General features: G+C 34.8%; 15 protein-coding genes and 1 non-coding gene across 25 annotated transcripts in view; 4 read left to right on the top strand and 12 right to left on the bottom strand.

Moving 5' to 3' along the window:
• Positions 1-377, top strand: part of LOC109122656 (uncharacterized) — a 1,803-nt gene extending 1,426 nt beyond the window's left edge. The window contains exon 2 of the mRNA XM_019220011.2: positions 1-377. This exon is cut by the window's left edge and continues 835 nt beyond it. Within this exon, the coding sequence (XP_019075556.1) occupies positions 1-207 (207 nt within the window). The 3' untranslated portion in view covers positions 208-377.
• LOC104879549 (uncharacterized) overlaps positions 1-2,903 on the bottom strand; it is a 3,483-nt gene extending 580 nt beyond the window's left edge. Inside the window, exons 1-3 of the mRNA XM_019220009.2 lie at positions 2,847-2,903; positions 1,714-2,075; positions 1-1,319 (exon numbers count right to left, since the gene is read on the bottom strand). The exon at positions 1-1,319 is cut by the window's left edge and continues 580 nt beyond it. Of these exons, the coding sequence (XP_019075554.1) occupies positions 747-1,319; positions 1,714-2,043 (903 nt within the window). The 5' untranslated portion in view covers positions 2,044-2,075; positions 2,847-2,903 and the 3' untranslated portion in view covers positions 1-746. The remainder of the gene's footprint in view (positions 1,320-1,713; positions 2,076-2,846) is intronic.
• An 8,549-nt stretch (positions 2,904-11,452) lies between these two features.
• On the bottom strand, positions 11,453-12,830 carry LOC100852957 (probable E3 ubiquitin-protein ligase XERICO). The gene has a single exon (XM_010652188.3). The coding sequence runs from the start codon at positions 12,119-12,121 to the stop codon at positions 11,633-11,635; it is 489 nt and encodes a 162-aa protein (XP_010650490.1). The 5' UTR covers positions 12,122-12,830; the 3' UTR covers positions 11,453-11,632.
• A 654-nt stretch (positions 12,831-13,484) lies between these two features.
• On the bottom strand, positions 13,485-22,647 carry LOC100243914 (uncharacterized). Of its 3 annotated transcripts, none has more exons than XM_010652201.3 (15): positions 22,140-22,647; positions 20,854-20,941; positions 20,623-20,734; positions 20,336-20,485; positions 17,043-17,147; positions 15,636-15,719; positions 15,449-15,564; positions 15,230-15,331; positions 15,038-15,151; positions 14,880-14,936; positions 14,701-14,767; positions 14,552-14,605; positions 14,384-14,458; positions 14,240-14,275; positions 13,485-13,932 (listed from the first exon to the last, which is right to left on the bottom strand). In XM_010652201.3, exons 2-15 carry the CDS (start codon positions 20,871-20,873, stop codon positions 13,819-13,821), a joined length of 1,206 nt encoding a protein of 401 aa, XP_010650503.1. In that variant the 5' UTR covers positions 20,874-20,941; positions 22,140-22,647; the 3' UTR covers positions 13,485-13,818. The 3 variants fall into 3 exon arrangements, with proteins under 3 accessions (XP_010650503.1, XP_010650498.1, XP_059595528.1); XM_010652196.3 differs by having other exon boundaries at positions 22,215-22,644; XM_059739545.1 differs by having other exon boundaries at positions 22,011-22,188.
• Positions 22,648-24,180: 1,533 nt separating this feature from the next.
• Positions 24,181-33,188, bottom strand: LOC100249068 (chloroplast sensor kinase, chloroplastic). The gene is made up of 9 exons (XM_002282360.5): positions 32,689-33,188; positions 32,343-32,504; positions 31,950-32,246; positions 30,768-30,833; positions 30,617-30,685; positions 30,399-30,491; positions 28,206-28,429; positions 25,650-25,923; positions 24,181-24,694 (listed from the first exon to the last, which is right to left on the bottom strand). Exons 1-9 carry the CDS (start codon positions 33,142-33,144, stop codon positions 24,452-24,454), a joined length of 1,884 nt encoding a protein of 627 aa, XP_002282396.1. The 5' UTR covers positions 33,145-33,188; the 3' UTR covers positions 24,181-24,451.
• A 4,109-nt stretch (positions 33,189-37,297) lies between these two features.
• Positions 37,298-44,696, top strand: LOC100254174 (probable protein phosphatase 2C 14). The gene is made up of 6 exons (XM_002282352.5): positions 37,298-37,613; positions 37,716-37,886; positions 40,221-40,391; positions 40,480-40,659; positions 41,216-41,663; positions 43,804-44,696. Exons 1-6 carry the CDS (start codon positions 37,344-37,346, stop codon positions 44,694-44,696), a joined length of 2,133 nt encoding a protein of 710 aa, XP_002282388.2. The 5' UTR covers positions 37,298-37,343.
• Positions 44,697-45,687: 991 nt separating this feature from the next.
• LOC100264465 (GDSL esterase/lipase At3g26430) lies at positions 45,688-47,806 on the bottom strand. The gene is made up of 5 exons (XM_002282336.4): positions 47,307-47,806; positions 46,736-46,945; positions 46,489-46,658; positions 46,128-46,398; positions 45,688-46,047 (listed from the first exon to the last, which is right to left on the bottom strand). Exons 1-5 carry the CDS (start codon positions 47,554-47,556, stop codon positions 45,782-45,784), a joined length of 1,167 nt encoding a protein of 388 aa, XP_002282372.1. The 5' UTR covers positions 47,557-47,806; the 3' UTR covers positions 45,688-45,781.
• Positions 47,807-50,640: 2,834 nt separating this feature from the next.
• On the bottom strand, positions 50,641-53,757 carry LOC100259265 (GDSL esterase/lipase At3g26430). The gene is made up of 5 exons (XM_002285476.4): positions 53,376-53,757; positions 52,730-52,939; positions 52,470-52,639; positions 52,107-52,377; positions 50,641-51,040 (listed from the first exon to the last, which is right to left on the bottom strand). Exons 1-5 carry the CDS (start codon positions 53,608-53,610, stop codon positions 50,775-50,777), a joined length of 1,152 nt encoding a protein of 383 aa, XP_002285512.1. The 5' UTR covers positions 53,611-53,757; the 3' UTR covers positions 50,641-50,774.
• A 1,036-nt stretch (positions 53,758-54,793) lies between these two features.
• LOC100264440 (GDSL esterase/lipase At3g26430) lies at positions 54,794-56,989 on the bottom strand. Its single transcript, XM_019219982.2, has 5 exons — positions 56,692-56,989; positions 55,908-56,117; positions 55,642-55,811; positions 55,284-55,554; positions 54,794-55,209 (listed from the first exon to the last, which is right to left on the bottom strand). Exons 1-5 carry the CDS (start codon positions 56,927-56,929, stop codon positions 54,953-54,955), a joined length of 1,146 nt encoding a protein of 381 aa, XP_019075527.1. The 5' UTR covers positions 56,930-56,989; the 3' UTR covers positions 54,794-54,952.
• Positions 56,990-57,991: 1,002 nt separating this feature from the next.
• Positions 57,992-58,064, top strand: TRNAR-ACG (transfer RNA arginine (anticodon ACG)). The gene has a single exon. It is a non-coding gene; the product is annotated as a tRNA-Arg (tRNA).
• Positions 58,065-58,125: 61 nt separating this feature from the next.
• On the bottom strand, positions 58,126-60,909 carry LOC109122650 (GDSL esterase/lipase At5g14450). 2 transcript variants are annotated; one of them, XM_019219975.2, is made up of 6 exons: positions 60,718-60,909; positions 60,251-60,498; positions 59,509-59,718; positions 59,239-59,411; positions 58,781-59,051; positions 58,126-58,560 (listed from the first exon to the last, which is right to left on the bottom strand). In XM_019219975.2, the coding sequence occupies exons 2-6, from the start codon at positions 60,489-60,491 to the stop codon at positions 58,301-58,303; spliced, it is 1,155 nt and encodes a 384-aa protein (XP_019075520.1). In that variant the 5' UTR covers positions 60,492-60,498; positions 60,718-60,909; the 3' UTR covers positions 58,126-58,300. The 2 variants fall into 2 exon arrangements, with proteins under 2 accessions (XP_019075520.1, XP_059595513.1); XM_059739530.1 differs by lacking the exon at positions 60,718-60,909 and having other exon boundaries at positions 60,251-60,690.
• Positions 60,910-61,037: 128 nt separating this feature from the next.
• Positions 61,038-74,171, bottom strand: LOC100242447 (eukaryotic translation initiation factor 4B2). Of its 2 annotated transcripts, XM_002285468.4 has the most exons (3): positions 72,722-74,171; positions 62,323-62,742; positions 61,038-61,493 (listed from the first exon to the last, which is right to left on the bottom strand). In XM_002285468.4, the coding sequence occupies exons 1-3, from the start codon at positions 73,843-73,845 to the stop codon at positions 61,469-61,471; spliced, it is 1,569 nt and encodes a 522-aa protein (XP_002285504.1). In that variant the 5' UTR covers positions 73,846-74,171; the 3' UTR covers positions 61,038-61,468. The 2 variants fall into 2 exon arrangements, with proteins under 2 accessions (XP_002285504.1, XP_059595509.1); XM_059739526.1 differs by lacking the exon at positions 61,038-61,493 and having other exon boundaries at positions 61,931-62,742; positions 72,722-74,103.
• Positions 74,172-90,333: 16,162 nt separating this feature from the next.
• LOC100252431 (sufE-like protein 2, chloroplastic) lies at positions 90,334-93,191 on the bottom strand. 2 transcript variants are annotated; one of them, XM_002282317.4, is made up of 2 exons: positions 93,136-93,191; positions 90,334-91,280 (listed from the first exon to the last, which is right to left on the bottom strand). In XM_002282317.4, the coding sequence occupies exons 1-2, from the start codon at positions 93,166-93,168 to the stop codon at positions 90,636-90,638; spliced, it is 678 nt and encodes a 225-aa protein (XP_002282353.2). In that variant the 5' UTR covers positions 93,169-93,191; the 3' UTR covers positions 90,334-90,635. The 2 variants fall into 2 exon arrangements, with proteins under 2 accessions (XP_002282353.2, XP_010650560.1); XM_010652258.3 differs by lacking the exon at positions 93,136-93,191 and adding an exon at positions 91,393-91,496.
• Positions 93,192-102,654: 9,463 nt separating this feature from the next.
• LOC100247579 (ubiquinone biosynthesis protein COQ4 homolog, mitochondrial) lies at positions 102,655-111,653 on the top strand. 2 transcript variants are annotated; one of them, XM_002285466.5, is made up of 3 exons: positions 102,655-102,982; positions 103,287-103,475; positions 110,991-111,653. In XM_002285466.5, exons 2-3 carry the CDS (start codon positions 103,290-103,292, stop codon positions 111,486-111,488), a joined length of 684 nt encoding a protein of 227 aa, XP_002285502.1. In that variant the 5' UTR covers positions 102,655-102,982; positions 103,287-103,289; the 3' UTR covers positions 111,489-111,653. The 2 variants fall into 2 exon arrangements, with proteins under 2 accessions (XP_002285502.1, XP_010650571.1); XM_010652269.3 differs by having other exon boundaries at positions 102,702-102,982; positions 103,277-103,475.
• An 810-nt stretch (positions 111,654-112,463) lies between these two features.
• LOC100252679 (protein SPIRAL1-like 1) lies at positions 112,464-119,544 on the bottom strand. 2 transcript variants are annotated; one of them, XM_002285465.5, is made up of 3 exons: positions 119,428-119,544; positions 117,337-117,630; positions 112,464-112,821 (listed from the first exon to the last, which is right to left on the bottom strand). In XM_002285465.5, the coding sequence occupies exons 2-3, from the start codon at positions 117,595-117,597 to the stop codon at positions 112,741-112,743; spliced, it is 342 nt and encodes a 113-aa protein (XP_002285501.1). In that variant the 5' UTR covers positions 117,598-117,630; positions 119,428-119,544; the 3' UTR covers positions 112,464-112,740. The 2 variants fall into 2 exon arrangements, with proteins under 2 accessions (XP_002285501.1, XP_010650586.1); XM_010652284.3 differs by having other exon boundaries at positions 117,337-117,640; positions 119,428-119,517.
• Positions 119,545-123,124: 3,580 nt separating this feature from the next.
• Positions 123,125-140,954, bottom strand: LOC100262984 (pre-mRNA-splicing factor ATP-dependent RNA helicase DEAH10). Of its 3 annotated transcripts, XM_002282305.5 has the most exons (15): positions 140,938-140,954; positions 139,487-139,648; positions 137,057-137,364; positions 134,006-134,052; positions 132,078-132,158; positions 131,179-131,395; positions 130,185-130,602; positions 129,549-129,752; positions 127,010-127,170; positions 126,300-126,485; positions 125,430-125,661; positions 124,653-124,852; positions 124,257-124,391; positions 123,828-124,033; positions 123,125-123,667 (listed from the first exon to the last, which is right to left on the bottom strand). In XM_002282305.5, exons 3-14 carry the CDS (start codon positions 137,170-137,172, stop codon positions 123,850-123,852), a joined length of 2,181 nt encoding a protein of 726 aa, XP_002282341.3. In that variant the 5' UTR covers positions 137,173-137,364; positions 139,487-139,648; positions 140,938-140,954; the 3' UTR covers positions 123,125-123,667; positions 123,828-123,849. The 3 variants fall into 3 exon arrangements, with proteins under 3 accessions (XP_002282341.3, XP_019075489.1, XP_019075493.1); XM_019219944.2 differs by lacking the exon at positions 140,938-140,954 and having other exon boundaries at positions 139,487-139,802; XM_019219948.2 differs by lacking the exons at positions 132,078-132,158; positions 140,938-140,954 and having other exon boundaries at positions 139,487-139,803.
• Positions 140,955-141,257: the final 303 nt, after the last annotated feature.

Genomic DNA, 141,257 nt, shown 5'->3' with positions numbered 1-141,257 from the left:
GTCATGCACCGTTTCCATGAAGTACATGTTCCTGTGAGAACCAGGGTGGTGCAGGTGGTGACGTATGAGCATCACACCTCTGCTAACAATTGTCACCACCAGCAGGTTTGCAATACCGAGAATAGGGGCTACCAGAAAGGTCCATGGCTGATGAAGGGCCTTGAGGAAGAGACATCTGATGTTATCAAAGTCTTCATAAAAAACTGAAGTGTGCGGCCTAGCTTAATGGCTTGGCTAGTATCTTAAGTACATGAATATGTAATGTTTTAATTTCTGTATCATATTCCTGGACTGTCTAGTGTGCCTTCTAGCTACTTCTACAGAGTTTGCATGTAAACCACAATAATGATCTCATTGAACATACATATTCTCAGCCAGCACACCATCCAATGATTTTCGTATGAAACAGATTGGTTGTTGTGATGTTTGTTTTTGTGCCTTTAGTGTTGTAAAGGGAACCATCATCTGGTAGAAACAGGTCCTCGCTAATTAATTAATGCCTGCCATACAAGGATTCATTTAGCCCATCCAAATTCCAAAACAGACAATAAAATAAACAAACATCAGAATATGGGGTTAAACCCCAAATCATAGGCTCCGAGAATAACAAAAGCAAAGCCATTTGATACTAAGATTTAGCCAAATAAAGCCAAGAACTGAAAATAAACAACACTAGAAGTACATAAGTCAGGCTACTCAGCCCAAAAATGTGTTCAAAATAAATATATAAAGAAAAGAGCATAACACTAAACCAAACCTAAGAGCAGCATTGATACCCACTCTGCCTTTTCATCATCAGGAAGGCTGAAAAAGAGGTCAACTTTTGCAGGATCACAGACAATCATGTATGCCGCTCGAAGTCGCGCTTGTAAATTAAGAGATAATTTCATCAACTCTCCATTCAGCTTTGCTCTTTTTTCAGCTGCTGCTGCCTTAGCTTTAAGCAGTGTAGTGAATACAGCAAGTAGCCCCTTATTTTGCTCAAGGAATGTCCCCAACATCTTGGTCAACTCCTCTACTTCTGATGACAAGCAATTGCCACAGCGTTTCCGTTTTTTAGAGGGGGTAGACTTTGAACTATCTTGCACTGGCACTTGAAGTGATTGAACATCATGTATGAGAACATCAGTGTCACTGGATCCACCTGATCCTATCCCATTCTCTTCATCATTATTTGCAACCTTATGACCCAAGGCTTTGGCACCACCAGTTGCCATTTCAACACCTTTTCCATTTGTTTCATTCTTGCCAAAAATGATACAGAGGTCATCATAGTAAGGAAATGGCTTGTTTCTTAACCCCTTGGCATATGGGTGACTCTGTAACAACATGAATTTGAGAGAACAATAGTAAGTGCATTGTAATTAAAGAAAATCACTAGACAAAACATTTGAATTGTAATTTATATAGGCTATGTTTGGTTCCAGAAAGATTTAGGAAAAATGTAAGAGAAAAAAAATAGAGAGAAAAAGTAGAATGAAAATAAAAAATAAATTTAAAATTAATAAATTATTTTTATATCCTACTTTAAACTCATTTAACTTAAATAACACTTTTATGCAAAGATTAAATAATTTAAAAATATACAAATTTCTTACCAATATTAATTATACTTGTTTTATTTTTCATATTTTTTATAGTAAAATCAAATATAAGAAAATCATTTTTCTTAACCATTTTTTTCCTTTCAGGGAGCTAAAATACTAAATATACCTCAACCCATTGCTGCCATACATCATCATTGTCACACAGCACCATGTGGTCCTCATTGTCCCAATGAATACCAGCTGCACCTTTCATATCAGCTATAGCACAACAGTGCTTCTTAAATACTTTCAGCCTTGAATCAATATGAGGGCTGGCCTTGAGATTGCTACCAGGAACCTTACTTTCCATTGCTTTCTCCAAAGCAGCTGCATATCCAGTTCTAAAGACACCATTGTCTGTTTTCCATCCAGCTCTGCATAATTCGTGAAGAGCTTCAATCAACGCCCCCTCTTCTTTCTCAGACCATTGCCGCCTTTTGCTCCCAGAAGGTATCATGTTGCATTTTGCTTCTCCTCTTTGTTGTCCATCTAGTGCATCATCCATTCTAACAAAGATCAGATGAAAAAAAAAATGCAATTTTGTCAACTATGCAATTCTAGTGAATGTTTCAAGTAACAAAAGATGTCTGTCCGTGGATATTAAAAGACCAATCCCACAAGGAAATTATCAAAAGAAACCATAGCTCTATGATGGCATTGACCACATGTCACAAAAGATATGCTTTTATCGAAAATAAAATTGTACTCATTGTGCAAGTTCTAATTCTAAAATCACACCATATCAGCACCTCAAATTTAAATACACGCTAACTTAAAAAAACTTAAATATACATGGAAAGAATACAAACCCATGTTGCATCAAAAATTCTACAATAATGTTCTACAAACATAAATAAATTTTATTTTTATTTTTTTGTTTTTTTAAACTGATAACCTTTTATGCCGGAGCCCTTAAGACTCTCTACAGGGACAAACCTCGAGTGTTGACTCCTACAACAGCTAACACCGATAAATTGAGGGTATCATCAATGGTAGGATTCAAACTCAATTCTACGAACATAAATAAATAAATAATTTTTACATATAATACCAACAATTTTTTCAACAAACATGTTGTATAAAGATTTTTAGTTTTATTATATGCTTTTGATTAAAACAGAGGAACTCTCCTTCACTCAAAGGTGAAGTGTAAAAACTTCCACCATTGTAATATGAGATTTTCTCAGAATTGGCTTCGTCAAACATTCCTACCACGTGAGGACGGTCGCATTAAGTGGAGATGGAGGAATGAGAGCAGACCTGGCGAGTGTGGGGAATTGAGACCAGCAGAACCGTCGTCGCTGAGAAAGGGGCGCAGGAAATGGTAGGGTTAGCGTAGAGTTAGGATTTTATAAGGTTGGGTTTTTGGGTCATACTAGAATCCCATCATCCTTGTAATTTCTATCCCATCGGTTCTCCATATTCTCCGACCAAATCTTTTTATACTCCCTAACCTTAATGGAATTGCATTTTGGTTTCTTCAAACATCTTTGCATTGGGATTGGGATTAAGAAATTTATTTAATCCAATCATTGAAAGACACGTAACGACGCATGTATTACTACTACTATCAACTCCAAGTATAGCAAGTGATGTCCATTTATTAAATATAAAAGTTTATGGAAATTTAATTAAATCCACGACTAAATAAAGTCGTTATTATATAAAAGTGACACTATGGGGTACATTTTAATAAGTAGCATATTTTTTATTTAAGCTTTTAGACAAATAAAATATTAATTATATCTAATTTCAACTCATATTTTGTTTATTTTAAAAATAATAATATTTCATAATCATATAAATTTTTACTTTTTAACCGGTTGTCAATATCTCAATGGTTATCGATACCTCTCAAGTTCCAAAATTGATAAAAAAATAAGTTTATCTTAAACTTTTTATCCTAAAAACAATATCTATATATATATATAGTAATTTAATTAATCATTTATTTAATTTTAGCTATTATCCTTTTTATCAATATAAAAATAAGTTAGTATTTTTTTGGGTTAAGAACAATATAATATCTTTTTATCATAAATAATCTAATGAATATATAAACAATTTTTGTATTCCGTTAAAAAGTAATTTTTTGAGGTTTAAAACCACTTCTTAATAATTATAATTGATTTCTTTACAAAAGTTGAGTATATCACAAAATTCTAAAAATTTAGAATATTTATTTGAAATGATTTTTTAACTAACACTTGGGTTAGGTTAGGTTCCTAGAAAATACTAACTAAAGAAAAAAAATATGAAGAAAATAAAATATAATTAGGATTAGTTAAATATATATTTTAAAATTATTTAATCTTTATATTGATGAATTAAAATAAGTAAAATGAGTTTAATGTAGCAAATAAAAATAATTTATTGACTTTTAATCTTTTTTTTTTTCTTCACTTTTTTTTTCTTGGGAGAATTATGTTTTGGACCCTTTAACATTTGGTCCATATATCATGCATATTTAAGCTCAAAACCCAAACAAAGTATAAAAATTAAAATGAAGGATATTGTCTTTCATTAATTCCTAAAATACCCTTAACCCTTACATAGACACAAGTAAGTGTGAATTTTAATTTTTTTGTGTTTTTTTTTCATTTTCTATTCCCTATTAAGTATTACTCATTTCTAACTTTTTTTTTTTTTTCTTCCAATCTATATTTCTATTTTATCTCAAACAAAAAGCAATAATGTTTTTTTGTTTTTCATTTTTAAAGATATTAAATCTTTTTGCTTTTGTTATAAGCAATGATAAAAATTTTGGGATTTTTCATTCAAATATTTTTTATCTTTTTGTATTTATCTTTTAGTTTAATTTTCATTTTTTATTTTAAATTTATATTACCTTTTCATTTATATTTTTCTCTTATTTTTAATTATTTTTTATATTTTCTACATTAACCATATTTAAAAAAATTTAAAAATTGACTATCACTTCACTTTATTATATATATATCCTTTTAGCTTTTTAATTTTTAATGTTTTTATTTTAAAATTTTTACAAAGATAAATTTATTGAAAAAATTAACTAAGATATGAAGTTCTAATATTATATTAATAATTTTTCTTATCTAGATAGACTAATGCAAAGTATTTTGACACAACAAGAAAATTGTTAATACTATTTTTTAGTTAAACTTTAGAAATTAAATTTCAAATAAAATATATTATATAAAATTTTATCTAAAAATTATTGAAAGTGGTATTTAATTTTTTTTATTGATTTTCAAACTTATCTAATTTTTTACTTGAAAAGTAATAGAACATGCTTACAAAAAAAAATATTAGTTTTTCATTTTTTAAATAAATGAATATAAATATATTAAAAGAATTAAAGATAATCTTAGTAAAAAAATTTGATAAATATGATTATAATTTTAAATATGATAAAAAAAATTTAAAAAAAAAAACTAGCAAAATATTTTAAAACCAAAATCAAATATAATTTGTATAATTTTTAGTTACTTGTTTTCATCTAAAATAAGTAAATATATCTTTTAACCCTTTTATATAAGAAAAATTCAATCTTTACTATATATTGATATAATTCACTTCTAAATTTAGGTCATATGAAAACATTTTAATGGAGTACTTAAAATAAAAACTCTTCATCCATCATCTTTATTTCTTTTTCTTATTTAATAAATTTTCAATTAATTCAAATCATTAAAAAAAAATCCTTAATAAACAAATTTGTAACATTTCATATAACTTATTACTAAAAGTCATGTTCAAAAAGTTATTAAAATAAGAAAGGAAGAAGATTAAAAAAAATTAGACTTTTTATTTTATAATAGTAAAAAAAAACTTTAAAATACTTTTTAGTATAAAAAAATTAAAATAGTGAATATATTTATTTTAAATGGTATTTTACTCATTAAATGGTATTTTTATTTATTTAAATTAATATTTTTTTAGAAAGTATTTTCCAAAATAGTCTTTGAATCATTAATATAATTTTTGTTTATTTATAATTTAAAAATAAAAATAATGTTAAATTTTCAATTATTTATAAAAGAGTTTAAAAAAATAATGAAAAAATGGTTAAATAAGAAAGAATGGTGGCAAGTATGAGAATAAAGACAAAAATAAGTCAAGTGGATATTTTTGTCAATTACTATCTCATATTTTTATCATCAATTATGAGTGATTGAAGGACCTTATCTTAATTATGAACCCTATATGGGTTGAAAATACAATTGTCCCTTTTTTCTTTTACTTTTCTTTCCATATTTTCTCTAAAATTTTCAAGGAACCAAACATGACCTTACAACGAGAAACACGTAATTCTTTGAAAAATCCACTTTTAGTTAGATAATAGATTACTAAGAATAATGTCAAAACATTTTTTTTTTTTTTGTTTATTTTCAAACATCAAAGATTTTTCTTTCATAATGGACTTTTGATAGGATCTTATTTTAAAAGTCGCTTCTTACTTTCAAAATATTTCTTTAATGGCAAACATTAACTCATTCTTTATAAAATTGTTTTTGAAAGAACTGTTATCCATAGAAATGTTATTCACTAATAAATCTAAGTGTTATAATATGCTCAAAATGCATTTCCCTTAAACTTATATAGAGTAAGAAGTTTTTAGCCTAAAGACATCCACATATTTCTACACAAAAGGGGAAGTGTTAGAAAATTTTAGAAAAGCCCAAGACTTTAACACATCTCTACACTAGTATGGAAGACAAGTGTGTGGAGAAATTTAGAAAGAATTCTAGAAATGTAAGGAGCCTTTGAGAGTTTAAAAGAATTCATAAATAGAGGATGGTCTAAGTTCATGACATAAGGTAATGGTGGTTCACTTGTTTGAAAGAATATGTCATCAATGAATTTCTACCTCTTATTATAGTATGTTCTTCCGAAGGGGCACACATGCAAGAAAGAAGTTTGAGTTTGATGCAAATGATTGAAACATCTTCTACTTTATATGATTATCAATAAAGTAAAACGTTATTTTATGTATCAATCCTTACATCTCGTACTACTGGTGGGGTGACAAAATAAGTCTTGGTATGTTAGGAAATATCTTATTGTCGAATCAATTCCTACGTTGCATTTGCGGGTAAAAAGGTGATTGAACAACATTGCATTTGCGGGTAAAAGGGTAATTGAACAATCATTGAAAAAGACAATATCTAAAGGTTCACAAGCACTGAAAATTTATTCTATAAGAATTTGTTCTATCATATTGTACCACTTAATACTTTAAAAGGTGTTCTTACCGAGTTATTTCAATTTTATGTTTTCTTATTCTTACACTAGATCCAAATGTTTTTCAAAGATAGTAATATATTTTAAAAATAATGAAATGTTTAATAGAATATATGGAATTCAATATTAATCATATAATATATAACCAATACTTTTGCTCTACAAAGCTTGTATGTTTTAAAATAATCATAAATGCATATATTAAATTGACTTAAATAATTAAACAATATTGTAAATTAGTCACTATTTCATTATTACTTTTCTACCGTTTGAAAAAAATATTTATCTTTTAAGTTTGAAATTACTTATCCAAGAATGAAGATTATTAAATGTACTATTTCTCAAGAAATATTATTTTTATTCGATTATTTTTCAAGCCGATAAGTCCTAAGCGTCACTTCCCAAAATATGGTATGCCTTAGCTTCCAAAATATGGTATGAAATAGTCATTAAATCAAAAAATATATATTAGTTCATAGTTTAATAGTTAGACTAGTTTAATAGTTGGTCGAGGGACTCGAGTCATGATTAAATCACTGATGTTATAAATATATAATTAAAATTAAAAATAGTTATAAGAAATAAAAAATATATATAAATAATTAAAAATATTTCATCATGTAGCTTAAATTATGATAAGAATAACAAAAAGATTTATTAAATTATTAGTAATTTTAATTTTATTAAATATGAAATTTGTAATTATTAAGATAAAATAAGATTTTATTATTTAAATTTATTTGGATTTCAATAGCTATATATTTTACTATCTACAAAATTACTAGTTTTTTTATTTATATTATTTTAATATTATTATAGTTAATTCATAAATATTTATATTCATTTTAAATTTTACAATAATGTATAGATAAATTGAAATGCTTTTTTTTTTTTTTAAATGGCGCCCGCATAGCTAGCTGGTCTATTAGTTTTCCTTGCATGCAAAATATCCAGGTTCAAATCCCTTTATCAAGGCATTTTGCTTTGGAAAAACACTACTTACTTTCCCACATCGAAACTGGAGGCAGGCATCTAATGTCACCCATGACCTGGACCTTATGTCGGATAGACATCCATGTAAGGGATAACTTAATGTTATGGAGAGAGGTGGAGAAAAAACAACCACAAAGAAGGTTTGAAGTAAATGCAATCAAACTTAAAATAGAATTTAGAACTCAGCAACAACACATCCTAATTTTGATAATATTTTTGAAGCACATTTTGTGATATTTTTAGGACACGTGACATATGGTTTTGAAACTCAAGAAGTCAGGAATCTAATTAAATGATTATTTTGAAATTAGCTTAATTTTGAAATCATACGTCACATATGGTTTTGAAACTTAAAAAGTCAATAGTTTAACACGTGAGACAATTGAATGACCATTTCAAAAATTTAATTTATGATTTTGAAATTATCCTAATTTCAAAATCACACACTACCACTTCAAGATTTTATTTCATTGATCTTGAGAATTGCATCTTTGGTATTTCATCAACCCTAAGTAGGCCCAATAAGACTAAAAATCAAAATTTTTAGTTATTTTTATATAATTATTTGGGAAATAAATGACCAATAATTGTTAGCTTTTTAGTTTTCCTATAAAAACTCTAATTATAGGTTTTAAAGAGGAGGGGGAAAGATTTCTTCAAATTCTGAACAAAGAAGAAGACTTTGAATATTGTCATAGTTTGTTTTATTTTTCTTTTCTTTATTTAATAAAACATTGTTTTAAAAGTGATTTAGGAGATGCCGTACATTCCTTATATTGAAGAATTTTGGTAATTTTTTGTTCCTTATATGATATTTTGTCATTATTATTTGTCTAAAGTCAAATCTACACCTAGATTTCACATCCATTCACCTATTAGGTAATTCAAAATGGAATAAAATATTAAAAGTTATTATAAGAATCAACTCTGAAGTATGGAACTCAAATTAATCTCATTACATCATACATTCTAAATATCAAAAAATATATACTCTTAATTCCTATAAAGCTCCATAATGTTGAATTGTGGAACCATTGAATTAAAAATCAATAATTATTTTGAAATTTAAATGGATTTATTTTAAGAAATATTTATTTGTATTTTATTTTGATTTATTTACATAAGGTTTTTTTAGATTTAACAAATAATTAATCCTTCTAGTCTAAAAACAATTAACACACAACCTTAAAATACTATAAAATTGATAAAATTATGGCAACCTTATCTTCAAGTTTCGTGACTAGAATTATCACGTATTTAGACTTTAGATGTTTCTATTATAACAAAGGTTTGTAGTCAAGAAAATGACATCGTTGTTCCATTTAACTATTTTTAATTTAAAAAATTAATTATTTTCTATTAGGTTAGATAGGTTTTTATTTTATTTATTCATTTATTTTCTTTTGTTGGATTTTACCTATTTTATGTTGAGATTTTTGTTGAAGTCGGTTACGTAAGCTGAAAATTTGAATGCTCTAAGTATAATTCTCCATATTCTAATTCCAACATTGCCAATATTGATTCTTTGTTTTGTTCAACTTGGCATCAAAACTAACAATGTCAACTACAATTTCACCTTATCCAAAACCATTAGTTTGACAACTTGTTTAGCCTCAATCCAATCCCAACATATTTTTGTCTTAATAAAAAAAGTTGCTTCTTCCAAAATACATTCATCTAGTTGTATCAACACGCATCCCAACTTGAATTCATGCAACATCAATTCAAATTGGGCACTCCACATTTGTTGAACATTTCAAACCCAATGACTCCACATAACTCTCGAAGGATTAGGTTCTTGTTCACCCACAACAGGACTTGAAATCTTAGATATTTTAATGAGAAGAATGCTTCCCCTTTGAGTTGCAAGGGTCATATCCGACATCAGGTTCGGTGATTCCAACTTTGGAATAAAGTTCAAAGGCCTTTAAAGATTCATCAGGCCCCAGTTACACCCGGCATTTCTCCCCCCACCGCCCCTCTCTCTTCTCCCTATCACCATCTTTCCGCCTCAAAATTTGACCTGTAACTCTGATATCTATCAAATGGAGAAGGCATCGGATTCATACTTATCAATTTGGAATAAAAACAATAGCCTATATAATGTAGTCGAAAATGTAAGCAACTCCATATAGAAAAACAGAGTGTCTGCTTTCAAACCCCCCAACTAGTAGAAAATGTCCTCTGAAATGTCCAACCACCATGGCAACCACAAGCGTGGTTGGTATACAACTGACAACCAACAGGTTTACGATACCACGGGGCACACTAAGCCAAGTAACTACGCTTCTGAGCGAGTTCCAGAGGCTTGGACCAGGGGTCAAATGATTGCGATCGAGCCTGCTACTGAACGTGGTAGGAATAGGATTTACAAAGCCAATGAAGAAGACGTGGATGCAGAGGCTAATCAGTTCATCAAACTAGAGCACACGAAGTTTATATGGGAGAACTAGTTGAGTGAGTCCACAGGACCACATCTATAGTCGTTATATGGGTTTCCCATCAATAAATTTGCACAGCTCATGGATGATTTCTGTGCTAAGTGCCTATCTTGAAAGTTAGGTCACGGATTATGACTTCTTTCTCTGTACCCACACCAATAAACTATGTAATGAATGGGTACTATAGTGTCTTCAAGTACTGGCTCTTGTTGTTATAGATGTTGTATAATAGTGAATGCTTTACTTCAATACAACCTGTTCTGTTGCTAAGATTAATTTCAATACAGCCTCGGTTTAGTGGTAAGGAAAAAATGGTACCTAAGATTAATTTCAGCGCAATCCAATGCTAAATTGATATCTTATAGCCTCTTCTTGGAGGGTATTCAACTTGTGCCCTTGCACCCCAAGAAGTGGGTAACAGCTTAGCTTACAAGCCCATGTTTAGGGGAAGACCAAACCAGCTAGGAAAATCGTAATTGCTTGTAATTATGAAACATAAGATAGCCATCAAAGTATAGTTTTATTTTTAGAGTTGAATCTATCAGAAGAAGATGCTGTACAACTCAAAGTTCTTCGGGTAAAATGTAACTTCAACATCTTCCAGATCTTTTGGTCTAGAAGGCCAGCCAAGTGGCCAAGGCTGATCCAGTAGAACAAAGCCCTAGAATTCAGTCTGAGGTCTACACCAAATGCTTTGCAATTAATTTTACGGTTTCCAGCTACAATAATTTACTGATAGTGACCTTTCCTGCCCTCTTGAAGCTCCCATCCGTGGGCCAAGTTGCGGGTATTGGCCTGGGAGTCAGAAGAAGTCCCCTCCACGGTAGAAGCAGCAAAATTATGTATGGTGCAAGCCAACACACATCCTCGTCTCCTATACCTAGTTTCGGCAGATTTGGCACTGATTAGAGATCGAGGACAACATTGGATGTGGCCCCCAACCAAATCAGACCCACATACTGGGATATCATGACCTGATCTGATTTGTCCACTTATGATTTGCAGCTCCAGTAAGTAATGATAACCCTCTTTCCCTAAAGTTGATATCAGGAAATCACAACAGGAATGAGATGGGATGGGATGGGATGGGGTCTCTAGCAAACCAGAAGAGGGGTCGAATCCATTGCTGAGAAAACACACTAAAAGGAACATGGGAAAAATAATTCTTTGCAAGCAGAGATCAGAAACCATACATAAGAGATGTTAAGATGCTAGCTTCAACCCCTCATTAGTTCTTTATTTGAAATCTTTTGATACTTTCATACACATACATTAAGCGGTCGCACTACATTCCCTGAGCATTTTCAAAACTAACATGAAGAGGAAAAAAGTACAAGACAAAACAAAAGTATTCCTCCAAAAACCCTACATGCCCACTTACCTTATCGTTTAGAGGATAGACCTACATAGAGGGCAGCTACTATGCTTGTTATCAAACCACTTTTCCCAGCAACCCTTGTGGAAGAAATGCTTGCAAGACAACTCACTAACCTCCTCCTCGGCTTCAAACCTACACAGACACACACAACAATCCATTGAAGAACACCATCCAGTGCCAGTGCCACTACTGCCTGCACTGCAGGCATTCTCACTCCTGCCTGCACTGCAGGCATTCTCACTCCTGCCGACACTAGACCTGCTGTGACTCAAAGACTTGAACTGGGTTACTGATACTCTTCTCTCCTTGGCATTCTCTGACATTGGTGAGTACTCTTCATTTGATGGGTCTTCCTCTAAATTGGGAGAGCTCCCATTAGCACCCATCACTTGAAGCACAGATCTCACCATATTCTTCAACAGAGCCACTGACATAACCGTGTTCATTACTAGCACAGGAAGCACACCTTCAGCTGGGCTGTGGAAATTGGAGAGCCCCATCTTCAGGAAAACCTCTCGCTCTAATTCTTCTGCCCAATTTCCAAAAGAAACAGTGAATTGAGAATAGTGAGAGAAAAAGAGTATGAGAGAAGGTAGAGCTATAAGAAGCAAATTCAGTTTTCCCAACACAGCTTTAGACTTCACCAACTTGGGGGGCAGCTGATAAATATGGGTGGCTGAAGCCAACCCAAATGGGAGTTAACCATGGTTGAGGAAGAGGTAACCAGGGGTGTGGACGGAGAAGATACGTGGCGACACGTGTAAGGTATCTGGAAGACATATCGATAAATAAGAGTAACTGATTGTGGTGGGCTTTTCACAGAAAGAAAGGGGGGTAATTTTGAGGAAGGCACGTGTCCAAGGAACTTTGGGACTACCAATTGGGAGGCGCCTGGTGGGGATTTCAGTTGGGTGGAAGTTTCTTGATTCCCGGGAACGCGTAACGTCATGATTTGTGGAGCTTACTTATCATTTACACTAAATTCCCGCGTTTGCTTTTGGCGTCACTCTCCCATCAATACCATTATCATCACTCTCCCTCTTTTTCGCCTACCACATGACGCCTGTTGAGTACTAGGTTTCCTTCCACTTTCCTTGTCCATTCTTTTATAATCCCATCTTCTTTCATCGGTTGCTAATTGGCTTTATATTTTTTTTCGAAAAAAAAAAAACATATGTAACTTTGAGCCAAATAGAAAAATCAGGGAAGTCAAATTTTGAGGAAGGGCGCACATTGATGATTGATGTTATAGCTTTTAAAACTCGTACCCATGATGAGAAAGCGTCAAGGTGGGCTCAAGATTTGAGAATAAGAATGGGTAATTTGGATGGAATCTCAGCTTTGAAGCATTCGCCCTCAAACGTTGACTGTCTAGTACACACACATGGAACGGAACCGCCGATCACACGTACCAACAGTAACCAGGAATGTGAAACACATTGGGAAGCTAAAGTAATCTACTGCACAGAAGACAACGTGAATAATTGATGGCCGCAGAGTGTTTTTTAGGGCAGAAAACGGCACACGTAGGCTACCTGATGAGCCACCTATACCATTTATCAGTCAATGGGATTTAGAGCAGACTTTTGAAGCGCATGGTCTTCGGTTGTTTGGAATTGTTAGATTGCTTTCCATTGTAGTTGAAGAATCAAAAAATTCTTCTCCGAAATCAATTGTTTTATAAAGAGGATAAAATTCACTCACCTCTCACATCCCTTGAAATTTGAGTATTCAAATTAATGACACGCAAATGTATTTAACTCAGACATGACCTTACAACATTAAATATCTTAATTTGAGTTTTCATGTTTTGTTGATTTCAAGATATACGTCCATAGGAGATGAATTTGCATATTCCCAGGATTGCTAGCATTAACTTTGATTCATATTTCATCTATAATGGCCCATGAAGGAGGAACTTTCTTGCCCATTTAATGTCTACATATCAATGTGTGAAAGAGAGAACAAAAATGAATAGACGATGATAGAAACGAATAATTGACCTTTTTTCTCTTTCACCTGCCACCCGGGTACCCATTCACTTCTAGCAGCATGGAAGATCAAAGCACTCTCATCAGTAACCTCTGGGATACTAAAAAATGATTGCTATTATTAAATAAAATAAAATAAAATAAAAAACCCTAAGAACAGTGGTAATTATGATTGTATACAGGTCAGCTTCTGTGAGGGTCATCCCCTAGTCAGCTGTGGAATTGGTAGGATTAATTCCCATCTCCTTGTAATATGCTTTTTCGGCATTGGTCATGCGAACTCGAAACATGGTCCACTCTTTTTTACACCTCTCCCTCACCTGGAACCAATAAAGACAGAAATATCCCGTAAACAATTATTGGAATCACCAATTAATGCAATACAATAACAACTATAAACCCAATAAAAAATAAATTTAAAAAAAAATAATAATAAAGAAATCATGTCCAGCATTTTTGTAAGATGCAGTATAAGGTTCTTGCATTTGAAAATTTGATGGCACTAAAGAAAATTGAAGATACATGAGCACATGAAAGGAAAGCAGGAGACAAGAGTCTGTATGCATAATGTTAGCTCTGCTATAAAATGGAAACCGAGTATGTTGTGAAGAAAAAGGTGTAACTAACCCCTTGCCATGGTGCCTTCCCATTCTCCGCTTGCCCCTATAAAAACATAGCGGTTAATCCAGTATTCTATTTCATAGATCTTTTCATTACAAAACATTTATATAAATAAAAATGTAGTAGAAAAGTTTTCTGAAGATGATTTACCTGGTTCCCAAGCGAGGGAACAGTTTGATGAACGATCCATTGAGAATCTACGACTCCAATTTTCTCATGGGCAGGCTGTTTCAAAGACGAGGAAGTTCCAATATGATCATGCATGCTAACAAACAAATAATATGAGAGTATTAGAAGTAGGCAGACATAGGTCAGTACCTCTACACATCTTCTGAGAGCAAAGTCAAGACCCCAACCATGTACCAGGTCATTCTGCAATTCCCACAGAAAGGCACTTAAACTTGATAGTAACAGGTCAACTGGAGCAACTGAGAACTTACTAATTCTAAATTTGAGGATATATATACCTGAAGCATATGCCACACACACCGCCATGCATCTCTAGAAAATACAGGAGCCATGATCTCAACAAACCTGCATTTGGAAAAGAAAAACTAATAATTTTGTTTCTAATCCATTGTCAGACCATGCAGGAGTGGGAATGAACACAAAAAATAACAATAGTACTGCTCAAAGCTTTTCATACGCTGCACAGGGAGGCAAATGTGGGTTAGGGCACCAGCCCGGTTTCTCCTCTGTTTCTCTGGTAGAAAAATTGGGGAAAAACAAGGAGAAAAGGTCATTCCATTAATCTATAATAAGTAACAAATGAAAGGGAACTTTGGTGTTAATGTTTATTCTTACTTGTGGACTTCACGATCACCTCTTCTCTTTGTCATCTGCCATGTTAACCCTTTATTAGGTTCTAAACCAGGTTGTGAAATCTCCAAGCCATATTTCCTCACTAGTCTTATATATCTGGAATTGGAAAATGACATAAGTTGGGTAGACTGAAACACAAATGCCATAAAAAAGATATTTATGTCCAACACTCACTCTTCTGCATTAAAATGCTCAACTCCTAGATCTTCATCCCAGATAAATATATAGTCATATGGCGCCACAATGTCAGGATGCAGAAACCTTTTGGCATACCACCTAGGACAAAATTGCAAAGAATGAAGTTAAAAGAATAAAACAGACCATAGCTTATTGAAACCTACCAGAAAAAGTGAAACTTCTGTTCAAAAATAATCCTTTGCAGAAGCTCCTTACCATTTTGTTTGTCTCCGAACGCTCACATGAATGGCCCTCTTTGACCACTCAAATTCATCCCATTCAGTTGTTCGACCATCATAATGAAATAGAAGGATGGTAAAGTCCTCAGAGAACTGCACAACAGACATTTAGTAGCAGAAGAGAGACAAATTTAGTAGCAGAGAGGAGAGGGGGAGAAATCAACCTTTTTAACTGCTGCATCGACATTTTTTTTCTGATCATAACCAACAGTAAATGTTACAAGATACTTTGGTTTGATAGTCAGGTCCTGCCAATGTAAACTAGATCAATACCACAAAGTTAAAATCAGAGATCACAATATTCTAGTATGTCAACGTCAGAGATATCCAAGCATCCATCTATTAGAATTGAAGAGCAAATATCAAGCAGCAGCATCCAGACTAAGGAGAGATACAAGGTAAAAGTATCCTTTTCTCTTTCTGTTCCTCTCTCTTACTATTACTTGTAAACTATACAGACTCACACACCTGACAAAGAATTCCTGATTGTCTAGATTCGACATACATTTAATGTAAGGATGGTGCTACATACATCACTGCTTTTACTAAATTTTCTACTACCTGCATATACTGTGATGATTGAATATGGAAAAAGTGATCAGGATGCATTGAATACAAAAGTTGTGCATCCTTCAATCACCACCTGACACCCAACAAGGTGTAGAAGTGATGGTGAATGAGATATTTTCCTTAATGTAGTACATCTTTCCACATTACAGAGATTGCTTTCTTTATCTCTTGTATCCACTTTCATTCCAATTTGCATCTATCACTTGAAATGCTCAGGGTGCATGGTGGAGATAAGTTTCTACATGTGCCATCTTTCTTGTTTTATGCAATTATTTATATTTCATAGCCTATATTCTAGCTCCCCTGTGACCTATATTGCATGGGTTTGGGTGCAATGCATGTCCAGGTGTCCCAAATTTTAGGATACAAGAACTCAGTTGAAAGGACCTCAATACAAGATATGGGTACTTGGATACAACATAATGAAGGGAAAAAATCAATTAGAAATCAATCAGAAGCAAACATATCCCTGATAAGGACCTCTATCTTTCTCTCTTATTCCTAAATATTCTAACAAACCAAATTCTTGTCTTCTTTCAATGTGATAATCCCAAAGAAAAAAAAACACTGGGTAAAAAACAATTGAAAAACAAGCATTCTCATATGAAGCAAAATAGGTCTATCTGACAAAGATCCCATACACATACACATTTCATATCCCCATACAAACACACATTGAGATGCTTTGGGACACCCTTTGGGTGCCTCTTTCTCTTTATATTCAGGAATGACAGTTTGCAAGGTCTTAGGTGTCATTAATATCACTGTCACACATCAGACAGCTATTTATCATCGCTCCCTGGTTCCAATGACGAAAATTAGCATCCGCCTTATAACAAGCAAACAGAAAACTATTATTCTACCTATCACAGCAGACCACATGATAGATTTTATGAAGTTTAAATTATAGGACACTCAAAACACCAATGCAATAGAAGTTCTAGAAGAAAATCTGAAGTTCAACAGTATAGCACACAGCATTGATCATGGAAGATACATACCTCACTAGGTTTACCCCACAATCTACGGAGGTAGAAGTCTGACTCAGCTGCAACAATGCCTGGTGGTAGTCTTTCTGCACCCCGAGGATTTGAAGGGGCCCAAATCTGCATCAGAATCATAAATTAGGATGCTATTATTTAAGCTATGTTAATATGCATCATCTAATACACACACAAGGAAAAAAAAAGTGCTTATATATACTAGGATCATGTTTACACCTACCTTTCCTCTCTCAATGTGCACCTCATTGAAAAAATAAACAGACAAAGGTGGGTGTATTTAACACACACACACGCACATATATTTATATATATATATATATATATGGAGAGAGAGAGATAAGGTTGAGGCAGCAGCTTGCTGACAAAGAAATAAAGTAATCCAACTTTAGATACCAGTATGCATGTATACATAGAAGATGGCCAACTTTTACCACCACACCAATATTAATCACACAAAGAGATGCAAAAAAATATATTATGAAAGCCTTCCAGTTAACAGAGTCATAAGCTTTTTATCCCAAGTGGCCTCATGCTTTTCACCCAAAATCATGTTGATGCAAACTGGTGAGAAACCAATAGAGAAATAATTTCATAGAATCCCCACTCGCTTCCCCAGTTTCATCAATGCACCTGGCCATCTTTTATATCTTTTCAGTACTTGGACGATGAAAGAACTGATAAGCAGTTGTGTTTATCAGCATTTACACTCCATGAATGCAAAGCATTATATGGCTTCCACCAACATTTTGTTTCATAAATTTCCATATACAATGCCTTATGGAACGTGCTTGGTCTTGGAAAAGGAACAAGAGCAATGGTGCTCATAAAACAACAGAGGAAGGCATCCCACTTCTTCCTCGATCAAGAAAATGTTATTTGAGTGATTTGCCAAAGCAGGGGAAGGGAAAATCAACCACAACCCAAAACAACAATAATGATAATAAGAACAACAATAATGAGCATGTTGATGACATCAAATGTAGGGCTGGCAACAGAAAACTAGCATGAGGAGAAAAGATGGAAGCAGAACATTTCAGAAGAAAAGGAAAACAAAAGAGGAAAAAAAAATAATACAAACAAACAAAAAGAGGCAAGGTGTCTACTTTGTTTCAATATCATCCACAATTCAACCATCTTTGCATCTTAGAACTGGATGTTCACAGGTAGGGCACTCATGCCAATACATTCATAAGTTCCTGAATCCATCAGTATGGCATGCTGGATTCTACTGGATTCTACAACTGAGGAAATCTTTTTTTCATAATCACAACATCCACCAACTGTTCCAGGCATAAACATAACTGTCGAATCACAAGCAGGAACTTACAACAGTAGGTACACACAGGGTAAAGTTAAACTTTAATGGATAGAGTGAAGGTAGGACTAGGTAGAAGATGAACAAAATGACCATGACAAAACCATCATCACATGGTTCAATCTCATGGCCATGCATAAAATGCAGCAAATCCCCATCCACCAGCCAATCATAATAAAATCACCACAAATGCAACTAGTGTGCAGTGCATCCCCGTCCACTGGACAATAATTATAGAGTCATCATAAATGCTACTACACTAGCAATATGGCAAGCTGAATTGCACAAAACCTGATATGTATTATGCTTCTGCACCAAAATACTAAATTTTCTCTTTTGTTTTATTTTTTCCATTTTTTCAAGGCAACACATAAACGATAATCAATTGAAGCCATCTAACAAAATAGACAGTTCTTGACCAAGGCAAAGGCACTTTGTTAGTTTATTCAATTGATCTAGGAATTTTCTAATGTATATGTCTCTCATCAGCATATTGGAATATGAAGAAATTTAGGTTGTGTTTGGTTCCTGGAAAGTTTGAAGGAAAATGTGAGGAAAAGAAAATAGAAAGGAAAGGAAAAGTAAAGAAAAATAGAAAATAGATTTAAAGTCAATAAATTATTTTTATATACCACTTCAAACTTTTTTCACTCATTTAACTTTTCTATATAAAGATTAAATAATTTAAAAATATACCAATTTCTTAGTAATTTTAATTATATTTAACTTTCTTTCATATTTTCCATAGTAAAACCAAACATAAGAAAATCATTTTCCTTGGCATTTTTTTTTTCTTTCCTTAGTACTTTCCAATAACCAAACATAACCTTAGGAAGGTTGCATTATAACTTAGTTAACTAGACCAATTAATTAGATTATGATTTGATACTAGAATATTTCAGAATCATTTTATAAAATCCATTGCCTTGTGGGATAGTTGCTAAAAGTGTACCTAGGCCCAAGGCACAGTAACTCGGCTGTAGCACCTTGTTGGAGAGGCACACCTTATCTATTCTTTTTCTTTTTTCTTTTTTTGCTCCTTTTTACATGTCAATTCTTGAAATTTATGACTGAATATTAAAATTTTTACGCAAGTGCATTATTCTTTTGTTTGATACTTCTTTGTAATGATTGGGATCTTGATTTATTTATTGCCTAAATTGGAATTTTAGACAATACTTGATCATGGATAAATATATTGCATTCCCAAATTTACAATCTTTTATAAAATTGACATGCACCCTAGGGTTTGCCTCACTTCGTTCAGGTGTGCAGCTCAGATATCGCCTTGCACCTAAAACCTAGAAGACCTTTGAGCATTGGGTATCTAGATGAAATTCACATGATTCTAGTTTTATTTCTCATTTTCCTACTCGGCATCAGCATTAACCCCATCTGCATTTTTGTCAGTTGTCAATCTAACTCCCTATGTGTAGGTTGATGGCTACATCTAAAGGGGTTAGTCTGACATAAACTCGTTGAAACCATTCCTGGACAGCTTAAGCTACAAGGGTATGTGGTTATTTAACCTTCTACAATTCTGTTGAGGCTACATAACACCTAAAACAGTAAATAACTTATACCACACCTTCATTGAGTTACCACTAAATGATATTTTCTTAAGAACATAAAAGGCTAGTTTGCTTCATGTAAAAGGAAAACAACATCCTCTTCTTCCTGTCAGCAGTAAGATTAGAAATTTCACTTAACCAATGGTACAAGTGTCTTATAGTGTTCTTTATTCATAAAACATTGAACCAGCTTTTCTATCTGCAGTAAAGATTACAAAAATCCCAAATGGATTTACGTGATAAATGAGAACCGCATGGTTTCAGAGTCGTAGCTTTGGCCCAGGTTAGAGTTCAAAAGTGATTAAATTCAAACTTAGTCTTTAACAGTAACAAATTTTCCAGCCATATAAAACTTGAAAGTCAGGACTCTTTACTCGTGACAGGTATAATGAGAGGAGCCATACCTTTGAGGTGCCATTTAAATTTTGAGCTTGTGTTCTGTTGTACTTTGCAGAAGACAAAGCATCCAACAGTGCTTGGGTTGAAAAGCCTGAACTTTTGTCCCGAATGTAAGCGATATCAACGTTGGGAAGAAGGCTGGATGGGAGATTCAGCTGCCAAAATTTGACATAGTGAAACAAGTTTAATAACTCAAGCAATATTACAACAAGATAAAATAATTAGCAAAACCATGAACATAACAGAGAGGAGACAAAACAAAAACAAAAAACTAAGAACAATGCAATTGTACCTTAGTTATTGACAAAGTTGGAAAAGATATTCCTATTAGAAAGCCAAAAACAACTCCAACAGAAATTGTTACAATAAGCCTCATAGTCTCATTTGGTTTTCTAACAATTACACTGCAACCAAGAAGAGGAAACCGTCATATAAAATTGATTTGATACCACATATATCTAAGCAAAATCCTAGGGAAAAAATGAGCTCTTTCTACTAAAAGAAGAAACAGGAAGTTCTCAACCTGCGTCCAACATTTCTCATTGTATTTACAATCTTCTGTCTCTATCTTCAAAACAAGAGAAGCTGCAATATAGATAGAAAGACCTGCTCTGCATTGTTTAATAAATTGAGTGTCAGTACGTCAGAAAATAAAGAGAAACCCTCATGACTGGAAGATGGACCTAACATGACCCAAAGTTTTTGGGTATGCAACTTTTGAATCTAAATGAAAGTTTATGAGATGATGAAACAAAAGAAGAGTTAAATTGCAACTTCAACAAGGAAACATGCTCATAATTCTACAGAAGGTGCCCAAAATTACAGCCAATTTGGTATTAGAAAGTGGGTCTTTATGAAGCACATATAAACTGCAGAATTTAATCAAATACTTAGATAAAAAAACCCACTCAGAGACACTGCTAGGTGCTAAAAGCTGACCTTTTCATCCCTACCAGAAAATATTTGCTCTCAAAGGATTAGCACACGTTCATGTGAGACCCTCAAAATAATATCTCAATCTCTCCCCATACTGAATTTATACTACAAGCCTAATAAGAGAGGTGTAACTCAAGTCCCAAATAAAAATAATAACATAATGAGTATAATGTTATTATACTCTGTAGACATAAAAGGCTCCTAGATTGGAAGAAAATCACTCATCAACACTACACTCAGACCTAGCTAGAAGCAATTCTTCAAACTCCATATGAATGATTAAAGGAGCAAGTGACCATGTCCTTATTCCTCCATATCCTCCATGAGAAAGCAACCATGTGCCCCCTTTTGACAGTAACAACTTTAATTAGCAGACACAAACCCCAGCACCACACAGGCAAGTAACGGCATGCCCTCTTAGAATAGCAATTACAACTCAGATATAACAACCCGAATCCCAGTATCCTATCAGTATAGTCGGGGGAAAGACAACCCGCATTTGCTTACATTCAAAGATATTGAATTAAAATTCCAATAACTCAAGCATAAAGTCAGCTTAAAAACTGATAGACATTCCTGATTATTCAAATCAGTTTTGTGAATTAATGTAAATCAACTTCGATCTTCGATCCACAATACAAAATGATACGTACATCAGAATCTACCAGTTTAGAAAGGGGTCATATCGACCGAATGTTAGTTAAAAAGATTATAACTGGAGTCGATAGGAATCAAATTTTCCACCTCCTATCGACGTCAGTAAAACTTGAATGATAAAATATGATTGAAACTGGTTCGGTTTTTGAGAAAGGCCAAGACAAGAAAGGAAGAATAAATGATGCTTCATATTGCTCTGGTTCCCAGAAAACGAACAATTCAAAAGGATTCATGATCTCCTCCTTCCCTTTTCCTGCATTTTCCCAGCAACCAAATGAACTCAAAACATACCCAGCAGGAAAATCACGTTGAACAAAGGGCGAAGAAGACGACCAAGATCCGGCGAACTGAAAGCATAAAAAGCTCCGAATCACGAGAGTCCTACAGCTTCAACTCTTTTTAAAAACTTCGTGACGGGCTTTTCGAAATCTCCCCAAGACACCAAAAGACAAAAGGGAAAGCTGAAGAAATTAAATAAAAAAGAAAAAGAAAAGGAGAAAACGAGGAATTTTCTGGAGAAAAGGGAATGAATAATTTTCTCGTGAACTTTGGGAAATCAAAGATTCAAGATTAGTATTATATACGGAAAAGAAAAAAGAGGGAAAAGGGACAGGGTTTGATTAATTTGCTTAAGAAACATCTTTGAATATACTGTTATTACACACTAAACCGCCGAACCGCCTTCAAGATTAGACTAATTACAGTCCTAATAAGTGAACTTTTAGGACTAATAACAGAAATCATTTTTGACTTTTCTCTGGGGGGAGTGGGGTATTGACCGCCTCAATCCTACCACACTCATGACCCCATTTCATTTATGGAATTTGACACCTTCCCCATTTGCATGATTTGTTTTACTTGGATTTTATAATATTTTAAATTTTTTTTAACTTGGGAGTCTAGTGGGAAAGGAATGAGAATGATACCTTGTTGGAAAACGGTTCTCTTTTTATAAGGGAATTAATGCTATTTAGTATTTATAGAGAAAGTGGATACGAAACGAGATTTCATGGTGTCATTTATTATAGGCAAACACACGACTGTTTAGGTTATAGAAACTGCAATACGGGCAAAGGCAGAATCAGAATGGTAATGGAGAGGAATCAGAGGATGAGGTTGGGTTAGTAGATATGGTCGGACCTCATCTTTCACTCCACTTGGAATATATTTGTTTGTTAAATTACCACTTCAAGGTTCACAGTAGTGGAATGTGACATGCTTCCAACTACCATTCACTCTACCCACCACTGCTGGTTCGGCAAGTGAAAGGGGTTTTTTTTTTACCCTATTTCAAAAAATGGAAGGAGCATTGGGCCATTGGCCAGCTAAGTGAGTTGGCCCATGAAATGTAGATGGAGTCATGGAAAGACCTCATTCCAGAGCTTATGTTTTTTTTACCACCCTTTTTACTGTACATTTAACATCATTTACAGTGGAAGCATCACCAATTTTTCAATTTCATGCCGTAGTCCACAATCCAATGTCTGGGTGTTTCCTTGAAAATTAAGGAGTAGACTGCGGTCAGTGAATGCTAATAATGTGCTAGTGTTAATAGATTTTGAATGAGGTGGTCAAAGTTAGGTTGGATTGACTTGTACATGCTTCTCTCGTTCTCCAAGCCTTCAAAAGAATTGTTGCTATGGTTGGCTTCTAACTTGGAAAAAATATAATGTGGACTTCTTCAAAGCAATGGAGATGGCTTCAACGCGTTCAAGTGTTTGGCCGGTGAACACCATCCATTGTGGGTTGGGGTTGGGTGCACCACCTTGGACCCCTTGACAGCGATGCATTCACATCCTCATTATTTATTCATTTATTTGATTTATGTTTTATTATATGACGAAGTAAACAATTGGGGGAGCGTGACACGCTTCTCCTTTGCTGGCCAGCGAAGTGGGCCATGGCCCACTACATGGTGGTCGGTTGGGTGGGAATTGCTGGTTTGCAGTGGACTGGAAGGGCTGAAACAGACAAGGCCCATACCAGTCGAATACAACCACACGCTGGGAAGGCTTGGCTTCTCAAAAGAATATGCGAGCCACCAAACATACCTAACAAGCAAAACTTCATCCTGAGCTCAACTACATGATCCAGTCAATCAGAATTTTACCCCCAAGCCAGTTTTGCTTTAGAATCAGTCTACACGATTCTCACAAACAGCAAAAAGCACGTACATTCTTTTTCTTTCCCAGTCAACTAATTCATTCTTCAACGCTGTATTCTGCTTGTTATAACATCACAAACAGAGTTTATAGTATCATTAAACAGTATCTATCAACTACTGTAATTTCCAGTAAACTCTAAAAGCTTGTTATTTACAACAATCTCTTTTGGCTGCATATGCAGCAATAAGAATAAAGCAAACTATACAAAATCCCCACAAATAACAGATAAAGAGGATGCATTGAACCGGCAAAAACTCACTGCATCTGCCAACAACTCATTCTTTGTCATTTCTCAAACTGGACAAAGAAATTCGTTTTATGTTTAACGGAATGGCCTGTATAGCAGACAGTCCCAGTTTTGTTCTAGGAGCTATTTAGATCAGAAGCAGCATCAAGAGAAGGTAACAAGATTTTTACACGAGTGCCACCAGCTCCAAGGGCAGCATCTGTAGAACGTGGTGATATGACATGGACAACACAGCCATAACTCTCAAGTATCTCACAAGCAACAGTCAGGCCAGCAACAAAGTTCCATGTCATGTTGTCTTCAAGCATATTGTCTGAGAAGAGATCTGCTCCAAATGGTGTGAGAGAATGCATCTGTGTCTGCAAGCAAACATGCCCCATAAAATAATTCACATGCCTAGCAACATAGGTCAAAATCAGAGTAGAAGCAGACACTGAAAGGCTGATGTTTGGGGTGTGAATCCCTCTAGTCATTCCACATTTTTCACTAGCAGAATCTAACTCACATGGAAAGAATAATCAAGTTTCATATGCCACATTAGTCAACTCATGCCAAATCATCATTCACAGGTGCTAGAAATGTCAAAGAAGTTGCTCAAGCGTGAAAGAGTAAACTGGAGCATACATGACTCTCAATTTCAAATATAAATGATAGCATGTCAGCTGCCACCTTGGTTCTCTATTTACAAAGGAGTTTTGGTGCAGCAAGAGACAATTTTCTTCTCAACACACTCAAATAAAACGGCTGTGACATCATTTGACAAACCATAAACCAAAGCTGGGAAGAACAACAGTAGTGGGTCATTTCATAACCATCAACAGTAATTTGACAGTCCCCAACACACACACACAGACAGAAAAAGACTAAAAAAAAAAAAGGGTGATGCCTAAGATCATAATCAGGATAAATTCTTAGCCAATAAAACCCTCAATCCCCTATTAAGTTGTGGAGAATGTCTTCCTCTCCTTACTATCCTAGTGCAATTCTATCCCTATAAGAAACTATTCCTCAAACCACAGATATTTTTACATAGCATTATTATTTTCCTTTTTTTTTTTTTTGGAGGGGAAAAGGGTGAGGAATGTTGAAAAAGTAGAACTTCATTGTCAAAGCAAGAACTAATGTACTGTGGAGCAACAGCAAGCTCAGAGCCCACACAAGTCAAAAACCCCAAACGGCATTATGAACAAGAGACGAACCACACCCAACAAGTACAAAGGTCATTAATAACACTGACAGCTATATTTGAAAGAGGAAAGCAAGACAGCAAAGCATACATACTCACACACACTTGGGTAAGTTTGCCATAATTACCATGTAGTGCATATCAGGCCCATCATCATCAATCACAACAAAAGCACCACCAGCTGGTGTTCCAGTAGACAATATCTCAACCTTTCCCCCAACACGTGTACGCAATAATGCACCTTCAATTAAATTGCTCAAAGCTTGTCTCAGAGCAGGTTCTTCAACAGCAACTTGCAATGTTTGTGAGCGTCCAATTAGCTCCACCTCACGTTGTTGCTTATGAGCAAGAGGTTTAACAGCCCCAACCAAATCTGCCAGTATATCATAAACATTGCATGGTCTTCCTGACATAAACAAAGACATAAGCAAAAGGGAACTTCCAAATTAACAGCAGAAGAATATAACAGAAATTATCATGCATACCAGCCAAAATAGGAGATTGATTGGGGGTTAGGGGTAGGTCTAAGTTATAAATAGTTCATAGCGGATTGGTTTTTTGTACTTTTTACTCATGACCATGCAGAAATAAGCTATAAATGAATTAAATGTCAGAGTTAACCACAAATGTTCCAGACATCTTACATTGAATTCTACTGCCAGGAAAGCAGGATGCTATTGTCCAGAAAAAGTTCCCAAAAAAGACCGAATAATTGAGAAGCTCAATGCGGAAAATGAATACTACTTGTAAAATGACTTCATTTTGCAATAAGAATATAACCTGAATTTTTTCTCAAGATATGACCACACAAACTAAGAAACAACAAGGCTATTTGGTCGAAAGGACACAATCTTTTACACCCTGCTAGTGACTTGAATGTCAATGTTTGACATGGGAGTGGCACCATTACCAACAGGAATGGAATACTGGTGTTTGAGAGTGAATGTGAAGTGGTCAGTGACTATGATATTGGTGTTTGAGATGGTGTGGCATCATTATTGTTAGGACAATGAATCTTCATTGTATGTTGGCAATTTTATTCCAATTTATTTTCTGGCTTAGATAATCTTTTTAGATAGTGACTTACTCTCTATTAAAGATTCAAGGTTACCGCTCGCTTAACCAAAAGGTCACAAGTAAGTTTAAAAAGGTTCGACTTATGACAAGTTAGGTATTCAAAGGGTTAAGTGGATCGGTTTCCTTTTATTGAACTAAAAAACTTAAATTAATTTATTTTGAAAAGAGGTTGGACCGCTTGAGTGGTGGAACAACGCTCAAGTGTTGGGACCGCTCAAGATCCCAAGGTGCTAGAGCAGTGTTTAAGTGTGCTCAAGCACTCGTACAAAATATGGCAAAATATTTTTGGATATTTCACGCAAAAATGAGTTTGAAAACTTTGCAATATTGATCCCCTAGGGCTTTTATGCCTATATCCACCCTGTTATAACCCTTCTAGGGTCAAACACTTTTCATGGGAGTAAGTTTACCTTGCCATACTATTCCCAATCTCTCGTTGAAGGATTCAAATCGTTGAATCTAGGGTTGTTCAAAGACCTACATCCCTTCAATGGGATTGAAGCGTATTGACTAGAGTGATTGGAGATTGCTATGTCATGGACGTGGATCAAGTTGTAGGTACTGGTCAGTAAGTTTTAGGATAAGCAGCCACATAAATCTATGTAACTTGAGCTCGAATAATAGATTAAGATTAGAGGTCTTAGACCCCATGGTTTTTTATCTCCACAGTTAGTGTGAGGGTTTTCCACATAAAAATTATTGAGTCTCGTGTATACTTATTTGTTTGTTTGAGTATTTTGAGTATTTTGATTATTTTGATTAGCCATGATATCTCACATGTTTAATTGGGTTAAAAACTCAACCACCTATTGGAATTCACCCATTCACCCCCCTCTAGGTGTTACCCTATGGGACTTAGGTTTTACAATTACCAACAGGAATAGAAGTATGCATGAACTGACGCACATAAGTGATAAGACAATCAACCAAGCATATGCCTCATCGATGACGGTGTAAACTGCCCCTTCCTTATATGGCATTGAGTCCATCACTCAATCAGCTCTAATCACCAATTTCAAGAGAAATTTCCCGAAAATATTAAAAACCATAGAGAAAACATTTTATACACCTCCATGAAATGCTTGAGAACTAACATGTTTGCTATCAAAATATTTTGTGAAGGCTTGACAAGGAGATTTCTCACATTTTCTCAACTTATACAATTCTATGTGAGACCTATCACAATTTTGTTTTCTCATTTAGTGTCCTATCACAATTTAGTTTTCTCATATAATGTCCTATCACTTGCTACACATTCCAATACAGTTCTTGTGTTGAACTTCTTGTATTTCTTCCCATTAAATTCTACATAATTTCTAAGAGTGAAACCTCCTATATTTTACAGGACACATTTTCCCTTTTCCTTCCTGTCTCATCATGTCCATCAATGATGAACCAAATGAGTAACACAGGCACATTAATCGGTAGAACATTTTTAAGGAAGGATTTCAAAAATAAGTTTGTTTGAAACTGAAAAGACATTGAATGTTCTATCATCAATCAGCAATTTTCCTCTTGAATCATGATATAAAAAACTAAAAGGCTTTTTACAATCATGACTTATAAAGTAATTAAAAAAAAAAAAAAAGACTTTGGGCGAAACTAACCTGATGCCATGCTGTGATACACGTGCAAGAGCAAGAGGAGGTGTAGGCATGTCTAAATCATTGGCTGCAGAAGTTAAAGAAAGTGGTTCACCAGATTCTTCTGCCTTACTACTGGAAGTTTCCCTCCAAAAGTTATCTGATAATTGATTAACTGAATCAGCATGGGCATAAGTTGATTTGTACATTTTCTTCAATGTTTCCTCATTGTATCGCACTATATTAGCCTGGAATATTTTCACAAGCTAAAAAGTTAGTTTATTAATTCCTTTAATAAAACAACAAATTGGAAGCAACAAATAATAACATGGAGAGGAGAAAATAAAAAGGGCTTAAGAAATTCAAGTTGATCAATAATCTTAAAATAAGCTAGTGAGTTATGATTTAAACTGCAATTGGGATGAAGACTTGCAAGATGACTTGAGAAAGTGCATTCTGTCAAACGACAGTTTGGAAAGAAGGAAGCTCATTCTCAACCTTGGATGGAAAAAAAAAACCCACCAACTAAACAAGAATAACACATATAAAAATACATATAAATGTAATTATTACATGGAAAATATGATTTTTAAGAGAGGTAATGCAAATTCAGACAACCAGATGTAAATAAGTTATGAAACAACTATTTTGCACATCAGCCAGCTGCAAATCCTATTCAGCAAGGTGATTTTGTGAAACAAATTGTCGAATGGTTATAATGAAGTGCCCATTTAAGTAATTAAAAGTTAAATACCTGTTTTAATTTTGAATTTAAAAACAATAAATATTAAATAATAAATAATAATAATAAAAGATAAATAAATGTTCAAAATCTGTGATCTGTGATTAGAATGCTAATTTCTCTTTATGCATGCAGCAGGACCACTTTGGCATGAGGCAAATAAGGTGAACAGGTGAGTTTGAAGTCATAATCAAATATTGTGTGAGCTTTTCTTATTTTCCTGGAGGGAGGCATTCTTTTGTGCAGACACAGAACCCTTATGACATAAGGTAAAGGGGTGAGTTTGAAGGAATAAACAAATACGATGTTAAGCTTTTCTTAAGTTACTGGAAGAAGGGAGAGGGAGGGACAGACACACAGAGCTAGTGTTTTTCGTCCATGTGGCAGGAACCCTTTGCCATAAGGTGCAAAGGTGACTTTGAAGGCATAATCAAATAAGGTGTGGGCTCTTCTTAAGTTCATGGATGAAAGATAAATAGATAATTTATATTAGAACATAAAAAATAAGATAAATGGGTGTTTAAAACTTACACTATGTGATAAGAATGTTATTTTCCATTTTTTTTATTTTTTTTCATGCATGTGGCAGGACCCTTTTGCATAAGGTGAAAAGCCAAGTTGGAAGGCATGGTTAGAATCCTCTCCAATGCATAAAATGATAGGAGATCTACAATTCTCCTCTCAAATTAACGACAAGTCGCATATTCCCAAACTTAAGGCTTGAAAAAAAGACTCATTAATTCTTTCTTTAAAAAATCTATATATGTTTTATTATTAACAATTCAATTAAAAAAATTTAAAAACTGAATTTTAGAATAGAAATAAATTATTATTTTTACAATAAATTGAATAAGAATTAAAAGAAAAAACTATATTTCTATTAAGTTTGAATTTTATCATAAAAAAACAATTCAAGAAATTCAATTTTTATATTGATTAATTTAAAAAGAAATTAACAACTTATTTCTATATTTCACATTTTTTTTATTAGGAAAAGCTTGACAAATCAATTGATCAATAAAAAATATTAAATCTTAAGACAAAGAATAAATATTTTGTTTCTTTTATTTATTTATTTTTAAATATTCAAAACATTCAATTTCTGTATTTATTGAATTTTTTAAAAACACTTTGCTTTTTTTATTTCAGTATTTTTATTAATAAGACAAATAAAAATAAAAATAAAGTAAATTAAAATTAATATTTTATTAAGGTTTTATGTTTATTTGATTATTTTAATAGTAAATAATCAAAGATAATGTATTTTTTTACGAAAAAATTGATGAGGCATCTTCTCAAACTATAGATTTGGGAATCTGCCACAAGTCATTTTGAAGAAGAGTAGCACATCTCTTATGATCCTATGCATTGGATAGGATCCTCACCCTAAAGGCATGATCAAATCAGGTGTGAGCTTCTCTTAACATCTCTGTGTGTGTGTGGGCGCACGCGTGTTAGAGAGAGAGAGATTGTGCCTTTGTCAGGTGAACAGCATCCTGCAGTTGTTGAAGGGCATCTCTCATGCGATCACCTTGCACCACTATGTCTTCAACAATATCATTAGCAATCTGCAAAGACATTGATGCTGTTAGCTTTCACATATAAACGCAACATCCAAACAGGGAAAAAAAGGGAGGGTGGGGTTGGTGGTGTTTGGTGGTAAAGCTTAAGAAGTACATCAATGCACACAAACCTCACTTCTCTTCATGTGAAGAGATAACATTTTACTTAAAGTTCGAATACTGGAAAGAGGACCACGGATCTGTGAGAAATTAAAACAGAAATGAGAGCAAGATTCTCCAAATTAAACCAAACCAAAATAAAAGATCAGTAAGACAACTTACTTGCTCAACCAAATCACTCATCCTGACATTATTTTGCCAGGATGATTGTTGGAGTAACATTGCTTTCTGTAGAAGAAATAAGCAAGTTAGCCAGAATTTTTTAAATGATCAAAGTCCATGAAAAATGCAGGGAGGAGGAAAACCTCAGCCAGCAGCACATGTAAGCTAGTCATCCAAATTAGAAACAAGCTATACGCATTCAAAGCCAGTAATAACACAAATACTCCACTAGAGATCAGGGAAACCAAAATGATAAAAAAAGAAATTAGATGGACTAGTCAAGGGAGTTGCTTCTAGTGACTATTAACCTGGACTTTGTTAATTGTAATGCAGGAATAGAATGAAAGAATATTATACATCAGCTGGCGGTGTAAAAGAGTTTAGAAGCTCAATATGACGGCTCAAGACACCACAACTTAGGAATTGAAGGTGGTGCCCATGTGATTAAAGATGAGCAAGGGTGTTGTATCACTGCAAGAGCTCACATGTCCAGCAAGGTATCTGTCATTGTGAAAGAGTGTGCAGTTCTTTGTGAAGATTTGTGCACAGCATTAAACTAGGGCTTCAGGGGCCAGGAGGAGGAAAACAACTCAAAGTTATCATTGAAGTTCTAAAAGGAAAAATTTACAGTTGTCATCGAACATCAGCATCTTGATCAGTGATATTAAATCCTCGATTATGCAGTTTTAAAATATGTCTTGATCATGCTCTAGTCAAGCAAACAGACCAGCAGATAGCTCAGTAAATATGGAGCAAAGATTGGAGACGACTCATGTTTGACATTGGAGAATTCCTGGGATTGTGGGTAGAATAGTTAAGGAGGTTATGAGATTATGAGGATTGTATGTGATATCTCATACTCAATAGGAGAATAAGTTTTTGCACTATATATGTGGTGAACTCTTATTTGCACTATATATGTGGTGAACTACTATTAATTATGTAAACACATTTTAAAGTCATGTGGGCCCTTGTTGGCCCAAAGGAAACAATATCTAAGAGAGAGAGAGGGAGAGAGCCATTGCAAATGAAATTAGAGTCATTCCTGAACCCCCAATATCTGGCCCGCAATCCCATGGAACATAACAATTGTCTGCATGAGTGTGTGTGGTGTGCTCATCTTAATGGTATTAAAGCTGTGAAAATTTTCATACATTACAGAAGAAGATATTTGGAATCTACCTGATCCATAACATAAGCCATTGCTAGAGAGCGAGAAATGTTGATCGCATTTAATCTCTGCTCCTCGGTAAACTTGTAAGATTTCAGTCCTTCTTCTTCTAGAGCCTGAATTTCCCCTAACTTCATATCTGATTGCGGAGGCAAAGCATAAGATTCATCGGGAGAGGTGCAATGTGTTACCGGGTGCCTTTCCCTTTCATCTTCCACCATTGGAAGCTCAGCAACCAAAAACCCCACAACAAATGGGTGTTTGACCATAGGAAAAACCACAGCTCTACACTCTGGTATAACTTCTGCCTACAATTGAAATTAAGACGCACTCTAAATCAAGTGAATCTTCAACTTCTACAAACAACACTCACCGAAATGTCAATTAATATTCAAGAATCATACTTGTTGATTAGAGAGGGCAGCTTCAGCCACTCGAAAGCCTGTCGGGATACTAAAATTTCCAACTAATATCACAATGTCAGCTCCATTAACTCCTGGATAAAAAGTAACTCTACGCAGCTCGAGACGATCCATAACATAACTACCAGCTGGCCTTACATAGACCTGCATGGACATATCTTACCAATTACTCTATCATATCTTACAACCATTTAAGTCAAAACAAACCAAGTTTCCGAATCTGAACATTAGCCCGTTTGATTGCTGAGAAGACCTAGGAAACCAAAAGAAACTCGGAATTCCAGTTTCCTCGTCAAGCAAACGGAGAGTTAAAGTATACACAACTGACCGAAAGCAGGGCATTGGGATCAACGATTCTGTGAAACAGGTCCAATTGCTCGAGACAGAGTCTCTGAAAGTCCGGGCTGGGTAGTACCAGGCCGTTCTTTTGATTCTTCTCGATCCTCTGGATGAAATCGACAGGAGATGTGGAAGCTCTGCGTATGGCCGATGCCACCGCGGAGGCCGAAGCAACCATGGCTCCCTCAGTTTCATCAGAATCAGTGAGGCTGTCATGACGAAGCGTCTTAGAGTTGGAGTTAGGGTTTTGGAGCTGGGAGGTGTTGTTGGCGAGTGAATTGGAAGAGTTGGTGAGAATGAGTGGCTTCTGAGTAAAACCGTTCGGCCTGCAAAAGCTGTGGACTTTGTGGTTATTAGGGCAGACGAGGAGATTACAGTTGCTGGAGGTGGTGTTGGAGCCGGAGTTACCGACGAGGGTCTGGGGCGTAACTGCAGAGAGGAGCATTGTTTTCGATCAGACCCCAAATGGAGTGAAAGCAGTCTGGGCGAAGGCTTCGGAAATAACCAAGAGCTACCGACTTAAACGACACCGTTTCATGAAAGTACAAAACGCTGAGCCATTTCCACCCCACAAAATAAACGTCGTTGAAACTTGAACCCCACCCAAAACGCACCGTTTTGTTATTTGTAATTGGATAGAGTAACCTTCACCACAAAACGGTTGAGTTTAATAATGGAAATTATTTTCCAATTTTTCAAAATTGAAAAAAAGGAAATTATCTTATAAGTATTTTTTAATTACTCCTTTATTATTTTAAATAAATTTTATTATTGTAATTTGGTAATTTGACAAATAAGATAAAAAGAAAAAAAATTAATTAAATGCATTTTATTTAATATTTATTAAAATTTAATCGGTAGAAAAATCCTCCTAATCCTCAAGCGGTTCATAATTGTTTCACAATTAGCATTCTAACAATCTAATATTTCTTATAAAAAAAAATCATTTTTTTCTATTATAAAATTTAATAGAAACTCCATTAATTGCCTTGATTAAATAAAAAAATTAAGTAAAACTAATACAAAATTAAAAACTAAAAACATTAAAATAAAATATTGATTTCCTATTATAAATTTATCACTTTCTAAATATTTATCTTTTTTATTTTTTTTATACATATTTTCCTACATCTAATTCTTCCATTAATTTTTTATTCTATCCATAATTTTTAATGCAAATATAGTTTGGAAAATAGCACCTTTTCATATCTTCAATTTGTTTAACAAATCTCTTATCTTAATTCTATTTCTCAAATTATTTTTACGACTTAATCTTTACTTATTTTTTATTTTTCATGAATTCATTATCTTAATCTTTTAAGGTTTAACACATTCTTTTATTATTTATTTTTAAGTTTAATTTTTTTAATGTTTTCACTTTTGTTAAATTTTTTTTTTCTTAAGGTATTTTATTTTAACATATTTTTTATTTATGAAATTATGGTATGAGTTTTATAAATTTTTTAGTTCACATTTTAAGTACAACTCTACTAAATTTTACTTTATTTTATAACCTTAACAAATATCTAAATATGGAAAATGTAGAAGAAGAAAAAAAAAATTATAAAGCATACATGTGAGTGAATCTGGTAATGATAGCAATTTGAAATCATTTTTTTAGAGCGAGATATTAAATGTTTGGTAACATTTTTTAAAGTTTATTTTTTAAAATTACTTTTTATTCCTTAACTTTAAAAACACGATAAAGCTTTTATCATAACTTGTAATGGTTGATAATAATGAAATTTGAAACTTTGTTAAGGATGTTGGGATTGTTTCAAGATAAAGGATGATAAAAAAATTCGGTTGTTTTAACATTAATAACATATGTTTTTTTTTATATATATAATATGATACTCAATAGATGTTATTTGTCTTATTCAAAAATTTTATACACGTTTAACACAAGTTAAATTTTTTTGACTTTCTTATTGCAAATTTCAAATAAATATTTTTCCAGTTAAATATGAATTTATATCCCTTTCCACATCTTTGCACTTAATCTTCACATACTTTTTGTTTTTTATGAATTCTTATCTTAACTTAAAACATGTAGAAGAAGAAAAAAAAATTATAAAACACATGCATGAGTGAATAGGGTAATGGTAGCAATTTGAAATCATTTTATTTTTTCAGAGTAAGAAATTAAATGTGTGTTTGGTAATTTTTCTAAAACTTATTTTTAAAAATTGTTTTTTATTACTTAACTTTAAAACAATTTTTAAAAACAAGTTGTTCATATTTTTCTTTTATTTTTAAAATTTGGTGAAAATAACTTGTCCTTGTTCTCAAAAAATTATTTTTTATTTCAATTTGTTTTTAAAAAACAACAATGAAACAATATTAAAAATTTTAAAAAATAATTTTATCTTTTTAAAAACAGAAAATTGTTTTTAAATTATACGGCCAAATGGACTCTAATATTTTAATTTTTGCATTTTTTTTATATTTAATAATGTTTTTAGTTGTTTTTATATTTTACTTAGTTATTAAGTGTAATTAATGAATTTTTTATTAAATTTTGTAATGAAAAAAAAAGTGATGTGTTTTTATAATAAAGGCTAGATGATGAGAATGTTAGATGTGACAATATTATCTACCATCTGTCAAATAAGATTGTTAGGTATCAAAATATCTATGCCCAATTCCACCTAAAGTGGTCCGCACCCAAATTCATCTAAAGTGAAAAAACCATGGCTAATTTTCAAGTGACACATAATTGTTTGACACCTGTCATTTTCATAAAAACACATGGTATTCTTGTTAAAAACATGTTGTCTTCTTATATTTTTCCATAATAAAAGTATTAATATTAAAAGTCTATTTTTAAACCCCAGGTATTATTAACATATCATAGATATATTACTATCATAGATATATTACTATCATCCACTTAATATATTGAAATTACTTAATGATTTATATATATAAATCATAAGTTTTACGGATTTAAATTGATATTTTATTTGGTTTCTAAGGTTGGTTTGTAACATAAGTCACGTTCATGACTTTCAATTTTGTAAAAAAGTTACAAATTCTTGAATTGGGTCATGTCATAATGCATCATAATGTTAGTATAATTATGTCATAAGTATAATGCACTTATGTTTTAACTTAATTTTATAATGAAAGTATTAGTGTTAGAAACATCTTTTTATTAATTATGTCATAAGTATAATGCACTTATGTTTTAACTTAATTTTATAATGAAAGTATTAGTGCTAGAAACATCTTTTTATATCCTTTGACATCGATATTAACACGTTATATAAATTTATATTCTTTTCATATTAAATAATTAATAATCTTATAATATAAGACAATATGTATCGATTATAATGTAGAAATACTTTCTTGCAATCTTCATGAGAAGATGATTAAATACATGATAAAGCTTCTAGCATAACTTGTAATGGTAGATAATAATGAAATTTGGGATACTATCTATTAGTGCATGAAAAGTGCACGAATTCAAGAAACTTTGTTAAGGATTCATTGGGATTGTTTGAAGATAAAGGATGATAAAAAAATTTGCATGTTAATGAATTTGTTGTATTTTATTTACATGCTAATAGACTTATTTTTTATTCTCCTATTCATTGGGTGTAATATATGTATTTTTTTTTTTTATATAATATGATACTCAATAGATGTTATCTGTCTTATTCAAAAATTTCATACAAGTGTTTAACACAAGTTGAAATTTTTTTATTTTCTTATTGCAAATTTCTAATAAATAATATTCTTGTTAAATATGAATTTATCTTCCTTTCCACATCTTCAAATTTTTTGACAAATCCATTATCTTTGCACTTAATCTTCACATACTTTTTGTTTTTCATGAATTCGTTATCTTAATTTTATTTATTTAAATGAATTTTAAAGTTTAAATTATTATTTATTATTTATTTGAAGCTTATTATTTTTAATATCAACACTTTTGTTAATTTTTTAGGGTATTTTTATTTTAATGTATTTTCGTGAAGTTTCTTTCTATAAAATTCTAACATCAATGATTTAAATCAAAGAATATTCAATATTTAGTAAAAGATAAGGTATAATAAAGATGAGATAAAATATTTTTCTAACCAACTAAACATGACCTAATGTTAATCCTCGTATTTTATTCTTTCCAAATGTGTATATGGAAACTTTTTTTTTCCTTTTTTTTTGTTTTTAAATTGTATTCAAAACCTAAGAAAATTGCTTATTCTATAAATTCAAAATAATTCATCTTCACATCTTTTATCCTCACTTTATTCATTAATTTTAAACGCACTCTAATCCCTAAGTATCACATTGTAGTTGCTTTCTTTCCTTCAATTTCGTGCAAAACAAACAGCAAAGACCAAAAAATTAAAAAAGTTTATAAAAATTATCATGGAGAAATGATCAATATTTTGTTTTTAGCTATTTATACAAAATTTGGGCACGACTTGGTACTTACGGCCAACTGCACCTTCAAACAATTGACCACAGCCCTAACGGCTCGCTACGAAACATTTTCTTTGAACGAAGCATAACTGCTTTTGACTCCCCCATTTCGTACTTCTTAAATATTTACTTCCCATGATTTATAGCCGTTAGAGCCTCTGCCTCTATCTCTCTCTCTCTCTCACCCTCTGCCTCCTGCCTCATACAGCAATGCCCATCGATTCTTCGGTTGTAGCAGACATGGACACACCTTCAGTTTCTTCTCTCACTGTTTCCTCTACTTTGAAGCGTAAAAGGCCCCCCAGCATCCAGATCCCTAAGGTCCTGCAAGAAATTCAAATATCCAGGCCGTCTACTCCTCGAAACGACGCCGTTTCTTTCTGCGGTACTGGGGTTGGTGTTTCCTCCATCAGAGGCAAGAAAAAGTTCATGGAAGATGCCCACAAGATCGTTTCTTGCTCATTCGGTAGCTCCAATAAGGTACTACCACTACTCTACAGATCACTTCACCTCTGGCCTGGCCTTTGTCAATTCGTAACAAAAAGTGGTGGATTATTGTGAATTCTTGCTGCCAATGCGTAGGGTTTCTTCGGGGTCTATGACGGGCACGGAGGTAAAATGGCAGCTGACTTTGTCGTTGAGAACCTGCATACCAACATTTTCGAAAAGTTGGAGAATTGTGCAGAAGATACGACCAAGGAGGAGGCTGTTAAAGCAGGGTATCTGAAGACAGATGAGGAGTTCTTGAAACAGGTTGGTTGGTTGTATGTATCTTGGGTTTTCGTCCGCATTCAGTGCCTCTAAATTTGAACTATTTGATCAAAGCATGATTACTGGTAAAGGTCACTGTTGGAATCTGTTCAAAGCTTCCTACTGGTTTCAAGGAATTCTACATAATTCCAATTCTTAGGTCTATCTTGTTATTGGTCCACAAAAACTGCGGTTAGTTGTAGCTCAGGAGAAATATATATGAATCACGGGTGTTGTTTGGTGTCACCATGTTGGGCATATGAGGCCAAAACATCTATTGATATATGTTGAGTCTTAGTGAGTCTTGATCCAATTGTGAATTGTAAACTTGCATCTAGTATATTGAGACTTCTATGAAGTAAAATGGGGAGTCAAATTTTCTAATAAATTTCAGAATTAAATACCCAAACTTTCTTAACATCTCTTTATGCAAGAACCAATCTATATCTATTTTTGCTCTTCTTAGGACTTTGACTCTTTATGCAAGATCCAATCTATATCTATTTTTGCTCTTCTTAGGACTTTGAATATCTTATGACTCATTTTTTTCACTCTCTCACCAAGTCCTTATTTGTAGTCTTATCAACTCACCCCTTCATATTGAGTTTCTCAATCCTAATCAAACTCAAAAATGGTAATTTACCAAAATTTAAACTCTATAAATATTAATTTTACAAAAAAAAATAAAAAAATAAAAATTTGAGTCAAAATAAATACTTTCTCACCCATTTTCAATCTAAATAACTACTTTTTCAAATATCATCTATTTATTAAGAATTTTGACTTATAAATTTTCTCTAGATTTTCCTATAAATAAAAAATTTCTTAAGAAAATTTCTCATTTTATTTCATAAGATAGACTTAAATAAACAGTATTTACCGCTTTTGCTTCTAATTCTTTCTCTTTTTCATCTTTCATACTTTTAGTTTTTTGTCTTATTATTCTTTGAAAAGTCTTTGTTACAGCAAAATATCTTTAACAATACTTAGTTAAATACCGAGATTATTTTTTTTTCCATTAAAATGCACATCATCTTAAAAAATTTTCCTGCAATGTTCATACCAAACTCTGCTACCACTTGTTTGAAAAATCGCAACACTCAAACACAACAAAAAAATAAAATAAAAGATTTACTTGGATCCATGGGAAAGTGGGAAAGGGAAATCAAATTCACTAATAAACTTTAGAATTACATACCTTAACTCTCTGAATCCTCTATCTACCCAAAATCCAATACTCCGTTTGCCTCTTTCTTCCCTATTGTTACAACTCCGAAGCTTCTAATGGTTCACTTTTTTCAATCTCTCATCAAATCCGATATAAAACTATATATTTATAGTCATATGGGTTAACCCTAAACAATGAGTTTCTCAATTCTAATCGAACCCAAAAACAGTAATTTATCGAAACCTAAACTTCACAAATATTGACCTTCCCAAGAATAAAAATAAAATATTTGAAGCAAAATTACCCATACATTCATTGTATCAACCATCACACCATATTTGATTGCATGATGACCAAAGACTACTCTAAACCTACTGCAATCCTAGGCTGCCATACGGTAGAGTGCATTTCTCAGGTTCTGTACTGTAAGCTGCTGGTGTTATAGCAAACCTCTTGGATGGACATATTTAAGACTTCAAGTTGAACTGATTTATATATTCAGAGAAAAAAAATGAGTAGAATTAAGTCAATGCCATTATGAATGGCTTCCTTTGGCACAAATTTGGGTTACACGCAGATCCAGATTGGTCAATAGAATGTCTCTTGTTGCTGTTGCTCTACATTCCATGTTTTTGAATTTTAATGGGGTTTTTATGGTAATTTATCCTCTTCTCATAAACTGATCTTAATTTTCTTGTTTCAGGTTGATATGCTTTTTATGGTAGTATATAGTATCTTCTCTTCAAAATCAGTTTGACATGTTAACCAGTGTCAAGTGTCAGCTGTCTGCTAATTTGTTATTATCCCGGTGATTCAAGTAGAATTCTCAAACCTCTTATCATTCTATTATTGAATGTTTCAAGTTCTAGATTTTTTGGAATATCATTTGTGAATCTGGTTAGAATTAGCTTAGGGGATGATTTTCTGCCATAACCAGTGTTAAGTTGAAGATGTGGAGCTCAAATAGATCCACTCTTATTTTCTTTCAGATCTATTTAATGTTGAACATAGTGTTCCTGTGAGTCCTTTCTTAAAAGAGGAGTAAACCAAAAGAAAGAGAGCTCGGATGGTGTATTAATGCCTTTTGTTCTGCTCACTATCTGTCTAGTTTTTCCCCCTCCTTCTATATACTGAAAAATGCTGAGTTGACTAGTGTGTAATAATTGCAGGGTTTAAGCAGTGGTGCCTGCTGTGTCACAGCCTTGATTGAAGGAAAGGAAATTGTTATTTCAAACTTGGGGGATTGCAGTGCAGTTCTTTGTAGAGGGGGAGTGGCTGAAGCCCTTACAAAAGATCACAGAGCAGAACAGGAGGATGAACGGAAAAGAATAGAGGAAAAGGTATTTATTTATTGCAGTATAATGAGATTTAGTAGTGTGAAGCAGACTGGAAAGGATTTTCACACTTGTCTTTGATATTATCATGTAGGGAGGATATGTAGAGATCCACCGAGGAGCTTGGAGAATCCATGGGGTACTTTCCGTTTCTAGAAGTATTGGAGATGCTCATCTGAAGGCTTGGGTGTCTGCTGAACCCGACACAAAAATCCTACATTTGACTCCAGACATGCAATTTCTCGTCTTAGCTTCTGATGGACTGTGGGAAAAGGTAAGAAAGAAAAGGACATATTCATACCCCCAAGGAAATTTTAGCTCGAAATCCATGCTTAGATTCCAAAATTTTTTGGTCCTTGTATCTGTTCCTCGTTTGCTTTTTGATGGTTGTCTGTGCTAAGATGGGGAGCAAATTTTGGAAAGGGAAAACTAAGGTCATGTTGCTGCAAACATCAGTTGTAAATTCATTACCCCAAAGAAGCAGTAAGATGGTTATTATGGTACTAATTGCTGATACTATAGGCAGAGGGCCAATATAATCGATTAAACAACAGAAAGAACAAAGCAGCAATAGCCTTGACTTACAAAAAAAATCAGCGAAGAAGATAAGGAGATTTTTTCAATCTTCCCTCAGAAAGCAGTGATTGGACAAGATGGGCTGCCTTTTTTAACTCTTTGTTTTGTTGCTATCTTTGATTATACTATTCCCGCAGCATTGAGGTCCCCTACGCGCATATGACCAAGAACATATCTGAGACAAAATTCTCTGTTCAGAATAATTAAGATTATTTTACTTGGTTGTTAACTTTGAATTTTATCGTCTTGCCTAGGTTGGCAACCAAGAAGCTGTTGATACGGTGATGCGATCAGGGTCAATTGAAAGAAAACTAGGACCCAGTGGCGGTGGACACTTTCAAAAGGAAAACGATGGAGGATATTTTAGCGTGAACACTAGTCCGGCATCAAAGTTACGCAGGATTTCACTACTCAAGCAACCAAAGACAATGAGTCAGTCTCCAAGCTACAGGATCACTGTTGATAGCCGTAAAGAAATTGAAGAAGACTTTGCCTGTGAAAATGAAAGCCCACCGTCCAAGGCACGCAGGATTTCCCTGGTCAAGCGGCTAAACATGAAGACCCAGTCTCCAAGACAAGAGAAGAGCTACAAGAAGTCGTTTGCTTCTAGTAGACTTGTGGCTGCTTGTAAGGAGCTCATGAACCTTGCCCTAACAAGGGGTGGTTTGGACGACATCACAGTGATGATAATTGACCTCACATGTGACAGCTGACCTTGTGGGCTAACCTGCATTATTCCTCCTAATTACACCCTTTAAGTATGTCTCTCTTTGTCTTCACATTCTAAAAAGGGTGTTGCACACACCAAACTCTAATTCCTAAGTGCGGGAAATCCATAGAGATAACTAGCTAAACGTTAGATTTTTTAACTGTAAATTTACCAGAATTTTCTTGTCCTATTTGCTTTTTGGTTCAGCAATGGTGCTTGTGACCCCTCACCCATAATTTCAGATTCTTTTACTTCAATGCATCTAGAAATTTCCTTTTCATTTCTGGTTTACTTTTGCCTCTCAGCTGACAGTAGTGCTTGTGAGCTGTGACCTCTCACCTGTAACTCGACTCTTTATGTTTCACCAGACCAGTCTTCTCTTTCCTACTAGTGTAGGGCTCCATGCTCTTCTTTTTAGATGAACAAGTCGATTATGAATATCCTTTGTCGGAATTTGTGACTGAGAATTCTAATCCTAAATGAAATCTCAGATAAAGTAATTTTGGTAATGAAATTGAAAAGACATCTATCTTAGGTTAATGAATCAGAAGAGTGCAACCATTTTCTTTTCCATGGGGAGGAAAAAGGAAATATCTCACTTGGATTATTAAATTACAGGAATGATTGGATCATTGACTTACAGATAGAAACCAACCATGGAGATTCCAGGAAAATATATTGAATTAGGTTTGTACTCATGCCAGTTTGCATGTTAAACACATTGAGTTTAAAAATAATGGTCAAAACTTTCAGATTGTTCATGTATCATCAAGCTCATATGAAGAAAGATGCACCTTCAAACTCGAGTTCCAAACCCTTGACATTTGCATTTTCCTTTGCTAGTTTAGTTATCATCCAATCAGACAGCATCTTGTACTGCCTCTCAATGGAAGTGGTGAGGTTTGATATGATTTGCTAATACAACCCAAATTCGACATGAGTTTGATAGGTTTAAGTTAAATGTAATAATATTTGAATCAAATTTGTATCGATCTCCATAATTCGATTAATAAATAAATAGTTTGAAGTTAACTCGTATGATTTGAATTTGATCCGAATTGACTAATTCAATAATCAAATAAATATACGAAGTTCAAAGGTTAATTATATTAATTCAGGTGAAACCGTGTCTTCACTTAATTTTTAAATTGAAACCAATTCTTAAGTTAATTGGTTATTTAATGACTAGTTACTATTTAAGTTTATATTTTTAATTAATTTTAACTTATTTAATTTAAATATTATAGTTTTAATACGATATAAACATGACCCATCAACAACCAAATTTCACACCGTCTCTTGGGCTATTTGTTTTTTTTATTCACGTTTTTTCTCATCCTTCAACTCCAAACATGAAAAACTTTTAACTGCGGAGAAGACCGAGCGTTGGACCAGATCTACTATGGCAACAGAGATTTTCTCTGCAACTGACACCTTTAGATTCAAGCCTACGCACTTTTCTGCAGCTTCTCCACAGAAAAGCTAAATAGTTAAAAGCTGAGAGACCAAACTCCACATGAAAAATTACAAAGCTGAAATACAGAAAATAATTAAAATTTTAAAATCCACACTGAAAATACAAATTTTTTTTCCATGTTTTCTATTGACATGACACTAGTGTCGTAAGTGGCCTACCCCACCCCACATGCTCACATGGGCGGAACTCTCTCTCTCTCTCAGAGCAGAAAGGGGCTTGTTTCCTTTTTACCATGCATGAGAAAAGCAAAGTTAATGGAGATGAAACCAGTTATTAAAGCAAAAGCCACACTGGATAAGGAAAAGTGGGTTTGTTAAAAACAGAAGGGAAAGGGGAAAACCGTTTCAGAAGCTCACATATAATTGAATATTGTATGTGTTGCTCTTCCTTATTCTTTAATCTGCCTTCAAACTGCCAGTTTGGAAATTGGGTGTTTTGCTGTTGATGATGAAATGCTGCCAAGAAAACCTCTGGCAGCATCTGTGAACAGATCTTCTGGATAAGATTTTAAGCTCTCTCTACATGACCTTGATCCAATTTATTCACCCTATGTTCTCCAGTGCTTTATCTTCTGTTTAGTTAGGTTGAATTTTCCCTCTGTTTTCTATATAAACCTACTAATTCTCTTGCCCTTTAGCAGCAAATCATGCATGAAGCAATAGGAATTCCAGCGTGCTTTTCATCCGGTGAGAGGGCGGTTGATGATCAAGCCGCGGTTACCAGGTCAAGCCAGAGTGTGTTTATGTCAGTGTATCGGACAAAGATTGCCGGTCAGTGCCGTCTGATCACCATTACTTGGTGCAAAGATTTGTTGCTGCATGGGCTATCAGTCTCTGTTCAAGGGCCGGATGGAGACAGCCATTACCAGAGCAAGGTTGAGCTGAAGCCATGGTACTTCTGGAGAAAACAAGGCTCAAAACACTTCACAGTTGATGGCAAGACAGTTGATGTGGTTTGGGACCTCAAGGCAGCAAAATTCAATGGCGAGACCGAGCCACGATCAGATTACTATGTTGCAATCGTCTGCGAAGAAGAGGTTGTCTTGCTTCTTGGTGATCTGAAGAAGGATGCCTACAGAAAGACGGGCTGCAGGCCGGCTCTCATCGAGCCCACCTTGGTTTCAAGGAAAGAACACTTGTTTGGCAAGAAGAAGTTCTCAACAAAAGTGAAATTTCATGAGAAGGGGAATTTTCATGAGATATCCATAGAGTGCAACAACAGCCTGAACAAGAACAGCTCTTCTGGGGAGTTTGATCATGAAATGGAGATAAGAATAGATGGGCGTTTGGCCAATCATGTGAAGCACCTCCAATGGAAGTTCAGAGGTAATGAATCCGTCTATGTGAACAAAACCAGAGTGGAAGTGTATTGGGATGTCCATGACTGGCTCTTTAGTTCTGGTCCACGGCAAGGTCTGTTCATATTTAAGCCAATCTCATCATCAACACTGTTGTCGACTCAGATTGCAGATTCTACAGCAGGGGAGGAGTGTAGTGAAGGAAGGTCATCCAAGTTCTGCTCGTTTCTCTATGCCTGGAAGGTAGAATGAGCGGTGCTCTGAGTGCTTTGAATATACTATCTCATCATCAAGGTTATCATAGAGATCATTATAAGCAATTTGCCAAGAAATTTGAAGACGGAGATGGGTCTTCATTTGCATAATTACAATGGGGTTGTGATGATTTGCATTGGCCATTGAGCTATCTTGGAAACGAGAGAAAGGGGGCTTCGTGAGCAGCACATGTCTGCAAATGGGCCTGGGAGAATTGGGAGTCTGTTACAGCTGGAACTGACTAAAATGGGTGTGATTGGGATAGTACAGAATAGATCGCATATGTTATTGCCATGCCCACTACTTCTCCAATACCCGTTTTCGATCCACATGTTTGGTAAGCAAGAATTTTGTCTCAGATATTGTTCCTGTACAATGTGATTTTTATATTAATCATATTTTCCTGGTGTGTTAAATACTTCGACACTGAATCAACCAAGAAAAAGAAAAGGAAAAAAAGGAAAGTGTTTTATTTTTTTTTTCTTTCTTTTAATCTTTTGTAATGGATTGATGTAGATGTGTGTTGAAAGGATGTCTGTGCAGCCCAAATGAAAAATGGTGTTCTTTTTAAACAGAGAAGTCATTTCATTTTCCAATGGCATACAACGAGTATATTCCATAATCCATATCATCATGGATAAGATCACTTTCTGGGATTCAGAATTTGACACCACCCATTCATTACTTATAATTATGCTTGGCGAATGCCAATGCCTCCCTCTTTAACCTCATTTCCAAAAGCTCATCTGGGCCACCCTCTGCTCCAATTCACCTCCAATCCTCCTAATCCCTCTACTGTATCTGCCTCAAATCTGAGAGACTACCAAAAGCCTATCTAATCAGAAGAAGAGATCAAACATTGGGCTGGCCCACTTCCTAAATTAATCAACAATAGTTTAGTTGGGTTGGACTTGTGGTGGACCAGGCCCTTAAAAGGCTGATGAGTTCCACCACATACAGGCCCAACTTCGCTCCGACCATACTATGCTAACTGAAACTGTGTTCCATAGTCCCACTTTAAAAAAGTTGGCTACAAGATTAAAAGGAGAAAAAAAGGACAGATAGAAAAGGATTCAAATAATTCAGTGGTCCACCCTGTGACAAGCCATTCTCAATGGAATTGGTGGGTCCGAAAACGAGCCATCCACAATTCGATCGAAAATCCACTTGTTGGCTGCCTCCGTGAAATGGACCCCATCCCAGCTAATCCGAACCCTCGGATTCTCGCACGATTTCGCGATCACAACTTCTTTTCCACCCACTTTAATCTTGGCCCCGCATTTGAAAGCCTGGTTGTAGTTGTACTTCCCACCATGCCCACAACAGACCTTAAAAGGGTCCATGAAGCCTGCAAAGCCCATTTAATAATTTGTAAGCCCACCCCAAACGTTATCCAATTATAACTTATATGGGACTCCAACCCCTTACCCTGCTTCCTCGCTTGGCTGATGAGGCGGTACTTCACTGAATACACATCCACGTAGGTGATTGCAGCCTCCGGAAGGTCCTTTCTGAGTTGGGCCACCGCTCCTTTTAACCTACTGTTGAAATATTGGGCTACCTCATTGTACGGGCTGGCGCAGCCATGCTTATCCACCTGGGCCGCAGTAATAGGAAAACGATCCATAACGTAAGGATAGCAGCCCACTGGGCCAGTGTTGTGTATCCAAAATGACCTTGCTCCTCGTGCGTGTACGTACTGCGTATATTAAGCAGACCAGAGAGTAAGTTTCTGGCGCTGGATAGTCTATGAAAGTCAAAATCAGATGGGCCCAGCAGAGTTAATCACCTTGATGATGTTGGATAAGCTATCCAGTAGATCAGGCACATATGCCTTAACCTGCTCCGTTGTCATATTGAGCTTGTATCCAGCCGTGAGATCATTCTGGCCTATATCAAATGTGTACAAAGCAGCCGCAAAGTCCTCTTCTTTTGGCAACAATTCTTGAAATACCCCTCCTATTATACATTAAACTTCAATTCTTATCCCACTACACAAAAATAAAGACTTAAAAGACTTATGACTTAAAGACTACCTCGGTTGCGAAATATTTGTGATCTGTTTCGAAAATCACTGAACTCTACAAACTGCACGTTTAATGATATTGGGCTGTATCCACTTTGGGCCATGGTGGTGTTCTGGGGCCTGATGGTAGATCCGGCGGTAGCGAAATTGGCCCCATGGCTGAAGTTTGAGCCCAACGCATCCAGGTACGCACTCAGATATGGTAATCCCAAGCTTTCCGCTGAAACCAAATCATCATCACTTCACAAATTAATTTTTGGCTCTGTTAGTAGAAAAAAAAATTCAAGACTTGAAATTGGATCGTGGTCGGTCACGCGCACCAGATGGTCCAGATCCCATCACGCCATTATTATAGATTCTCTAGGCCCTATTATGCACCTATATCATATGGCTGGACGCAATTTCAAGATTTGGACATTTCCAGAAGTCCAAAAATTTCAAAATTTTTGTTACTTCACGTGAAGGGCATCGAAATCTCGATGCCTTCGTTTCGATTCCGACAAGGGCATTCTGACGGGGCGATTTAGAGAATAAAATAAAACAAAATACCAAGAAAGTAATATATATACATATACATATACCTATGAAATCGATAATGAGACGTCCGTCGGAGAACCGTCCAGCCGGAGCGCCGAAATAGGTCTCTCCGTTGGGGGAAGGGGCTTGGCCGAATGCCGCCGACAGACCTCCGGTGTCTGAATTAGAGTCACCGAAGTTGAAAACAGCCGGAAAACTACAAGGGCTTAAGGGTGATACAGGATTTGGAAGAAACGTGAATGAAAATACGAGCGCGAAGCTAAAGCAAAGAAGCTTGGGGTAGCGAGGCTCCATATGAATGAGGGAGAATACAGTGAAAAAGGGACAATTAGAGATCCAACCGAACCTGCTCTGATGGGAACCAGTATGTAGCGGCTCCTTTGCTTCTATCAGAGGATCACTCGTCCTCTACATTAACAAATTAGCAATGTTATTTTCTTTACATGGGAAGGAATGGATTTGTGCTGAAAAACCAATCTCTTTCCCTATCGAACCATATGATTTTGGATAAGACCAACTAAAATTTCTCCTACTCCTATCATCATACCTTGAATTTGACTTTACCAATTTGGATAGAAAAAACTAAAAGTTTTGATTGCATTAAACCCATTTCCATAATTAAAAGAAAAGAAAAAAAAAAAAACCTCTTTGGATAACAAGATAAATAATAAACAATTAAAAATTAATGTGTTAAAATTTTCACTTAGTCGAAAAAAATGTATTTAAGTTATTTGGTTCTAAAAATTTGGGGGAAAAGGGCGCGAGGAAAAAGAGTGAGAAAAACAAAACCAAAGAAAAAAAAAAAAAAAAAACTATCCTAAATTTTTTTTGTTATATCGAGGCTATATAATTTAAAGATGATAATTTTATTCAAATTATTATGGTTTATGACTTTTCTAAATTGTGTAAGGTCCAGGAAAAGTTAATAGAATTTATAAGGTTAGTCATAAACATTTTTTTTTTTCTAAAATGGTGCAAAAATATTTTTCAAATACCTTTTAAAATATATATATATATATAAGGGCCCTTGATTTGTTCTTGATAGAAATCTAATTTTGCATAGTTGGATTGATTTTACCATTATAGCTAAATTAATTTTATTATTATAATTAGATTTATTTTGACCATGTCCATGAGGTATTTGTATAATATAAATATATTATCTAAAATTTTTTTTTTATGTGAATATTGGAAAAATAACTAATGAAAAGACATTCTTTAGGTTCAAAAGGTACTAAAGTTATATAACTGAAAACACTATCCCTAGGAGTATGTATAGTGCCATGCTCCCGATCTAAAATATAAGGGCATGTTTGGTTGCTGTTTTTGAAAACTGTTTTGGAAAACAATTTTTGAGAACAGTTTTTAAGAACAGTTTTTGGTGTTTTTTAAAAAAAAATTGTGTTTGGGAACTGAATTTTAAAAAATAGTTTTTGTTTTCAAAAACAAAAAAACATGTTTGGTTGAGTTAATAAAAAAAAAATTTAGAACAAATAAAACAAAAAACATGTTTGAAAGATTTTTTTTTTTCTTTTCTAATTAATAAAATATTTTCTTCAAGTAATTTTATATTATAAATTTATAAATAATTTTTAGATATATAGTTCATTTAAATTAAAAAAATTATTTATTTTATTAATTTAAAAATAAAAATATTTTTTATATTTTTTTAAAATAAATCAAACATAATAAAATTATTTTTATTAATATTTTTTTATTTAATCTTTAACTTTATTAAAAGTTATAGCATATTTTATTAAGTTGAGATAAAATTGTTCTCATGATGTTAATTTTTTTTTATCTCTACTAAATCTAAAATTCAAATTCTCCACCCACTTCTCTCATCGGGCATCAAGAAGCCCTTTTCTAAGTTGCCCTCCAGCCGAGAGAATCCGTAAAAGGCCCTATTTTCCTCTGCCACTCTCAATCCTCACAGGTACTAATCTAATCATGTTATTATTATTATTATTTTTTTTGCAACCCCGTTTGATTCCCAAGAAAATCCATCCCCTATTCGATTTTCGGGAAAATTCATCCTCGTTTGATTTCCGAGAAAATCCAAGCAAAAACCCTGCAACCCCTGTTTGATTCCCAAGAAAATCCATCCCCCATTCGATTTCCGGGAAAATTCATCCTCGTTTGATTTCCGAGAAAATCCAAGCAAAAACCCTGCAACCCCCGTTTGATTCCTGAGAAAACCCATCCCCCATTCGATTTCCGGGAAAATTCATCCTCGTTTGATTTCCGAGAAAATCCAAGCAAAAACCCCAAGGAAAACAAAAAAAAATGGATTTTCTTTTGCTCCCTGCGTTTTCTGGATCCGTTTTAGGGGTCTCTTTGCTATTGTGCGATTGGATTTAAATTTCACGAACCTTGAATCAAAACTGAGAAACGGGAAAAATCAAGAAGAGGCGAGCCACTGTGCTGGAGAAGAGATGAAAACGGGAAGAAAAAAAAAAACACGGGAAACAGATTGTTTTTTTTTGTTTAATTTTGTTCTGTGAACAATCAAAAAACGGGGAAAACAAGATTTTGTTATTCTCTAAACAGTGTCATTTTAAGAACACAGGAAACAACAAAAACAAAAATCACTCTCTCAACCAAACGAGTTTTTGGTGTTTTTTGTTTTCAAGAACAGAAAACAGTTCTTGAAAACACTAAACAAACAGGCCCTAAGTGACTATGTTTGGTTTGTTGAAAGTACTAAAGAAAAGAAAAATATTAACAAAAATAAATTATTAAGAAAAATAATTTTCATATATTTAATTTCACTATAAAAATTAAAATATAATTATAATTGATTAAAAATTTATATATTTTAAAATTATTTAATCTCTATATAATAAAGAAAAATAAGTCAATTATATAAAAATAATTTATTAATTTTAAATATATATTTTTATTCTTTTTTTTTCTTATACTTTTTCCCTATTTTATTTCTTTTAAGGGTGATTTTTCATATGAAAAATCTGCCTTTCTTGTGTTGATTGTTTTCGAGCTTCCTTAAATTAAAAACAAATGTTAAATAATTAAAAATATTTAATTTTGAGCTTAAAAAAGGTTTAAACACTTCTTCACCCTTTTAGATGTTACTTAAACAAGATGTAATAAATTTTAGATTTATTTATTTATTTATTTTTGAATTTTCCCACATTTTCACCACTGTTTATTCATATTTTTCTCTTTACTTTTTATGATATTCAAATGTTAAAAAAAAATATATATTTTTTATAATGAATTTCTTCCTTCACACTTTGCAAGAGCCAATCACAGTCCTTTTATAATAGTCTTAAAATTAATTTTTACATGGTAAATTTAAATGATCAACCACAAATTCAAATCTGAAATTCATTTGAAGTTAGTAAATTGAAATTTTGGTTGAATTTAAAAAAAAAAACAATAATTTACCAACACGATAACTGAAATACCACATGGAAAGCACCTCCTCAAACATTAATGGGAGAAGAGAAGGTTAACATTCCATTAATTTAGACAGTAGAAACCGAAGGTAGTCATTGGGCAGGGTGCCTTTGGCAGGCCATATTCAATGGGATTGGTGGGTCCGAAAATTCACCCCCCACGATCTTATCAAAGATCCATTTATTTGCTGCCTCAGTGAAGTGGACCCCATCCCAGTTAATCTTAACCGATGGATCTTTGCACGATCCCACCACAACCTCTTTCCCGTCCACCTTCACCTTCCCTCCACATCCCACATGGATGTTGTAGTTGTACTTCCCTCCGTGCCCGCAACACGCTCTCAACGGTTGTACAAATCCTGCAATTGTGTCCCATGTCCATATCCGTCAGTATGCCAGAAATCATGTCAAGTTAGGAATGGCAAAGGGTGGGTATGGGATGTGTCATTCCCATTCCCGCACCCGATAATATAGTTATTTTCCATGCTCAGCACATGCACAAACCCAGGCAAGTTGATTAGTTACCATCCCCAAGGATTAATAACCCCATCCTCATTAACAAAAGGATTATGAACCAAACGGAAAAATGGGTCAATATCACTCATGGATTTGAATCCCTTTTCAGATCAATCTTTGAATCAATATTTCATCAAATCCACTACTTCAAAAGCTTTGGCATTCCTCTAGAGTTGTGCTCTCAGACAAAGACATCAAGGTGATGCTTTAAACGATTAAGTTGCATATATTTATGATAAGGAGATCGAGGTCTATGACTAGTTTGATGTGGGGATAAAGGAGTTTTGGGCTTTGAGGCATTTTAGAGTATTTTAGTTGATGTGAGTGAGGAAGAAAAAATGGTATTGATATTGGAGATTAGGTTTCAGGCAATGCATTAGAGAAAAAAGAAGAAGAAACATTAGAATTGGGGCAAATAGAAAGAATGAAAAACAATATATTAAAGGAAGATGAAGAAAAAGAAGTGGTCTCGAAATTAGGGCAAATGAAAATAATGAAGTATATATATACAAGGAGTTTTTTTTTTACATTTTACTAGTAGTTAAACGATAATTTTATAAATTTATATTCGAGGTAAGGCAAGTTGGAGCAAAATCTGTACTCATCCCAAACCCGATTCAGGTTTTTAAAATATTCTTATACCCGACATATACACGTTTTTTATATTTCATACCCATCTCAATAGGGGTAGGTTACTCGATTAGCTCATAAAATTGTTATCCTTAATTCACTTACATATTTCTAACCCAAATACTATAAGTAATAATATAATCATTAATTAATATGATTATTAAATAAGTTGAATTAAATTCGATGATAAAGATAATATATTTTGACTGATCCACGTAAATTTGACCTTTACATTCGAGTTGTATATTGAATAATAAATAGTATCGAAACATGACTTACCAAATTTCTTTGCTTTGGTAATGAGGGTGTACTTCACGCTATATACATCAACGTAGGTGATTGCAGCCTCCGGAAGCTCTTGCCTCAGTTTCTGTACCATTTCCTTTAACTTAAGGTTGAAGTATTTAGCCACCTCATTGAAGGGATCCGCACAACCGTATTTGTCCACTTGTCCGGCTGTGATTGGGACCCGGTCCATAACATAAGGTAGGCACCCAACCGGACCTGTGTTGTGGATCCAGAATGACCTACCTCCTTGGTCGTAAATATCCTGGCCAATTAAAGAATTATCACGCATGATTTATTTACGATTTAAGGATAAACATTTAAAACAATGGGGTCAACGGATCAGACGGTGAATACCTTAATGACAGTCCTGAACTGATCCAGAACGTCAGGGACGTAGGCTCTGACTTGATCGGTGGACATGTTACTGAAGTAACCGTAAGTGAGATCGTTCTGACCAATGTCAAAGGTGTACAAAGCACGGGAAAAGGATTCTTCCTTGGGCATCAGCTGACTGAAAACTCCTCCTGCACCGATCATCACAAAAGTAAGTACTAATAATGCCAAGTAAAAATAATTAATAAGAGTGGGAGAGAAATTAATCAAGTAATGGTTACCTCGGTTACGAATGATTTGGGACCTACGGTGAAAATCGTGGAACTCGTACCACTGAACGTTCAAGGAAATGGGACTGAAGCCACTTTGAGAAAGAGTGGCGTTGGGGGGTCTAATGGTGGAACCTGCCGTAGCGAAGTTGGCCCCGTGGGTGAAGTTGGACCCCAGCGCATCAAGGAAGGCGCTTAAGTATGGCAGCCCCACACTCTCCGCTGTAAGACAATAAATATCACAGTCAAGCCATCACTCTTCAAGTATTTTATTGTTTCAATTTTTGTATTTGTATCAGTAGAATTACGAAATCGTTATTAAACTATTCACAAATGCATTGGCATTTGAAGACAATCGCTTCTGCTCATTTCTATCTCACCAAATATCCATACACATGCTTTTGAATTTTTTATTCACTTCATAAGACTTAAACATAAAATAGTACCCCAAGTTCAAAAGCAGAACCGATCGTACTCCACAAAACAACAAAAACGCCGTCCCACAGATCAACAATGCGTCATTACTGGCGTTTAAGTTCTCCCCTTCTTTGTTCTCCACTTTGAAAATGAAATCTCAAATCTCTACGTTTTTAAGAAAGAAAAGAATTGAAAAACCGTGATGCAAGTGAGCGAAAATGACAAAAATGGAAGTAGGCACCTATAAAATCGATGATGAGACGGCCGTCGGAGTAGCGTCCGGCAGGAGCGTGGAAGTAGGTCTCACCGGCGGGAGGCCCGGCCTGGCCAAATGCGGCCGACAAACCGCCTGTATCAGAGTTTGAATCTCCGAAATTAAATACTGCCGGAAACTCACATGTTGCTGAGACCTTCGATGGCTCTACGCTGAAAGCCACGGCGATGAAAGAGAGAAGTATTCTCAAGCGCAGCTCCATTGGAGATGGAAAACAATGTGCGGAGGTAAAGATGGGAAAGGGTGAATAAAGTAGATACTAGATAGAGGAGTAAATAAATGGATTGGATCTGGCGATTTGTGACGCGCATCAACAGCTACCTTCCACGTGCTAATTTTATCCTAAGTCCACAACTCCACTGTGGCTTTCGCTTTGGGTAAATCAAACATTATTTGGTAATAAATATTTAATTAGAAAACAAAACTTTTTAAAATATAATAATTTATTATTATTATTTTTTTTCCTTTACATTCTCTTTCTTTTACTTTACTTTTTTTTGCTTTTCCCTTCAAATTTTATGAATCCAAAGTTGGCTAAAAAATTTGTTATAAGTGATTTTAATATAAAATATTTTTCTTATTGCCTAAAATATCTTAATTGTATATAAATTTTTTATAACAAAAATGTTTCAAGTGTCAATATATTACCACAAATGAAATTATAATATTTATTATAAAAATATTTAATAATAATTAATGATTTCCCATATGTATTAGTTTAATAATAAAAATGATTTCCAAATTGATTGTTTTTTTGGCATCTTAACCGGCAAAGAAAGAAAATGAGAAAGGTATGGAGAGCAACTTAGGGAGGCTACCCATTCTCTTTTATGCTATAAATGGGTAAGGATAGAGAAAGTTTAAATTTTGATGATTGAAAGATAGGGAATAAAAGTACTTTAGGATGAGTAATTAGAAATTCTAATGGTATTATATGCATATTTGTTATTGTAAAATATATAACTTTAAACTTTAAAAGATGATATATTAGTGGTTAAGAATAATGAATTTTTAAATTTAGATTCGAAAATAGTTATAAATTGTTATAATAAAAAAAAAAGTTATAAAAAAATAATATTTATAATTATCTCATTATCTAAATATTTATAATTGTTCTCATATTTATAGGAAAATAAATAGAAACAAATAGAATAACATCTTACTTAGTTAAAAAAACATAAACGATCAATTTTTTTAAAAAATGTTAGAAAGTTAGAAAGTTTAATTTGATTATTATGATTTATCTTTTATATGTATTTGTAGGTATTTTATTTTGTTGTCTCCTTTTATAAAAAAAAGAAAAAAAGGAAAAAAAAAGGTAGAAAGAGAAGAAATAGATGGATATTATTGTTTGGATAACGCTACTACCATGAAATTAGGGTGAATGAAGGTAACAATATATAAATTTTTTATTTGATAATGCTCTTTTCGTAACAGGAAGCCTTAATGTCTTACCGACACTATTATTCTTGAAGCAGAGTGTTGTGATATTCAAATTTTTCATAAGGAGGGAGTGAGACGGTTCACGACACTTAAGTTATTGCCTATTGCCTATGACAGGCCATTGCTAGTGGAACAGGTGGGTCCGAGAATGCTCCGCCCACAATCTGATCAAAGACCCATTTGTTGGCCGCCTCCGTGTAGTGGATCCCGTCCCAGTTAATTTTGACCGTTGGATCTTTGCATGATGTCCCCTCAACTTCTCTGCCATCCACCACTCCCTTCCACCCACAACCCACCTTCACGTTGTAGTTGTATTTGCCACCAGGCCCACAACAAGCTTTCAGTGGTTCCACAAATCCTGCAATTTCCCAACGTCAATCCGTCTGAAATTCTTGAATTGTAATCATAAGTTACAGTCTCACAGTGATTTACCAAGTTCCTTTGCTTTGCTGATGAGGGTGTATTTTACTGAGTACACGTCAACGTAGGTGATTGCAGCCAGTGGGAACTGCTTTCTGAGTTCCACCACGGTTTCATTTAATTTAGTGTTGAAGTATTTGGCCACGTCATTGACTGGACCCACGCAACCAATGTGGTCCACTTGTCCAGCTGTGATTGGTAGGCGGTCCAGGATATACGGTAGACAGGCAACGGGACCTGTGTTGTGTATCCAGAATGATCGACCTCCTTGATCGTACACGTACTGCATGAAGACGAGCACCGTCGATCAAGAACAAAGTCGAACAGGAATGAAAATAGTAAGCAAAGGGTCAAAGCATCGGACGGTCACCTGAATGATAGTTTTGAACTGGTTCATTAGATCAGGAACGTAGGCTCTAACTTGATCACCAGACATGTTGAGGAAGTAACCAGCCGTGAGATCATTCTGGCCAATATCAAAGGTGTACAAAGCACGGGAGAAAAACTCCTCCTTTGGCAAGAGTTTCTCGAAAACTCCTCCTGTGCCATAGGATTCACGTGGGCCCACCCCACCCAAATGGTTAGATCTTGCTACGGTTAGGAAAAAGCCTAAAGAGATACAAGGAAATTAAGTACCTTGGTTCCGGTAAGTCTGTGACCTACGATGAAAGTCGTTGAACTCGTAGAATTGAATATTTAAGGAAATAGGGCTGTAGCCAGTTTGCTGAAAGGTTGTATTCTGGGGCCTAATGGTGGAGCCTGCGGTAGCAAAGTTGGCCCCATGGGTGAAGTTGGAGCCCACCGCATCAAGGTAGGCGCTCAAGTACGGTAGTCCCAATCTCTCCGCTGACAGACAACGTTCGCCACATCCTTAGTTTTCCATAGAATTATATTCTGATTTGTTCGAAATAAAATAAAGTCTGAAAGGTTTATGTTGTCACACGGAATTTTTAGAGCATTCCCTACCTTCGTTACGGTATTCATATGAATACGACTTCCTGATTATGTTCTTATGAACACGGACTTTTGATCGTGTTAGACGGGCCATTAATTTGTTTTGGAAGACAAAGCACGTAACAGTGTGATTGGTTAGGAAGGATATATGTTACCAATCATCCCTTTTAAAATCATAAATAAACAATAATTGCCACTGGAAGTTCACGGGTTCCTGGACAGAACGTGGGCCAAATTTGGTTGCGTACCACAGGAATCAATCAACCCACGAAACAACAAGAATGCAATGACAGTCTACCACATCACCATTCTTCTCACGGTTTGTTTTATTTTCCAAATTATTCAAATGTCAGAAATCCATTGGTTTTAGAATTTTAGGCATTTCCAGATGATAATCAATTAAAAGCCATGACACACAGCGAGACATAGAGACGTACAAAAAGAGTAGATGAAGGTAGTTACTTACCCATGAAATCGATCACGAGACGGCCGTCAGAGTATCGTCCGGCGGGCTTGTGGAAAAATGTCTCCCCATTGGGTGGAGGGGCCTGGCCGTAGACTGCTGACAAGCCACCCGTGTCGGAATTTGAGTCTCCGAAGTTGAATATGGCCGGAAAATCACAGCTTGTGGCTGTGGCCAACACCAACCACGGGACTGAACTCACAGAAATTGTGAGTGTCAGAAAGAAAAGAGTAGAGTCCATAGGAGAGAGGATATGGTAAAGGTTGAGAAGGGAGTGAGGGACAACACTGCCATTATCTGTATTTATATCACTCCACAATCCTTATCATGGAAGCCCACTGTTTTGACCTAAATTAACCTTCATACCCTAATTATCATCTATCCGTTATGAAACATTCTACTCCTTATTGACCATCATCATTTTACGGGGATAAGGTTATAATGGGACAACTTATTCTATCTTGTTTCCATTGTTTATTAGCTTATATAGATGTCTTAAACTAAAAAACAAAGAAAATATTTAAAAAATTATTTTTTTTATATTTGATTCTAATAGAAATATAATTGAAATTAATTAGAAATTCATGTATTTTAAAATTATTTAATAAAAAAATGAAATAAATTTAAAATAATATATAAAAATAATTCATTAATTTTAAATTTAATTTTTATTTTCCTTCATATTTTACATTTTCCTTAACAAATTTTCAAGAATCAAACATAATCTTAATTAAACCACCATATTTTAACAATGCTCTATTTTATTTGTATTCTTCACTCTACTTTAATTTAAGATTTATATATCTAATGAGAGTATCATCTTGCAATGCATGTAAAATTAGTCGATAATATTATCAGAACAACCTCAAAGGAAGCTGAATCCGTCTCTAAACCACCCATCATCATTTTTACTATGTTTTTTTATTTTATGTTATTTTGTGCAAAAGTTATCAACCAAAAAGGTAGAAATAAAAATCTCCAAAAGTTAGGTATTTAATTTGATATGCTAAGTTGGATAGATAGATGATGAATATGTGTGGTTTTTTCCTTTGGTTGAAGTTCTTTCTTTTATTTAAATTTCGGTTTCTTGGACTAAACCGATTAGGGATTAAAAATCGGTTGGTATCTTAAAATTTTCCACAAAAGGACTGAAGGGTGTGAAGTCTGAAATGTATTATTCTTTATGCCGCTACATTAGTGACATAGAGCCAGTAGGGCCGAGGTTCTATTTAACCTCGACTTGGTCTTCTCTAATTTTTTAATAAGAAATTTAATAAATGATTTGTGATCCACAAAGCAACAAGACTCCATGGCCCAATGGATAAGGCGCTGGTCTACGGAACCAGAGATTCTGGGTTCGATCCCCAGTGGAGTCGTAATTCACAACTCAGCATATAGGGGGGTAATTTTTTGTTTTTACAAAGGTTTTCACAACACTGAATTGAAAACGTATTAGAGTCTATACTATTAACAACCATAAAATTGGTATCTCTCCCATCTTATACATCAATTACATTCCATGCAACTGCTTTATATTAAGATAAAGCAAAGTCTGACCACCCCTAGTATGCATATCCAAGTAATTGCCTCTTAATGTGGATGATTCCATTCATTATTTCAGCTCCAAGTGAAGAGGCTTGTGACATGCTTCAGAGATGGGGAGTGGAGGATCAGACAGTGAACCATTGAGAATGTGTCCGGCCACCCACTGGTTTGCAGCATCAGTATAATGTACGCCATCCCAGCTAACGTATTCTGAAGGATTAGTACAAGAGGCACCATCAACTTCAGTCCCATTCACTACGGCCTTCTTCCCACATTCTCGAAACTTCCCATTTTGCCCACAACATTGCCCAAAAGGATCAACAAAACCTGCAAAATCCAAATAATAGAACTATCAGTACTGAGCCTGAGCCCAATGTGTTCTGTTGGCATTTGAACAGACGAACACCCTTTAGACCCATTGAGCCCTCACGGCTTTAAAAAGTTACAAAGTCAAGAATAGTCAACTACATGTATAGTATTAGACTATTAGTCCCCAATCTTTCGTTTATTTCTAGAGATTCAGAAAGGCCAAGGCAAATGAATTTACCATGTATCTTGGCTTCACTGATTAGGGAATATTTAGCTGAGTAGATGTCGACGTAAGTAAGTAGAGCATCTCCAAGTTTGCTCCTTAGTTGGGACACCATGTCCTTAAGCTGCCTGTTGAACTCCTGAGCCACCTCATTGTAGGACTTAATGCAGCCAGTTTGGTCAACATTATCAGGCTTTGGAGGATAATTTATAACAAAGAAGGGCAAGCAGCCAATGGGACCTGTATTGTGTATCCAAAATATTTTTGCTCCTTGTTGGTAGAGTTGCTGAAACAGCAGCAAAAACCGCAATTAAAATGTTAAGTAAAACCCATATATATCAAGCAAGGCACTTCCTCAACTTTTCCTGACCAATTCCAACAAGTGGATGGTTGGTCTTAGAAAGAAGAGAATATGTAAGGGAATCATTAATTGCTGCTGCTAATGTTCATACGTGGGAAGGAAGTCTTAGTACCTCTATGGCCTGAGAAAATTGATTGATTATGTTTGGAATGGATTTCTGCACTTGCTCTACCGTCATTGAGGTAAACCCATCATGAAGATCGTTTTGTCCAGTATCCATAGTGTAAAGAGCCTTTGAGAAGTCCTCCGGTCTTGGGAGAGTGTTTTTAATGTCCGAGTTTTGAACTGGAAAGTCAGAAACCATTGATGTCACAACCAAGCATAGAGGATAAGGTATTGAGTTGCCTTCAGCAGAAGTATGGGAGAAAATATAGGTAAGTACCTTGTGGGTATAGCTGAGTAGTGCGAGCTTTGAATTGTGCAAATTGCAGTAGCTGAATGTTGAGAGAAAGGGGGTAACAAACTTCCTCAAACATTCTGAGATGAGGTGGCTGAATTGTGGACCCAGTGGCAGCAAAATTTGCTCCATGTCTGAAACTCGTTCCAATAGAATCTAGATATGCATTCAAGTAAGGTAATCCCAAGTTTTCAGCTGCATTTCACGGGAAACCAAGTAAATATGGGAAGGGCTATACCATTTCGAATTTCTTCTTTCAGAAGTTCTTTGAAAGTATTCCCAAGCGTGTAATCATACTGTTTTTTTTTTCAATCAGCATTTGAGATTACTTTTCCAAGAGAGAATTCTGAGATTAAAAAATAAAAAATCAAAGTGATTTTTGTCTTAAAAAAGAAAAAAGAGAGAGAGAGAGAAGTATGACAAGTGACAAATAAATAAAGGAAGGCTTTGTTGTGGCAATCCGAGACTGCACATTCCATAGGATGAAGCTATTTGTCACTGAACCATTTTATTGGGAATAGCGAGAGCATCTCTGAATACTCAAAGGTTGCGTATCCAAGGCAAGTTTTCAAGGAACTGCTCGAGTTTTAGCAAAAGCTGTTCTGTGGAGTCATATCGATTGGTTGAAAGGCCTAAAAGAGAACTTCGTACTGGTGGATGATACCAGTTGGTACTGAATTTAAAGGATTAATGAGTGCAACTATGAAACTACCAACCAACATATTACCTATAAAATCAATGATCAAGCGCCCATCAGAATACCGTCCAGATGGTTTGCCAAAGTTCTGCCCGTTTGGAAAAGGAACCCGACGGAGTACAGCCGAAACACTGCCCGTGTCAGAATTTGAATCACCAAAGTTGTAAATAGCCGGAAAGTGGCAACCACTAGATCGGTCAAGTCTCCAATTCACATAGAAAACTGAGAGTAGAGCAACCAAAACAACTCCAATTACCGCAGCTGCTGCCATACTAAACCTGAAAGTGTAATAGAAATTTATGTAAACAAGAGCTTTAACTTGTAATTTCTTGGCTATATTTTTGGGCTAATTAGATAAGTGATGGATAGTGGTACATGGGATTACAGAGGTTCCCAAGTTTGACGAGATTGATATGGGAACAAGTTGAAGGCCTAACCACTCTCAAGACCATATACCATTAAAAGAAAAAAAGAGTAGAAAGTCAAGGCTAATAAACCTTAAAATAATGAGACTTGGGAGGCAAGGTTGAATCGCGGAGGATTACATCAAGGGAGCAACAGCTTGTCTCTCTCATCCATGGATGGGTTACATTTTTCAACCTGAGGATGAGGCAACTCCCGATGGCTGATGGCTGAATCGTGTGGAAGGATATAATGGGCAAATAAACACAAGACTGAAACAAGTGGGAAACTTTTAATGGATTCATAGCGAAACGCATTCATTCTTGTAATCAATTCAGTAAAATCCGGCTGATTTTACATCACACTACACACATTCCACAATCAATAATCAACCCACAATTTGACAACATTAAAGTGTTCCAAAAACCATATTAACATCTGATGTCCGATGTCCCATGTCTGATGTCAGCACAATATCCAGGTAAAACTCCACAAAACAAGGGATACAGTCAAATCCTTTTTCCAGACTCCCAAATGAGTGTCAGAAAAATAGAACTACCGAGGCCCATAATGTTCATTGAAAATTGGGTCTTAAGAACAATACAGGCTCCCTGCCTCAACACAGGAAAAAGAAAAAAGAAAAAAGAAAAAATTGCAATTTTACAAAGTTTCAAGATATAACAATAGATAAATGCAAGAGTCCCCTGTACCAGTTCCCAATAATTCTAGCCCCGTTTCTCAGAGCAAAATCAAGACAACAATCAAAAAGTAAGGAGAGAAAATTATTCTTTGCTGGCTGTTAAAAGAGATGAAGAGGAAACCCAATGAATCCACATCAACATAAGTTCACCATCTTTCCCGCGATCTAGACCTGTCACATAACAAAAGATCACACAACAATATGGGTCAGAGCCAGAGGAATTGCCCATACTAAAGTACCATATGGAGAGAAGAGAAATAATAAAAAAAACACAGAATAAATATGGGTCAGATCCACAAGTATTGCTCGTACAAAAGTACCCTATGGGAAGGGGAGAGGCTGTGTAACAGTGCAATAATGTAATGCAGAATAACTACAGAAATATCAAGGAAAATACACAAAAGAAAAAACAAAGAAAGAATACTCTTTAACTTCAAATGAATTCAACTCTCAAACTATGTCTGCTACAAAAACCACTCCCATGTATGAAGTACCCTAACCTAAGAATCTTCTGAACAGTTATAATATAAGAACATTTTCTTCTGCTTCAAAACATACCAACACAAAATTCTAGTAACCAAAACTCTAAAGACAATCTCCTCCAATCAGAGTTTCAAATATAAATTATATATATATATTAACCAATAGTAACATCTTTGTCACTGTACACCATGCAGAGAGGTGGCTCATATTTGTGACAAGGATACTGATTTTACAGTTCTGAGTGAAAAACATAACCAATAGTAACACCTTTGTCACTGTACACCTGATTCCTAAAACACAATTTTTACCAAATAACAAAATTACAATGATTAAATTTTCTGATTTTGGTTGATAAAATATTCATTATGAATGCAATTTTTGTCCCTTTCTTTTTGGAGAACCAGTTTCAATCTTTTACAGATTGCTATAACACTGTTAAGTAATATTACTAGTGGCTCTTAAGGCTCTGAAAATAGCAGAAGTGCTTAGTAGACTGCAAGCGAGGCTAAATCCATACCTGCCCAGATCTCTGTTACCAAGAAATCCTCTATCTCTACCACCTTGGAAAGCTCTTCTGTCATCAACAGGTCTTGTCCACAAATCTCCTGTACCACGTGATCGAGGCCTCTCCATGAACTCTGTATTTCTGAACTCCTCAACTGATCCAGACTGAGAGGGTGGTCTCTCAGGAAAGACAGCTACTCTGCCTGCTGCAGACCCAGGCCTTTCAATGGCTTTCTGACCAAAACGAACTTTGTCATCCAAATCGCGGATCAGCTGTTCTAAGTCTTTTTCTTTGCTAGCAATTTCATCACGTAAACTGGTCTGGGCCCCTCCAGACGCTAGTGCAGCTTCACTGTTACCCAACTCATTCTGTAATTCTTTCTTTAGCTGCTCTATCTCTTCTTTTAAAAGCTTTTCTTCCTCTGTCTGAGGCCTGAAACAATTTCATTTGCTTGAAAGATTAAAAAGACACTGACAATCTAGTTTAATTCACGAAGTTCATCCACAATGCAATGCTGATATATAGCAAATACACATGTATTTGAGACCTATACGCATGTATTTGCATTAGGCCTCCTGTGAGATAAACATACACAGGATATGTAAAGCAAGCATGGAGGAAATACAAATTGTGCCAGGACATATCAATACCAAGCTTGGAGTAAATACAAAGCTTGGAGGAAATGCAATGCTTATATACCAAGAAATTGAACAAACCAGTGGAATTACCACTGAAAAGATGTCAAGAACTCAAAGAAAATCCCTGCTTACATAATGATGTCAACAGATAGACAACTAGGTTGGCTTAAATCCTAACACAAACAAAGCCAATACATTCTTTTGAAAAATAATGATACTAGAAGGGGAAAGGCATCAGCAACAAGGTAGAAGATGGAAGAACTGGTGGGTAATATCCTAAAAGGAAGCACATGGGAAGGACATAGATTAGTTATTTAAATTAACAGAATAAAGATTCTTTTGACAAGTAAAATACTATATTTCAAGGCAATGGAGAGGGGGCAAAAATGCAGCAAAAATTGCAACAAATAGAAGATGAGAACACATATCATGCTCTTCAAGGGTTTCAAAAATTAGAATGGTCATAGTAAATATAGTAAGAAAAACATAAAAGTTTCATCTTCAAGAAATTTTGATGGATCCCAATGCAGTCATCTGGAAAGAAAAAATGAAGGAAAATTACATTGACCTCCTGAGGCTTCATAAATTACAAGGACCGCCCCTTCACATTGAAAATGGGGTGAAAACCTCCCTTCACATTGCTTCCAATTAGGGGTTTCAAACAACCTCATAAGTTCATCTTCAAAAATTTTGAGCAGTCCCAAAGCTGTAACTTGACCAAAATGGGAAGAATACATTGACCTTCCTTAGGATTTCATAAAAATATATAGGAGCCTTACCCTCACAACTGGATTTTTATTTTTATTTTTTTGCTTTTTCTTTTCTATCACTACAGCAAAGTAACATTAGTGAAATACTGACATTAACCCAAATTTTTTTCTTAAATACCTATTTAGACCTTTGTGGGAAACAAATTTAAAAGACCAATTAAACCATAGGCCTAATCAATATGGTGTTCAAGAAAATAAACATAAATTTATATTTTTCCAAAATATATTTATCAAGAAATTCCATTCAAACAAAGTTTAAAAAGATAATTTAGCTTTCCTATAACTGAAATTTGAGGAAAAAATAAAGGGGAATTTTTTTTCATAAATGGATTAATAGCAGAAGTATATTATTTCAGAAAGGGAGTGGGGTGGGGTGGAACTTTTCTTAATGGAATTTCAACTTTGAGGAAATGTAAAAAAATTGAGAATAAAATTCATATTATTTGCATTACATAGGCTTATCACTTGAATTTCATACTAATTAACTTCAGGGTTTAACCGGTCTTTTTCCATTATTTATTTCTTCCAGGGAGTAAATTAGGCATTTCATGAAAGTTTAGGCATAATGCTAGCAGATTGTATCAGCTGATAAGGGAATAGAGATTTCTCTTCCCTAAGGGGAGGTAGTCTTACAAACAAAGGTTCACACATTTGTTTTTAAATAAAATGACAATAAGATAATTTATCATACTCAATGTTTTAAAAGACAATCTTAAGACATTTTGCACAAATGAGGCAAGGCATAAGCCTCCACTTAAACAAGAGAGAGAGAGAGAGAAGAGAAATGGAAGAAAATCAAAAAAATAATTTATTTATTTTTTATACGTAAAATGAGTGATTATATTAAAAGCGCTTGAAAAAGCACATCAAAGTACATATGGTGCATAAAAATAGCACCTTACAGCAAGCGAAAGGAAAGGGTAACAAGAACCTGCCCCCCAAACTAAACCTAAAGCCTAAAAGACCTAAAAAACCAAGTTGCCCCTAGACAACCCTCTCGCAGGCATACCAAAACTGGTTGCTGCAGTCCAAACATGGCCTAGATGAACTTCCTCATGACGCTGTCCGAAGCCCCTCCAACATTCCAAAAAAATGAAAAAAGCATCATCTACCCACTGCTGTGATTTACTGCTCATTTCCACATCCTGATCGTCCACTTTCTGATCCCTTATAATTCATAAAACTCTCCAACTTCTTCATTTCTCTTTCAAACTTTGAAGATGAAGAGTTCTTCCTCCTCTTCCCACCCTCCCAGCCCCTTACCTCTTTCCTAACTTTCATTTTTCTGAAAAGAGCCAAGGTCTTAGCCTCAAATCCCACTTTCAGCATGCCCAACCAGTTGTTGAAAGCTGCCAGGTTGCTTAAGGACCAATTCTGCAGAGGCACCTCTGCCCCTTGAAACCAAAACCAAGGCATGCCCAGTCTTCCTTATCCTTCGATCATCCTTACCCTAGCCTCTTCAAACTCTACCAAGGTGTCGTCCACCAAAATCATCCTTAGAGGATAACTCCTCTCCCTCCCAGTAAATCAACTGCAAATCTAACTCACATCCCTCTAGACCAAGACCATTCCCAAAAAAGAAAAGGAGAAGTTGCCCATGTCCCCAAGGAAGAAACAGAGACAGAGATAGTACCAAGGCGGTCCAACCACTTTCACCATAAGGGCCATGTCTGTGCTTGTGTGAAAAACCGCTAACAAGGAGAACTCAGAATTCCAGAAATTGTGCCCTTAAGAAGTGAAAGAAGCCCCAAAAAGAGAACTCCTCCATTGGGCTATTCTTAGAATTAGTTCCGCAATCCAGGTTAACAGAGCCCTCACCTCCACCTTGGGCCATAGAAAAAAACAAGAAGGCTATAGGCCTCCTTACAATGATGACCCACCCCACACACCTCCTCAGAAATTAGAACTTTTGACTCTTCCAATGGGCATTAGATAGATGGGCCACTTCACTTGAGAATCCTTTAAAGACTTGGGCCTCTTTCAAGCCCTCAAAGCCCACTTCTTTCAGCCCCCAAGCAACCCCACTTAGGGCTCCCTTAAAAGACACCACCCCCATGCAGCCCCCAATGCAAGCAACTTTCCTCCCATCACCATCACACTCCACAGCTTTCTACAGTCTACCATAGCCTTTTCAGAACCATCAGCCCTTACCAACCTTTCCCCTCTCTCCCCCATCACTGGGCGACACAACATCTACCACCAACTGCAGCAATGGAATCTACACCCTCACACTCTCGTCAGCTCATGCCCCTCCCATAACCTTACCCCTAATCTCTAAACCAAAAAACGCACTGCTTTGAAACCTCTTGAGAAAAATCCATGGTGGTACTTCCCACCACAATTGAATGATGAAGCAAGACAAGCCCACCACCACCTTCAAACCCAGGCATCCTTCTCCCATCTGATCTCAACAAAACTCTTACCCATTGCAAGTGTTGAAGATGAGTTGACTCTTGATCCACTGCAATAAAACCACCACAACTATCCCCTAGCTTTTTAAACACTTCTTGACACCATAAGTGCAGATGAAGCCCCATCACTCTCACCCACACTTCCTTAGCATGCTCACCTTTTCAAAAACACCCTACCACCAGGGTCCACCTGTCCAAATGCAAAAACTTTTCCTTATACCTTCTTAAATCCCTTGACAACACCATCTCTACATCAAAGATATCCTTAAAATCGAACAAGAGAAGGGCACCCCCTAGCAAGGAAATCCTCAGTCTCCCTTTCAAAGTCCAACTATGACCTACCCATCTCCTCAATGCAACCAAATTTGGAGTTAGGTTTGGGTCTTCTCCCCATCTCCCAACTAGACAGCCATTCAAATGCTCCTTCCTATGTTGAACCTCCTTCTCCCTAATCTAAATCCAGACTGCTCCGCTCACCAAACCATGCTCTTTGTTACTCGAGTCTATAAAAGACCCTTTCAAGGTCTGCAGAAATTACATCTCTCCAAAAATGAATTTCAAAGAAAGAACTTTTCGAGGCTCAATCTGCTTACTCCTCATAATCAAAGATCTTTGATTCCTTTCTTTCAGTATAGTTCATTAACTGTAGCAACTTGCACTTAATGAACGTGAAACAAAGTGAAAGCAACTGCCATAGAACTTGTATCTTTACACAATGAAGAAGGATGTGATCTATGGGTTCTTTCTTGACTTTACAAAGAAAACAACCAGTGACCAAAGAACACCTTTTTTGAAACTGATCTAGGGTTAAAAACTTCCCTCAACTGGCCTCACAAGTGAAAAAACTTACTTAAAAAGGTACCCAGGAATTTCAAATTAGACTTGTTGGAAACGAAATCGATTCTCTCGATTCCAAGGCAACGTATAAAGACTTAATTGAGAACTTAGTGTTTCTTAAGTTTAACCACACTATCTTGTCTTCCCCTTCACTATCTGCTGACATGCCCTAGAAACAGGATAAAATACCTCATTATATTTATGAAGTAAGCTATCCATTTGCAACCTTGAAAAGAACTCCTCTACGATGTCCATTCCCCAATCGTTTAGAAGGCTAAAGAAACAAAGGTTCTAACAACCCCCCTGATGCAGTACAGAAAATAAAATGCAAGGAGAGTATAATTGAAAGAACCTTAGGAATCACTCCTAGAAACCTTAGGCTTCACACCCAAGTACTCTTTGCATGTCACAAAGAAAAAACTGGCTGCTGAAAATTCATTCATTGATTGATTTCCTCCAAAAGACTAATCAACGACTATATGAGACTTTTCTATGGACTTATAACTCCTTGGAACTAGACACAACAAAATGCAACTTGAAAATGACAAACTTGGACTGATTACTGACCACATTAAAGACTGTTGGAAAATGACAACAATAATGACTGAAAATGGTAACTTTAACCATTAACTAAGCCCATAACTTAATTTTTTAAAGCACTTTCTAGGCTGAACCCATATTGACTTATATAAGATCCCAACTAAGCCCATTATCATCTAGAGAGTGCCAAGTTAAAACTTGGGCCTTGGAGCCCACTCCTTTGCGCCTTTGATAAACTTTTAAAGGTGGTTGCCACTTGTCTCTATCACCCCCTCACTTGTCTGATCCCATAAATCCACCTAAGGTTCATCCCCAAACCATATATCCTTCCAAAACTTTACCCTCCTCCCATTACCTACCACAAAGGATAGATTTCCACAGCCTAACCCCGTTCCCATATTTCACTTTCTCAAGACTTGCCAACCTCCATCTTCCTCCTCATATTTCCCACTAACGACTTGTTTCCAAAATGCTCCTCTTTCAGTTACACATCTTTTTTTTTTTCTTTTTTGATAAGCAAGCAAGAGAAAAAATATCTTAATGAAAAGGGCTATAAACCAAGGTGCACGGATTGTATATGAGGGAAAACAAAAGGTTAGCCAAAACAAAGGGAAAATACAAAAAACCTCCCTCAAATAGACCCCACCCAATCTACAAACTCAAATAAAGACAAAATTTTTTCTACAATGTGCATCCTAACCCAAGACAACAAGTTAATAAAAAAACAGCTCTTCAAAGAATGAACTGATTGTTTTGTATTTTCAAAGGTTCTTTAGTTTCTCTCTTTCCACAAAGTTTATAAAATACAGAATAAGGTAGAGCTCTCAAAACCTTTTTTCACTTTCTTCCTACAAGGAACCAAGCCAACTTAACAAGGTCTCCTTAATCGACAAAGGAAGAACACAAGTAATACCAAATAAAGCAAAAGGCAAGTACTATAGCACCCTAACTTTAGGATAATGAAAAATGATTTTTTTTTTTAGATAAATAAAGATATTGTATTAAAAACCACCGAAGCAGTGGCTAAAAGTACAAGAAGGAGAAAAGAAAAAGAAAGAAAAACACCCCACGCTCCCTAGCAGCCTGCCAAGGAGCGAAGAGCCACCCTATCCACACCCTTAACGGGAATCCACCCACCCGACAAAATCAACTAAGGTCGAGGGACCATCTTTTATAGACCTCTTTGTCTCCGACCAAAGAAAATAAACAAAAGAAGCCTTGAGTCTTTGGATTGACAACTCCTCTTCCTCAAAAGCAACTTTGTTCCTTGTCTTCCAAACCGTCCAAAAAATGGACAAAGGACTTGCTTTCCAAACACCCTTCCTCTTCTTCCCCACAAAAGACCCATTCCACCCCGAAAGCGTCTCCTTAACCGTGGCAGGCAGCACCCACTGCACCCCGAACATTGAGTAGAGCAGCACCCAAAGAGTTCTAACCTTTTCACAATGAAGAAGAATGTGATCAATTGATTCTTCATGTCTTTGACAAAGGTAACATCTGTTCGCTAGAGCCCAACCTCTCCTTTGAAGCTGATCCAAGGTGAGAGCCTTTCCCCACGTTGCTTCCCACCCAAAAAAACTCACTCTAGGCTGCACCGTAACTTTCCAAATAGCCGACGATGGGAAGGAGATTGGATGGCCTGATACTAATGATTTGTAGAGAGACTTAACCGAAAACTTCCCACAATTAGTCTCTCTCCAAATCACCCTATCATCCACCCCTTGCTGAATTTGCTTCCTATTTAAGGCCACAAAAAAACTGCACACCTCTTCCAACTCCCAATCATTAAACGGTCTAGAAAACAAAGGGCTCCAACTTCCCCCACCCTCATTACACCTCCAAACATCCTTAACCCAAGCATCCTTGGAAACAGCCAATGCAAATAGAGAAGGAAAAGAAACACAAAGGGGTTCATCCCCACACCAAATGTCTTTCCAGAATTTTATCCTTTTCCCATTCCCCACAACGAAAACCAGCCTACTTTTCACGACTTCCCATTCTTTCCTAAGGGTTTTCCACAGTCCCACACCATGTGTCTCCCCCCTTGCTTCCTTTGAACTCCAACCCCCTTGCTCCTCCCCATATTTTCCCCTAATCACTTGGTTCCAAAAAGCCTCTCTTTCCATAGCAAATCTCCAACTCCATTTGCATAAAAGAGCCTTATAGAGGATAGAAAGACTCTTGACCCCCAACTCAATAGATTTCATCATGCTTTTAAAGAGGTAACATCTATTTGCCAAGGACCAACCTCTATTCTGAAGTTGCTCTAAACAAAACCCATGGGCCATGAATTCCAAATAATACCTTCAAGGAAAAGAATTGAGCACCATGGCTCCAACATAGAAAACTAAGATTTAACCGAGAAAACACCATTCCTTGACCCATCCACACCACCTTATCTTTCTCTCCCCTCTTCACAAATTTCTCATGCAATCTTGAAAAAAAAGACTTCCCTCTTTGGGTTGCCTATCACCAACTCTACTTGCACAAAAGCACCTTATTAAGTGAAGAAATGCATCTAATGCCTAAAGCTCCTTTACTCTTCTCCATGCACACTGTCAACCACTTCACAAGATGCATCTTTTTCACAAGTGCCCCACCTCTTTGAGGAGATTCCTTTGAATTTTCTCTAGCCCCAATTTGACTTCCTTCAAATATTAAACAAAGACAAAATTAATAGTTTTGACTTTCCTCATCATGGTAAGAAAATTAATTATGTCTTTCCTAATAGTTTCTAATTTAATTCCCCTTTGTCTCTCCCACAAACCAATTTTCTCTCATGGCTTCATTAGCTAGTCTTCAATGCCATACCATAAATATATATATATATATATATATATATTGATAGGTAAGTGCAAATTGTATAAAGACACCAAAAGGGGAGCACCAAAGTACACAAGGTGTATACAACGGCCTCCTAATAGCGACAAAAAGGATAGGGAAAACAAAAATACTCCCTCCCTCAATCCGACCCCAACTAATCGATAAATGCTACCATAAATATTATTACTAGGATCTTCCAAGGAATCATCATTAAATCTAATTTTTCAATCATCCTTCTCGTGAGTGTTGAATATAAAAAAAATCTAGTCATTGTTCTTATTTATCCATCAATTATGGTAGTTGTTTTTCTTCATCTATCAATAATAAGATAAATGATTATATACAAGTATATAACTCGGTTACTTGACAAATAAGTATAAATTAAACTTATTAATCATGTACTTAGAGTAAGCAATGAAACTAAGTGAATTATCCCCTCTCTCTTATTTCCTTTGTATTCTCTTTTTGGTATGATACTTGGACTCTCCAAAATCACTGAGCGTACTTGTGTGGGACAAACACAACATGAGTGTGAATGTGGGGTCCTTGTTGAATACTACTACTGTACTTAGAATATGATTGTTTAATTTTTTTATTTTTAACTTCCTTAGCAGATAATTATATTGGGAAAAAAAATTGCTCGCAAGTAAACTTTACAAAAATGTTTAGGGATGGAAAAATATAAGGATAACAAAGAAAAGAGGGGGAGTTCTTACCAAAAAACACCTTTACTTATGATTGATTCCTAATATTTTTTTTTTTTTTTGTTAGTTTATTTTATTATACCATATCCAAGTGTCTATGCCCATTATTAAGCTCTTCTTTAGCCAAATCCACGTATCCTATAATTTGTAGGTGTGAAGGATCAAACACCTAAATACATACTTGTACCCAACACTCACATCTGAACACACATTTTCTCTTCCTTCTTCCTCAAAAACATCAACATCAAAATCATCTTCATTCTTCCTTGATATTTTCACTCGCTTGATATTCAAAATCTCACTCAAAAAGCCACTCATCATTTGATGTTTCATCAAGAAGTAACCAAACTAATCCTTATCTTCCCCAAATGACTTTAGCTTCAAATGTCTATCTTTCAATTTATTGTTGTACATATTGCATACCAATGAATTAGGCTTGTTGTGGTCAAGCAATCTTTCTTTCTTGGTATGCACCTAATGGTTCAACAGTTTAAGTAACTAAGTGAGAGAACTAATAATTTTATTAATATCAAAGTTCTAATTGTTAAATTATGAATATCAAACGGAATGAATTCCAATTACACTCACATCCTACTACAAAACAAGTGAGGCACAAAATCTTCACAGCAAACTTTGTAGTTCCCAAGACTAAAGACTCAAGACTTAGGTGCCAAAAACCCAAAACCCGTTAATGCATAGTAGATATTGAAGGCCTAGGCCTTGATGTTGCATGCCTCAACAAGGTGAGGCTTAGCCTCAATTCTTGTGTGTTGAGGCTATAGCATTGATGCCACCTCCCAACGCCTAGCCTTGGGGCAAAGCCTTAAAGTGTGTGCCTCAAACCCTTGCCAAAACATTATTTGTACCCCTATTATATCAAAATACCACACATGCATTCAAGGTCAAAATCCAATTTTAACATTTATTATTAAAATTTTTAAAAAAAGGACTTAAAAACCTAATTTCATATCTAAAAGAAGAAAATGATATAAAAAAACAAATGATTCCATTCAATAATTGGTGGTAGAGTACAACTTAAAAATGGTATTTGGTTGCAACTCTCCTCTTCCTCCCCCTGCAAAGGGACACAAAGACAAACGCGCAATCTAAATAAACCAACCCTCATTTCCTAGTTCATAGTGGAGGATGTATCATGAGTAGGAAACATGGTATTTAACTGCAACTCTCCTCACCTCCCTACAAAGGGTGATTTGCAGCTGCTTCTAACTGGCTGACAAATGGCAGTCCCACCTATCGATCTCTCTCCACAAGGCCCTGAACTTGAAAACCCATTCACACATGGATACACAAACTCTCATGCAATCTGCATACTCAAGCCATCCAAATGAGCCCCCTAAGGCTCTCTTAGCCTTTGTGATTCTAATTTAAATTCATGTGTAAGCACTCTTCAAAAATATATATTCTACATCCAAAAGGAAAAATTTATATCAATCAATCACTACTGGCAGCATTTAGAAGGCAAGAGGCAGCAATTATAGCTAATAAAATAAGCATTAAAATGCATCCCCAACCGTCAATATGTATAAAGCAAGAAAAATGGCATGCCAAAATGCCATAGCAATGATCTTTAACAAAATAATTCGCCACAACACAATTGTAATAAAATAATGATAAAGAAACAAAATCATAACTGATAATGAAATATATTCAAATTGTGCAACACGGACCTGTCAACACCTCGATGCTCCAATTCCCTATCAATCTTCCGCCAATCCTTACCTCGCTCTTCAAGCAAAACCTCCCTAGGCTTGGCATCTCCAAAAGGGTTCACTTTTGGCCGAGGCTTTGCTGCTCCATCCAAACTCTGTATGATTGGACCCTCAGACCGGCTAGACTGTGCACTCGAAGGTCTACTGGAGTGCGAGCTAGTTGGCCTACTTGTCTTCTTAGCCTCAATTTCTGAATCCAACTTCTTCCAATCCAATCCTTTTTCAGCCAAAATTTCTTCCCTAGGTCGAGCTGCTCCAAAAGGATTGGGCCTATTCGACCTTGCTGGTTCGCTGCCCACCACTTCTCCCTTTGGTGGATCCAAAACCAATCGGGGGCGCTCACGATCACCCTCTCGCAATCCTCCCCTACTCCACCGATCTGGCTCTGGGCCAGAGTCGCGAAACCCCGGACCGATGTTGGAAGTTCTAGCAGGAAGTGACTTTTTCCCACTTGCCCAATTATCAACCTCGTCAGCCCTAGAGCCACCAACACCAAGCGAACTGTACCGACTAGGCCGTCCTGGATCAACCGAATGCGAAGGAAGAGGTTTCTTTGCCATTGCCCAGTTATCAACTTCATCGGCCCTAGAAGGTTGATCAAAATCCGAAGCCCTAGGGGGTGGAGCCCTCCGATCATCATCAAATCCACCGTAAGACCTCCGATTACCGCCCCAAGAACCATCCCCATCTCGATCTCTCGTCCGACTCGAAGGTGGGCCAGACCGGCCATACGATTGGAAGCCCCCGCCGAGTCGACCGTACTGCATTTCCTCAGCGGACCGCTCTTTAGGCCCGGTAGGAAGCCGAAGCATCTCGTCCTGCGTCAAACCCTTGTACTCCATCGGCGAATCCCGGCGCGCGTCGCCTCCCGAATCGGTGTAAACGCCCATCGTGAACTCCATGAGACTGATCTTTTTCTTCTTGGGCTTGGCGACGGCTTCTTTCAGGCTAGGGAAGCCCTGAGAACCGGCCGCAGCGGCCGCCGCCGCTTGCTGACGCTCTTCGGCTTGCTCACGCTCTTCGGCTTCGGCCCTCTCAGCATCGGCCGCCCAGGCACCGGCCCCTCCCCAAGCTTTCGACATTTTTCGTCAACCAAAACCCTTAAGATCTGAACCCAAAAAAGGAAGAGAAGGCAATCAAATTGTTTTCAAAATGCTATCTTTTGTCTTTTTTGCGTTTGCTTTTCGGAGAAGGAGAAGGAACAAAACTTAGAGAGCTAGGGCTCCGAAAAATGGAGCCGGAGCTCCGAGAACATGCGCAGAAGAGACAGGAGCGTTACAGTTGTAATTGGAAGCAACTTAGCCAGAAGGGAGACACTCAACAGATTTCTCTCAGGGCACAGCTGTGCGTTTTTAAAGCTGGATGGGTTAAAGGGGGACGTGGAAGGAGTTTGGCTCTACCTGCTTCCTCCGCGAGTGGCTAACACGCCTCCAATCTCAGCAATTCATTTTCTTGACATGGTACCAGATCTTGACGGTGCAAATGGTTTTGAAAACATTGCTTCCATTTTCTCCGTTTTTTGTGTTTTCTACAAAGTAAGACCAGTTTGCCCTGGGGCCCCGTCACTCTTCCAACTCAGCTCTCCACCCTTTGATACCCTTGCTCATCTATCTATACTCTTTGCCACGTTTTTTATTTTGTAAATTTACATTTTATATATACATATAATTTTTTTTTAAACTTATATGTAAATAATTAAAATATTAAAAAATTGATTCCTCTTCAAATTCACACATAAAAGACGCTAGATTTATAAATTTAGCATCTTTTAATCAATTAAAATTCTAAATATATTTAGTCATTTTATTCTAAAATTTCATGACTTAACCTCTTTTTTAAATCAAAGTAAGGAAAATATTTAGTTAAATTTTAAATTAATAATGATTAAATATATTTAATTCAAACCTAAAAAGTGGATGAAATTAATTGTTATTATTCATTAGGTCACATGTTCGTGTTCATTTTTATATTACATTGAAAAGTTTACTTTTCTCCTCTACCGATTCCTATATAAATGAAAGTTCTTAAGGTTTCATTTGTAAAACTATTTCACCTTTTGAATTAATTAATATTACATTTGTTATCTCTTTTCAATTTCATCTTTTGAAAGTTTTTTTTTTTAAGTTTAAATTTATCGATAATAGAATAATGAAATTAAAACTCTTAATAACACCTTTATATATCATGACTTTCAATATAAAGAGAGAGAGAAAATGAATGTTGGTACTTGAGGCTCGCAAAATGGGAATGGTAGATGACAATTTCTATTGCAATTCCAATAAGGATATACTGATGATGCTACTCCTCATGCTACTTTGGATGGTGCTTTATGTGATTGCATAAGAAAATATACGGTTGTCACAAAGAAACCTATGTGTCCCTGACTTGGATTGTTTTTAAAAGAGGTTTCATGATAGAAAAATGACTAAACAAATGATTTTTTTTTCTATTTGATTTGGATTGTTTCTTTTGAGTCTTTTTCTTTTAAATTTGGTGTTTTTGAATGGATTGATTGTGTTTTGGTAAGTCCTTTTATATAAATCTAATTAAAAAAAAAATAGTTTCATGTTGTGTAGTATGAATTCAAATCCTCAATTCAAGGGATTAAGGATGAGGGAGCCTAACCTTTGAGCCTTTTTTGAATTCTACAGGGTGCATGTCTATGGGTCTTGTTATTGTAAATAGATTAAAAGTTAAAACTACTCTAATCTTGATGGATCTAGGTTGGATTCATTACTTCATAATTTGGATGACAGTTATCTAATAGGGTGGTTATGTATCATGAGGTTGAATTCTACTAGGTCACATGTATGTGGATCTTGTTATTGTAAATAGATTAAGACTATTTTAATCGTTATGGGTCTAGGTTAGATCCATTATTTCATAATTTGGATAACCATTATCTAGGAGGGTGGTTATGCATTATGAGGCAAAGGATAGTGTTTATGTCATTTTATGTGTATTCATTTTTTTTATTTAATGTTCTTGTAACTATTTTTTTTTTCTTTTTCTTTTGTGTGTGTATGTGCGTCTTACTTGACCATTAAGAAGAGTAGTAGTGGATTAGATCAACTTAAAGTTATCTAACTCAATTTAGATGTTTTTTTTTTTTTGTTAGTTATAAAAGACAAGTGCTCTTTTAGGCTCCCAACTGGTTTCAAACCTTTCTAATGTCGGAAGGTCAAGGAAGTTGATGACCAACCTTTCCTCACAGTTCTACTTCGATATTTGTCACACAAGAGTATTTAGCCTTACAAGGTGGTTTTTATACGGGATTCCACATGCTCCATGCTACTCAGGTCTTCCTCTATGCCTTGCATTAATGATTCCTCTAGCATTACAACTTTTACCACAATGATGTTGTCCATAAAATGGAATTCAAAGATGCTCTTACCCATAGTTCAAGAGCTCATTCAAATTCATGCATGCTCAATCCTAGGTTTATGTCAAAGCCCGAAGACTTACCTTCAATGAATGAAGAAGATTTGGTTTGTTGTGAGAGTTTCTCAAAGCTTTATCTTATAAGTAAAGTCTTGGGAAAACCAATTTATCTAAAGTTCATTTCTTCTTAAATGGAAGTAGAATGGAAAATTGCATGTGAGTCCTTATTCAAGGATTTAGGTAATGATTTTTTTTTCTAATTATTATTATTTTTACTTTTGAGATTGTTTTAATGTATAGGAGAAAATACATTTTTTTATTCAAAAACAAGTAATTGTCCTTTAGAAATGAAATGAGGAGTTTGACCCATTTAGTGAGATAAGTCCTGACACATTATGGGTTTCGGTGTTTAATCTTTCTATTGAATTATGGGACTATAGTTAACAAAATCAAGTCCCAAAACTTGTCTACTTTTAAGGGTTGATCAAAGGAATGAAGAGATTTCCAAAGGCTTGTCATATATTTAGCTTAATAAAAAAGTAACTCTTCATTTATTTTTTAAAAAGTAAGATAGAATTCTTATAAATAATCAATGGCTTTCTTTCCTTTAGGAAGGTTAGAATTGAAAATTTACCCGTTATTAACTCTAATCGTGAGCACATTGTCTTTACACTTAGGCAAAAACGACAAGGAAAAAAAATTAAATCTTTTAGATGTGAGGAGTTCAGGTTCCAAATTTCAAGGTTCATTAATGTGGTTGAAGGAGCATGGAGGACAAGATTTTTAAGCTCTAATGGTTTCCATCTAGTTCAGAAATTCAATAATTTAAACAAAAATTAAAAACTTTGAAGAAACTTGAAGTAGGGGATTTAGAGGTTAATATAAAACAAATTTAAAAATCTATTAAAGTGGTTTAAGGAAATGTAATGATAGATCCTCATAACTTATGCCTCCAAAAGAAGAACATTTTCTCTCTAAAAAACCTTAATCAATTATTGAAATTGTAAGATACCAAGTGTGTTGGGAGACAGTTGAACATAATATTACAATTAAAATCAACCACACATGCACATGAATTTTTTTCGTGGAAAACCTCCTCAATGTGAGGAGTAAAAACCACATGATTGGAGTTCACTAAAAGAAAGGCTTCACTATTAATCAAAGTGAGAGTACACAATTTGTCCCAACATTAGTTAGGGATCATCAACAACAACCATCATCAAGAAAAAAATTTTCTTGGCTTCACAAACATAAACAACAAATAATAAAATAGTAACAAAAGGAGGTCACAAATTTAGTGTTTTGTTCGGATATACTAATCTGTCCAAAAAAACCTAATTGATGATCCAACAGTTCAGATTGAAAAACCACAAGTTCCGAATCTCTTATTAAAATTTCACCTCAATCAAACCAGGGATGAAAAAGATATCACTCTTTGATGAAGACTGCACAAAATCAAGATGTTCTCTTCTCATTTTCCATCCTACTTTATTAAGATTATTATAGCTTATAACTAACTGTTAGGAATTTGAAGCTAATCAAAACTATGGTAATCACCCTAGAGAGGGGGAGGAGGGGGGGGGGGGGGGGAAATAGGGTGATGGTCTCTTTTTCACAAATTTAAACTATGCAAAAATAAGAGACAATTATATGCAAATATATAATAAACAAAATAAACACAATTGCATATAATTTAAAAGAGTTAGGGAAGAGAGAGTGCAAACACGAGAGTTTATAGTGGTTCGACACTTCCTTGCCTACGTCCACCCCCTTCAACCTCCTAACCGAGTGAGGGTTCCACTATCTTGAAGCTTCAACCAAGCTTCCAATCTCTTTACAATTGGATTATGGTTCCAATTCACCCTCTTGGATTTTTGGCTCCAAGCACCCTTTACACTTCTTCAAGAGATATCCCTCTCTTGAATAACTTCTCAAGTGATACCCCTCACTTGAGAAAATTCCTCACAAAGATATACAAATAATGATCTCACAAAAATCTTAGTAATAGAACTTTAGGCTCAAAGATACAAGAAAAATTAGGATTGAATGGTGCACTAAAGATATGCAAGTTATGAAACAATGGTGCACTCAAAAACACTCTTCCAAGGCTCAAATATAATCAAGAATGATTTGGGAAGGTTAAGCTCATGAAACAATGAAGATTGAAGTCTTTTTATATATAAAAAAAGTCAAATTAGCCGTTGGGGGTTCGACCGGTCGAGCTAGGGGTCGATCGGTTAACTAGCCGTTAGGAAAAGTGACCGTTGGGCCTCAATCGGACCTCGACCGAACCTCAACCGGTTGAGGTTCAACCTTGACCGAGAAGAGAAGGCCACTGGGAGAGAGAAAAACTTTTTGGCCTCCCTCAATCGATTTTCGACCGGACGAGTACAACCAGTTGACCGGTTGAACCGGTTGAGCCATTTTTTTGGCTCAACACTCAACCTTTTTCAACTTAAAACCTTTTAACACAAGTTTGAAAATCATTTAACACAAGGTTTTAGTTGAAAATATGAAATCATCCAATTCTTAAGATATTTAAAACAATATTACTCTTGGATGATTTTGGTGCATAAATAAAGAATGAAATGCATGAAAGTCCTAGTGCACCAACAACCTTACAAAGAGATCTTAAGAAGTTTTGGTCTTGAAAAACTCTTCTCTTTGAGGTGGTCTTCTTCTTCATGATTTCTCTTTGGCTTGATTTGTCTTTGTGATTGCCACTTTGGAAGTCGTCTTGCCTAATCACACTTGAAATATGATCATTAGTTCTAAACCTTGTTTTGTTATCATCAAAATCAAGATTAACCAAACCTTGGTTTCACACTAACTACTCCAATCGATGATCTAACTAACTAGAATCAAGAAACATAAGAGAAGAAGCTACTATCCAAATTTCAGAACGATCCAACGGTGCAAAACAGATTTCAAGAAGATTTACCAAAACTGATCCAAAACGACTTTATTTCCGACCAACTCTGTTTAGGCGGCTATAAAATAAAATAGACAACTCCGATCAATAATCCCATCGTCTAGAATGAAGAGCTACAAGTGATGAACCAACTGATCAAGTTTCGGCTTAAACGGACCATAGATCATGAAGATTTGTTACTTGGATGAAAACAACTCCTTCACACTCTTCAATTTCTTTTTTTTCCTTTTCTCTTTTTTTCTCTCAAAATCACTGACTGCACTCTTCTCACTCTGTATTCTAAGAAGTGGATCCTTTTTGGGTTCTCGAAAAAACCCTACACCAAAAGACAAAAATGTTCATATCATATGAGCTTTGTTGGGATTGACATATATGGGTCATCCTCCACATAAGAGGGAAATCCAACCCGACAAAGTGCGCTCAAAAGTAAGGCGTGAATAAACCTAATTGAAGGATAAGAATAATCATTAATTTCAAATGCTATCCCTTAAAAGGAGGGGAAAAAAATACAACTTGGAAAATTACAAATTCAAAAAGAATATGATGAATTCTCTAAAAGTTTCACATCTAAAAACCAAGGATGAATCAAGAGTTATTTGATTCCTTTAGTCCTTATATCATAAGAGAAAAATAAAATAGGTAGTTAATTCAAGAAATTACCCAGAAAGCAATTCTTATAACTCTTTCATAAATCGATAGTCTAAAAGCTCCTTAGCTCGATAACCTCCAAGCTAATTCTTTTTTAAAAATTTTGAAAATATTTGAGAAATTTGTATATAAAATGATCAAGACCTTATCTATAATGTCCACATGTTTTACTTTATTATCATGATTCCTAAATTGGATTACCTAGAATCTTTGCATCACAATGGACATATTAGTTTGTGCAATATTTATTATAAAATATTGGCTAATTGGGTAAAATCTTGCCTAAATAAAATTGTATCACCTTTGCAAGAGGACTTTCCCCAAGAAAACCCACTAATAATAATATTCTATATCCCATGATATCATGCACCCTTTTAATAAAAAAACAAAAAGACAAATCATGATACATGTCACTTAACTTAATATAGAGAAAGCTTACGAAATACTTAAACAAGATTTAATTAGGATAGTTTTACCCAAATTAGGTTTTCATCCCAAATGGATTGAATAGGTATGGAAAACATTTCCATAGTGTTTCAAACCGCTTGTTTTAATATCAATAAGATTTTGACTATATTTTGTATCATTTCAAGTCAACTTATAAATTTTATAAGTCCTCCATTCACATTTCTAATAACATACAAAGGAGATTAGGTGAATCCTTAACTATTCCTTTTTCTAATGGCACCGATAAATATCTTGTTTGTCCTATTTGGAAGAGTAATTATAATCAAAACTAATTTAGCTAGCTTCTCACTTTATATAATGTTTTGTTTTAAACTTATAAAAATAAATAATGAAGGTTTACATAGGATGAACAAAAATTTCTTACGGTCGCCAAATATGAAATTTAATGAATCTAAGGTTGTTTCTTTGGTAGGAAGATGCTTGTAAACCTAAATTTGAAAGCGGTTTAGATATTGGGATGAATAAAGATGTTAATCAAGCTTCAATTACTAAATTAGGATGAAGCATTTTTGTGAATAGTTATAACATCTAAGATAGGATCATGAGGGAAAAAATATATAACAACTTTTTCAGAATCCGTAAGAAATTAATACGGGAATTTTATAACTTGAAAAAAAATAATTAATCATAAAGCCAGACTAAAATATTGCATGGGAGATAGTACAAAAAGTTACCTTTTAAATAGATTTTTGGGTTTTTATGTCACTTATAGCTTTATTTATAGTTAAAAGTCATTTAGATTGCATCAATTCGATTGATAAAGTTTATGATTTTATAAATTAGAATTTTAACAAGGGAATCTCAAATCCATGTCCTCAATTCTCCCCCTAAATGTTCTTATATATATTAAAGGAATTTCATCATTTCCTCTCCCACCTCCGATATCATTTTTGGTGGTCTCCTAAGACAATAATTTCTCTCAAAATCAACATCGTGCGTTATGTGTTCCTTAGAGTCAAAATATTATGTTAAAAGTAAAAATTTATGTATGTTTAGATATTAAAGAAACTTTTTGTATTTGTAAGTACTTAAATTACTAAAATTAATCAAATACTGAAACACCAACTAGGAAGAAACATCTCAACAGCTTTCTTATTATTAAGAAAGTTGTTCTTAACTTAAAAATCTACAAGATTGTTTATTGATTCTTTTATTCAAAATGAAGAATGTAGTGTCTCTTAAGTAGTTGAAAAATGGATTCTGTCAACCAATGAAAAATTTTAGAAGTGTTTCAAGAAGGATAATCGAAGACTCAAATAGAATTATAAAAATGATTATAAATAAACATTTAAGTAATGCATCAACAATTATTAAGGAATGTATGATTAAAAGATGATATGTTAACCATTAGAAAACCGAAGGTGACTCTAAAGTAGAGATAACCCTTCATAATTAAAAATACAATATTCTCGATTCTATTAAAATATTAATGAATGATAATTTGAAGTTAATTTAAAAGCTAAATAATTACAAATATCTTCGTATTTATAGAAAAATAAATTATTTAATTAGAAAGGTATTTGTAAAGCACAATCCATGATTTGAAGGTCAAATTTTACAAGAAAAGTTATAGAGTTTGAATTTAAAGATTATTATGAATATTTTTTTAATAAATTTTGTAGAAAAAACCACGTCATCAAGAGCAATATTGTCCTAAAGGAGACATGGTGTAATTAAAGTTAAAATTTTGAAGTTGCATCATTTACACAAACCCATAGTAATGACTAATGAATGCTATTTATGACAATTGGAAGGGGAAAAAAAAATTAAAAATTGTTATAGTCAATTATGAGTTTGGTGGCACACATCTAAAGAATTGGACACCATCTGCCTATATGGCCCTTGGGAGCATCATTAAGAATTGACTTTTGCATTTAGATTGGGATTTATTGGTTGCTTTTTGGATATGGACACTCTACCAGAAATGGAAAAGGCCCAAATCAACATTACTTTGACTTAGGATGAAGCTTCTTTCTGTTTCAGGCTGAAGTTGAATTTAGCTTACCATAAGGACATCAAATTTCAAATTTAGCATTATTAGGATATAGAAAATTGTTGAACTCTGTAGAAATTCTAAAATAAGAGCTCCATGTTGATGAATGGAGGCTAAATAAATCAATATGAATCTTGAGACACCCATTGATGGGCTAAGGCTAGATTTGGAATGTCAAAGTTGCATATCCATAATTGAAGGCAGGTTTTAGACATCCATTCACCTTATGAGTATACAAGTCCATTTATTTTTTTTATCCACCTTAATAGAATTATAACAAGTGATTCTAGAAAGTGTTTTAACCTTAAAAAAAAAAGGTCTTTTAAAAAGTTAAAGTATTTGATAAAATTTAGGAAATATTAATGGTGGGTTTGATCGTAATTTTAGGAAGTGTTTCTAATTTTTTTAATACAAAAATAAAAATTTTCATATGTTAAAAAAGTTAAAAAAGTTTCTAAAAATCACTATCAAACGGACTCAATAAAAATATGAAAAATCATTTATAATATTGAAAATTTATCTATAATGTTTTCTAAAAAATTACTTGATAAATGATTCTCTTAAAAATACTTTTAGAAAAAATATTTCTATTAAAAACACTTTTGAGTAGAAATATTCTCAATTGCGTTTTTTAAAGTTTTTTTTATAATGATTTTAAGCAGTGTTTCTAACATTTATAATACTTAAAAAAATTATATATTTTAAATATTAGAAAGACTTAAAACACTTTTTAAAATTACTGACAAATACACTATTAAGATACATTTTTATTATTATTTTTCATATCTATCTTCTTTTTCCTTCTTTTCTCAATTTTTTTTTCTCACTAATAAATTGGAAGACAAAATCTTTTCTCTAGTTTTGTTTATTAAAAAAATTATTTAAGATAAAGTTTAAAGCCAATTTCAAAATTTTTTTATACATTTTTAATCAACATATTAATATTATTAGTGTAGTCCATGAATATATTTTAGGGTTTATGATTTATATAAATTTTTTGACAAAAATTTATTATAGAGATGGTTAATAAAAGAGCCACAAATAATATATAAATGTTTTGGAAGTAAAAAAATAGAAAAAGTGGAAAAGAAATATGAAAAAAAGAAAAAATTATGCTAATTTTAAGGATATTTTGGTTATTCCATTGGGGGATATTTTTGTTGTAAAAAAATTAACAACACATGTTGGTATAATTACGAAAATATCCTTAAAAAATCTTAATTTAGGGGAAAGTGCAAAGATATTTAATAGCATGTTGGTATAATTACAAAAATATCCTTTAATAATTGACCAAAATACCCATTTTCCTACTTTAAAATTCTTCTCTTATTCAACTCCTTCTCATTTCATTCCATTCTTTTAAGAAAAAATGTGCAACCTTAGGCCAAGTTGGATAAGTTCAATTTCTAAAACCTAACTAGGAAAAAAAAAAAATTCCCTAATTTAAATATTATGAAAAAAAATTTAAGAGAAAAAAGAAAAATATTAAATTTTTTTTTTTAAAAGGAGAAAGTATATTTCCCATAATTTAATTTGCTTTTTCTTTTTTAATATATATATATATCCATGACATAATCTTCATCTCAAATCTTTATTATGGTGCAAAGCCAAATGCATTTTAGAAGATTGGTTGAATTATATATATATATATTTTATAGGAAAGATTAAAATATAGACATTTTCAAACTATCTAACCTTCATATAAAAAGATTAAAATAAATTACATGTGTTTGAAGTAATATTATAATTTATTAATTTAAGTTTTTTTTATTTCATTTTATTTTCTTTTCTAACAACCAAACATAACCTATGACATTTGTTTTGAACTTATTGACATTTATTTTGAACCACATTATTTTGTACGTAATGCAAATAACAATCTTAATTAGTATTCTCATACTACACTAATATTTTCATAGTTGACATAATTTGAAAGTTGAGAGGAATTATCTCAATAGATCCCATGTAGACATTCACTTGGTATCTAGGTATAAAAAATGAGTGTTTATATTTGTATCCACCAAACATCTCTATACAACCATCTTAATAAAATAATAAAAATATCCTTAAAGTTAGAATTCTTTGATGTTAAAGTTTCGGACATTTTTAAGGGCATTTAATACTAATTTTCATTACTAACTTTCAGATATCCTTAAGGGTGTTCGAAACTATACTTGTGGATATATTTTCGATGTCTAATCTTACATATTCAAAAACCATGAATTTTTTTTTTCTTTTTCATTTCTCTTCCATTTTTTTTTTCAAAATTTTTCACTTTTAAAACACTCCTAAATTATTCTTTTATTATTATTATTATTTATAACTATTTTTACGACCAACGTTTGTCAAAATTTACATAAACCATAAGCTCTAAAAATATATGCATGTGCTACAAATATAATGTCAATTTGTTGATTAAAAAAATGTATAAAAACACTTTCTTATCTCAAATGTTTTTTTGTTAGCAAAAAAGTTTTGGAAAAAGATTCTATCTTAGGGCTTATTCTTGAAAAAAAAAGAAAAATTGAAAGCAGAAAAAAGAAATTTTTTAGGTGGATATGTTAGTATTGATATTTTAAAGGGGATACTTTAATAAGGTGGATATTGATGTTTTAGAGCGGATACTTAAATAAGGTGGATGTGTAAGATGATTAGGATGCAAATATAAACACTCATAAAAAAAATTTATTGTTTAATTCCATTATGGTATCCTATGGTTAAGTAAAAACAATCACTTTATCATATGGAGGTATAAAAAGACTAATGTTTGGTAATTAAATAATAATTACTAAAAAAAATTATCATCCAATTACAACTATTCAAAGTTATGAATATTGAATTAATAAAAGTGAAAAATATTTAATACTGTTTTAAATTCAAGCGTTGAATTTAATTTGAATGATTGATAATAGAAACAATTGTAGTGTGAAAATGATTTTTTTTATGACTTTAATCTTCTACTTATGTAATATTTTATGAAAATTTAAATTAAATATTATATAGTGATAAAAATACATTTTTTGAGTGGATTAATTAAATCTTCATTTAATAATATAATTTCACATGCTATGATTAAAATTTTAAAAAATATCATTATCTTTTCATCTAAGACTATGTTTCAACAATAATTTATTTCAAGAATGGGTATAAATATATAATTTCTTTTAATAGATTCCTTCCATTCAATACTTTATCTTAACCTTTAAAATCTTAATTATAAAATTTAAGTTAATTAAATAATTTTTTTATTTAATAAAATGAAGGCTTTATTTTAAAAAGGTTTCATTTTAATTTAAAAACAATTCAATATACTTCTTATAAATCAAGGACTGTTATCATTATGTTGTTCACCTTTATATATATAACATAAAATAAGATGGGAAAAAGTAATAGGGTGAATTTAAAAATATTTTTGTTGATATTTTTTTTTTTTTTAAAAAAGCATGAGGTAAGTAAATTTGAGGGAAGTGCGTGTATTTCTCAATATTTTAATTTTCTTTCTCCCATGTCGTTCATGGACAACCAAAGAAGAGAATTTTTCTTTACTATTTTTTTCCATATATTTATTTTCTTCACACTTTCTAGAAACTAAATGTAATATTAAATAGTATAATCTTAATAAGAAAATCAATGAAAACAAACTTTAGAGTAAAATATTACAAGAAGAAATGTGTTTTACTACCCTACTTTGAAGGAAAAAAAATCAAAAATCATTTAAAATAAAATTTATCTTCACAAGTGTTGATAAAAATTTCGGTTAATGATGCTAATAAATATATTTATAGTAAATTTGGTGAGCACATGTGTGTCATTATCTACTTATATGTGGATGATTGCTAATTTTTAAAATTGACTTAAAGGTCTTTAATGAGACTAGGAGATTCTTCGGGTCAAACTTTAAGTTTTCGCAAAGAATACTATGTTCGAGAAATTTTTAAGAAAATTTGAATACTATGAACATCTAGTGTTTTTTAGTGCACTCTTTGGTACTTATCATGTTAACTCACAATTGAAGACAAATAGATGATATAGTGTTACTTGTTGATCTAAGTATGGTTAAATCTTAGGTAGCCTATTGTAATTCACTAACTATACTAGACCTAACAATGTTTTTGCATTTGGTGGATGAGTCGGTATACTCATAGTCCTAATTAGTACCACTTAAATATTGTTTATAGAGTACTTAAATACTAGAGATGCATGTTGATTATAATTAGTACTATAATGGATTTCTTAATGTACTTAAAGGGTGCAATAATTTGGTTGATCATCCGACCAAAGCACTAAAGAAAAAAGCAGTGGAAGATATATCATGGGAAGAAGCTTATACCTAGTAAGAAAGTCAATAATGATGATAGACAACACATAAGTGGAGATATTGGAAAGTCGGTTCATATGAGTAATAATAAGTTACTTATTGACCATGAAATGCATTATCAATTAATTATATCTAAGAGTCCATCCCTATAATGTGACTGATGTATATTTGATAGAAGTTGAAAATGAGTCTGCATTCTTAATGAATACCATTATCCTTTGTGGGGATGTGCTCATTCATAGGACACACCGGATAGATTCACTTAAATGAGTGAAGGTGAAGCAGCTTTCTATGAAAAGATGGACGTGTTTTCTAGAGCTATCTTGAATATGCAGGTAGGTTATATGAGGTGGTTGCACCAATATGTTTGCACAGCTAAGAGTAGAGAAAACAATGTGGGTGGAAGTTCCTTGATGGTTCATAGAAAATTTATTTTCACATAGTTCTATGGCTTATAACCATTCATCCTACTGTTGGTTCATGGCTCAAAATGCACCAGCTTTGATGCATTGGCTTCTTGTATACCTCCAGCCATTCTACTCCCTCTCTTTTTTTTTTTTTACCTCAAGTCATGTAATTTATGGGGGAATTGTTGGAAGATTACTGTTGATTTTGGCCCAAGCATTTCCAGGTTGCTCTAAAGGTAGGATAACAAAAGAGAGGCTTCTTATGGATTTACAGTAACATGACGAGGACTGAGTTCTGGCATCAGAAGGGAATTTGAGTCTAAGGTGACATATACTGCATCTCTCATTGTATGCTTGTGAAGAGGTAGTGGAAGCTCATGTGCACAAGGATCCAAGTATCCAATAGGATCTTGAGGGGCTCAATCTAGAAACCAGTTAACTAGGTGCGAGATGATTAGGAACTTGACTTTTGAAGGAAAATTGATCCATTCTTAAGGCACATATCATTCCAATAGGCAGGAGGGCAGGTTCTAAGTTCTAGATAAAACAAATCAAAACCCAATACACATATGAAGAATCACAATTGGGCTTAAATGGGTTGGTATCTATAGTCCTGGTTTTCATGCTTTAGTTAGAATTAAAATGCAAATAATGCTCAAGGATCAGCTATATATCTATCCTGGTAAATCACCAACAGTAAATATGGGACAAGACTGAAGAAAAGGCCCAGAAATCTTTTGGGGGAAATCTTGACAAATGAATTCATAATATTCTGAATATCAGAGAAAACTAAAAATCAAATAAAACCAATTCATATAAAGTCTGTCCTAAAAAGAATAGAAAACAAGTATTAGATAAAACTTGAAAGGACTACATTTTCAAGTTATCATTCAAACAAAATGCTGCTCATTTCCCAAAGCAACTAAGAACCTATATTACAATAATGCAGCCAACATGACTTTGACCTTATGGAGTCTCTATTGTGTTCTGGATGTATCTCACCAAATTCAATACCTGTCATGATGATCATATCCTGAAAGGACTCTGCAATGTTTGCAGGCAAGGAACCACACCCATACTATGTTTTAGTTTGGTGCTTGACTGAATCCCTGACAAGAAACCCAACTTGTATTAGGACTTGACAAGAACATAACCGTGGCTTAGTGCACTAGTGCAACAATGTCTTAATCAAAGTAACACTAATGCCAAACAAGAAGAGTGACAGTGGTTATGATATCAACCTGTAGAACAATCTGCAGTCTGCACAGCACTCAAAGAAGTATATGATCCATTCTTGATACAACTTCTGAGCAATCCTTTTGTCTTTACTGTGGTGTTTCTGTAAATAATATGCAAGGAAGGAGCAGATATTGCAGTGCCTTGAAGAAGTTAATATATGCAGGATTGATCGCAGTAGCCTAAGAAAAACCAAAACATTTGTTTGACATTCTCTGTTCACCAGTCTGCACACAAGTTCACCATCGTCAATATTCTGTAATAAGCCAAAAGTAGAAGAATTTCTACCTCCCGTAAAAGAAACTTGTGTGCATAAGAGGTAGTTTCATGCATGGTTGTACTCTTTACAGTGGCAAAAATAGTCTAAATAGATGGGCCAAAGCCAAAGGCATCAGCATCTTGCATATACCCACAATGTTCCTTAGCTTCATTTTTCTGCTTTAATGGGCGGATCTTCCAAGAAGATAAAATTGTATGCAACTTGAAGACTACAAGATGACCCAATTGTACTCTCACTTTGAGAGAACAATAGCAAGGGTAGGTATTCAGAACTAAATCAAATACTTCATGCATAGGCAAAGAGAAGCTCAGATTTCCACATTAATTGTTATGCCAAATGTTAAGGACCTTGTGGTGCTGGTCAAATATGAAGAACAGCACTGTTGCAAATTCCTCCTTGTGATTCAATCTTCTTTCCAGAGATTTGGTGTCAGTGAAGTCTCCTTCAAATGCAAGGAAATGAGAACATTTATAACCATGCAACACTTTGAAGGCCATTAATTTATGTTTTCTTAAACTATCAATTATTATCAGAATAAAGAAAAAGGCTAAACTAGAATCTTATATTCATCACTATGGAAATGATTCAAGGCTTACTCAAGAAAAATCTGTTTCATGAATGTTGGATCTCATAAGTTGCTGATGATAATCAATGGTAGGCCATTAGAAAGAGGTATATCAGGATTTTTTTTTATTTATTTTTTAATTTTGGTAAACTTCTGTCCTCCAAGTTTGCTTTCTGACCTCTTCCTCAGTCTCTTTGGCTTTAGGTGTTGTTTCCATCATGGTCAAGGCCATTTTCAGATGGAAGGGATAGGTATCCCTTGCAAGTGATAAGGTTAGACAAAAGAACCCAATACCAAGTATAATGGAGCATTTTGGATTGGAAACAAAAAAAGAAAAAAAAAGGGATTTTGACTTTGACTAATAGGAATAAATTCTGACTAAAGATATTGAGCAACCAATTTGGTACTTGAGGATTTGTAGAGTAAACAACTATCTATAGCAGATAAGGAAAAAAAAAAAGCAAACTTTAATCAAATGATTTGATTTCAAAATTTTTCTGGATCCCATACCGAGTTTCAATCTCTAGAAGATTATCCCATGTGTAATTAAGAAATCGGTTCTCCTTACCCAAAAGAAAAAATAAAGAAAGCAGAAGGACAAACAAAAGAGTGGTGTTCTGAAGCTGACTAACAGGGCATGGGCATAACTTCTCCTATTAAAAAGAACCATAACAGAGGAATGCCCTCATGCCTTCCACTAGGTAAATCAGACACCCTTAAGACCCGATATTTGCAAGAAGGTGAGGAAGAATCAGATGAAGAAAGGAAAAATCAGTGGCAAGGATTAGTTCTTAACTATTGGCAGGAAAGTGGAAAGGATTGCAGGATAAAAATTCCATCTCCTGAAAATTACTGGTTTTAGGTTCAACTAATACATGAATTACACTGCATAGCCATGGGCATGCACTTTCTTGCTGGCTGTATCTAGTTTGAATCTGCTGTGGAAAAAAGAGCCGAAAGTTGATGCGTTTCTTCATAAAAGGATATCATGGCACTCAATTTGCAGATAGATTATGGTGTAAAGATATCAAGATAATTTTATTTTTATGTCAAAACCAAGTGCTTAAAAATTTGGAATTCCATTGGTTTTTTTAATTTCACTATATCTGCATAATGAAAACAAGTATTCAAATCCCTCCAAATTCTAAGGTAAGGAATTGAAAAAGAATTTGGGGGTTTAAATACATGCTTAAATCCCATTCAGAGTGGTGGAATTGAGATGAAATCCATTTCAACACAAAATTTTCTGGATTCTCACCATACAATTTTTTCTTTGTTTCGATAACATAAGTGCAAATACTTTAGCCTCTTCTAATGACAGTACCTACACAAATCTTCAATGGAATCCCACGAAACCAAATCCAATTTCATTCATTCATTTCCATTAATAGAATTCCTTTACTGTGAAGCTAATCACAGTATACAGAGGTATAAACAAACTTGCTCCATTCACTGCTATTTTTCGGTTCGCGAGGCTTGAACCGAACGGAACTAAGCTTATCATTCTTCCAGAGCGTCATTCTAAGTATAAAATTCAAGAAAAAAAAATTTATCATCAAACGGAGTTAGAAAACCTGAGTTTGGGCCTTGGGACTCATATCATCAGCAGAGACAACCAGAGAAAAAATCTCCATACTGGTCATATCAACCAGAGACAACCTGAGTTTGCGGCTCTGCCCTTCTCTCTCGCTCTGCAACAAGAGCTTCTGTCCGCTTCTGCATACTGGTCAATATGTTATGCCATGCGTTAACCCTGGAATGTGCCCTAACTCCCAATCCCACTCCCACGTTCATCTCCATCAAATCCTCCGCCTTCATCTTCAAAACCTCCTCCGGCGCAGCTCCGTCCAAAACCCGAATCAAACAAGAACAGAACCCCTTCGTGATCTCCGAATCGCTATCCACTGCGAACCTCGTCCCCCCGAACTCGTCTAACCTCACATCCAACCACACCTCGGCCGTACACCCCGTGACTCGGTTTGCCGGCACGCGAGCCGACTCGTCGAACGGCGGGAGAAGCTCCGCGTAATGTAAAAGACGTTTCACGCGATCAATCGGCTCCGTGAGCCCCGTAAACTCCGAAGCTAGGCTTCGAAGCCTGACGGCGGCGAGACTGGGATGGGAGATGAGAACGCATTTCAAAGATTTGAACAAGAGATTTCTTTTATTTTGTTGGTGTCGTACGAACTGAATAGATCTAGGGATTTGGCTAGGGTTCCTCCATTTAGAGAATCCAGCAGTCAAGGTACAAGAATATCCCGTTCCCAAAGTTGCAGAGTCCATCTTTGGCTACAAGGAAGAAATAAAACAACTAAATTAGAAATGAGACAGAAAGTGCGAGTGACCGTTGTTGATACAAAAAAGAGGGGGGAAAGGCCGCGAAGTCGGTTAGTTAACTTACAGCTGGTAAAGTGAAGGTCCTTAAAAAGGGCACCTCACAGTGTCAGAATCTATTACTGGATTTACCCATCAGGCCATCATATAAAAAAAAAATACAATCTCAATCTTGCAGCAGCCACTGTTACTTTCAATACAAATATATGATGCAGGTGAACACGTCACTGCTGATGTCAGAATCAAAGTAGGACAAACACACGGTAACAAGTGTCCCAAATGTGTAATAAAAATCATTAAATTCATTGATCAAAATTATTTTTATTTTTAAATTATAATATTAAACATCCTTAAATAAGGTAATTTCCTATAAAAAAAAATAAAATTGAGTCAAAGTCATATTAAAAGTTTTATAAAAAATAATACTTTTACAATTTGTATTATTAATTTTTTATAATAATTTTATTGATATTAATATGTTATTTTAAATTGAATATAAAAAATCATAAATTTTATTTTATCAAAAAGACACATATCATCTAAGTTCGTGTAATAAAACTTTTATCACGTGGTATTATCCTTGTTCACAGAAATTTTGCCTTATCTCAATCGACCTCATTTCCATTGAAAAGTCATCGTATTAGTAGTACCGATGAAAATTGTAACAGGATAAATATTTATGAAAAAGGAATAAAACGACTCAGGGGCTGTATCATTTTCTTCGCACCATCCCATCAACGAGTCACAATCGCGGCCCTTAACCTCGTTTGCTCCAACGTGTCGTTCTCTGACCAAACCAATTATTCAAAGCTGGCGTGCGACCCAGAGCAAAGCAATTGACTTTCACCTGCTTTTGGACCGTGCACTCAACCCTGTTCCCAACCTCCGAGGGCATATCTCAGCCTCTCGTTCCAAATCCATCATAGGAAGTCTTGACAAAAAATGTGGTGCACGGCACCTGATAGGAAAATCAGGTGTCTATCTAACCAAATCATTTTTATAAGCTAAAAATTGAATTCAGCGTTATTAAAGTCTCAACAACGCCTAGTGGTCTGTTAGAAGGGTTCCCATTATGTTGGTGAGGGAAGATATTCAATCTCTTTTTTTTTTTGGTTCTAGGATGTTTGATGTAAGGCTGCTGCTTTTGTCTCGTAGTGGCAACACCGGTCCAAAGTGAGGCATAATAATTAATTAATAACAAGCTAAAATATTAAATATCCATAAATAGATGGTGAAAAGTTGGAAAATCTACTGTAAAATCCTAATTGGATTCCGTATCTTTGGCAATAATGTCATCTTTTTACGTGGCCACCATTGGGGAATATGCTTTTCCTTTTTTTGTTCTACCCTGCTAAACCAAAATCAGAAATGAACTTAAAAAGAACACGGAAGACGTAACTGTATGTGGTCCAGTTTGGCACATTCCCCCAAAAATAGAAGAAAACAAAATTTATTGGAGATAGCTTATTTTGAAAACAATACTGATTGGAGATAGCTTTTGAGAGAGGTACACCTATTTAAAATGCAATCGTTATTTCTTAAAATAATTGTAAGGAAACAATCATGGTAACAATAGAAAACAACCAAAAAAATGTTTTCTAAAAACACTTTATTTATTTTTTATGTATTATAATAACAATAACCCTAATTCCTATAGAATAATCATAACCTTAATTTTTATAAAACAATCATAATCCTGATTCCTGAATTATATAAATAAAACTCTAATTCTGCACAAATCTTAATGGTAAAATATTTTAAAACAATATGATTTTAACAGTCACATTATTAAGAAAAAAAAAAGACATACCTTTGATTCTTGAAGAGACCAAATGATAAACATGGTAGAAACCTTGTTTCTCTCTTTCTCAACCTCTTCACCCTAGGTTTTCTCTTATACCTATCACTGATGGAATAAAACACTTATTTTATAGGGTGAAGAGATGATCGGTTTTCTTATAGGATTAGAAGTGCAATTTCCATCAAAGTGTCTTTAATTTAGGAAGCTAACTTCCTAGATTTTAGCTTTATTATTTATTAAACCATAATATTTAAATAAATATCATATAATAATATACACATGGACCACATAAAATTTTTAAAAACTGAAAACAGAAAATAGTTTTTAATTATGAAACGTATTTTCTATATATATATTTTTTGAATAAGATAAAACTCTTCTAAAAATAGTATTCAAATAGACCCATAATATTTATTTATATATTTTTACCTTTCTAAATTTCTTATTATTATTTAGAATAAATATTTGTTTCAAACGCTACATAAGCAAGAGGACCTTCACAACTGCATGTAAACAAATATCAACTTAGTCCTGTTTACAAGAAAATATCATACACTTATATATAATGTATATATAAAAGTTTTTAACGCATTTTTTTTATATATTCAATTATTGTTTAAAACACTGCAAAAAAATAATTGAAAATATCTTAAATTTATTTTGGAAATATGCTTTTAAAATAATTAAAAAAATTATTTTTCATCAAAAGTTTTCTAATTTTAAAAATTATTTTTATTTTAATGAATAAAAAAATTATTTGCAACAATGGTTTTCAAATAAATCTTGATAAGCATGATAAAAGGCGCAAGTTCTTGATATATATATATATATATATATATACTCCACCACCACTTTACATCTCCTTTTTATCTTAGGGGCGATATAGTTCCAATCTCTCAATATATACACACAGGCACACACGTATGTATAAGTTTTTAAATAGTGAGTATGAAAATCTATTAGGATAACTAAATAGTTATCAAGAAGCAAGAGTGCATGATGAAAATCTCTCAAGATATCCACTTTACATCTCCTCTTTATCTTAGGGACGATGTAGTTCCAATCTCTCAAAATATACACACACGCACACGTATGTATAGGTTTTTAAATAGTGGGTATGAAAATCTATTAGGATAACTAGATAGTTATCAAGAAGCAAGAGTGCATGATGAAAATCTCTCAATATATATATATATATTTACTCCACCACCACTTTACATCTCCTCTTTATCTTAGGGGCGATGTAGTTCCAATCTCTTAATATACACACACACACATATGTATAGGTTTTTAAATAGTGGGTATGAAAATCTGTTAGGATAACTAGATAGTTATCAAGAAGCAAGAGTGCATGAAGAAAAGCTTTGCATAAGATTTGATTATTTGCATAGGAATGGACATAGCATTTGGTTGAATTATCAAAGGGTAGTAAATATTTGAAAAATAAATTGGTGTTTTGGTTGAAGAATGAAGGCAATCCTATGAAGCAAAAGTTGACATTGGTTGTAAAAGATTTTGAACAAAAGAAGGGTGTCGACTTTGATGAGACTTTTCTTCTCAAGATGTTATCTATTTAGATTATTCTAGGACTTACAACAAGCCCAAACCTAAAGTTGGAACAATTAGATGTTAAAATTGCTTTGCTTCATGGTGATTTGAAGGAGAAAATTTACAACAACCGCCAAGAGGGAAAAAGTGAACTTATTTTGTAAGTTCGACAAAAGTTAATATGGGTTAAATCAAGCTCTTTGGCAAGGGTATACAAAGTTTGATTTTTTTAATGGTGACCTACAAATATAAAAGAACACTTAGAGACCACAGTGAAGGAGGAAATTTACATGCAATAAACATGTGGATTTAAATTAAAAGAAAAAGTGAACCTGTTTTGCAAACTCGGTAAAAGTTAATATGAGTTAAAAACAAGTTGCTTGATAAGGTTATACAAAGTTTGATTCTATTATGGTGAATCACGAATATAAAAGGACATTTAAAGATCATTGTGTTTATGTTACCAACTTCATGGATGGTTTTTTCATTGCTCCTTTATGATATGTCAATGACATGCTAATTATTGGAAAAGATGTTGGAAAGCTAGATTGACAAATTAAAGAAAGATTGGAGCAAATATTTTGATGTGAAGGATTTGGAACCTATGAAACAAATTATAGATATGTAAATTAAATATGATAGGAAAGCAAGGAAGTTTCCATGTCCATGACATGCTAATTATTGGAAAAGATGTTGGCAAGATTGATAAACTAAAGAAAGATTTGAGCAAATATTTTGATGTGAAGGATTTGGAGCCTATGAAACAAATTATAGACATGTAAATTGAATATGATAGGAAAGCAAGGAAGTTTCCATGTCCATGACATGCAACTTCTTGGAAAAGATGTTGGCAAGTTTGACAAACTAAAGAAAAATTTGAGCAAAAGATTTGAGCTAATCTTTAATTTGATGTGAAGGTATCTAATGAGCTTAGGTCAAATTCTTTACTACATTTGCAATCACATCTTATAGGCTTGCCTAAAGAGTCATCATTTGAGTGACTTATCTTTAAGCTTAAGAATGACATTATTACACCCCAATAATTTCAAATCTTATATAAAAAGGGAGAAGATCGCCGCTTTCTAAGACTAAGATAAGTTGAAGACAAAATTATTAGTTTTTTCTTTATAAATATTTGCAATATGTCTCAAATTCAAGCTTGTAAAAACCATTTTTTTAAAACAAGAAGCAAAAGTTATAAAAGTACAAGACACTTTAAACACCATAAACCTGAATGAAATAGAAACAATTAGGGTAACTTCAGCTAAATTGAGTGAAAATGACGAGATTTAGGTTAACCTCATATTTAACTACTCAAACTATAATATTGAAGTGTAATTTTTCGCTATCCATAAAAAATATATCACCAATTAGGTAATACCATATATGCAACTCACGTCTCATTACTTTGTACTTAAGTCTTATTTGTTTGTGTACCATATATGATACTAATCTTATTTATTTATGCTCAAATATCAAATAATGGGAGGTTTTGTTTGTTATGTTTGTCTAAAACACGATTAGGAGGATGCCGAGCATAGTTTTATTAACATGATTGACCCATCAATTCCATGTCTAAAGCTTGGAGGGGGCCACAAAGATATCCCCCGACGTGAGACAATTATGGAATTTACTTTGCATTCTCAATCCTTGTGAAATATAACATTATTATTGTGGCTTTTTCCCCTTATTTTGTTCCTTTTCTATGCATTTTTATGGTATATTGGGAGAATCTATAATAATAATAATAATAATAATAATAATAAATTTATCATTTCTATTTTAATTTCAAGAAATTATTAAAGAAAAAAAAATACGAAAAACGATTTTTTTTCATATTTGATTTTATTATAAAAATAAAAAAGAAAAAAATACAATAAAAATTAATTACATAAAAAAGTTTAAATAAATAAAATGAATTTGAAAAAATATATTAAAATAATTTTAAATTTTAAATTTATTTTTTCCCTTTATTTGTTTCCTTTTACATTATGTCTTTATTTTTTTTTCTTATATTTTCCCTCTTCTTCTAGGACAAAAACACCTCAAAAATTTTAATTCTATAAATTTATATTCATATTTTTGTTATTTTTCTTTTAATTTCTCCAATTTGAATTATATAACTGTTCATACACACATGTCCCGATTTTATATCATATTAGAATCACACTTGATAAAAGAAGTTTTAATTCTATTTTTTTATTTAAAAAAAAAACTAAAATCACAATCAATATATCATTTAAACTAATTTTTAAAATAAAATCTAAAACTAGTGTTAGTACCTAGAATAACACTTGGAAAGATTAGGGTTGGCGATATGTGTTCGTGGGTCATCTTCGTGTTATGTGAAATTTTAAATATTGTACTACATATCTTAACCCAAAGTCGACACGAATAATAATCATGTCAAAAAACATAAAGTCAAATACTACTTAACTATTAAAAAGATAACATATCATGTAACTCATTTAATAATTAGGTCATCTTATTTAATAATCAGATTGAGTTAGGTCTTTGATATGTTTATATAACTAATGTCACAACCACTATATTTATGACTCAACTGATTTATTTGTTTAAAAACAAGTTTAAATTAAGTTAAATATAGGTCAAATAGTTTAAAGATATAATTAAATTAATAACGAAATTATTATTTTGGTCAATTCGGGTTAAATTCGTGATATGTATACTAAAAAAATTACCTATTTATTAAATGGGTTATGTAGGTTGATTCGAATCTGACCTAAACATATTTATACTTTAATCAAAACTTACAAAAAAAATATTGAATTCATGTCGTATTGACGAATCATATCAAACTTTGTCACTCATTTGGGCCTCTCCATAATAATGATCACCCATCCCTTTAGTTAATTTGGCTTTTAATTTTCATTCTCAATCAATGTGAAAAAAATATATATATTTGATGTTTGATGTAAGGCTGCTGCTTTTGTCTCATAGTGGCAACACCAGACCGAAGTGAGGCATAATAATTAATTAATAACAAGCTAAAATATCCATAAATAGATGGTCAAAAGTTGGAAATCTACTGTAAAGTCCTAATTGGATTCCGTATCTTTGGCAATAATGCCATCTTTTTACGTGGCCACCATGAGATAATCCAATGACAATTTTACTGGCCAATGCCCATCAATCTATTATTGGGCGATGCATGCTGTTTAGTTTAGATTGGAGATGATATGCTTTTCTTTCGTATGTTCTACTTCTACCCTGCTAAACCAAAATCAGAAATGAACTTAAAAAGAATTTGGCACATTCCCCCAAAAACAGAAGAAAACAAAATTTATTGGAGATAGCTTATAGAAGAAAACAATACTTTTCGGATATAGCTTTTGAGAGAGATACACCTATTTAAAATGGAATCATTATTTCTTAAAATAACTCTAAGAAAACAATAACAGAGTAATCAAGATATTTTCTAAAAACACTTTATTTTCGATTTTTTTTATGTATTATAATAGTAATAAGCCTAATTCCCATTGAATAATCATAACCTTAATTTCTGTAAAACAATCATAATCCTAATTCCTGGATTATACAAATAAAACTCTAATTTTGTATAAATCATAATGGTCAAAGATTTTAGAACAATATAATTTTAATAATCACATTATTAAAATATATATATATATCTTTAATTCTTGAAGAGACCAATAATAAGCATGGTAGAAACCATGTTTCTCTCCCTCAACCTCTTCACCCTTGGTTTTCTCTTATACCTATCATTGATGGAATAAAACACTTATTTTATAGGTCGGAGAGATAATCGGTTTTCTTATATGATTAGAAATGCACTTTCCATCAAAGTATCTTTAATTTAGGAAGCTAACTTCCTATCAATAGGATTTTAGCTTTATTATTTATTAAACCATAATATTTAAATAAATATCACATAATAATATACACGTGGACCACATAAAATTCTTAAAAACCGAAAACAAAAAAATAGTTTTTAATTATAAAACGTATTTTCTATATTTTTTTTAATAAAATAAAACTCTTCTAAAAACAATATCCAAATAGATCCATAATTTTCTTTTTTTACCTTTATAAATTTCTTATTATTTTTTAGAATAAATATTTGTTTCAAATGCTACATAAGCAAGAGGACCTTCATGACTGCATGTAAGAAAATATCATACACTTAAATATAATGTATATATAAAAGTTTTTATTGCATTTTTTATATATATATATTCAATTATTGTTTAAAACACTCTGAAAAAATAATTGAAAATATCTTAAATTTATTTTGGAAATATTTTTTAAAAATAATTTAAAAAATCATTTTTCATCAAAAAAATTCTAATTTTAAAAATTATTTTTATTTTAATGAATAAAAAAATTATTTTCAACAACCGTTTTCAAATAAGTCTTGAAAAGCATGATAAAAGGCGCAAGTTCTTAAGAGATATTTAAAAATATATATATATTTACTCCACCATTTTACATCTCTTTGTCTGGGGCGATGGAGATCCAATATCTCTATCTATATATATAGGTTTTTAAAAAGTGGGTATGAAAACCTATAAGCATGGGACAAACTAAAGAAAGATTTGAGCAAATATTTTGATGTGAAGGATTTGGAACCTATGAAACAAATTATAGATATGTAAATTAAATATGATAGGAAAGCAAGGAAGTTTCCATGTCCATGACATGCTAATTATTGGAAAAGATGTTGGCAAGATTGATAAACTAAAGAAAGATTTGAGCAAATATTTTGATGTGAAGGATTTGGAGCCTATGAAACAAATTATAGACATGTAAATTGAATATGATAGGAAAGCAAGGAAGTTTCCATGTCCATGACATGCAACTTCTTGGAAAAGATGTTGGCAAGTTTGACAAACTAAAGAAAAATTTGAGCAAAAGATTTGAGCTAATCTTTAATTTGATGTGAAGGTATCTAATGAGCTTAGGTCAAATTCTTTACGACATTTGCAATCACATTTTATAGGCTTGCCTGAAGAGTCATCATTTGGGTGACTTATATTTAAGTTTAAGAACGACATTATTGCACCCCAACAATTTCAAATCTTATACAAAAAGGGAGAAGATCGTTGCTTTCTAAGAATAAGATAAGTTGAGGACAAAATTACTAGTTTTTTCTTTCTAAGTATTTGCAATATGTCTCAAATTCAAGCTCGTAAAAACCATATTTTTAAAACAGGAAGCAAAAGTTATAAAAGTACAAGATACTTTAAACACCACCAACTTGAATGAAATAGAAATAATTAGGGTAACTTTAGGTAAATTGAGTGAAAATGACGAGGTTTAGGTTAACCTCATATTTAACCACTAAAACTATAATATTGAAGTGTAATGTTTCGCTATCCATACAAAATATATCACCAATTAGGTAATACCATATATGCAACTCACATCTCATTACTTTGTACCTAAGTCTTATTTGTTTATACCATATATAATACTAATCTTATTTATTTATGCTCTAATATCATATATTTATAATCTTATTTTATAAGCTAGATTTTAAAATGTGTTACAAATAGTTTATATTAAAGTTAAATTGTTATCGATTCAGTATCTTAACATTTTTCTATTTAATTTTAATGGTTAAGCTAATTGCAAATAATGAGAGGTTTTGTTTGTTATGTTTGCATAAAACACGTTTTTATAAATAGTTTATATTAAAGTTAAATTGTTATCTATTCGGTATCTTAACATTTTTCTATTTAATTTTAATTGTTAAGGTAGTTGCAAATAATGGGAGGTTTTGTTTGTTATGTTTGTGTGAAACACGTTGAGGAGGATGTGGAGCATAGTTTTATGAACATGATTGACCCATCAATTCCATGTCTAAAGTTTAAGGGGCCACAAAGATATCCCCGACGTGAGACAATTATGACAATCCCCCCCCCCCCCCCCCCCCTCTCTCTCATTTTGTTCCTTTTTCTATGCATTTTTATGGTATATTGGGAGAATCTATAATAATAATAATAATAATAAAATCATCGTTTCTATTTTAATTTCAAGATATTATTACAGAAAAAAAAAACGAAAAATGATTTTTTTTTTTTCATATTTGATTTAATTATAAAAATAAAAAATAAAATAAATTAATTACATAAAAAAGTTTAAATAAATAAAATGAATTTGAAAAAAATATATTAAAATAATTTATTAATTTTAAATTTATTTTTTCCCTTTATTTGTTTCCTTTTACATTATGTCTTTATTTTATTTTTCTTATATTTTCCCTCAAATTCTTCTAGAATAACAACAACCTCGAAAATTTTAATTCTATAAATTTATATTCATATTTTTGTTATTTTTATTTTTATTTCTCCAATTTGAATTATATAACTGTTCATACACACATGTCCCAATTTTATATCATATTTAGAATCAGACTTGATAAAAGAAGTTTTAATTCAATTTTTTTTTGTAAAAAAAAAAACTAAAATCACAATCCATATAATGATTTTAAACTAATTTTTAAAATAAAATCTAAAATCAGTATTAGTACCTAGAATAACACTGGGGAATATTATGATTGGCAATTTGTGTCGGTGGATCATCTTTATGTTGTGTCAAATCTTAAGTATTATACTACATATTTTAACCCAAAGCCGACACGAATAATAATCGTGTCAAAAAACATAAAGTCAAATACTACTTAACTATTAAAAAGATGGGAGAATTATGTTTTGGGGGTAGATGGGCCCCCAAATTAACAAAAGGTACATGTAATTCTTCAAATTGAGTCCAAGACCCAATGAAAGTATGGAAATTGAGTTGAAGGATATCATCTTTCAGTATTTCCAAAAATGCCCTTTGTTGATTTTAAGAAAAAAATTAATATTTTTGAAAAATACTTTTATTTAATTTAATATTTTTTATTTAATTTAATATTTAAAAAAAATACTTTTATGTAATTTAATATTTTTTTAAATACTTTTATTTAATATAATATTTTTAAAAAATAAATTTATTTAATTTAATATTTAAAAAAATATTAAATTTAATATTTTTTTAAAATACTTTAATTTAATTTAATATTTTTGAAAAAAAAATTAATTTAATATTTTTGAAAAAAAAATTATTTAATTTAATATTTTTGAAAACTACTTTTATTTAATTTAGTATTTTTGAAAAAAAAAATTATTGAAAAAAAAATATTTAACTTAATTTTATAAAATATTTTATATGTGTTCTTAAAGAGTATATTTGTCCATTACTATTTCATATCCTTCAACTCAATTTGAAGAGTTATATGGACCTTTTATTAATTTGGGGGCCCATCTACCCCCAAAAAATAATTCTCCCAAAAAAGATAACATGTCATGTACCACTATATTTATGACTCAATTGATTTATTTGTTTAAAAACAAGTTTAAAATGAGTTAAATATAGGTCAAATAGTTTAAAGATATAATTAAATTAATAATGAAATTATTATATGGGTAAATTCGAGTTAAATTCGTGATATGTATAATTAATAATTAAGTCATCTTATTTAATAATCAGATTGAGTTAGGTATTTGATATGTCTATATAACTAATGTCACAACCAATATGTTTATGACTCAATTGATTTATTTATTTAAAAATAAATTTAAAATGAGTCAGATATAGGCTAAATAGTTTAAAGATATAATTAAATTATTAATAAGATTATTATATGAGTCAATTTGAGTTAAATTTGTGATATGCATATTGACTAAAATTTACTTATTTATTAAATGAGTTATGTAAGTCGATTCAAATTTGACTTAAACTCATTTATACTTAACCAAAACCTACGAAAAACATATTGGGTTCATGTCGTATTGATAAATCGTGTCAAACTTTGTCACTCCTTTAGACCAAGCGGGCTCTCCATAATAATGATCACCCATCCCTTTAGTTAATTTGGCTTTTAATTTTCATTCTCAATGTGAAAATATATATATCTTTTTTATTTATATTTTTAAATAATTGATAAATAAATAAAAATTAATCTCTAAATTTGATATAATGTAGTCGAAAGTTGATAAGACCCAGTAGCATGAAGCAGCTAATCTGTAAAAAAGAAATCAAATTACCAATTAAATAAAATACATTAAGGTTGGGACGATCTTACGGTTGTTCACATAATTTGCATGAGGCAGTGACTCGCCATCCCATATGAATCTTAATGCTCAAAGATTGCCTAACACACTGAATCTTGAGGGCCGGGTTTAGTGCCCTGGGCCCAGTTTTATTCGAATTCGGCTCAATTACTGGATAATCGCTCGTTTCCATTTCTCTTGCCCCCTCTCTCTCTCTTGTTGAGCAACTGGTAAACTGATCAGATTTCACCTATTTGTCAACTCTTTCATTGTGGATTGTCAGATGTATATAATTATAATTTTTTTCAAGTTTTGATCTTTATGGATTTTGAACTGGTCATGGCTTTGATTTTTACATCTGGGCTCGTTGCCAATTATCTGTTTTCACAATAGGCGCACACCATATGTTCGATAAAATGTCTGTACAACTTGTATTCATTTGCCCTTGTTCTTTTAGGATCTTCCACCCTTTATTTGAATGATGTAGTGCCAATGTGAGGCTGAAATATGTTTGTTTTGATCAGATTTTGATAGCTGATGATGATTGGAGGCGCCCGGGTCCGGCTTAATGGGTGGCAGCAGGCTGCTGTTGCTATGGGTTCGGCAATTGGCGCATTAATGGACCCGCGCCGAGCCGATTTGATTGCGGCTCTTGGCGAGACTACTGGGAAGCCTGCTTTTGAAAGGGTTCTGGAAAGAATGAAGAAGAGCCCGGAAGGCCAGGTAACATCATTCTCTTTTCTATATTGATTGAATTGTCAAGTTTAAAATTATACGGATTTTAGGTGGTACATGGAAATTAGCAATTATGCCATTGTCTCTGTCAAGCAACTTGCTTTTCTTTGTTTCCGTGAAATCATGGCCAAGTTGCTATGAGTTGAACATTTTTGAAGCTATCCATATGATGACGTTTTCCTCGGATATCTGTTTGAATTAGGGAAAAAGTGGCTTTGTGTAAATAATTTGGTGTTTGTGGCATGATGATCGTGATAAATTATATTCGGTTCGGATACTTGATGCCACATTTGAAATATCCCAGCATGTTTGGTAGTTCTAATACATTCAACATGATACCTGTTTTGAGTTTTAAATTTCCTTGTTTTTCGTATCTTTATATGAATTTTATATTATGTGAGTTGAACATTTTTTACACTATCTATATGATGATGTTTTCCTTGGATATCTCTTTGAATTAGGGAAAAAGTGGCTTAGTGTAAATAATTTGGTGTTTGTGGCATGACGATCGTGATAAATTATATTCTGTTTGGATACTTTTTTTTTTTTTTTTTTTTTGATAAGTAAACAAGATATGCATTAGAAAAGGCTAAACGCCACAAAGCATACAGGGAATATACAAGACGGCGAAAGCCTCAAAAAAGAAAGAGGACCAGAAAAAAGCTACCTCCCCTTAAGTGGACGCTATCCACTCCAAGAAACCTATGAAGGAGAAAGACTCCTCACCTAAATACACTTTGGCCCAATTCCACAAGTTACTGACAAAAGAATTCTTTAATTTTTGGATATTCAACTCACCCCCCCTAAAGGCTAACCTATTCCTCTCCTTCCAAACCGTCCAAAAAATACATAACGGAATGAATTTCCAAATCTTTTTCCTTTTCTTCCCTACAAATGAGCCCCTCCAGGAGATTAAGGTCTCCTTTACAGATTCTGGGAGGACCCACTTAATATCTATCAACCCAAAAATAATATCCCATAGAGCTCTAGTCACTATACAGTGTAAAAGAATATGATTTACATTCTCTTCTTCACAACCACACAAAAAGCAGCAGTTAGGGAGTTGCACCCCTCTTAACTGGAGTCTATCCAGAGTAAGCACCTTCCCCCACGTAGCCTCCCAAGCAAAAAAACATACTTTAGTTGGCACCCTATCCACCCATATTCTCCTTGCGGGAAATACTGTGGCATTAGGCTTGTCTAGCAGCCTGTAAGCTTCTTTGATTTTGAAGATACCATTTCTTCCCTGCCTCCACACAACTGAATCATCCTCCAAGGAGGGCCTATAACCCCTCAACGTATGAAGCAGCTCCCCAACCATATCCATCTCCCAATCATTGAAGTCCCTCACAAAAACAAGCTTCCAGTCTCCTTGGCCCGAGTCCTAATCCCACATCTCCTCAATCGTAGCATCCCTATGCACGGCAAGGACAAAGAGTTGATTGAAGCATTGGGACAACGGAATGTCAGTGCACCAACTATCTTTCCAAAATTTGATTTTGGAACCCTTCCCAACTATAAATGCCAAATTTTCCCAGCACCAATCAGATTCCTTCATGATCTCCTTCCAGACCCCTACTCCAGCTGCCCCACGGGCCTTCTTTGGCCTCCAGCCATAATCCTCTTGCCCATATTTTGTAGTGATCACTTGTTTCCAGAAATTATTCTTTTCACAAGCGAACCTCCAAATCCACTTACCCAGCAAGGCTCTATTCAGAGTGGCTATTCTCCTTAATCCTAGCCCTCCTTTGTGTTTCTTTGTACAGACCGCATCCCATTTAACTAGATGAACTTTTCCCTCCAAGTTTCCTCCCCCCCATAGGAAATCTCTTTGGGTTTTTTCCACTCTTTTATCAACAGACTTGGGCATTCGGAAAATGGACATTTGGTAAGTTGGCAAGCTAGCCAAGGTGCTTTTTATGAGAGTGATCCTCCCCCCTTTGGATATGTACTGTCTTTTCCAAAGCGCAAGTCTCCTCCTGATCCTCTCTTCCACCCCATCCCACATAGAAGTAGCCCTATTGGGGACCCCTAAGGGGAGGCCCAAATAATGAGAGGGCAAAGACCCCACCCTGCACCCTAACTCAGCTGCCAACTCAAAAATATCCTCCACTACTCCAACTGGAATGATCTCGTTTTTGGCTAGATTAATCCGAAGCCGCTTCAAACCAAAAGAGAATCCAACTTAGGTGAGAAACTTGCTCTTTGCTCGCCTCACAAAACACGATTGTGTCATCAGCAAAGAATAGGTGGGAAATATTCAAAGATGTTCTACTACCACCCCGAATATTGCACCCTGAAAGATAACCCCCCTCTACCGCTCTCCTGATAAGGACGTCCAGAACCTCCATTCCCATAACAAAGAGATAAGGGGATAGGGGATCCCCTTGACGAAGCCCTCTAGTGCTAGGGAAGAACCCAGCTGGCACTCCATTAACAAGAATAGAAAATTTAGCAGAGGAGACGCAACTCCACATCCATCCCATCCACTTGGTCCCAAAGCCCATTTTTTGGAGGACCTTCATTAAGAAATTCCAGTTGATGCTATCGTAAGCTTTTTCTATGTCTAATTTGCAGATAAGACCCTTTTCTTTCCTCTTCTGCCACGAATCTATCACATCATTAGCAATTAAAGACGCATCCAGAATTTGTCTTCCTTTTACAAAGGCATTCTGAGCAATAGACACCACCTTACCAATCACTTTTTTGAGCCTATTAGCTAAGACTTTAGCCAAAAGTTTATAGAGCCCCCCCAACAGGCTGATAGGTCTAAAGTCTCCAAGATTCTCTACCCCGCTTTTCTTAGGAATCAACACCAAGAAGGTGTTGTTAAGGCTCTTAACAAAGGAACTATGCTCATGAAATTCTTTAAACATCTCCATGATCTCCTCTTTGGCAAAGTCCCATGCGTCTTGCCAAAAGGCAATAGTAAAACCATCCGGGCCAGGGGCTTTATCCCCATTCATCTCCATCAACGCCGAGTGAATCTTCGTCTCTGGAAATGGGGTTTCCAGACTCTCTGCTTCTTGCAGACTGATACAACCCACCTGAATACTACCAATATCTGCCTGCCAACCCATATCTTCAGTAAGCAACTGCTGAAACGAGTTCACAACACCTTCTCTCACCTCCTGCTCCTCTACTAGCCACTCCCCATTAACCTTAATTCTGTCCATAGCGTTGTTTCTTCGATGTGCACTAGCCATTCTATGGAAGAACCCCGTATTTCTATCCTCGTCCTTTAACCAAATCTCCCTTGAATGCTGTCTCCAATGGGCTTCCTCCAACAGGACCCATTTCTTAAAGGAATCTTTAGCTTCCTTTTTTAATTCAGCTTCCTCCATAGACAAAACTCTCTCACTTTCCACCCGATCCCAAAAATCTACTTGATGTAAGGCTGAAGCCTTATTAGTTTCCGGCCTCCCAAAAACCTCTTTGTTCCACACTTTCAGCTTCTTTTTAATTTCCTTCATTTTGACGGCCAATCTATAACTAGCGTTGGCCCTGACTTCAATTCCTTGCCACCAGGTTCTAACCATGTCATTAAATCCCTCAACCTTAAGCCACATATTTTCGAATCTAAACGGGGTTGGGCCTCTTCTTATTCCACCCCCCTCTAGCACGATTGGAAAGTGATCAGAAGTTGGCCGAAATAACCTGCCCTGCGTGACACCACTAAACTGATCTAACCAGCTAGGGGAAACTAAAAATCTGTCTAGTCTCGCCCACGCCTGATTATTCAGCCCCCCACTCCATGTGAACTCTCCCCCCTGAAGGGGCAGGTCCACCAGCTCTAGATCATCCACAGTCTCTGCAAATCTCTGCATGGCTGAGCTGATTCTTCTTTGGCTGCTCCTTTCGTGTTGAAACAAAGTGATATTAAAATCCCCACCGAGACACCAGGGATCATCCCAAAGGCCTCTTATTGCCCCAAGTTCTTCCCACATACCCTCCCTTTCCACTTTGGTGAAAGGGCCATACACTCCCGTAAAAACCCAAGTAGCCCCATTTTCCATGGTCTTGAATCTACAAGACAAGGAAAACTGACCCTCCTCCCATTCCAGAATCTCCAGGACCCGCTTATCCCAACATATCAAAATGCCACCCGCAGCCCCTTCCGCATTTAGGGCTCTCCAATCTAAGAATCTCCCCGACCCCAGACTTCTCACGATACCCTCCGACATCTCCTGAATCTTGGTTTCCTGAATGCACATTAGGTCCACCCTCTGGTTCCTTATATAGTTCTTAATAATTTTCCTCTTAGAGCTGTCATTAGCTCCCCTCACGTTCCAGGTAATAATCTTCATCTTCATCGGGCAACCATCAACTGGTTCCCCTTGCCCTGTGAAGGACCTTTCTGCTTGTTCCCCCCCTCGTAATTGACAGAGAATTCCAGCCTTTTCAGCTCCCTCTCAAACTTGGATTTTTCCAAGAGTTCTTTGTTGTGAATCTTTTCCCGCCTCTTTCTGATTTTAATCAAGAAACTCAAAATCTCCTTTTCCAGTCCCTCTGTAGAGAATCCCAGGAACTGGCTAAATTTTGCTAGACTGCATTCCTCCCATAGATCCTTTTTCTCATTTTCAGTATCTTGAGAACCTAAACCACCATTGTTCCCCTCCTTGCCCCTAGCCTCGTCTCTGTTCTTGTTGTCCTCTCCCAGCTTCTAGGATCCATTTTCACTCTCAACGTTCCCCTCATATACTGTTAGCCAAGTTGACATATCCCCCCTTAATTCCTCCTCAATACCCCCTGGGCGATTGAAAGACTCCCCCTCCGGAGCCCGATCAGAATTAGAAAAGAGAAGAAGAGGTGATCCCACAGCCCGTTTACCTTTAAGATTGGAAATTGAGGCATACCTTTTAGCTTCCTCTTCCAACGCTCGGTCAGTCATTGAGAGACCAACGTCCCTTTGTTCCCTTCTAGACTCCTCTAGCACCAAGCTCATCAAAGGATCCTCTGAAATGGTTCCTTTTCTGGAACTAAAACGGCCCAGGAAACCAGCCTCCTCTAGTGGAGCAGTTGGGCCCTCCCTTTCCGGACCTTCCACCACAGTTAACTGTTGGCAGTCCATTTCAGCAGCCCAACTTGGGCCTGCCTCTGAATCACCAATCACCTTAGCCTTATTTTTTAACTTAGGGCCCAATAGCCCGTCTATTTTATTCGGCCCACCATCCTTCTCCAACCCATTAAGGCCCATATTTGGGCCACATACGGCCGACCCAGCCATTCTATCAACTGGACAGACCCAATCCCGGGTCACCTTGCCATGGATCTGTATCCCGGGTGCTGGACCCGGCCCATTCTCCTGCACAGCTCTCCCATCATCTGGCATCTGCAGTTCCTCGTTTCCCGCTCCTACCAACTCCTTTCCCACGCGCTTCTCCACGCGTGAATGCGAATCACCCCTAACCTCCTTTTTTCTTTTGATTTCCGTCGTAGGGAAGAGCCGTCTCACCACCGGCCTGATCTCCCACCATAAAGCCACAGTATATACCTCATCCTCTACCTCCATTTCTAGCAAACTCGGTCTGAAATCACCTTTTGTTTTAACCAAAATCCTAGCCCATTGGATCTCCCCCATCGACTTTGTGCGTTCATCCATGTCTACGAAACCCCCACATTCCTCCCCTATTTTCTTCAGAATCCCCGGGCTCCAAAGCGAAATTGGAAGGCCGAAGATCTTAACCCAAGCTACCTGCTCCATCTCCTCCTCTACTCGACATCCCGTCTTTGGATTCCATCGGTCCAGCCCTAAGTGGGCTCCTCCCATCAGTCTGCTCCCCGAAGAGACCACACGATGTGCCTCACTAATATCTTCAAATTCCAACAAAGCCTTACCTCGTTCCAACTTGGCCAGCCCTAGCTTGCCTATTAGGCCCCAAGAATTCGCCCAGAGGCTGCCCAACCTTTCCAAGTCGTCGTCATCCTTCTCGTTGGATTTCCAGCTCGCGACGAGGCAATGCTCCAGCTTCTGTAAGTTACCAGCGATCTCCTCCCTAGTGACCTTCATCTTGATTGCGTTTAAGCCATCCTGGTTTGTCCTTCTGACTGCTTCTGCGTAAGATTTCGCCGGAATAGCTTTTCCGACAATCCTTACCTCCTGCAACTCTGTCCTTCTACCGGCCAACTCTTCCATTTGACGTACCATCTCCGCCATAGCCGTCCATCCTCTTTTGTCCCTCCTTCCTCTCGGTAAGATGATGCAAAACCGTTTTCGTTCCAGGTCCACAACCCCCAACCTTAAAAAAACACTCGCTCTGTTGAAACCCCGAACCAAGGAATACAGCTTACCTCTTTCTTTCCACTCCTTTTCCCATCGCCCCTCTTTTTCGTCTCGAATACAATGGATTAATCCCTCCTTGAAGAGCCCTAAGCTTTCCAGCCCTAATCGAACCCATGTCGAGACCCCTCGTTTCTTCTCCACAACACGAACCTGGCATTTCCCTTTCCTATCATCCAGAGCAAGCTCGAAGGTCTTGGATTCCACCGTAAAGCTTCACTTTCAGCTCGCCTCGCCGGTCTCCTCGTCGTCGCCGTCACATGCGCTCTCACGCTCCCTCTCGCCCTCTCTCTCTCTTGCGCTCTCTCTCTCTCTCTCTCTCTCCCATCTAAAAGTTCCTTACAAAAGTTGAAGATGGAAAGTTAGAGTAAAATTATATTCTGTTTGGATACTTGATGCCACATTTGAAATATCCCAGCATGATTTGGTAGTTCTAATACATTCAGTGTCGTACATGTTTTTAGTTTTAAATTGCCATGTTTTCGCTATGTTTAAATGAATGTTATATTATGAATACAGAAGTTTATACAACTAAGAAAAATGGGAGTCTGGAGGGATTAGGGGGTTTCTTTTGCAGTGAAATTTGATTTTTCTCCTGTACCTGTCTTTGATTAGCTGAGCTGTCCAATAAAATGTAGAGCTGTTTCTCAGTTGAATGCATGGTTTCTTTAACTCAGAAGGGTTATAGATGAGAAGTTAGGTATGTACCTGTGGACTCAGGCAGGAAATTTGGTTAGAGGGTTGAAGATTGATGGACATCCATAAAAATATCCAGTCGAAGTTCATTTAAAGTAGAGGAAAAGATTTCATCTGGAATATGAATGTCTTTCTCACTGGAGGCATCTGACAAGTAGGCAGATAAAATGAAGAGAAACAAAAGAACTTGTGGGAAGGAAAAAATTTTTATCCATCTACATGCTTAAAAATACAGAGTCCAATCCTTTATCTGGAATATGAATGCATTTCTGGCATTACTGTTTGGAGTATATAAAAATGAAGAGAAGCAGAAGAACTTGTGAAAAGGAAGTAGTTCTCAATCCTTTATTTTCCGTGGTACTGTTGCTTTGCAAATTACCACTTCTAATGAAGGCCATTCATTCATTCTCTCTTTTTCCTTTTTCTCTTGGTCTTGAGTCATGAACATCTACAGAAAATAGTTGATTGTTTTGTTTTGATTTGTGTTTTCTTCACAACCATAACCAAGGAATCTCACATTTTGACAGGCTATACTCTTGGACAGACCACGTGTCGTATCTGCAAGAGTGGGTCATGCATGGGATATGCCTGCAAACACATTTGGTGCTGCCTATGCAAAGTTCATGGGATCCAGAAACTTTTCCCCAGATGATCGGCCACCAGTGCGGTTCATGGAGACAGATGAGCTGGCATATGTCGCCATGCGTGCCCGTGAGGTGCATGACTTCTGGCACACCCTCTTTAGCCTCCCCACTAACCTAATTGGTGAGTCGGCACTCAAGGTAATAGAGTTTGAGCAAATGTTCCTTCCAATGTGCCTTCTATCTGTCATAGGGGGTACGGCAAGATTTAGCGAGAAGCAAAGAGCATTGTTCTTCCAGCATTACTTCCCTTGGGCCACCCGTGCTGGTATGCAGTGCACAGATCTCATGTGCATATACTATGAGCAGCATTTTCATGAGGATTTGGACGATGTTAGGAGGAAATGGGGGATAGTTCCTGCTCCTCCTCCTCCACGTCAATAAGCTGTCTGATCAGCAGCTGCCATACATGGTTGGATGGACAGGAGCAGTGTAAGAGTTATTGTTACCATTTTGGTGTTAAAAACTCAAAATTACTTGGCTGGATGTACAAACAAAAGCTTGTTACAACATTCTCAGGCGATGAATAAAATTGAACTTGTAGCCCTACATCAGACTTCATCTCTAATTAGTAAGCCTCGTGAGCTTGAGAAAGATGCAGGCAAAAGAGAGTTAATCATCATGACCATGCCACAGAATTCCTAGCTTTAACAAGTTTCATTCCCATAGTGGAGTTGAATTTCTATTTAATATCACACTGTACTAATCACTTCAAATCACTTCAAGAAATAGCACTTTGCTCATTGAGCTTGTTCTTGCATCTTCATTGTGGACTTTTGAGAAGGATTGATTCCCATTGCACCAATAGGGAGAGGATTAAAAGCAGGATGGACCTTTAATGTGAATGATCGAGGTATTAATACCTGTTTTGTCAACAAGTTGCTTTTTTAAAAAATCGTAAGTGTTTTCAATTGTTTTTCTACAGTGTTTTAAAAATCAATTGAAATGAAATTTCATGCTATAAGCTTACTGTACAATTGAAAATATACTAAAGAATTGGTTTTTTTTAACACATTAAATAATGAATGATAGCTTTCAAATTTATGACATAATCATATTATTGGTAATTGGGAAATATTAAATATCAATTTATTTATATATATATTTTTTATTAATTTCCATAATTTTTTATTTTACCAAATTTTTTATTGATGTCCATATACCCAACCATTGATATTTCCATAGATACAGATTCTCATTTTTTTTTTCTTTCATCCTTAGCCATTGGCTAATGGTTCTATGCTGAGTACAAAATTATTTCAATTTCATCCTTAACCATCCACCTCTCAAATCCCAGCCTTCCGACGCTCCAACTCTGAACTACACACTCTGAAAAGATATTCAGCTAAAACAAAAATCTCCCACCAAAGAAAAACGAATTCATCATAAATATTAGATAAAAAAAAAAAAAAAGACAGCATTCAAGAATATGGTTGTTTTTGTTGTCACTGATCTTGTAATAACAGGTTCTTACACATCTATGATAAAGCAATCTCAGTTGAATAATTCCAGCAAGACGCACCCCATCTATATATAACATTGCATGATCAACCAAATTTCCATTGCTTATGGAAGATCCAACAGACTCCAGAGAAATTGATAGCAGTACTCCTACCACAAACATATGAAGCATATCTCAGTTACCACCGCCGCCAAAGAGGTAGCCCAAGGATGATCCACCACCTGGAGCAGCATGGACTTTGGTTGAAGGCCGATCCTGCAACCAGGAAGGAAGTTTATCTATCATAATGAAACATACTTGTGCATGCATTTAGGTGACAAGCAACTGAAAAGAACCATTTGGTGGGGCATTTCTATGAATGCCTTCAAAGAAAATCAACTTTTAGATATGCGATCTTAAATGTTTTTTTCTTTCTTTTTTCTCTTTTTTAGGCCAACAAAAACAAAATGTATTAAACATTACCAATCAAAAAGCGGTGGCACACCTTATGTATATAGGTGGTATACAAGAGGCACCATTCCAGAAGAAAAGAAGCAACACCAAAACAAAAATAATCAAAAACCACAATCAACTGTTCAAGTTATTAATAAAACCCAACAGAGAACCATAGTCCCTCGCCATCAAGGTTACCATTCCCAAACAGACTTGATAAGAATCTCTTTCAGCTTTTGGTCATGGAGCTCTTCCCATCAAAGACCCTTCTATTTTTTTCATGTCACACACACCAAAACAGGCAAAGAGGAGTCACACTCCAAACCTTCCTCCGCCATTTATCCATACCCTTCACATTCTACCCCAGAAGGAGCTCTTTACAGAATTTAGAAATACCCACTGCAGCCCAAAAATTGCGAACATGTTCAACAATTTTCTGGTTCTGTCACAACGGATAAGGTAGTAGTTTGCTGATTCCTCATTGATAAACTGCATCTGTTGGTCATCAACCATCCTCTCTTCATAAGGACATCAATGGCTAGATCTTTCCCCACAAGCAACAAAACTTGTTCTCAAAGGGGCAAAGGTGTCCCAATTTTCTTTAGGATGGAAAAGGACCTGATTCTCATCATAAAATGAGTGATTGAAAATTTCAGTTTGAAAGTCCCCTTCCTCCAAGTAAACTATCCTCATCTTCTGACACTTCACCTTATGGATGAGCCCATAAATTACTTCACAATCCCCAACCCCAATCTCGAAAATGTCTCCTCCACCCATAAGTCAGCTATTGTTGCATTCCTATCAAGAGCAATAGAGCAATCCTCAATAGTGAAGGGAATGCCTCTTTCAAGCCACACTCACACACCTGTCTATCTAACCAGAATTGGTTCTGAGACCGTCCCTAACCAGAATATGGGTTCTAAGGCTGAATTCCTCCCATCCTCTTCTATTTGCTTTCCATAAACCCACACCAAAAGCTTCTCTTACCTTTAAGTGCACCAACCCCTCCTTGATATCTCTATATTTTCCTTGGATTATCCTCCTCCATAGGCTATTAGGCTCAAGGGCACATCTCCACAACCGTTTCCCTTAACAAGACTTTGTTAAGAACATCCAACTTCCTAATATTCAATTCTCCACATATTTTATCTTTACACATTGTTCTTCAATTCATAAGGTGCAATTTTCTCTCCTAAAATGGAAGGGGGGTGGTGCTCTAAATAAGTGAGGGGCAACTATGGTGTTGGGCTATGGAAGGCTATAAGGCTTTTTTGGGAGTTAATCTCTACCAAAACTTCCTTCTCAGTGGGGAATAGGAGAAGGGTCAAGTTTTGGAGAGATAAATGGTGCGGGGATGAGCCTTTATGTGTCTTTTCCCTTCTTGTTTGCTCTAGCTAGCTCAAAGGAGGCTTGGGTGGCGAACTTATGGTTGCACTCTTCTGAGGGAGGTGGATGGAACCCAATCTTGTCTAGGCCTCTCAATGACTAGGAGATTGGGACAGTGGAGTGCTTGTCAAGAATTCAAGATAATGTGGTGGTTGAGGAGAGGGAGGACAAGGTGTTTTGGGCTGAAACAAAGAGTGGATCCTTCTCTATAAAGTCCCTCTATTCTACCCTTAAGGAAGGAAGGGTAGATCCTTTCCCATTAAGTGTTGTGTGGAATGCATGGGTTCCTACAAAGGTCAGTTTTGTTGCTTGGGAGGCAACATGGGAGAGGGTTTTGACTTTAGACCAATTGCAAAGGAGAGGGTGTTTTTTAGCCAATAGATGCTCCCTTTGTTATGTTCATGAGGAGTCGATTGACCACATACTCTTGCATTGTGGAAAAAGGCTATTATGGGAGCTCTTGTTCTCATTGGTTAGGGTGTGTTGGGTGCTTCACTCTACAGTTAGAGAGATCATGTTAGGGTGGCATGGCTTGTTTATTGGAAGAAAGAGGAAGAAAGTGTGGAGAGCAATGTCTTTTTGCCTCTTTTGGACTATTTGGAAAGAGAGAAATAGAAGATCTTTTGAAAATATGGAACTTGCAGTTTAAAGGCTGAAGTCTTTGTTTTTGTGCAGCTTATTATCTTGGGCTTACTTGTTTATAGAACATTCATCTATGTCCGTAGTTGATTTCATTTATTGCTTGGGGTTAAATTGAGGGAGGGAATATTCTTGTTTTCTCTTCCCTTTTTGGCGTTTTTTGGCCACCGTTTATATACACTGTGTGTACTTTGGTGCGCCCTTTTTAGCGTTTTAATATAATTGCATTTACCTATTAAAAAAAAAAGGTGCAAATTTCTCTCCTCAAAATGACTTCCCCATAAGAATCCTCTGTGATATTTTTGTAACCTGTTCCTCGCTTTCATAGGCATCACAAAAGGCACATGAGATATATGGGAAGACTAGTGGGAGTATTCTTAATGAGGATCAATCTTCCTCCCCTCAACAACCACTGTTTCTTCCAAGGGGCCGGTTTCCCTTTGAAACTCTGTTCAACTGAATATCACACATAAGACTCATGAGATGCTCCCAAAGGCATCCTGAGATAGATGGAAGGTTCCTGACCTTTACACCCAAACAATGAGGCCAATATTTTCAATTCTGCCATTTCACCAATTAGAATTATCTCACTCTTCTACAAGTTCACTTTCAAACCTAACACAAGATCAAAACATATCAGAACCTATTTCCAATGTTTAACTGCTTAAAACTGGCTGGAGGAAAAAAATAGTGTCATCTACAAACAATAAGTGTGTGACTTCCAATCCTGCTTCCCCTCTACCTTCAACCTAAAGCCACTTAGAAAAACCCTCTTACACTGCTTTAGAGATTAGGCAGTTCAGAGCCTCCATCTATAGAACAAACAAATAAGGGGATAGAGGGTCCCCTGACTTAAACCTCCACAACTTTGAAGAGCTCCATTGGAGAGCCGTTACTCATTGAAGAAATATAGAAGCAGATCCACCTCAACCATTTGGGTCAAAAACCCATTTTTTTCATTACCAAAAGGAGGAAGTTCTAGTTTACATAATCATAAACTTTTTCCATATCCATCTTGCACTCTAAGTCCACAATAGAGCTTCTGAAACTTGAACAGGTGTCTCTCCATATTAAGTCCCTTAAACAGGGATTCTCAAACATAGACTGAAAAATAGTTGAGATTCCTCTCTTCAACTCTTCTTCCTCTGAAAGCCAGTCCCATTCACTTTAAGCTTAAGATTGACTCTCTTATGGGCATTAGCCATCCAATTGAAGAATTTATTGCTTTTGTCCCCTTAATATATTTTGAATAAATAACTAACCGCCAACAATCAAAATGCCTCCATTCTGACACAGAAGGAAGATGGCATCTGCTTTCTTATAAAATTGCATAAAAACAAACTTCTTAAGGTTAAAACATTGTCTAGGAATTAACAAAAATAAAAAATAAAAATAAAAATTGATACATATAAACATTATAATATAGTTTAATTGCAAGTAGGCAATTCTTCCCCATCATTTTTGGTGGGTAATTTATCATTCATCATCTAAACACAGGGCTGCAACTAGTAATTATTCATCATATGCAGCTCATAGCATCTTCATTTCAGTCATGGTTGTCATACTGAACACAAAATTATTTTAAACTATCATACAGTTAGATGCTTTAAATGACTGCAGCCAATATCCACTTCATTCAAAGTAATCATTTATCTTAGTCTCAATTTTCAAGAATACTAGACTTTAAACTACTTCTACCATGCATATTGTCCTTGTCACAAGACAATCAAGTATAATACAACAAACGCTAGTCGAAACTATACATGCACTTGTATCACCAACTAGAATTAAGCAATTTTTTTTCACCAAAAGCTTCATGAAAACTTGCAAAACAAAGACCTACATTTTGATGAACAGGAGATATCGAAAGAAAAAGAAAAAGAAAAAGAGAATAATAACCCTTTTCAACTGCAATTTAAAACTAGCAGAACATCACAATTCTCCCTGATGATAAAGACCTGCCCTAGGGCTCCACATTCCAAATACCATAAACTAAACAATATCACTCTTGAATTTGCTATAAGAATGATGGCGCTCCAACCAATGGAGTTCTGTTCATTCTAAAGAAATGGATCTCAACCTAAAAATTATGATCAATTAAACAAAGAGCATAAGTTGTCATGACCTAGTCCTTTAAAAACTGATTGATTGATTCACCAACTAGCCTATTCTTCAGCATCAATTATCAGACTGCACCTTTTCCTATTTGCCGAAACTCTGCTACAGCCTCCAAATGGAGACGCTGCATGGACAACCAAATGCTGTACGACTTGCACTTAGGAAATACCAAACCTATTGTGATTAGAATCATACCGTGATGAAGTTGCCAGTGTTCTGACCATCTGCCCGGAAGTAGTTATTTGTGGTGTTACCATGGATACCCGCTGGAACCTGTTTAGTAACATCTATTGGTTGAGCAGCAGCAGTGGGTCTGGAGGATGGTCCATTATTTGCAGCATGCCCTTCAATTGGAGGAGCTGGGGCATTGTTTGACACTGGTCTTGGTGCCTCTCCACTCCCAAACAGGTAACTCAATGAACTCTGTCCTCCACCACTACTAACACCACGACCCATACTTGCCACTCCTTAGTATACAATATTCCAACTCTGAACACAACTCCAAGCATATGACAAGAGCCAATAGAGGGAAGTCAATAAATCAAGGACAAGAAAGAAGAGAATGTGAGAAGCTATAATGTTAAAGGGCTTTCACTGTGGGGAGTTGGTACATAAGGCCTCAGTTTGAAAGATTAGAAAAACACATTTAAACAGTTCCTTATTAATTTGTCATTAGGGTTGGAAAAAAATATGGGTAAATAATAAAAGTCAGCCTTATACTTTTACCCATGTCTTAATTTAGCGACACAAGCTTTTGTTTTTTTAGGCAATGTCAATGTCAACTATACACTATACCCTAATGTCAAACAAGTCCTTTTGTTAAGATTTTCACAAAAAATTGATGAAGAAAATCATGTGACAGGCACATAAACAAATTGGACACAAATAAACATATCATATAAAGCTCATACAAATGTATATGTGATTGTCCTATAAGTTTTTCCATCAAATTCTGACAAAAAATCTTAGTACAAGGACCTATTTGACGTTTGGGCATTGTTTAGGAGTAACATTGCTTCAAAAAAAATTAGGGGCTAAATTGAGACATGAGTGAAAATCAGAACAAGGATGATTTTAATATTTTACCCAAAAATAATATTAAAAGAGAAGATGAAAATCAAAAAAAAAAAAAATAAATGGATTCAAGAGTTATTTCCACAGCAATCATGGCAACTGGAATTGTAGAAGTGAAAAATATTTAATATCAGATTTTTTAAGAAGTATGGGAACAAAAGTTAGCATAAATCTTCACTGAAACTGTCTATACACTCTGCAAGGTCTTTAAAATATGCCTAGGTTAACTATAGCAGCATAGATGGGCTCTGTTATTATGCATCCACAACTCAACTGTTCCTACTGCACTAACAATGCTCTGATCAAACCTGTCTTACAGTAAACCAACAGGTTTATGAAACAGCACTTAAAAAGTCTAGACTATTTTGCCTATTAGAAAACAACAAAACTTAAATTTATAATATATATTAAAGAAAGAAACTGAAATGTTGGTTCCCTAAATTTTCTCTTCACCTTATTTTTGGTGTTACTTGCATTCAAACTATAACCTCTAGGCAGTGGGAAGTTAATCACTTATCAACCCAGTCAAAGATCACAAAAAACATTATCACAATACAGATGAAGAGCCACCATATCTCAATTGAATATCACTTGTTAACCCAGTCAAAGACCACAAAAATCATTATCACAATACAGAAGAGCCACCACATTTCAGTGGAATATTACGCACTACAATTATAAATCACTATTAGGTTAGCATCTTATAAACACACTAAAATAAACCCTTCTTGTTCTTGTGTTGCATAACCGATAGCTTCATCTAAGTGACAAAAAAATGGAAGAAGAAGAAGATGAAATTCTATGTTTATATGTTCAATCATTCAGCTCTTTTCAAAAAATAAAAATAAAACAAAATCACAAATCCACACAAGAGACACATCTAACCGCATAGAATTACCACAGAAAGCAACGACATTCAAAAACAAACGCGAGTCTCTGCACAATCATTAGTCATTACTGATTACATCATGAATTTCAATTAATAAATACGATAATCGCCAAGAAAAAAAAGGAGAGGAAAAGCATGGAAGCTTCAAATCCACAGAAAAAGTGCTAAGAAAACACAGCCTATCCGGATGATTGATGCATGAAAGGTAAGGCGTCGTCTTAGTGGGAGTGGATGAGCTTGGAGGATAAGGAACGACGAGAAGAAATGTCAAATGTAGAAAAATCTGAGAATAGAAGTAGAGATGTAGGGTTAGGCTCTGATACCTTGAGCGTCGGAGCAGATCTCGGATTGTTGAAGAAGGGGCGCAGCAACAGCTTGAGAGAGTGGAATGGCGAGTGTGCGATAAAAATACTCTTTTTTTTATTTATTGGAAACGACACATAGATTTATTGATAGATAAAAATAAGTACAAAAATAAGGATGAGGAATCTCCCACCGAAGAAAGTTAAACTACAGTAAATTACACTGAAAAACAAGTGAACACTCCAAAAAGACCACTCCTTATGGAGTACACACCGCTATCCAATCAAGTTGTATCACATTAAGGGGAGTCCCCTTAAAAACCTTAGAACAAAAAGCCCACAAAGAAGCAAGAAAAATAATAGAGTCTTAAAAGATACTTTGAATTCCTTACTTTATCCTAAAAAATCCTCGCATTTCTTTCCCACCACACAATCCGAATAAGAGCAATGCCTGCAGCTTGCCACAAGGCTATCCCCCTCTTAGAAGAACCAAATCCATTAAATTTGATGGACATTATTATGTCAAGGATGCTCCTCGGGGGGACCCAATCCATCTTAGCTACTGAAATAACCTGTGCCACAACCCAATCGTCAAGGAGCAATGAAGAAAAATATGATCTATTGATTCCCCATGCTTCATGCATAGAATACAAATATCATAATTAAGGGCTTTGTAAGGTCTTCTCACTTGTAGCATGTCATTAGTATTCACCTTCTTGTGTACCACTAACCAGACAAAGGACTTCACTTTGAAAGGAACTTGAGAATTCCAAACGAACTTAGAAGGGAAAACTTGAGGAGATCCAAAAAATTGAGATAAAGCTAGAAAGAACGATTTAACTGAAAAAAGCCCTGAAGAAAATAAAGGCCAAAATCTGGCATCTGGAACCAAATGAGATAAATGCAATCCATCGAGACCATATGAGGCCTTCTAAGTCCTTTATCTCAGAATCTGACAGATTACGACGGAAATTTAAATTCCAAGAGAAAAGACAAGTAGGACCGAGAACTGAAGAAATAGGTATGTTTTTATCCAAGACTACTCTAAATAGTCTTGGATATTGGGTTCCCAAAGGTTGGTCCCCCCACCACAAATCTTCTCAGAACCGAATTCTTTCCCCATTTCCTACCACAAACCGAGTAAACGAGGAAAACTCCTGAAAGACTTGTGTAATAGCCTTCCAAGGACAGCGATGTGACCATCTGACTAAAGTGTTAGCATCCCAATCATTGGAGTGTGAACCATAAATGCTTAGTATGACCTGATGCCATAGAGCTAAACCCTTTCTAGGGTACCTCCACAGTCATTTCCCTAAAAAAGCGAGATTCCTCAGAGAAATATTCCCAAAACCCAAATCCCTTATTTCCTTCGATTTACACACAACATCCCACCTGACTAAATGATCTCTTTTGCCTTCCCTAATCCCTGACCATAAAAAATCCCTTTGCAACCTCTCGATTTTTGCAACGACTAAAGCGGGTAACTTAAATAAAGAAAGAAAGTAACAGGGCATATGGCTAAGGCAAGATTGGATGAGAGTTATCCTCCCTTCGAATGATAGGTATGCCTTTTGCCATCCATCTAATCTTCTTGAAATTCTCTTAGTCACTGGATCCCAAAATCCACCTACCCTGAGGTTCCCACCCAAAGGAAGACCCAGATAGAGTATAGGCCAGCCAGAAGCCTTACATTCAAGCGTCTCAGCCAATCTTGAAAGATGAGTTTGATCCAAATTGATACCATAAATATAACTCTTGTCAAGATTGACCTTAAGCCCAGAAATATGCCCAAATGCTAACAAAAGACTCTTGAAAGTCTGCAAGTCTTCCTCCCTAGTGTTAGAAAAGAAGATGGTATCATCGACAAATTGCAAATGAGATACCCTAGTTCTGTTTCTACCCACCCTGAAACCCTCCAACATATTTCTCTCATCTGCTCTCAAAAGCATCCTACTCGGTACATATGCTACTAAAGTAAACAAAAAAGAGGATAAAGGGTCACCTTGTCTTAATCCTCTCGATGCCTTAACCTAACCTTTAGCGCTACCATTCACTAATACTGCATAAGATACCGAGGACAAACATCCACTCATCCATTTCCTCCATTTAGGACTGAACCCCTTCTTCTCCAACACTTGATCTAAAAAATCCCACCTTACGTGATCGTAAGCCTTTTCAAAGTCAATTTTGAAGACGACACCTTCCTCCCCTGATTGTCTTCTCTCATCCACTATCTCATTTGCTATGAGAACCGCATCCATTATTTGTCTCCCTTGAACAAAAGCGCCTTGAGTAGAGTGGATGGTTTCATGTAGAACTCCTCTTAGACGCCCTAAGAGCACTTTGGCTATTATCTTGTAGAGACTAGTGATCAAACTAATGGGTCTAAAATCTGAGATTTTCTTTGTCATACTCTTTTTGGGCAGAAGAACAATGAAAGAGACATTAATGCTTAGATTGATAACTCCGCTCCTATGAAATTCTGCGAACACTCTCACTAGATCCTCCTTAATCACATCCCAACAGTCTTGGAATACTGCAATAGTAAAGTCATCAGGCTCCGGAGCCTTGTCCCTATCCATCTGAAAAATGGCCTTAGAAATCTCTTCTTCAGTGAAAGGGGCATCCAACCTTATCGCACTCTCTTTCGAAATAGGGGACCAATCTAATCCTTCAATACTCCAAAACTCTCCTATAGGACTCGCGTAGAGTTTTTCAAAGTAAAGTAAGATCTCTTCTGTGATTCTCTCGGCATTATTCAACACTAAACCCCTTTCATTTTCCAACGTTTTGATATATTTCCTATTTCGCCTGCCATTAGCCACTTTATGAAAAAACTTAGAGTTGCAATCCCCTTCCTTAACCCATTTCACCCTAGCTTTTTGTCTCCAATGGATTTGAAAAAATATAAAAATTTAAACTTTTGAAAATATTCACTTGCGTCTGAGTCTTACCATCAGCTCCATATTTTATTTTTTAATTATTTTTTTCATATCATAACCACACCAACACTAATTATAATTTTTCCGTAAAACTTAAAAAGTAATTAATGTTATAACATGTGTAATAAATGTTAATTAAGTATTATTTATAACATCCATTAATACTCATTAATAGAACCATTAATGTTATCTATGAGTTCCATTAATATCCATTAATTGAAATATTAATGGAAGTCATTTGAAAAACCTATAAAAGGATTTTTCATTTTGTAATATGCATTCCTAAACAAGAAAGAAATTTCTTACTTTCTCTTATTCTCTCTATCTTTCATTCTCTCAACTTTCTCAACTCTAATTCCTTCTTCTCATTATATATATTATTAAAATAAGATATATTTTATCCCTATTACTTCAATTGTGTTACATTTATCATTGTTTTACAACAATTAATTTATAATTTAATAATTAGTTTGTTATTTCCATACCAATAATATTTATAATTTATAAATAGAATATTATATTATGTTGTAAAAGGCAAAAAGCAATTTGTATATTTATTAAACATTGCATTAAATAATTATGTAAATTAATATTATTCAACAATTCTATATAATAATCTTTAATCAAAATTATTTACTCCTTGAATGTCAAGGATTTGGCAGAAAATTGAAGTTTTCTTTTTTCTTTTTTCTTTTTTCCTCCTCATGTGATTAGATGATTAAAATTTTAAAGAGCGTATTAAGATAGGTATGCAGCAAAATTCACATACCCATAAATAAGCAATAAACATCTCTGGCATTCATAGGCAGTTTCAGCATGCATAAAACTAATACATAATTTTAGAGAAAAAAAATATATATGAGAAATAATTATAAGTTTACAGCCTTCTTCACTCGTCACCCATCAACCTGTCACATGCGATTGATTGACTCAGGGGCAGCCATACCAATCCTCAAGATTGCTACAGCCACCGGGCAGGCTGCACCACCAAGCCTTTCATTGTTTTGGAGTAGCCAAGTCCATTGAAACAAGTCAACAAGTCCCCCACCCTGAAATGGCGGCCAGCATACAGCAGCATATGGACAAATGTTGAGAGATTTTCCAATATTCCACAAAATTCCCCTCCTGCATTGCCCAATTCCAGCACATGGACAAACCTTTAGAGACTTCCCAATACTCCAAAATGTTCCTCTTTCATCATTAATGGATAGACCAGGATCAGGTTTCAGTCAAATTCCACCACCTGGATGCATCCCGTAATAAATAGCCACAACAAAGCAAGAAGCAGGAAAGATTGAAATCCCCTAGCCTCTCCATGCCTATAAAAAGATACGAATACATCCGAGAGCAAGGTAAGAATTAGAATGTCAAGAATTGGATGAATTCCAAGATAGAGCAAGGTGAAATTCAAGATGAGTTTAGCAACAACAGCATCTATAGCATTATGAAAGGTACCAAAGCACTGAGTCATATTCTTACCCATTCAATGACACCAGATAATCTAATTCTGCACAGCGTAGTATTGAGGAGCAAGTTCAGGTAGCCACAAGAAATCGATTCTAGTTATGTTGCGAATGTAGCAATGATTAGTTTGCACTAGTTCATTGAAAATTATACACTCTGGCTTTGTCCGGAATAACACAGAAGAAGGATGGATCCGCACCGACTGACCACTTGCCAATGCCCTGTCATTTGATTACATATACATTTGAAGTTTTCATTATGCAAGGAAACAGGGAAGCATTTCCACACACAAGCACACCCATATATCTAACATGAGCAACAATTTAGAGAGGTTAGAGGAACATCTTTTCTACAAAGATCATTTGTGAAAAGGTTGTAAACAGAAGTGGAACCATGAAGCACCAGCCAAATTGAATCATAGAACTTTTTAAGGTGAATTCATACCTGTATGTACCCTCAGGTTGCTTCAAAGCGGCATTGAGGAAGAAGGAAGCAGCAAGGCATCTGCGAAACTGAAGCATGTCATCTCCACAAGAAGCAACACAAAGACCCATTTGTTCAGCATGTCGTCGAATTTGACTGCAACAAGGGACAGAATAAACTTAAGAATGCATATCTAGAAGAATGACTGTATTAGATGCTAAGAATCACATGAAGGAGACACAGAAAACCCTCCTAAGAGGATCTTTTCATGTGTGAGATCAACAGGTGAGAAATGTAGGGCTATCTAGTCCTTGATACACAAGCATATCCCTCTTTTCACAAAGACAACAGAATAGAATAAATATAATAAAACACTATAACTTAAAACAGATAAATGATTGAATTTATCTAGCTAACCTGTGAATGTCACGAGCATGCCTCAGAGACCGACTATTGATGAAATTTTCTTTGCACCACTTTCTCAATTTTTTTTCAGTCTTTTCTTTATCATTTCCCTGCTTGATCTTCTCTACAAACTCATCAGAGGCCCGGTATACATTAATCAAGGTAATATGGTCCCCCTCTGGACTTGAAAAGCATTTCATCGCAGTTCTCGCCTGGCCAACAATGGAAAAAATAATTATAAAAGCATTTTTCAATCAAATACAATATTTCAACAAAAATAACAGAAAAATAATAATAATAATAATAATAATAATAATAATAATAATAACAATAATAAGAGGTATTAGCATAAGAAAATAAACTATGAAGTCTAAATTAATCATTTCATAACATGAACAAGTCAACAAGGTGAAGGAGCTCCAACAGTCCTCTTGACCATAGGATGATAAAAACCCAGGAGAAGCTAACCATTAACAAAATCAACAGTAAGTGATTTTAAAAATTGCCAACATAGTTCAAGGTTCTAAAATCTAAACACCTATTAGTTGCCAAAACCCATGGTCCTAATACAGAAATATATCCTATCCAATCCACTCATAATAGCACCAGCCCTTTCTTTGCCCTTTTTGCAATTCCATCAAATCTAATTACTCTATGGCCTTGGCTAAATCAATTATCAACAAAGTGTCTTAATGCAGATAAAACCCCAATAGAGTACCTACTTGTATTTATTGTGTCAAACTTATGATAAGCATAACAATAACACATTGCTACTCAGAATGCACATACCTCTTCTAACTTCTCACGAGGGGTATAAAAAATAGATTCCACTGAGAGCATTGCCACAGCTATCAACATTTCTTCCAAACAGTTGAACTGACTAGCTAGGATGAGAGCTTTGGAATAAACAGGGTCTAAAGGCAGACGAGCCATTTGATGCCCAATAGGATCTGACAGCTTAGAATCATCTGTTATAGCACCTAGCAAGAACAACTGCTCCAATGATTTGACAATAGCCATCCTGTTAAATGCATAAAAATTTCAGGAAGTGATAAATTTCTTTAATTGATGTTATAGTGCAAATTCTACAACATTAGAACAGGTTCAGTGGAGAAAAATCAGAATAGCCAATTGCTCCCAGGAAGAGAATAAAGTGGACAGCTGCAAAAAGAAGTCAACAAATAACTATTCTCTCTGACCCAAGTAAAATATAACAAAAGAAAACAGAACGTAGATTGATAAAACTACAAATCCATGAAGAGTAGGGATATATAAATCCACATATGGTTTACACATGGACCAACTAACATATGTTGGTACCAGAGGTGCACCTTGCTTGATAACATAGTTTTAGCTGACAAGACCACAGTATGGGTGATAGCAAGTTTCAATTATCATGCAAAGCCTCCAAATAAAAATGTTCTAACACAAGTATACCACATGCAATGAAGATTCACCAGAATAAAGTTTATGAATCAAGACAGCAAGAAAAGTCACAATGAAATAGTCAAACATTATTAAAAAGCAACAAAACTGGCCAGATATTGACAACCCAACCAAAATAGTCCGGCTTAGAGCTTGGTTGAGTTAAAGTAACAATGGCTCATCAATAAACATGCACTTGCATGCAAGCATGTAAAGTTGCTGAAAAATTTTAACCTTGATGGTTTTTCCAAGAAGTCGAACCCAATAATATCATCCACACCTAAAGCCTTAAGCTGCAAAATGACATTTGAGAGGTTGCAACGCTTGATCTCTGGCTCTGTAGAATCTGCAAGTTGTCCAAATTCACTCTCTGGGTAGAGCCGAAAGCACTTCCCAGGTCTTTCACGCCCTGCACGTCCACTGCAATGAGAAAACTTCAATAGCCATCCCAGGGTATTGATCACATGCATTCTTTTAAAGATGTATCCAAGACAAAATTGGATCATAACCATGGTTGAATTGGTATACTATCAACAGAATGTGAAGCTTAAATCTCATTACCATCATTATTATCACCACACACACAACAGTGGAAACATACGAACTTATGTTTTTTTCAGTGGTTTAAGAAAAGTGAAGCTTAAATCTTACAATCTACATAATAAATAAACAAATAGCTACTCAAATACTTAGCAAACAAAGATAACTATATTTCAAAAGCTAAGCTTGCACTGTTAGTAAAGTTTGTCGCTCTCAAGTACCTGTTCATAAGGAATATGTGCATAGTGAATTTGTTAGTTAACTAAGAAAGAAGTAATTTCCTAGTAACTGAAAATTTGCATGAATCATCTAGAGCATCCCAAAATCAACTCAAACAATTGAGATCCATTTATGTTAAATTTTCCCACACAGATATTCCCCATGACAGATTTGAGTCTGCCTACCTCCTTTGAAGAGCCTGTGCTTTTGACGTTTTAACAATATCCAATGACTCAATCCCCGTATGTGCATTGTAAGTGCGCGCTTTCACCACTCCAGGATCTATAACATACTTGATTCCAGGTATTGTAACCGATGTCTCAGCAATATTTGTTGCCAATATTACCTAAAAAAAATAATTGAGCCAAATCAACTGCAAGCAATACTTGGATGCATGAGAACCTTTTAGAATAATGCATTAACAGGACAATATGACTCTGAAAATGTAAAGTACATGCAGAAATTTTGCCTATCCTATTAAAAGTTTTAAGCTTTCAAACATCAACCACAGAAGGGACCATTAGAGAAAGGGGAGAATATGATTTTTCTTTTCTTTTTGAAGAGTTCTTTTTAAAGAAAAGGAAAACAGGGGAAATGATAAAAAGCAATACAAACAAAACAAAGTATCATAAAATTCTTTTACTAAAAACTAAAAGCATCTGCAAACATGCAACACTTTCAGTGTTGAATTAACAACCCTAAATATGGCATAAGAATGGTGCAAGCTATCTAGGCAACTTTAAGTTGATGCTCACATAGGGTTGAATATGGTGTACACACGAATTTCTTTTCAAGAAAAATTTTGTAGTCAAATAGAATTTTATTAATCTAAAAATGATGTGAGTGCAATCTCTATCATGTCCTCTACTTATCCAAAAATATATATATATATATCTATCATGTCCTCTATTTCTTCCTTTCGTGCTTGTCAATTGAGGGCTTGAAAATGTTTGATCTCGAACGAAGAGTTTGTTAAAGATTTGATATCACAAGAGCTTACCTTAGACCTTAACTTGATGTGGTTTGAGTCTTGATTTGACTTGGGCTTTGACTAAATCTCCTCAAATATTATGTTTAATATTTGAATAATATTTTGAAAGGTTAAGATTAGTTAAATATGGTATTCCAAATCTCCCTAAATATTAACTTTTAATCAGGGAATAATATTTCTAAAATATTATAAAACAATTCAAATATGGTATTTCTAGTCCATATAAATAAGGCTCACTCCAAAGCTCTCAAGACAATTTAGAAGACAAGCTACGATTTAGAAGATAATCAAGAAGGCAGAAGTTGGAGTGAAACTCTTCAAAGGAGATTAAAGTTTCTTCAAATATTCAAAGAAGACTTCAAATCATCTTCGAATTTTCAAAGTTTCTTCAAAGAATGTTAATTTATTTTTTTAAGGAATTAAGAATTAAGGTTCTTTGAATATCTTGCTCATTTTTGGCGCTTTTCAATATTTGCCAATAAAAAAAACAATTTAATTTTTTAAAAGTGCCTTCGAATGATCAAGATCTTCAAAGCTTTCAAGTTTCAAGCTGCAAAATCCAAATCTACAAAAAGACCTATTCAATTTGAGATCAAACTGTTATTCAAGTCATTTTTTTTGCCCTTTTTTTGCCCAAGCCAAGCAAAGGTCCAAACTATGCCAATGCTCAACTCACCTAAGACCAAAATCACACCAAGACCCAAGTCAAGCTAAGGCCTAAGTTAAGTCAATGCCCAAATCATGCTAAGACCTAAGTCAAGACAAAGCCTAAGTCACGCCAACGCTCAAGTCAAGCCAAAACCTAGATCAACTCAATACTTGAATCACATCGAGTCAAGGTCTAAATTGTGACATCAAATCTTCAACAAAACTTTTCATTCGAGATCAAGGTTGTTTAGATCCTCAATTGACAATTACAAAAGGAAGAATCAAAGGACATAATAGATATTGTATCCACATCATTCTTTAAATCAATAAAATTTCAATTTGACTCCAAAATTTTTCTTAAAAAGAAATTTGTGTGTTCATGGAGCAAGCTATCTTTTTCATGTCCCTCCCAAAAGGTGGAACTCTTGGTGTACTCAGATGGAAAAGTAAAGCTCATGCAGAAGCTTCAGGCATGGGTGGGTTAGCAAAAGAGAGAGGGAAAGAATAAAAGCAGGGCTACTATGGAGCTGCTATGCCAAGCTAATCTGCTAGAATAGGAGAGAGAGCTATTTGGTACAGTGAAGACATACATAGCTGAATTAGTTGCCCAAATCTGGCACGAGCTACAGATCAATAGCTCAGTTAGGGGATAAGTCAGACATGCTTGGTAATGCTAACAAAATGCTTTACTGGACTTCATCATGATGTGATGTTGTTTAATTACTCTGAAGGAAAAAATTCCAAAAATCCATTGTTATTTCACAAAACATGTTGGTAAACTTTCCATTTCAATATGAAATCAAACCAGTTTCTGCAGCAGTTTTTGAGGTCAATTGAGCTCTCCTGTATGAGACTGCCTGAGCAAAAACCCGGTTCCATCAAGGGATGTTAGAATGAGAAATTAAGGCTTCCATTTTAACAAGTTGATATGCAAAATCCAGAAAGCAAACAACCAAATTTTCCCTTACTTTCGAAGAAGAAAAACTTATGCATCCAATCAAGCAGAGATTAAGTCAACTATAATTTCTGAAAATCTCCAGCTCATAAACCTTATGAAAGATAGATCACCTGCATGATCATACTACCTTACGGAACCCAGCTGGAGCTGGCATGAAAGCTTTCATTTGCTGTTCTGAGGGGAGAGATGAGAATATGGGAACAGTTAGAAGCTTTTGACTTCCTTCAGGTAATTGCCGAAGTCGCTCTTGCACAAGTCTCTCAACAGATTCAATCTCTTCTTGCCCAGTCAAAAATACAAGTATATCACCAGGGCCCTCCTCCAAATGAATCTAAAACAGTAAAAGATAAAAACACACGAAGAATGATAAGAATAAACTTCAAATAAAGAGCAAGCAAATGAGGCTTAAGGACGGATAAAAATGCATTCCACAGTAGTAGAGTATACTTGGTTCAGGTCAAGCTAAGGAAAAGATTGGTTCCTGAAAACCCACAACACCATCTGGAAATAGAACTGAAGAAGCTAGACTAAGTGATATGTATCACAGTAAAGAACACAAAAATATTGAGTGAATGACAAACTACCATGTGAAAATATCATAGATAGACATTCACAAAAACACATAACAAGCACATTATAGAACTAATTGGCAAATAGAAATGAAACAAGTCACTGGTGTAAGCTCAGATTGAAAAACATGAAACTTGCAATGACGTGTTGAGATGATGAAAAGAGCTACTGGAGAAGAGCACTGGTCAACAACCTGAAATATAGTAATTAAGGCTGCATCTACATAATCTGGCTCAGCATGATGGGTATAAAAAATATCCACAGGAAACTGTCGCCCTTGAATGTATACAGATCTTGCACCACCAAAGTACTCAGAGAAACCCCGTGCATCCAAGCTGGCAGACATTATGATCAACTTCAAGGAAGGGAATTTTACACCTTGGCATCTCTTGAGAATACTGACACAGTTAGCATCATTTTCTCTCTTCAACAGTTTGCCATAGTTTGCCTCCGTATTTTCAATATTAAGACATTTATTGATAGATCTTGACCTTGCATTTTGTACATTTTTCAATAAGCCCAGCAACACATCAGTGTGAATGGTTCTCTCATGAGCTTCATCAACAATGATAACTGAATACCTAGAGAGAAATGGATCCAGTAATGCTTCCCTGAAAGTGTATCAAGTTTCACATCAGTTTCTACTCAATAATAGCTCCATGAAGAAGCTTCAAAATTAAAACAAATAAACCTTGTTCTAACTACACTATTTTTAATGTTTTGAACCACTTTAACTAACTTTACAACACAAATCCAGCTTTACCCTGATATCATGGAGTGTCTTCAGTCCCTGCCACTTTCTCTTTGTCTCATACCTATACACAAATCCAGCTCATTGTATTTATCCACAATGAGCTGTATTTTCTTCCCAGGCCCATAATTTTAAGCTACCACCATTTTTACAAAATAAATAAATAATAAGGATGTTTTGGTATACATATTCAAAGGTCCTAACATCTCTTTCATCAATACAAACATATATCTTAATATTTTGTGATTCTAGATGCATCTGGATCCCAATGATGCTCAAGATCTTTATTCATTCAATGAAGGAATTTCAAATAAAGACCATACATGAACAAGGTAGTCCACGCACAAGTTTGTTCAACATGACTAGATAATGAACATTTAGAAAAAAAATTGTTGCAAGCCAACATATCCCAAACAAAGTCATGTGAAATTTTTACCTTAGTAGCAATCCATCTGTCATATACTTGATCCTCGTTGAACTAGAAGTAACATCCTCAAATCTTATGGAATATCCAACCTTTTGACCCAACTCAACACCACACTCTTCAGCTACCCGTTTTGCAACAGTGACAGCTGCAACGCGTCTGGGTTGAGTGATCCCAATGATTTTTCCATCATGACAAAATCCACCATTGAGTAGAAACTGAGGTAACTCTGCATAAATATTATTACAACAAAAGCTTTAGAGAGAAATAACAGCTACTAGAATCCAATTTTGTACCAGAAAAAATAAGATAAGAAGGAATAATACAAAAAAGAATACAGCACAGACAGCATCAGTAACATTTATTTCTTGTTTCATATTTATAGAAAGCAGAAACATCATAATAATAAAAGAAAGGTTACTCTGTTAGATGAAGTATGAATATAAATAAACATTTGAGAGCTTTAATTAAGTCATTCTACTATTGCTGCAAAGTATGGAGCCATATCTCATATTCTGAAGAGGATATAAAGAAGATGAAAGACAAAATATGCCATGTTCCTCAGGCATAAGTATTTCTAAGAAATGGCCTGAACAAACCAGCCATCATAGGTCAAACCTATTTTTATAGCTCCTAGACATATTGAGGTTGCATTGAAGTATAAAACAAAGACAGTTTCATGCAAATTATTAAACAAGGGATCAAGACAAGAGGAGCAAGAAAAGAGAGATATTGCCCATGATCCTAGCAATGCGATAACCATTTGCTTGCACAGTAGAGAATATGCCAAGCCCACTACCAACAGTATGGTGCATAACAAAACCATAACACCATAAAATCCTATTCAGAGATGTTCAGTTATTTGGAAGAAACCAATTTTGACTACCATAATACAAGATATAAAAACTTACGTGTTGTTTTTCCGCTTCCAGTTTCACCAACAATTATCAGTGTGTCATTCTTTTGGACTTCCTCCACAAGTCGTTTCTCAACTAAGGAAATCAAAATAAAAAAAATATAATTACAAGTGAACCCTTTGAGAAACAATATTGAATGATAAAATTTCAAACTGAAAAAAATATAGGATTTATTTGTTCTTTTTTCTGATAATAGTTCTATAATTTGACAAAAGGCCGGAAAACATCTCCCTTTTTATTCTTGCAACCAAAAGTATGTGCCCACTGCAATACCTAACAGATTAGAATTGATATAATCACGATGACATAAAACCTCATCTTACAGCAAAGAGCCATGGGCACATACTTTTCTTGATTTCATATTCCATTGAAATAAATGAAGCCTGTGCCACTTTTGATGAAGAAACACCCCTATTGTTCTAGTTCAATACAAGTTCCTAAAATTTTCTTTGGTTTCCAGTATCCCTCCCACAAAACACACAAAATGCATTACAATGTGTCCTTTCAATTTTGATGACTACATAATATCCATTCACAGCTCACCAACCACACAAAAATGCAAGCTTAATGGAAGCACAAGAACAACTGCTAAAGACTAAAAAACATTTACATGTCTGAATTATTGCAAAGCATAAGCATCCATCCAACACCATATCTAACTCAACAAGATCCCCCAGACAATATCCAAGTACCTTTTAACCTTGTTATCCAATGAGCATTATTTTTCTTTTGTTTTTTATTTTCTCTACATATCATTTATAAAAGCATGGCATTATTGATCATTCTTTTTTTTTTTTTTTGATAGGTAAATAAGAATTGTATTAAAAGAAAGAAAGTATACACGTCGTATACGAAGAAAAAATGACAAAAAGGTGCGAAGATACAAAAACCCGCTACCGCACCCTAACGTGATCCTATCCAATCCACAAAGTCTAACAATGATAAAGATCCGTCCTCAATATACAATCTAACTCAATCCCAAAATAGATACAAAAAATAAATTTTAATTGTTTGATCCGTGGTTTCAAAGTTGTCAAAAGCCCTCCAATTTCTCTCTCGTCATAAAGCCCAAAACATACACAACAGGGCAGCTTTCCAAGCCTTCTTCCTCTTTTTACCCACAAAGGACCCGTGCTAACTCAAAAGGACCTCTCTAACTGAACAACTCAACACCCACTGAATGCCAAAAAGTGCAAAGATCAACTACCATAACAAACGAGCTTTTGAACAATGGATGAGAATATGGTCACTAGTTTCTTCTTATTCCTTACACAAGTAACATCTATTAGGAATCCTCCAACCCCTCTTTTTGAGTTGATGCAGAGTCAAAATCTTGGCCCAAGTTGGGAAAAAACTAATTCTCAGGGACACCCAAGAATTCCAAACAATACCATGGGGAAACAGTTCCACTTTTCTATCAGCCAAGGAGGAGTAGAAGGACTTAACAAAGAAAGCACCATCCTTCATAGGCAACCATACCATGGCATCATCGGTCTCCACAGACAAGGGGTGTGCTGACAATCTCCCCAAGAACTTGCACCTTCTCTAGCTCCCAATCATGCAGTTGCCTCGTAAACCTAGGACTCCAACCACCATCATCCCAAAGGTCACTCACCTAAGCATTATTGATCATTCATACCAAAAACTTCCATTCAAACACCAAAGCAAAATAAAAAATAAAAAATAAAACATCTTACTAACTCAAATAAAAGAAAATAATAAAACACAAGAAACTTGGTAGAAGATAGCAAGAAGACATCAATCATTGTGATTAATATAATTAAACACCAATTTCTTGATAGATTGAACTATACAAAAGAGTGCCAAAAAAAAAGGTAGTATACGAGCATTATGTGCAACAGGAAACAAATAAATGAAGCCAATATAAGTTACATAACACATGCAACAATCTCAATTAATACCTGAAGCTATTGGAAGAGCCTTTCTCTGTTGTTCAAGCCTTTGCTTCCTGTATTACAATCCAAATCAAATGAGCCAAAGTTTGGATGATAAGGAGAAAAAAATAAGGAAAAGAAAATAAACCAAAGTGTCGAAAGTTCAAAGCTTCTTATTATTTGTCAAGCTAGAAAACAAAAACTCCCACAAAACAAACACAATAATCCAAAGATATGGTTAACTAAATTGAGGGGCTAAAATTCAAAACTAAAATTTTCCTTCTTTCCTAAACTAGGAATAGAAAATTTTATAATTATTACTATTATTACAATTATTATTAGTAGCAGTATTAGTATTGTTAGCATTATTATTATTATAGGACAAGAATAACTAGAGAAAGGTAAAAAAAAATGTGTAAGACAAGAATAGCTAGGGAAAAGGAAAAAATATAGGTAACCTCCATTAAGATTGAAAAGAAAATATAATCACCCTCAAACCATATGAATATCAAGGTTTGGCACCTGAGAAAACAAAAAAAACCCCTCTCAACTAAAGGATACAACTACATAGTTTAATTAAGCCGAATTGACTCAAATATAAATGCTCTTCCTTCATTTTCTTTTGGTTGGTTTTGTATGCCAAAAAGCGTGTGAGAATATGCAGAAATCATAGTGTGAAGTGACAAGTTTTAGGTTTTCTTCACAACCACAGACCAACCTTGCAAATGAGACAACTCCTGCATCACTGAAAAGAATCTTGAGATTAAGTCTATGGGTGGTCAGTGTGGAATTACTGCATCCACCATGAGCCATTGAAGATAGCATTAAGCTTTTCTTACAGAGCAACTCAAAAACAATCAACTTTGTGAAACCTTGATATCTAAAATTCTGTTTGGTTCGTGGAATGCTGAATTAGGAAAGATTATCCACCTCAGCTTTCTAGATCACGCACTAAGGTGGCGTTTATTTTTTATCTCAAATCTGAATAAAGGTTGAATTCTTTTAAATTTTAAGTTGTTTGTCTTTATAAATGTCTGAGCCAATGTTGTTAATTATAGAGCCAATGTTTTTTTTATATATATAGATAAAAGCACATTCATTAAAAAATAAAAGCGCCACTAGGACACACCAAAATACACGGTATGTATACAAATAGCACAAAAAACAAAAAAAGCCCCAACAACACCACCCTCGCTAAAAAAGAACCTAACCACTCAACAAAATCAAGTAAAGATATAGAATTTGTCCCTATGTACTGCTTTACCCAAGTAAACAAAATTCTAAGAAAGACCATATTCAAAAAATGAGTTGAATGCTCCTCATTATCAAACACCCGAAGATTCCTTTCCTTCGAAACCATCCAAAAAATATATAAAGGAGCTAGTCTTCAAACCTTTTTATGTTTTTTTTCCCACAAACGAACCATGCCTAAACGAGCCTCCTTAAAGGTAGAAGCTTGCATCCAATGGATACCAAAAAGATTAAACAAAAACTGTCAAAGGATCCTAGCCAGTGAACAGTGGAGGAGGATGTGATCTATGGATTTTTCCCCTTCTTTGCAAGGGAAACATCCATTGACCAAAGACCACCCTCTTTTTTGAAGCTAATCTAAAGTCAAAACCTTACCCCAAGAAGCCTCCCACACAAAAAAGTTTAACAATGGAGGGGACCCACAAATTCCAAACAACCTACTTTGGAAATGAAACCACACCCCCTGGTTCCAAAGCAACATATAAAAGAACTTAACAAAGAACTTATTATGTACAAGTTCATCAACACCATCTTGTCTTCCCCCACACTACCAACTACCTTTCCTTGCAACCTTACAAATAAATCCTCAACTTCGCCACTTCCCAATCATTCAAAGGTCTTGAGAAACAAGGATTCCAATGACCTTTTTCCCCTGTCTGTACATGAAGATCCACCACCCATGCCTTTTTTAAAACATCTATAGCATATAAAGAAAGGAAGAAAACACACAATGGTTCATCCCCAATCCATTTATCCGTCCAAAATTTCACCCTCCTCCCATTACCCACCACAAAAGAAATACTACCCAAGAAAGTGTTTTGTTCTATCCTAATAGATTTTCAAAGCCTAACTCCATACCCATATCTAACTTTATGGGACCACCACTCACCCTTCCCCTCCCCCCATATTTGTCACTAATTACTTGTGTCCAAAAGGTCCCTCTTTCAGTTGCACACTTCCAATTCCATTTGCACAAAAGCGCCTTGTTTAAAAAAGAAAAACGCCTAACCTCTAACCCCCCCCAAACTCCGCTGCTCTGCTCTAAACACACTATGGACCACTTCACAAGATGTAATTTTTCTTCAACCATCCACCTCTCCATAAGAACTCCCTCTAATTTTCTCCAACCTCAATCTAATTGTCCCCAAAATTCAGAATAAAGATAGAAAATAAATGGGAAGGCTAGATAAAGTGTTCTTGATCAAAGTAAGTCACCCCCCTTTAGAGTTGAATTGCCTTTTCCACAAAGAGAGTCTTTTACAAAACCTCACTTGCATCACATCCCAATGTTATTAAGTCCTAAAGTTCTTTTTTAGCTATAAATCAAAAAAAAAAAAAAAAATCATTCAGTACAAGATCAACTCCACTATAAACTGCTACTCTTTCACAGTTCTCTCTAATCCTCTGATCAGCACTAAAAGTCCAAGAAAAAGCCCTAATTCCACTATTTCCCACCACCTTAGTGATAATAATGATATATGTTTTTTTTTTTTTCCATATGGCAGATTACCAATCATAATAATTCATGTTTTTTTTTCATATGGTTGATAGGAACATGAAAACAAACAAACAAATTAAGGATTCATTTTCCTTTCCATTAAGGCATTTTGTAGGAACAAACAAAAGGAAACCTGAATTTAATTTCTCTCACAGCACCATATTAAAGCTACCCTACTCATTAAAACAATTAATTTTACTTCATTCAGCTGCAAAAAATAAATAAATATTAAAAAAATCCAAATAATTGAAATTTTATTTTGTCTGCATCATGAAATTTCCAAGGAAACAAGCAGGAAAACACATAAGGGAAAGTATAGAGAAGATTACCGGTTCCCCTGACAATAGGGCAAATCCCTAATTTTGGGCTTCTTCTTGTCAGCTTTATCCACCAAAGGCCAGTGCATTTCATTCACTGGAATATTATTATTATTATTATTGGTCATTTTTTCTGTTCAGCTTCACTTGCAGTTCTCTCTCATCATTGTTTGTGGAGAGAGTTGTAAGGATGGGTGACCAGGAAACCAGCTGAGATCGTCACTATGTTTCGTTGATTTGAATGGAACTTTGACTGGAGGTCAGTGATGGTGTGGGAGCAGCAGTGGTAGTGAGCAGCAGGCACTGGAGCGAAGGTACAACTGTTTGGCAGTGGAAGAAATTTAGTTTGTGAAAGAAAAAGTGAATTTCCAATTTCAAAATTGTTTTTTTTTTTTAACTTTAATTATAGAAATATTTAATCAAAAATGTAAAAATAATCCTCCTCTTAGAAATTAATTTCATTATTTAAAAAAAAGGAGATTTATTTACTCGCCTTTGATCCTTTTGTATTTTTTTTTTCAAAATAAAAGGGCATGTGAAATTACATCACTATCCTTTTTTTCTTCATAGGCAAAATTACATCACTATCCTATTCTAACCATCCCTCCCATCTTCCCCTTCATGTCCTACATCTTTTTCTCTTCTACATTTTTTTTCTAATTCTCCTGACCCCAAAGAAGAAGATTGCAAAATTACAATATGTCCCTCTTTCGAATGCCTAAGAGTGTGGTAAATAGACTCCAAAAATTACAAAGAGACTTTCTTTAGGGAGGGGGCAACTTGGAGAGGAAAGTCCATTTAATTAAATGGGAGGTGGTGTGCACTCAAAGGGCGAAGGGTGGCCTTGGCATTCGGAAGATTGATCCACTGAACAAAGCTTTGTTGGGTAAATAGTTATGGAGATTTGCCGTTGAAAAGGATAATCTCTGGAAGTTGATGATTGGGGTGAAATATGGTCAAGAAGAGTTTGGGTGGAGAACTAAAGAAGCCCGTGGTACTTATGGAGTGGGGGTTTGGAAGGAGATTATGAAGGAAGCTCAGTGGTGCTGGGATAACATAAAGTTTAAGGTGGGGAAAGGGACTAGAGTTAAATTCTGGACTGACCAGTGGTGTGGCAATGCGGTGCTGTCCCATTCTTTCCCCAGCTTTTTGAGATGGCGGTCAATAGGAATGCAACGGTCAATGAGATGTGGGATCCAAGCAGTGGTCAAGGAGGTTGGAATCTTAGATTTCATAGAGACTTTAATGATTGGGAGCTGGACCTGATTAGAGGATTGCTTAATATGCTCAGGGATTTCAAGATGTCTTCAGAGGAGGACGTTGTGCTTTGGAAAAGGGGGGGGGGGGGGGGGGGGGGGGGGGGCATGGTAAGTATGGGGTGAAGGTGGCCTACAACGGGCTGGTTGTTACCAATGCATGCGCCTTTCCGTATAAATGTGTTTGGGTGGACAAGGTCCCAACCAAAGCGGCATTTTTTGCTTGGGAAGCCGCGTGGGGGAAGATTCTCACCTTGGATAGGCTTCAAAAAAGGGGTTGGCAGTTTCCTAACCGTTGTTTTTTGTGTGGCTGTGAAGAGGAAAGTGTAAATCATATTATGTTACATTGTATACTGGTAAGGGCCTTATGGGAAATCGTCTTTGCCCTTATTGGGGTTCAGTGGGTGTTCCCAGAATTAATGAAAGAGGCGTTATTCAGTTGGAGAGGTCCCTTTGTGGGGAAAAAAAGGAAAACAATTTGGAATTCTATCCCGTTGTGTATTTTTTGGACGGTATGGAAAAAAATGGATAGATTAGCTTTTAAGGGAGGGATGTTAGATATTCAGAAACTCAAAAATTCTTTTGTTTGTACCTTGTGGAGTTGGGTTAGGGTGTATATTGGAGAGGAGTCATCTTCAATCTTAGGTTTTTTGGAGTGGCTAGCGGCCACTTAATGGAGGGTAAGGGTGCTTGTTTTTTGTACTCTCGTTTTAGGCTGATTTGTATACTTCTTGTATGCTTGGTGGCCTTTGTCCTTTAATATATTTGTGTTATCTATCAAAAAAATAAATAAATCTCAGTCTGAGCAGTAATCCGAACTGGCAATAGTTCCACGGCTGTCCAAAGAAAAACCGTAGAATTCAAAACTTCCAGCAATAGTATTCCCAACATATAAAGCACCCAGTGAAATCTGACTCAAAATGAAGAAATAAATAAAGAGCACATTTTGATTGTTATGTTATCTTGCTCACTTTATTTGCTACCAAAAAACCAAAACAAACCAAAAAAAATTCGTATGGATAGGTAAGGTGCAATCTTCTTTATTCTCGAGCCCTAGATCGTAAAATGATTACGATTTACGATTTAAAACTGTATTTAATTTTCACATTATTTTCTCAGCATCCAAACGATGGTTTGTAACGTAGAAGTCCATTGGTTGAAATTGGGATAGGGATTGGAACATTACCTTGAACTCAGAGGCCGATGGAGACGCAGCTTTTGGAGAACGACGATTGAATGCTTTTTTGTTAACAGAGACAGAATGCTTCGTGTAAACGGAAACGGAATACCTTGAACCCGGGGATCGACCCAACAGCAGCCTTTGGAGGAAGGAAGACTGGACGCTCTTCTGTAAACAGAGAGATTGGGGGCTACGTGAATTCACTGTTCAGTCAAGAAATAGTGGGTTGAGCCTGGATCAGCCCATTGAATTATTAGGCTGAAATGGGCTGATCTCTACTATGAGCCCATAAATCTCGCACACGATGTTCGAGAGCTCACTGTTGAAGATCTTAAACCACTTAAAAATCAATAGGAATTTAACTTATCACTTTCAGCAAAATATAAACAATGAATTATAAATCTTTTGTCTCATTTTTATCGTTTCTTAAAAGATTTTTATTTTTGAATTTTTTTTCATAATAAAAATTTAAATTATTTTCAATTAAAACATTTTATTATTAATTATTTCATAAATCAAAATAAAATAAAATAATATATATATATATATATATATATATATGAATTGATATATTTCTTTAAAAAAAAAATCAACTTTTAAATTTCACATTTATTTTTTATAAAATAAATATTTTTATTTTATCATTAATACCTTCCTACAATAAAATTAAAATTCTAAATAAGAACTTCTTGTAATTAATTTATAAGAATTATGTTAAATCAAAATATATTTTTTATTGATGTATATGTAATTGAATTTCTTTTAGAATAAAATCCTTTATTTTTAGAAAAATAAATTTCTAAATTTCAAATTTATATTTTATAAAATAAATATTTTTATTTTCAAATTTTTATTTTTATCATTAAAAGAAAAAAAAATTATGATCAAGAAAATTTTTATTATTGTTATTAACTATCTATGAAATATTTTTAGCATAAGGTTAAATTTATATTTAATCATAAACCTACATATAATTCATTTAATATTTTTAATCAAAATGAAAAAATATAGTAATAAAAAATAGAGAATTGAGGAGAGACATTTTAATTCTTTTAATTAAAACTTGAACCCCACTTTTAAAATAAAGTCTTTTCTATATAAAATAAATTAAAATTATAAATAAAATCTTTATTGTTCAATAGGATATATTTCCGGTTTTCTATTTTTAGTATTAAAAACATATTTAAAACTTACGTTCAAAAAATAATGATTTTAAAATTATTTAAAAAAATTGAGATATTAAATCATATGGGGTGAAGTCTTTTAAAAACCGGACCGTTCCGACCGTCCACCGGTCACGGTTCCGGTCCGGTTCGGTCAATTGGATTGGAACTATGTCGAACCGGAATCAGACCGGCGGAATCGGCGGTCCGACAGAAGAACCGGACGAACCGGCCGATTCCATTCAAACCGGACGGTTCCATTATTATTTTTTTTTTTTTAAAAAAAAAACTTACAGTGATCTGCAGATTCTGCACCGGAGGTGAAGAAGCTGCCGCCCCCAACGCGCCACGACACCGACGCCAGCGGTATCTCCGACCGTTACACCGCTGCAACCATACACCCCCCTCCCTCTTCTTCCCCCCGTTGCAAAACCCCCTCCCGGCGCCACAAACCCTCAATGAATGAAAGCCCTTCCGATTGTTTTTGGTTTTTGGCGGGCCTCTGTGATTTTCCGGTAACTTGAGAGAGAAAGAGGGGGGACGGTGGTGGGTGGTTTAAATTTTATAATAATAAATTAATAATAATAATAATAATAATGTGTCTGTTCATTGTG

Source organism: Vitis vinifera, chromosome 1 (assembly GCF_030704535.1).
Source record: "Vitis vinifera cultivar Pinot Noir 40024 chromosome 1, ASM3070453v1".
Lineage (NCBI taxonomy): Eukaryota > Viridiplantae > Streptophyta > Magnoliopsida > Vitales > Vitaceae > Vitis > Vitis vinifera.
This window is presented reverse-complemented; position numbering and strand designations above follow the sequence as displayed.

Excerpts from the sequence above, each read along its gene's own strand:
- LOC100852957 (XM_010652188.3), bottom strand. The coding sequence starts at position 12,121 with ATGGGGCTCTCCAATTTCCACAGCCCAGCTGAAGGTGTGCTTCCTGTG.
- LOC100243914 (XM_010652201.3), bottom strand. The coding sequence starts at position 20,873 with ATGAGAAATGTTGGACGCAG. Across the intron at positions 20,486-20,622 it reads CAACTTTGTCAATAACTAAG|CTGAATCTCCCATCCAGCCT; the intron begins GTACAATTGCAT and ends AAATTTTGGCAG. Across the intron at positions 14,768-14,879 it reads CATTTGCCTCCCTGTGCAGC|GTTTGTTGAGATCATGGCTC; the intron begins GTATGAAAAGCT and ends TTCCAAATGCAG.
- LOC100249068 (XM_002282360.5), bottom strand. The coding sequence starts at position 33,144 with ATGCTCCTCTCTGCAGTTACGCCCCAGACCCTCGTCGGTAACTCCGGC. Across the intron at positions 32,247-32,342 it reads CTGCCCTCTCTAATCAACAA|GCAGAAGTTATACCAGAGTG; the intron begins GTATGATTCTTG and ends TTTCAATTGTAG. Across the intron at positions 30,492-30,616 it reads TTCACATGAAGAGAAGTGAG|ATTGCTAATGATATTGTTGA; the intron begins GTTTGTGTGCAT and ends ATGTCTTTGCAG.
- LOC100254174 (XM_002282352.5), top strand. The coding sequence starts at position 37,344 with ATGCCCATCGATTCTTCGGTTGTAGCAGACATGGACACACCTTCAGTT. Across the intron at positions 37,614-37,715 it reads CATTCGGTAGCTCCAATAAG|GGTTTCTTCGGGGTCTATGA; the intron begins GTACTACCACTA and ends GCCAATGCGTAG. Across the intron at positions 37,887-40,220 it reads ATGAGGAGTTCTTGAAACAG|GGTTTAAGCAGTGGTGCCTG; the intron begins GTTGGTTGGTTG and ends TAATAATTGCAG.
- LOC100264465 (XM_002282336.4), bottom strand. The coding sequence starts at position 47,556 with ATGGAGCCTCGCTACCCCAAGCTTCTTTGCTTTAGCTTCGCGCTCGTA. Across the intron at positions 46,659-46,735 it reads ACAAATATTTCGCAACCGAG|GAGGGGTATTTCAAGAATTG; the intron begins GTAGTCTTTAAG and ends AATGTATAATAG. Across the intron at positions 46,399-46,488 it reads GCTTATCCAACATCATCAAG|TACGTACACGCACGAGGAGC; the intron begins GTGATTAACTCT and ends TAATATACGCAG.
- LOC100259265 (XM_002285476.4), bottom strand. The coding sequence starts at position 53,610 with ATGGAGCTGCGCTTGAGAATACTTCTCTCTTTCATCGCCGTGGCTTTC. Across the intron at positions 52,378-52,469 it reads AGTTCAGGACTGTCATTAAG|GATATTTACGACCAAGGAGG; the intron begins GTATTCACCGTC and ends TTAATTGGCCAG. Across the intron at positions 51,041-52,106 it reads TACCAAAGCAAAGAAATTTG|GATTTGTACAACCGTTGAGA; the intron begins GTAAGTCATGTT and ends ACACAATTGCAG.
- LOC100264440 (XM_019219982.2), bottom strand. The coding sequence starts at position 56,929 with ATGGACTCTACTCTTTTCTTTCTGACACTCACAATTTCTGTGAGTTCA. Across the intron at positions 55,555-55,641 it reads AGTTCAAAACTATCATTCAG|TACGTGTACGATCAAGGAGG; the intron begins GTGACCGTCCGA and ends GTCTTCATGCAG. Across the intron at positions 55,210-55,283 it reads CAGCAAAGCAAAGGAACTTG|GATTTGTGGAACCACTGAAA; the intron begins GTAAATCACTGT and ends GGGAAATTGCAG.
- LOC109122650 (XM_019219975.2), bottom strand. The coding sequence starts at position 60,491 with ATGGCAGCAGCTGCGGTAATTGGAGTTGTTTTGGTTGCTCTACTCTCA. Across the intron at positions 59,719-60,250 it reads CTTGATCATTGATTTTATAG|CTGAAAACTTGGGATTACCT; the intron begins GTAATATGTTGG and ends CGTGAAATGCAG. Across the intron at positions 58,561-58,780 it reads CAGTGAAGCCAAGATACATG|GTTTTGTTGATCCTTTTGGG; the intron begins GTAAATTCATTT and ends TGGATTTTGCAG.
- LOC100242447 (XM_059739526.1), bottom strand. The coding sequence starts at position 73,845 with ATGTCGAAAGCTTGGGGAGGGGCCGGTGCCTGGGCGGCCGATGCTGAG. Across the intron at positions 62,743-72,721 it reads GAGCATCGAGGTGTTGACAG|GCCTCAGACAGAGGAAGAAA; the intron begins GTCCGTGTTGCA and ends AAATTGTTTCAG.
- LOC100252431 (XM_002282317.4), bottom strand. The coding sequence starts at position 93,168 with ATGTTTATCATTTGGTCTCTTCAAGAATCAAAG. Across the intron at positions 91,281-93,135 it reads GGTCTCTTCAAGAATCAAAG|CCAAAGATGGACTCTGCAAC; the intron begins GTATGTCTTTTT and ends TCTTCCTTGTAG.
- LOC100247579 (XM_002285466.5), top strand. The coding sequence starts at position 103,290 with ATGATGATTGGAGGCGCCCGGGTCCGGCTTAATGGGTGGCAGCAGGCT. Across the intron at positions 103,476-110,990 it reads AGAAGAGCCCGGAAGGCCAG|GCTATACTCTTGGACAGACC; the intron begins GTAACATCATTC and ends ACATTTTGACAG.
- LOC100252679 (XM_002285465.5), bottom strand. The coding sequence starts at position 117,597 with ATGGGTCGTGGTGTTAGTAGTGGTGGAGGACAGAGTTCATTGAGTTAC. Across the intron at positions 112,822-117,336 it reads ACACTGGCAACTTCATCACG|GATCGGCCTTCAACCAAAGT; the intron begins GTATGATTCTAA and ends TCCTGGTTGCAG.
- LOC100262984 (XM_002282305.5), bottom strand. The coding sequence starts at position 137,172 with ATGACCAATAATAATAATAATAATATTCCAGTGAATGAAATGCACTGG. Across the intron at positions 132,159-134,005 it reads GGCTCTTCCAATAGCTTCAG|TTGAGAAACGACTTGTGGAG; the intron begins GTATTAATTGAG and ends TGATTTCCTTAG. Across the intron at positions 124,034-124,256 it reads CAACCTGAGGGTACATACAG|GGCATTGGCAAGTGGTCAGT; the intron begins GTATGAATTCAC and ends ATCAAATGACAG.